A 120,153-nucleotide genomic window follows, 5' to 3' on the forward strand; every position below is an offset into this window, starting at 1 on the left:
CATCAGTTCTTTGAAAAAGACCCTCTACAGGCTCTCCATCTTTTTTGAAATAAAAGTCAAGATGTTACAATAGCCTCTAAGGGCCTTCATGATCTGCTTTTTCATCAACTCTCTAACCACATTTCATACCACCCTCTTTCTTAATCTTTCCCTGGATTCTAGGCTTACAAGAAATTCATCATGAAGTTCTGGAATTGTATATTCTGAACTTGTGCTATGAACTATGTGCTATATACATTTAAATCTAATAGTCAATGAGTCCATGACTGAGTGGTCTTCTAATGGAGATGTCCTCTATTACACTATAGGCATATTTTGATTAAGAAAATTAATCACACATTTACAGAGCAATGGTTATTTATACAGAGTAATATTTGATTGGTCAGTTTACTAACGAGACTTTCTACAATTAGCAATTACATACAATTACTTTTCCAATTCATGTAACAGCTTTCTCCATAATGGGAATAATTGATCCAATGGTAGTGTTTTTATTTAGAGAAAATGGAAGGAAATAGTAGTTTGACTATATTCTTTATGGTAATTTTGTTTTGACCTTGGGAAATAATTACTCTTCCATCAGGTCCTCTGAAAAGATAAAGCCTGGTTGAAAAGCTGAAATTACCAACCCATTCTTTAAAAGCAAAAGAAAACAAAACCCCACTAGTAGATAAACACAAATATCTAAGAGGATGTGAGGGCATTTTCCTCATTCACTTTAGCTCTGCAAATATTAACTACAATTTAACACAATCCTGCCTAATAAAACCCCTTAGACTTTCTGTTGTCTGAGACCCTAAATCAGTAGGGATTTATATGGTTGTAGAGGTTTGAGAAAGGCATTGAGCCAGAGACCATGTTTAATCATTCTTAAACTTGTTACACAATTAACCTGACAATCTAAGCTACATTTTCTTCTACCTTCCCTAACAACACTTAGTTGAGCACTAAGATCCTCTCAGAAGTTCAAGTTGTTAATCCACCCACCCTCTCATTCCTAAATCAAACCATTTCCTCTTTCTGAGTTCATTTCTTTATTCCACAGCCCTCATTTTCAAGTGAAAAACAGCATTCACCACAGAACACAGAAGCATCAGACTTGGATTCCTTTCGTTTTCCTTTCATCTGGTACCAGCTGATCAGATTTTGCATTCACCTGAATACCATCTCCTCTGTCACAGAATGCTAATTCCTCTTCCCATATTTTTGATCCAATCCTCTTAAAGATTTCCTTCCTCAATTATCCCCCTAACCTTTAAAAAAACGTTTCCCTTTCCTTTATTCTTTCTCTTTCAGTTTACATGATAATATATATAAATAGACCTCTTACCACAATCCTTGGAAAACAGCCGGCACTTAATAAATGGCAGTCTTGACTCCCCTAACGCTTCAAGTGTTCTTTAGCGGAGCAAAGGCAACAACTCTCCCCAAACTGCTATCTCCTTTTTTTGCCTTCCCGAGCATCTTACAAAAGCATTCTGTGTTCCCAGTCTCTTTATCCATGCCTAATTGCTCTTCAATTATTTCTTCACATTTCCTAATTGATCTCATTATTAAATCAAATGCTCTCTTTTAGTTCTTATCCGAGTTGACCTCTCTATGGCATTTGACAACACAGACCACTTTCTTCTTTTAAATTATTATTCTCTATACTCTGGTTTCTCTTCAGATCGTATAAATCTTTCGCCTTTTTAAATTATTATTCTCTTTTGAAAATTTTCAACACTTTTCTAATACCCAAAATCTTTGTCTTTCCTGTTTTCTTTGATGGATACTCCTCTGCCTCTACCAATTGTTCACTTGTTCCTGCCCTAGCAGGTTTCTCTTTTTCATTTGTATACCTTCCCTTCCTGAGAGTTTCCCATCCACACCCCTCCCCTATATTACACCTTTATTGGACACTGCTCCCAAGTGTGCATCTCCTCTCCAGGCCTTTTTTTCTCACAACAGACCTATTTCTATTTAGTGGACAACCTAAATAGAAATAAGTCTTATATTGCTTTGCACTCAATATAACTCAAACTGAGCTTAATGTCCTCTACTCATGCATTTTGCTGTGTTTCCAAGTTGAATAGTGATGGCTGTCACTTGTCACATGGATCTCCACAGCCCTCTGTGCTGTTGTGTTGTATTCACCTTTGCATCCTCCACATCATCCTCCAGCTTTTGATTTGAACAAATTAGTGAATAACCAACAAAATTCAATGCAGTGCCCAGTGCAGAGAAGGCACTCAATAAATCTTTGTGAAATGAAGGAGTAAATGAAAACCCTTTGGGATACTAGATCTATGAGCAATAAAGTCTGCTCTTGATTTTTCTATAGTTATATATCATTTAAATTGCCTACTTTATCATTGGTAAGAAAGATTTTGATACCATTCTTCAATATGGGTTTGTAAGGAGAAAGAAAAAGAAAAATACTTTCTGGTGCACACAGGAGGACAAATATCAGACTTTTTTTTTTTGGAGGGGGGTGTACTGGGGATTTAACTCAGAAGCACTTAACCACTGAGCCACATCCCCAACCCTATTTTGTATTTTATTTAGAGACAGGGTCTCATTGAGTTGCTTTGCACCTCACTGTTTGTAAGGCTGGCTTTGAACTCATGATCCTCCTGCCTCAGCCCCCCCAGCCACTGGGATTACAGGTGTACACCACTGAACCCAGCTATTACCAGACTTTTTAATAAAAAACAAGTATTTTCCAAACCAGCATGAATATAAAGTGCTAAAAAAAAATGAGCTGTGATTCTTGCCTGGAGAAGGAGAGTGAAATTTTGAGTCCTATTCTTTACCCCTCCTTATATCCAAGCCCTTGGCAATATAACTTAGGAGTCCCTTCCACTAAAGGCAAGTGAAAATTCCCACTGTTGGCTTTTGAGCTCTGCCATGTAACTTGACTGCTCTTCCCAATAGATGTTAGTAGATGTGAATTACAACACTTGACAAGTTTTTGGTAGTTGGGCTCACTTTTCTCATTGAAATTACCAGGACACACACACTTGGCTAGCCTCACTGGACCATAGGGAGAATGAAAGTATGTAGAGCGGAGCTGCCTCTGCTTCCTCCCTGCTCCCCAGCATCAGGGGGAAGTACAGCCACCCCAGCTAGGATCAGCTTTTGGAAATCTACCAATCTATGAATGCATAAATCCAATAAATGCTCACTCTTATAACCAAAGTTTGTGTTTGGTTTGATACAACAGTATCTCACTGACACAAACAACAATATACTGCCTTTACTCCCTTTTTCTTCCTCCTCTTGGCCTTATGCATCCCTTCTCCTCCTCTAAGAAGGATGCTACTGTGAAATAATGGAGTCAGAAAAATCCTAATTTTAAACTCATTCCATGAATGATTAGGTTTGAATAAATTCTCTTCTTTAAGCCTCAGTTTAAAGAAGAGAACTTATTCAAACCTATGAAAAAACAATTATAACACATATTTTGAAGACAAAGCAAGGTACATTGAGCATTCAGTGTACAAATCATCAGGCTATATTCAAGAAATGAGTGGTAACTGGCTAAAGGGGTTCCCATACCAAGAAAAAGCAGGTGTTTCCTTGTTCTGTACTCTTACCACAATAAATTCCATTCCTTTCCCCCAATTTGCTCTTCTTTGGTCCAGGTAGTTGTTCTCACAGTGTTATCTTCTCTCTGCCTCTAGTGGAGAGATCTTTTTCCTTTTGTAGCACACTCAATCTCCAAGAACGATTATTTTAAAATGTGCTTATATGTTTACTCTTTCTGTGTGTGAATGCTTATATTAACTTGGTCTTAAATTGTAGTATCTGATCCACTTAATGTAATTATTTGTATATTTGGGTTTTAGCTATCATCTGTTTGTTATCTATATAACAAACCTGTTTTATATTCCCTTTATCTTCATTTGCATTATTACCCTTGTTTTTAATTTGGGAGATTGAACTCAGGAACACTGTACTATTGAGCTACATCCCTAAATTCTTTTTGAAAATTTGAGACAGAGTGTAGTTGCCCAAGCTGGCCTTGACTTGATTCTCCTGACTCAGCCTCCTGAATTGCTGGGATTAAAGATGTGTACCACTTAGCCTGGCCATTTGCATTAATGTTCGAGTACTTCATTATTTTCCTTCTATTAACATACCAGTTATGTATTTTTCCTTTTACTATTATTCTAGTACTTTAGAGATAACTCATATCCTTTATTTCTGTGTACAGAGTACTTCACCACTTTTTCCATAGTGCCTGAGCTTTAGATTTTAACTCCATCTACTCTGTCCATCTTGTTCTTGAGGTATTTTCACAAGATGTGATTTTTGCTTCAATCATCAATACTGATATCTAGGTCAACATATCTACCCTTTTGTTCTATTACATCATCATGGAGCCCCATACCTTTCATTTGGATTACTGTACTTCCAGGAACCTGGCCAATCAAAATACTATTTAAATACTATTTATCTAGAGGTTGCTGCCCTGATCAGAGAACTTTGGAACAAATGGCCTCTACCAACTTAGGGTTCACTGGGGCATTTTATTGGCCCCTATTCTGCTGCTCAGTAGAAACAATGTGTCTTTTATTAGATCTATCACTTGAGTTAGGCTTTGGAAAAGGCAGCACATTCCCCCCCCCCCCCCCAGTGGGCTTTGGTTTGAATACTCTTGATGCTAATCCCATCTGCAAAATTCTCAGTAAAGTTCATCTGAATTCACCAGACTCTACTTTGGAGTATAAAATTTAAAAAACAAAAACATTTTATTTTCATCTCTTAACATTTCTCTTTGTACTCTGTGGATGAGGTTGAATGATTTTTGGTTACTCTTAAAATTACTTCATAATGTATGATTTCCTTAGAATTCTTTAATTTTGAACTTTTATTAGTATATCATTTCCTCCATTCCAATTGACCCAGATATTCTGTTGACTGATTTATTGGGATACTTTATAGCTTCCTCCAAATAATATAACCACTGCCTTAAAAATGTTTATTGGGTGTGGTATTCGAAGATATTAGGATTCCACCATTAACCAAGTTCTAGGGGGTTCTGGCCTCACCTCCCCATGGTCAGCTGACTGCTTTTCCTTCCTTCTAGGTTCCTTCACTGACCCTGCTGCTGCAAAGTGGTGTTTTGTGTTCCAATTTGGGACACAGCACACTCTTCCAGGAACCACAAAAAATACAGTAATTTACAAAAGGGATCAGAGGTTCAGTAATAGAAGTATTCATGTTCCAACAAATTGGACCAATTTCTCTAATTTTCCTTATGCATACTCTTATAAAGTCTCTTGACTTTCATTTATTTAATTGCACAGATAAAACAGAAGAAAAGTCAAATTTTTTTCTGTCACCTTCAGTATCTCATCAACTTCCATAAGTGGTAGGAGAAATTACCTTCTAGGCTGACATTTCTCCCAAGACAAACTGTGCTCAGACCTTAGATGGGTGGATGAGAAATGCCTGCATATTAGATTCTCTTCTGCAAACTTCAGACTCTAATCTTATCCTGTTTATGCTCCATCTTAATCTTTTGTTTATGTTCCACCTGTAGCTCTGCTAACTATTCAAAGCCTTCACTATCAACATGGAAAATTATGTTGTACTCCCAAATCTATTTGTAAGTAGGAATGACCTCCAGACGCCTCAGGACCCCAAAGCTCTGGAAAGGGAGTAGGCAAAAGAGAAGGTGCCAGAAACCAGGAAATTTGACTGCCAGTGTTATTTTATTTCATTTGTGCATATTTCTAGGACAATTGTAGAACTGGTATTAAAACCAAACCAGTTCAATATTATTAATGGCTAAAAAATTTCTTTGTTGGGCTGTTAAGGGCGGGTCCACTCAACCCACTGTATTCCTCTGGTCTATACCAGCATACAATGGATTGTGATAGGAGCAGAAGAAATCAGGCACAGAAGACTGTCTCCTCTCCATGCTTTAATCTCATACCCTGCGCACCATTTATGGAGGATGTCTCTCCAGTCTTTGACACTCCTAGGATCCAAGCAGGTGAGGTTCATAATTATTTGGCTCATCTCCATGGAGCTTTGAATAGATAGAGACCCTTGGACCACCAGGAGATATTACTATTTAGTTTTTTTTTTTACTATTTAGTTCTTAATTACATGAAAATAAAATCACATAAGGAAAATCAAACACAGAAACATGAAAGCCATTTACTCTTAGTTAACTCCTCAGGGTCCCGGGTGGTGGGTTTCATAATTTCCCCTGACATTAGGAACTGAGGCAGGGATGATTGGGACTGTGTGTCAGGAAAATATTACTGATGGTCTTGGCCTGCAGCAACATTTTTTTCCTATTTTTCCATAGTTTAATCTTAGATTCTCTCTAATTTTCTTCATGTAAATGAAGTGACCCAGTCAATCATGGTTCTGTAATTGTTAAAAGTGCCTTTGTAAATGGATACTGTTCAAATCCCCTCACAACCCAAGCAAAGGAGAGAGGGAAAGGGTGAGCTTCTACATATGTGGGAACGTAAATGATTTCATTAAGATTTAATTATGCTTTACTGAATCCCTCAGCACTACAGTGCTACATCTCACTTGCAGAAGTGCCAGGCATACAACCAAGAGATTAGACTGGTTGAAGAGTAGGAAGGCCAGAGGCATGAACATTTAGACAGGGAACAAAAACAAAACAAATAACAATAACAACAAAAAAGACAAGGAAGAGACTTGTGACGAGACCTTCCTTTCTAATTTCTGGCACCAGTAACATTTTGACAATGGGGAAAGGAGCAGCTTGCTAAGATCCAAATGAAGCAGCCTTGAGGTTTCTGCCCTCTAACACTTCTCCCATTTCTCCCCAGCATCAAAGAAGGTACATGGTGAAGAAGTGAGTCAGACAGTGAAGGATCTGTAGTTATCCTGTGTGTGGCAAAGCTACCAGGACAAAAATTGGTCTTGAGTTCAGTGCTGTGTGCTTTAGGATTTGAGCCCAGTAAGGACAGTACCCTTTAGGCTGGTCCCTTACCAAACTGAAGGGGTTGTCCTTGGCTATTTTAAACTTGAGGCTGGTAAGTAGTCTTGAGGATATGTAACAGTCTATTTTCCAGAAAATGTAATAACCTCTTAAATCTTCTAACTCTCCTACTTCATACCCTTGAGACAGAGGCAGGAGCCTTCTAGTGGAAAAGCCTCAATTCAGGCTGTACTTTGGATAAAATATCTCCTCAAGATACAGAAGATTAAGTGGTTCTTCCTGGAACTTTTATTTGGTGGTGGAAAGAGGCTATTTATGGTCTGGGTGGGTTAGGAAGAGTTTAGAAAAGGTCCCCCCAAGCTGACCAGAGAGCTTCTCCCATCTCATGCTGGGTGAGGACTAAGTACGGATCTCCCATGGGCACCAAGCTAGGAGGTCTTTTCTGAGTGGGTCCTCTGATGCCTGATTAAGTGATATCCTCTGCTGAAGCTTTTCCCACAGGTAGGGCAGGTAAATGGTTTCTCTCCTGTGTGTGTTCGCTGATGCCTGACGAGGTGGTCCCTCCGACTGAAGCTTTTCCCACATTCGTTGCACCGACAGGGCCTCACTGAGGCATGTCCCCTCAGGTGCTTGGCAAATGCTGCACTATGGTTGAAGCAGCGCCCACACTCACTGCAGTGGTAGAGCTCCTCAGCTGCATGTGTCTTCCGGTGTGCTAGATACCGCCTGTGGTCACCGAAGTCCTCTCCACACTCCCCACACAAGTAGGGTTTGCCCCCTAGGTGGATTCTTTGGTGTGTTGTTAGCACAGATTTCTGGCTAAAGCTTTTGCCACAAATAGTACAGAAGAATGGCTTTTCTCCTGTATGTGTCCTCTGATGCCTGACAAGGTCTGAAGTCCAGCGGAAATGCTTTCCACAGTCATCACATCTGTAGGGTTTCTCCACGGGTGGAGTTTTTTCAGCCTGGATCAGAGATGCAGTCCCATCTACATTTTTTCGGTTTAGGGGATATTTGTAAGAAGTATTCATCTTGTGAACCTTTTGGTGCCTGGCAAGATGTGAGCTCCGTGTGTAACTTTTTCCACATTCCATACATTTATATGGTTTCTCTCCTGTGTGAGTTCTCAGGTGCCTAATAAGGTGGGAGTTACATGTGAAGTTTTTCCCACATACAGAACAGTGATGGTGCCTCCCTAACAGGGAGTGGACAGGAATGGTTTCCTGAGGATTCACAAAACTATTAGCTTGAGAAATATTTGTACCAAATCTTCTTTCATTAAGTCTACCTGGATAATCTTCAAAGACTATTTCCCAATCTGGTGTCTGATGAATTTCTGGATCTCCCAAAACAGACCTGTGTATATCCTCTAAACTCCGATCTTCTTGCTCAATACCCTCTTCCTCATCTTCACTCCTATCTCCTGTAGAAGGGATGAGAAGAAAAAGGAGACACTATAACTCTAACAATGCTTTCTACACAATGAGGGGGTAGTTTTAAAAAGGGCTTTGGGAGGGCAAGACCATATTGAGAGAAACATGTGTTTCATATGTGTAGAGGTTGGGAAAGAAGGAAATAATCAATCCAGTGAATGCCTGTCATGGCCAGGCACTTTCTTATATGTTATAACATCAAGAAGCCTTAGCATAGCCAAGTATTATTATCCTCATTTTATAAATGTGGAGATTGGAATTAAGGGTTTAAGTGAATTGTACAGTAAATGGTATAGCTGCAATTCTAGGAGTTTAGTTGTTTTATTTTTCTTTCACCATTTTGTAACATCTATCCCTCAAACAAATGATGAGAGGGGCGAAGAAGAGGAAAATGACAGAAGAGTCTGGCTTTCAGAGGGAGATGGCAGTAATGGCTGACATGTCAAAAGAACCAATGACAGGGCCCTAGAGGAGAGAGAAGCACTGACTAGAGGAACTGCCCACTCAGGGTGGTAAGACCCCTTCTGTCATTCCTCACCTGTGTAGGTAAAACTCAGGATTTCTGGCTCTTCAGGCTCTTGAGGCTCATGGATATCTGGGACCTGAGGCTCTTCTTCTCTAACCTGGGAGATATCATCTAGTCTGGGGATTGGAAATGCTGCTCAAGAAAGGGAGAACAGGACATCACGACTGGTTCAACACTTCCTTGTGTTAAGAGCAGATCTTTTCTGGTTGGTAGGTTGTATAGTGAATACACAGCTCAGTTGGTCAAATCTTTGGTCTTTTTGGAGTACCTCTAACCAAGAATTGCCTATCTCTTGCCTTTCTTGGGCCTTCTGCCTGCAACTCAATAATTACACTGATGTAAAATTTATACCCTTTTCCCATATTCAGGAAAGCACATCATCTCCATCTCTTTTGCTTGTTTCTAAACTCATATGCTTACCACAAATATTTCTATACTAAAGCTATAACACTATAGCTTTATTTTATTGTTAGAGGTTTCCAGCCATTTTTTTAAAAAACATTTTCTCTTTTCCCTTTAACTTGGAAGAATATCTTCTTCCACTAAGTAATCCATTTATTTCATTGGTGGGGTAAGCATAAGAAGTTCAGTGCATATAATCTAAGGCCTAGGATCCCCCAAATTTCCAACAGGAAAAAGATCTCTGTACTTAGAATGCTCCAGGAAAACATGAAATTCCTTACACAGAGAGACCACAATTCCACAGTCTTCTTCCAGGACATATTCTCCATAGAATTCTTTCTGTGTTGGATCCAGATCACTCCACTGGTCTTGGGAAAAGCATATAGCCACATCCTTGAAGGTTACCAGGCCCTGAAACAACATGAGAATCCAATCAGAATTCTCATACCTCTTTCCATAAAATGAGGATAAGGATACTACAGTATTTTGTTCTGGGATGAAAATCGTATGCATAGGCAGGATCCATCAAGAAGATGAAAGAAATTCTAATGGGTCATAAGGCTTCTTCTCAGGAAGCTGTGTCCCCTATTGGTGCCATTTCCCAACTTTTTAGTTTTGGGAACCACTGACCCTACTCCTGCCCCTCAAACCCCATTGCATTCCTTCAGGATTGGCTTATTTTCTTCTGCTGAAGGATATTGTTTAAAACCCAAGCTCTTAAAAGGCATCATTCAATTCCCTATTTGATGTTTAAATGCTACCTTCATTTCTATAAAAATTTACCTTCTCTAGGAAGCTTTCCTTAACCTACCCTATCTAATCTCTTATCAGGTTCACAGTCTGCAGCATAAATAAGACATTTTTCCTCAGCTAGATTACAATCCAAAACCATGGATGAATTCTACTCTTTTTTTCTTTAGTCACATGGTTTTAGGCTCCTAACATGAGAAGCACAGCAGTAGAGACATTCTTACAGAAGACTGGCAAAGTTACTCCTAAAAACAAAAACTAAAACCCTTTAATTTAACAACTTCAAAACTAAACAGGAAAACAAACAATACTATGTAGGAGTGTCACAAGATAATCCCAAAATAGCACCCCCCTTTTTTTAAACCCTTCTAGTCAATGGCAAATAAAGCAGCCTGCAGATACAATGGAGACTATTAGAATCTATTTTCTTCCTCCTTCCATATACCTGCAGAATTGAGAACTTAAATTGCCAAGGGAGAGTGTAAGTTTGCATCCTACCTGATTGGTCTAGCATATGACTAACATCCAACAGGTATTGAAACAAGTTCTCTGTCATGCAGAGGAAGTAGGGCACACCTGTGACAGAGCAGTAAGAAGGGCAACCATCTCTGGGTCTCCAGAATTCCTCTCTGCAGGAAGGTCTGAGTCCTGGTACACTGGAACCTCTATGAGAAAAACAAGGCAGAGATAAGCAACATGTAGGGTACCCCCCAAACTGGCAAAGAGCTGGACATATCCCATCATCTTTGGTTGTCAGGTAGCTTTAACTTCCTAGTTATCAAGAAACTGGCCTGAGAGGAGAAAAGGCATTCCAAAACTACCTTTAAGACAATTAAGGGGGTGTGGTGACACAGGCCTACAATACCAGGGACTCAGGAGGCTGAGGCAGGAGATTTGCAAGTTTGAGGTCAGCCTTAGCAATTTAGTGAGGCTCTAAGAAACTTAGTGAGGCCCTAAACAATTTAATGAGACCCTGTCTCACAATAAAAATTAAAAAGGGCTGGGAATGTAGCTCAGTGGTAAAGCACCGTTGGGTTCAATTCCCACTATTGCAAAACAAAAACAAAAACAAAACAAAAACAACAACAACAAAAACCAGAAAGCCAAGAGGACAAACAAGAATATTGCTATTTAAACCTGGCCCCATTTTGGGGGAATTTTAGCTGGTTCCATCTCCTCTCAACATCCAGGATTTTGTGGTTTCTTTCCATTACAATCTACCCAGCCTCCTTGATGCAGAAGAAATCCCCCCTCCCTGCATTCTGTCACAATCCTCCCTTCCTGCCAGGTTTCCCACCGCTCTCCTGCAGGGGCTGGAACTCCTCTTCATGGCGCAGGCTCCGCTCTTCTGGCATCCCCAGATCTGGGTTCCGGGTGGCTTCCTCATGGAATTGCTCAGGGCTTGAGGTCTGTGCCGCATCCTGTAGCTCACAAGATGACTCAGGGTCTGCCCCTAAGTGCACTGTCTCCTCTGACAGGACTTCCTGGCCATGAACATGGACAGTCACCTGGGAATAATTCCAACCTCCAGTCACCATGGAGTCAAGGGGAAATTCCTGGGTGTCACCAGGGCTTATTAGAAGCTGCCTGGAGAAAAACTCTCAGAGGGGCCCAGACGAAGAGGCAAAACTCCAATTGCACTAGGATGTGAGAAGAGCTGAAGGTTATCTCACCAGGACAAGGTAGGGGACACTCAGGTACTGTACCACTTTCTCACTTCCCTCAACCCTTGCTCCCAATACCCAGGGCTCTGATGTTTCCATCCTGCCTACCTTCACCTATCCCAAATGCAGTGGGATTGGTCCTTGCTGTCTGCCTCCCCAGCTTACCATCCTGGAAATGGGGTCTGAGATTGAGGGTCGAGAACCTTTGAGGAAGTAAAAAAAAAAAAAATCCTCCTCCCCAGGAAACCCATGATTAACATCCAAAGAAAGAAAACCAAAACTATGACTCCTCAGATAATCCCTAGGCAGATGTTTCAAAACTCAGAAGGTCACACTCATACACACACATACCCCTGCCCTGTGGGGCTCATGGATCCAGGAGCAACCCAAAAGCAGAACTGATTAAATTTAAAGGATAACTTATGGGGGCCCTGTGAGCCCTCCCCGCAAATCCAGCCTTCCAGTAGACAGTCCCCCTCCACATCACACAGATCAGGACTCCCCCTCCTCACCCACCGCCTTGGTCTCCTGGGTTGTTTCTGCAAACCCTCCACCAGCGTCACTGCCTCCTCGCCACTTTCTGGCCGCTGGCCCCGCACCCAGCTCTGTAGTTCCCCAGGCAGGACGGTGAGGAATTGCTCTAGCACAAGCAGCTCTAGGATCTGCTCCTTTGTCCTCCTTTCTGGCCTCAGCCACTGATGACAAAGTTCTCGGAGTCTGATGAGAGCTTCTCGAGGGCTTGCAGCTTCTTGGTAGCGAAAACATCGGAAGTTCTGGTGAGAGGTTTCCAGCACAGGGTCATCCCTCTGTAAGACAGACTCTGGCCTGCAGATGGAATCATCCTCCAGTTTGACCATCAGAATTCCCTCTTCTTCCCAAAGATCCTGGTCCTCTAGTTCCAAGACTGTAGCCATTTCTGGCTCTGGGATGATCTCACACCATTTAGAGCTCACAGGAAAAATCCCCGTATCAGCCTGGACACTTCAAGTTTCTCCCAAGGGACCTGGAGTAGAGATGTAAAGAACAGCTTAACTGAGATTATGCACTAGGATAACAGTTCTAACTTTAATTGTAATCCTTCTTTAATTGTAATACTTCTTCAAATAATAAATCCCCCTTTCTCCAACCTCTACCTCCACCATCATATGTTGCATTGAGATCTAGTTGGGATAGAAAAATCCATGACTGAAAGGCATGGCCCTCCACCCTATTTCCTAAGTGAGGTTCCTTTTCTATAGGGAAACATTACATTTCTGTCATGACTACTACCAATTCTACCTCTTAATTTCTAAATCTGTTTCCTCTACTTCCTTCTTGCGGCTGCTTTAAATATGGCCCTCATCATCTCTTGCACAGACTATAGGTAGTACTAACTCCCTGTAGTACTAAAATGGCTAGAGAAAGGGATCTCATAACCTGTTAATCAAGTGATACTTCTGGGTGTGGTGGTGCATGCCTGAAATCCCAGCAACTCAGAAGGAAGAGGCAGGAGGATTGCAAGTTCAAGGCCAGCCTTAAAAAGATCCTGTCTCAAAATAAAAAATAAAAGAGCTGAAGATGTAGCTCACTGGTAGAACACTTGGGGCTTAATCTCCAGAACCACACACACACACACACAAACCCAAACCCCAAACAAATTTGGTACTGACCACAGTATATTCATAGCATTTTATATGCACACAGATATTTACATGTGTTAGCATGTGTATTGTGAGAAAAAGACATGTCAACAGGACTGACAGAGATGGTGAAGGCTTTATGGAAGTGCATTCTGGGCTTATACACAATATTAATTTCTGTGACATGGGAATCCTCAGAGATCCAAGGAAGAGATTATATGGACAATACTGAGGAAAGTAATAGTGGTTGGCACACAGGCACTCTAAAAGACAATATGTTTAATTGGATGACACACAGACTTCTAAACTCAAGTGTTCAACACCAAATTTATTAATTACTCTAAAAAACAACCTTCTTTTTTTTTTTTTTAAGAGAGAGTGAGAGAGGAGAGAGAGAATTTTTTTTTAATATTTATTTTTTAGTTCTCAGCGGACACAACATCTTTGTTGGTATGTGGTGCTGAGAATCGAACCTGGGCCGCACGCATGCCAGGCGAGTGCACTACTGCTTGAGCCACATCCCCAGCCCCAACAACCTTCTTTTTGACTTGGTTGATATCATCACTTGTTAAGGGGACACTCAATTCTATAATTCTTGGATTTAACTTTGAATTATTCCCCTTTGCTTACAGTTCATTAAGCCCATTCTACATCTTAAGACTATAAATTCTTCCTCCTCTTCCTTCCTGCTGGCTGCTTTAGTTGGAGCCCCTCATAATTTCTCACCTGGACTCCTACTATAGCTTCCTAACTGGGATCCTTGCAGTAGTCAACTGGGAATAAAGTACAACAGAACTCTCTGCATGCATCATTCTTTTGGACATTGTGATACAGGTAGTCTAGACAACTGTATCTTTAGAAATGCTACTTGCTGTTCTAATGTGAACTCTGGCTGCAAACAGTGAGGAAGGTGTGTAAGATTAAGTGTGAGAATCCTAAGTCAGACTGCTTAGGTCTGAATCAAGGCTCTTAATGTTTACTAGATATGAGACCACAGTGAGACTATGGGTAGATTTATTCTTATATTGATTTTGATTTCCTTATATATAGAATGGAGATAATAATGACAGCAATATAATAGTGTTCCTATGAGGATTAAATCTAAGTGTTTAGAAGAGTAATGGCACTGCAGTGTTAACTACTATTTTTCTAAATTATAGTTCCAAGTACATATCTCAGTATTTAAAAACAGTACCTTCTTTTTTGGTCCTGGAGATTGAACTCAGGACCACTCAACCACTGAGCCACATCCCCAGACCTATTTTGTATTTTATTTAGAGACAGGGTCTAAATGAGCTGCTTAGGGCCTTGCTAAGTTGCCCAGGTTGGCTTTGAACTCGAGATTCTCCTGTTTCAGCCTCCCGAGCAGGTAAGACTACAGGCGTGTGCCACTGTGCCCAACTAAAACCAGTATCATTTTAATGTTAGTAAAATCAATTCCAAATCCTGGTAATGGCAAGCAAAGCATTTCACATTCAGTTCCAATCTATGTTTTCTTTTTGCCATACAGGGGATTGAACGTAGGGACACTCTACCACTGAGCACATCCCAGTCCTTTTTGTTTTTCATTTGGAGACAGGCTCTTGCTAAGTTGCTGAGAGTGGGCTTGAACTTGCAATTCTCCTGCCTCAGTCTTCCAAGTCCTGGGGTTACAGACATGCACCACTGTACTAGGCCCCAATTTATTTTTCAAGCTGCATCTCCTACCCTATTTTCTGTACTGCTCAGCTGTTAATGGATGCACTGCTGATCTCCACCAACAGCCTGTCTTCTCAGGCCTCCCTGTCTTTTGAAGGCCGTCCCTTCTGCATGGAGTGCTCTCCATTCCCTCAATACTGCAAGGTGTGTTGCTATTCTTAATAGGTTCTCTCTTCATTCCTATGATTTAGTTTAGGTTCTCATCAATTCTCATTTGGATTACTGCAACTGTCTCCATATATGAGCCACCTGTCTCTAGAGTTGTGACTTTTAAGTTACCATCCATTGTATCACCAAAATAAATTTTCATGGTAAATCTGGTCATGTCTCTCCCCTACGTAAGATCCTTCTTTCCTGTCTTGGAAGTGAACAAACTTCTATGTATTATGTGTCAGGTTGATTTTAATTTTGTTCCATCTGCTCTCTTTGCCAATCCTTACATGTGTGTGCACATGTACCCAGTGTGCATGCAAAATACACAAGTGTCCCACTCTAGCTTTTGGACATGCTCCTCCTTCTGACTGTACCTTTGGTTAAATTTCACTTACATTTCAAGATAAGATGTAACTCAGACTTTGTATCTTCTTGAGCTATTTTCTTTGATCCCACTTCCCCTACCCTTGGTTAGATATTACCTAAGTGCTTCCAGAGTAACCTGAGCACATTTTTACCACAGGGTATGTCATATTACATAGACATTGTTCATTTTTCTTGTGAAACTCCTTCAAGTCACTAATATCAATAAAAATACACAATGAATGTATTTAAAACAAGGAACCTCTACCCTGAGGTTTTTTTTCCCTCCCTTCTTTAATAGAAAAAAATAATTTTCTTTCATGTACTACTACATTTTTTCTTTTCTTTTTCTTACTAGTACTATTAATTCTAACTTCTAAAAAAACTGTCTTACATATTCATCTATGTCTTCATCTCCATTGCCATTTCTCTGGTGGAGCCACTACAATACACAAGAATGCATTACCAGGACCTTTTAAAAAAAATTATCATATCCTGACCCCCGAATCAGCCCTGGCATATAACAAGCACTTATATTCTGAATGGATGATTTGGAACAAATTTCAGGACTGGTGTTCTTGGTCCTGTCCTCCTCCAGCCCAGAATCCAAAGCAGTCTGAAGTATCCATTGTTTCAATCTTTCTGTGTTGTACGACAACCTCCTGAGTGACCTTTTAGTTATCCAGTGAGCTTTTATAGCTGTCTCACCTGCTGTTGAACTTCAAATTAGTTTATGGCCAATGACAATATTATTCATTTTTATTGTCATCAAACATTTTCATTTATGCTTTCACTTTTTTATTATCCTCCATCATTTACAACATATTTCCAGTCTATTTTAGATAGTTCCATAATTCCTAGATCTTCTTGAACTAATTAGGCTATCTCTCTACATCATGGTGGTTTATAGTTTTTAAATTTTATGCCCATCTTTTGTGAGACTATTTCTTTGGGAGTCCTGGGCCTTAAGTTGTAAAAGCAAGCCTTTTTAATGGAACTTCATTTGCTTTTACCCAAATGCTAACATTTCAATGATTTTGGATGTTTCCATGTTTTTGAATCACATTTTTAGGATATGTTTTGGTCCTCCCTGCCCTCAAGTATATTTTGTCCCACCCAAGGCTATGAAAAGCCCATCCCTTGTACTTTCTCTGCATAGTAGGCCGATTTTCAGTGAAGGGGTGACTCTTTGAGGTCCCAGGTTGGCAGGCTGCTCAATTCATAATCTCCACATGCTCCACTATTACCTCAAGTCATATCTTTGTTGTAGCACAAGTATGGAACCCCCAACCCTAGAAACCTTATTTTGGTTTGAAATATACTTGGGCCACGATAGAGTCAGCTTTTACTCCTCTAGATTTTACTCCTATTTCTGGAATCTATACATTTATTCTTTAGTTTTTGAGATGGAGAAAAGTGGAGACATGGACAGGTAGGCAAAGGAGTTTTAATAATGGGTACACTACCTGTACTTGCAATATTATGCAAAGATCTGAGTGAACTTTCTCACACACAAAATCTGACAGTGGATTCATGTTGTCTTTAGGATGACATTTTAAACTCCTTAAAATTTGATACTCAGAGCCTCTTCATGACCTGGTCTCTGACTACCTCTTTTCTCCCGTGACTGCCTCTCCCATTGAATGTCATTGCTCAAATTATGGTTCTATGTCCCCCTTTTCTAGTTCCTCACTAGGCTTTTCTGATGTTGCATATTATCTGAAATACTCTTTGTGTTTCCTTCTCTAGCTTAACTTTATTCATCCTTCAGATCTCACAGCTCCCAGAATGTCTTCCCTGGTCCTTTAGATTATGCAGCCATAGGAATATGTGCCCGCCCCCCACAGCACATCATCTGTTGGGAGAAATTGTTCCTCTAGCTATTACTGTTGGATTCACTGGACTGTAAGCTCTGAGGACAGGGATATGCAGTGCTCTGCTGATACTCAGAAGTGGTACTTACTTTGTACCTGATGAAAGCAGAGAACACTTATTTTTTCTAAGTTTGTCTCTGGAAGGACAGGTACCATATCATATTAATCCTTATTTGTTGATTTGTCCAGCAAACTGTTCTGGACAAATTAACATAAGGAGAGATTTATTGTTTTGCATTGTGAATACAAGAGAACATTCTTAGTGGTTCCCCAAGTAATGGAACCATTTCATCATAAAGAATTTTCAGATCACCCTGAGAATAATTCAAATATAAGTTACACAAACTGGACATGTGAAAAAAATCATTTTCCTTTGAGGATTTGAATCAACTTTAATAAGTATAAAATCAGACATTAAGTAATGCAACTACATACTGATTACTTATCCAGACAAAGCTTCTCAACACTTCTCCCTACCCCCACACCACCCCACCCCATTCCCATCTCTGCACAATGGGGAGAGAAGACAGAATTGATACATAGGGTCTTCTGGATTAACAAAAGGATCTCCATTAAGATTAAAGTCTCCATTATGATAAAAATGCCAGTCATTGTTCTTATGCAGCACTAAGTACAAGAAATTCCATACTAAGGATGCTACAATTTATGTCCTGATAGAAAGGTTCCTCCTCAAACAGCTTTGCTCTCGCTTTGCTTTTACTTTTGTTGCCTAAAAAGATGAAGGAAAACAGATCAGCAACAGTGGGAATGAAAGGTGTGAGGAATCCTGGGGTGGGACAAGAAGAGATGGGAAAGAACAGGAGGCATGGTGGTGGTGTGCAGAGCACTAGGATAGGTACCCAAGAAGGTACCTTCCAGCTGGATCCCCAAATTACTGAGGCTACTCTAAGGGTTTTGCAAGCTAACAATATACACAAGAGACTCCTCTGTAGATAACCACTCTCTTGACTCAGTGGATTATTTGAGATCTGTGAGAGCTTTATGAACTACAATATGCTGTGAAAATGTCAAGTAGTAACAGAGTCAGAACACAGAAGCTGTGTTTTTATTCTACAATTCATCAAGTAACCCACAGAAATTCTTCAGCATAGAATCTGGCATAGGGTAGGTGCTCAATATATTTTATTCTTTTTCCTTCAAGCTCTTTTAAATCCTTTTGATAAGAATGCAAAATTTAAATGATAAACAAGTGAACGATTGGGCTGGGGATGTGGCTCAAGTGGTAGCGCGCTTGCCTGGCATGCATGCGGCTCTGGTTCGATCCTCAACACCACATACAAAGATGTTGTGTCCGCCTATAACTAAAAAATAAATATTAAAATTCTCTCTCTCTCTCTATCTTAAAAAAAAAAAAAAAAACAAGTGAACGATCATTTATTTCTTAAGTACAAGGTATAAAAGCCTGGCCTTGAGATTTGTTACTCTTCTTACTCTACTGCCTTTCTTCAGTGTCTGTCCTTGGAATGGTTCCACAGTTAAGATAAAAACTGGATGTAAGAATATTACAGAAAAAGTGTGATGCCAGGTCAGGAAAAGTAAAAGATCTGGTCCCCAAAGATTTTAAAAACAACATCTGCAGACACATTAAAATCATGGGCAGGCCCCATGACCTGGTCTCTTTAGTGTGTTCCTGGAATGCACCAGACACATTGGGGGAAGACAAGACTTTTTCTCTATTCTCCACTCAGCCCCTCTCCTTCTCTGAAGGTGCCATATGCCAGTGAATATTCTAAGTCAATTCTCTAAATGGGCACAGAAAACCACAGGCAAAGAAAGAATATTCAATTCTCTACTATACAATACTACTAGCAGGGAGTGATTTTTTTGGACACTAAATGACAAAAGTTTTTTCCTACCTATGGGAAAGATGGTGCTCTGCATATTTATTGGCAAATAATTAATCTTCAGAAGAAAAGAGATGGTTAGATTTGAATTATTATATTTAGTAGATACTGATAACCCTACCGTAGGCCCATAATCTGGAAATCTGAATATTATTGCTTGCTAAGACCTTTGAACAGCTCCCCTCACTGTTTCAGACTCCTCTAATGTTTTGTTCTATAAAATTAACAGAATAAAATATGATCCCTCTATTGGAAAAATTCTTTTATTCTTATTTTAATTATCCTATATCCAGATTTTGCGTGTAATGGTTAGGGACTTTGGAGTCCTAGGTTTGAATTCCAACCCTTGCTTTATTAGCCATGAGACACTTTGCACAGTTATTTTAAAGAGTAAGTGAAGTAACCCACAGAAATTCTTTAGCATAGAATCTGGCAAATGGTCGGTGCTCCATATATTTTATTCTTTTTCCCTCAAGCTCTTTTAAATCCTTTTCATAAGAGGGTAAAATTTAAACGATAAATAAGTGAACAATCCTTTATTTCTTGATTACTAAAAAAATTAGAGTGCACAGGGAAAAATCTTGATTTACTGTCATAGCATAAATAAAGTATTAAACCAAAGAAAAAACAAACCAGTCCTTGTTTTGAAGGTCCTATAATCTAAGATTAAATCAAAGCCTTTGAACAGATGTGATGGAACCTTAAAAATAGGTACCCCTCCTGAAAAACAGTGTCAGCAATTCTTCTATTTACCAACATCAAAGTCTCCTCTCCTTCCTATAAGTGGCAGGAGGCAATCTGAGGCAAATTCAATGAATATACCCAAGAAGTCCTATGAAAAATTACTAATATTATTGTGGTGCTAAAGTTTGAACTGAGGATCTTGTATTGCTAGCAAGCACTCTACCATTGAGTTATATCCCTAGCCCCACAAAACTCTATTGCATTAAAATATTTTTGCCAGTCAGGTGTGGTGGTGCATGCCTGTAATCCCAGCAACTCAGGAGGAGGCAAGAAAATCACAAGTTTGAGGTGAGCAACTTGGAGACTCTATCTCAAAATAAAAAATCAAAAGGGCTGGGGATACAGCTCAGTGCTAAGTGTCCTGGGTTCAATTCTCCATACCAAAATAATAAATCAATATATATATATACACACACATTTATTTGTCACTGAATTTTTTTCCTTCATAAAAGTAATATTTGAGTAGCAAGGGGATGAATGGCTCAAAGCTTATTACAATAGGTTTTAAGAAACAGAATAAGGTGTAGAGAAGGGGAAGACAGGACAGGACAAAAAAGAGGGTGGTACAGGAAGGTCAGTGAGGGAAGATACAAATGTCTTCTAACCCGAAATCCTGGAGATCTGTCAGCAGTAAAGTTTTAAGGAAGGTATAAAATGTCATTGAGGGTAAAGGTAAACAAGAAAATATAAGATAAAAATTTTAACAATTGAGTGTATTTCTATTAAAATGTTTCTCCATGGTTGTATACTCAGGCCTATGAAGCAATATTAAGACAGTTTTTGCCAGGTACATGGTGTGTGCTATTCTATAATTCCAGGTACCTGGAAGGCGGAGGCAGGAGGATCTCAAGTTCCAGACCAGTCTGGGCAACTTAGAAAGACCCCGACTCAAGATAAAATTGATAAAAATTTTATCAATTCTCAGTTATCCACCCCCACTACAACAAAGACAGTAGTTAGTTCTGCCTGCTAAGGTAGAGGACTTGCATTTTACCTCCTGTTCTGCTTTGTAAAGATCTTAGTCAAGTCACATCAACTCATTTGGAAGATACGGATGATTCTCTACCTAAAGGCAGAGAACTGGATTGGCCTTTGAGAAACTGTCCAGATTTTTGATGATTATAAGAAGGGGCTTTGAGAGGAACACGGACATGTGGCTTGTTCATTGAGTTATATAATAATATAACACATATATGTATTTATTCAATAATTGAGAAGTACTAGAACCAAACACTGATTGAACCCAGGGATGCTTGAACACTGAGCCATATCCCCAGGGCTTTTTACTTTAAATTTTGAGATAGGCTCTCACTAAGTTTCTTAGGGCCTTGCTAAATTGCTGAGGTGGGCTTTGAACTTGTGATCCTCTTGCCTCAGCCTCTCAAGTGGCTGAGATTACAGTCGTGTACCACCATGCCTGGTGAAGCTAGACTTTTTAACCTTAAGAGATGTTAACCCAGAATCAGTTACTAACCTAAATAAAGCAGTCACTCTTTTTTCTTTTTTGGTGATACTAGGGATTTAACCCAGGGCCGTATACATACTAGTCAAATGTTCTACCAATTAGCTATACCCCCAGCAATTTTTTTAACAAAGACTTACTTTGAGACAGGGTCTCACTAAGTTGAAGGTTTTGAACCTCCTTTTTCAGCCTCTGGAGTAGCTGGGATTACAAGTGTGCACCACCATCCCCAGCTTGAGGTCAATCATGAAGCCTCAGGGAAAAAGAAGGGACATTAAGCCTAACACCCACCCTGATGAGGGCAGCAGCTCTTATTTAGCAGCCAGAGCTAAACTAGATGTGTTCAATTCCTGCAACAAACATGGTCAATGTCAACTACTTTTAGAGGAAATATTTAATGGGAATAATAGGATAACATATCACAAATAGAGTCTGATCTGAGGTGTTGATATGGATAACTGAGAACAAGTCAATTCAAAAGTTATTTACTATTTTTGCCTTTGCAATTAACACATCTGGCCAGGACACCCCCTGCAGCATCCAGGTGACTTCCTTCTGGCTTTCTGATATATAGAGGAGACATATAGGATGGGAGCAGTGCCTGATGAACTGGAGAAATCGGAAGAACCAGGTTTTACTGCCAACTAAGTCATGACCCAAGGAGACAGAAGTCATTTTTAGTGTGGACACAGATTACTGTGTTCTACTCTGTGAGCCTGACTCTAAGAGCAAGGATGTATTCCCAGTGCCTACCATTGTGTCAATATTCTGTAGAAAAGGAGGCCAATAAATAAATTCAGAAAAAGCTGAATTTAAGTAAGCTTTTTCTATTTATTTTCCACTAATCTGGATATAGAAGCAATGAAAATTCAGAAATTTGGGTGCCAGGGCTTCTTGGTAAAAAAAAGTTCACAGGAAGAGCTGTGGGAATCTGACATTAGCATTTATTCCAATTTCAGGTGGCATATCAGTCAAGTCTATCCTGCTTTACTTGGTGGTAAAATATTAGTAGAGACAAACTTTGTGAAAGGGAAGAGAGTAGGGGATAGAGTTCATTCAGTTCACAAACAGCTTTAGTTGGCTGTGTGTCCCACACTATTTCATGTAAAAAAAGAACAGGCTCTGAGCTTGAGGAATTTAGGGATAATTAAGAAATGGCAGGGACTTTAGCAATACTGAAACTCACAGCAAAAACCTAGAATGTGGGTGTTAATATATATATGATCAAAATAGGAATCTCTTTTCAAGAGAACTATGAAAGTTATGAAAAAAACTCAATATTTCATCTTAAATTTGGCATAAAGATAATGTAGTATTCTGCTGAGAGCCATTGCCAAGTAGGTATGACGCATGGAAATTTCCTTGCCAGCGTACCCCATGTTGCTTAGAGGAAGGACTCGTGGAAATGGACTTGCCTTGGACATTTGCTGTGACATTGCATGTATGTTTGAGAAAGGTGACCCTGCTCAAGGACCAGGGTGGATCCGGGTTTAGGGAGGATCCTACTGGATTAGGGCGGATCCAGGTTTAGGGTGTATCCTGCTAGGAATAGGGAGTATCTGGTTCCTTGGGTTTAGGGTGGTTCCAGGTTTAAGGTGTACCCTGCTGGGAATAGGGTGTATCCTGCTGCCTCAGGCGCGCCCGATCCTTGAGTTCTCCTGGGATTGAGAAAGTATTTGGGATTCAAAGCCTGGTGGAGTAGTGAATTTTCCGGCAGAACTTGGATTTCCCCAGAACGTGTTTGTAGAGGGCCGGTGTGAGTTTGGGAATAAAGAATTGCTGTTTGAATCTACAAGGCTGTGAGTGGCTCGTGATTTTGTGCCCAGCCAGACTGCGGCAGTATTCATTTTTTTTTTTTTTTAAAGTACACTTCATTTTACAAACGAGTCCAGACCCTTGGTGCAGTGGCCCGGTCTGTAATCCCAGTGACTCTGGAGGCGACAGCAACTGCACTGAGGCCAGTCTGGGCAACTACATCCTGTCTCAAAACAAAAAGATAGGATGTAGCCTGGTGTTATGGTACCCCCTGGGTTCAATCTCCAGTACTGAAAGAAAAAGAAAAAAAAAAAAAAAGAACCCATATACAAGTGGTGAAATTCCCCACAAAATACCAGACTACTACTAGCTTCCAGCACAGAAGTACTAAAAAAGTCTTCTGGACCTCAAATCTCAGCAACATTTATATCACAAAGGTTTGTCAAAGGTAGTGGTTCTCAAAGTGATGAATCCACACCAATGCCATACTACTTGAGACCCTGTTATAGAAATGCAAATCTCACACCCCAGCAGAGACCTACTATCAGAAACTCAGTGGGTGGGCCTCAGCAATCTGTTTTTAAGAAGCCTTTCAGTTGCTTTAAATTAATAAGATAAATTTGAGGCAAAAGAAATAAATCAGAAGCCAGGCATGGTGGTACACACCTGTAATCCCAGTGGCTCAGGAGGCTGAGATAAGAGGACCACAAGTTCAAAGCCAGCCTCAGCAAAAGCAAGGTGCTAAGCAACAGTGAGACCCTGTCTCTAAATAAAATACAAAATAGAGGGGCTGGGGATGTGGCTCAAGCGGTAGCGCGCTCGCCTGGCATGCGTGCGGCCCGGGTTCGATCCTCAGCACCACATACCAACAAAGATGTTGTGTCCGCCGAGAACTAAAAAATAAATATTAAAAATTCTCTCTCTCCCCCCCCTCACTCTCTCTTTAAAAAAAAAAAAATACAAAATAGAACTGGAGATGTGGCTCAGTGGTTGAGTGCCCCGAGTTCAATCCTCTCCCCTCCCCAAAAAAAGTAAATTGGAGGTACATGCAGAATGGATCCAACTTTTCCAGTGTTGGCCAAATTAAAGGAGGGTTTGCTGGTAAGAAGTCAGCCAAAACAGGAAGTGTAGAGGTGTTTCATGTTTTATGTCTATGTCAAATTAACTGGGAAGATAAAACCATTATAAGCCTACAACTTACCTCTTCGGTATAGTTTGTAATGTGTGAAAATCCCTCACATCATAGTAAACCTTGCCTTACCCTTGAAATAATGATCTACTGCAAGATAGTATATATAGAGAGTGCAAAATGGGGATAGCTGGAGGAGAAAGGGAGAAAACACTATGCATCCTAGGTGTCTGGTCCCAGGAGAAAATATTCCCACCCTCCCTCCAATCCTGCTTACTAACTTATGGTAGACAGTGATAGCAGAAAGCTAACCAAGACAAATGGCCACAAACCCTAAATGCTTTGCTGTCTCACACTTGTCTTACCAACAAACCTCCCTTACCTATCCCACCACCTTTCTAAAGGAGCTTTCTGGATCAAGGCCAATGCAGTAGCTTGCAAGAGAAGTTGGAAGAAGAGAGACTCCACTAGCATTCCATGTGGCTTCTGAATGTAGCTGCTCTGGAGAAAAACCAGCAGCTCTAAGCCTACTCTCTAAGCAAAAGCCTTGATGTGGCACTGCTACCCTGGACCAAGGTGGTTCAAGCAGGACTAAGCCTAAGAGCTTCCTTTTGGGGAGGCCAGCACAAAGTCCAAGACAGGGTTATCAAAGTGCCTAAGAGATAAGAACATTCAATGCTGACCTGGGTAGAGATGATCCCTTTCTGAGAAAACAGCATACAAATTAAAGTTTAAAATTACTACTGCAATAGGTAACTGGTGCTGAGAAGAGATACCCAAATTGGCTGTTAAGGGAAGGAGGACAGAACCTACAAAAGGAGACAACAGCCACTAGCCTGAAGAGAAGCTCAGGGTCTGTGACAGCGGCAGCTGAAAAACCACAGATCAGATGGGCTCTAAAGCGCAGTATGATCACAGGTGATAAGATCACGGGCGAGCGTATCTGCATGTATTGGAGGAGGGGTTGGTGGAAGGAGATGGGGCTCTCTTGGGCAGGATGCCCTGCCGAAAGAGGATTCTTGAGCAATCTGAGAGGCGGGGTAAGAAAAAGCAGCGGAAAATCTAGGGGCCCAGACCACTCCTCCCTCGGTTCCGGTGGGGAGGGAGGGCAGTTGGCTTGGAAGCAAGAGGAGGGACCGAATGCATTTCTGAAGGCCCCAGGAGGCAGAGGGCGGTGGCTGGAAAGAGAAAGAAACCTGGAGCGCCATCCACGTCTCCGAAGGTCCTGGCTTTGGCCTCAAGGAGACACTGAGGATACAACGCGCCCACCCCGCCTGGACATCGCCGCCACCTGGTCCCCAGGACAGTGCGATTTCCCCAGGCTCTGGGGGGCGGGGTCTTCGGTCCCACCCCTCTTCCCGGCCCGGCCCTGCCCGGCTCTGCCCTACGCGGCGCGGCGCGGCTGGGCCCAGCCCCCAGCACTCACGGCTCCGGCAGCTCCGGCGGCTCCTCCCCTGCCCCGGCTTCTCCTCCACCCACTCCCGACCGTAGCAGCGGCGCGGGATCCGAGCCGCGCGGAACCTAGCTGGTTGGAACACGTGGGGCCTTTGCGCCCGGAACCGGAAGAGGCTCTTCGCCCCGCCTCCTGGCCGCGCTGGAGCCTTTCTAGGCGGTGGGAGGTTTGGTCCTCTCTGTGTGCCCGGTCTGGATTGGACCTGGGTACTCTCCTAAGTACACAGTGGGAAAAAGTTTTTCCTGGATCTTGGCTTCCGTGCCCCTTCCCCTCTCTGAAGCGAATAAATTAACACTCGGGGCCTTCTTTTCGTATGCATACCTTCTGCAGGTTTTTCTCTTTCTTTTTTTGATCTTTTATGCTTGTTTTTGGTCTGGGTGCCTATAGTTCTATGTATTTGTATTGATGTGTTTATATTTTCTTTACTTTCTCCTTTGAAGCCTGGCAGAAAAGACAGCAGCTTTGGGTTTGAATACTGGCTCTTGCATTCATCATCAGCTGCGGGGCCTCAGACAAATGTCTCTACCTTTCTGAAATTTAGAGTTCGTCTTGTAAAATGAGCATCATGATACTGTACCTATGAGGAGTAAGTAAGTTTTAGAGGAATTGTTGGGAACATAGTGGATGCTCAGAATAGTTATTTTCTCTTTTCCTGTGAATGTTTGTCTGTTTCCCTGATCCCACTTGTTCTATTTTGTCTGGGTTGGTGACATTTCTGCTTATACCTGCCATTCTGTCTTTGCTTCTCATCTGTCTTGTATTGTAAATCACTTCTCCCGGTGTCATGTGTGTCATGTCAAAGGCCTTCTCTTTCCAACTGTGTCTTACACGGTTCATTTTCGTGGGACGCATTGCTGAAATCTGTATCATTTTGAACCAAACACATTAATCATTTTTGGTGGAGGGAGAGTGTATTAGGGTTCTCTGAGAAGCAATGATATAGATATAGATATATAAAAGGAGACTTATTATAAGAATTGATTCATGTAATTATTGGGCTCTTAAATCCTACCATCTCTGTAAACTAGAAAATGAGACACTGGTGGTGTGATTCAGCTCCAGTTTGAAGGCCTGAGAACAGGGATGGGGTGTGAGGCAAGGTACCAATGAAAGTCCAAGAATCTGAAGGTGAAACACTCTGATGTCTGAGGGCAGGAGTAGATGGGTGTCCCAGCTCAAGGAGAGACTGAGTAAGCTGAATGCAATAACAGACACCCAGCTACTCATGCTATATAGCCACAGAAGGTTTGAGGTTTGAGTCCAGTCTCCACAGCTTTGTAAGACCTGTCTCAAAATAAAATTTGAAAACAAGGCCAGGCATGAAACTCAGTGGTAGAATGCCCTTGAGTTCAATCCTCAGTATAGGAAACAAAACAAACAACAGACAAACACAAACAAAACAAAACCGAAACAGGAAACAAAGAAGAGAAGAAAAGGAGGAGAAAGAGAAGTGAATTTGTTCTTTCTCAGCTCTTTTGTTCTATTTGTGCCCTCAATGGATTGGACAAGGGCCATCTGTGTTGGTGAGATGGATTTCTTTATTCAGTCTATTGATTCAAGTTCTAATCTCTTTCAGAAACACCCCCATCAGACACACTTACAAATAATGTTTTACCAGTTATATGGGCATCTCTTAGCCTGGTTAAATTGATTTATAAAGTTAGCCAGCACAGAAAGTAATATGCAATTTATGAAAGCCTACTGTGTGCTAGATGTTTTCTATATATATCTTATGTAATATTTTAAAATATTAATGTTAAGTGTATAAAAATACATAGATATGTTCTTTTTAAAAACATGTTAAGTTTTAAGTTTTGTAATCCCAGCTACTCAGGATCCTGAGGCAAGAGGATCACAAGTTCAAGGCTAGGCTTGGCAATTTTGCAAGGCCCTGTTGTAAAATAAAAATTTAAAAGGATGGTAGTGTATTGCAGTGGTAGAGTACTTTTTAGCATATTTGAGTCTGGGTTAAATCCTCAGTATCGTAAAAACTAATATTGAGTGATATTTGTTAAAGTACTGCAAGGAAGGCTTTAGTCAGGACAATCACAAAAGGTATAGGGACCATGGCAATCAGATTTTTTAGAGGGATAAAGAGAATGGGTTTAACTCTGAATACAGCATGGGCAAGTGGGAATTTTGTGATAGGATCAGGATGGGGTGAGTCACAGGAAAGCAGGGAGCTGAAACTCCAAACCTTGATTCTTATGTTCCTTAATTTAACGTCAGACACAAAAACCCATTCAATAGAACTTTATTGTTAAGTGAAAGTGAGGTGAAAATAAAGTAAAAGCGAAGTGAGGCTTTAGGAGAGCACTCTCTCTGGAGAGAGTGGGTCCTCTACAAGTAGAGAATGACAAAGGAGGCAACATTGTCTCAAAATTCATTACTCTTTGATGTTTACCATGAGAAATGGGGATCACCTTCTGTACTCTTTGGAAATCAGGTATTCAACTCCTCCTTCACTTCAGGTGGTGAGAGTTTCTGGACCTTAGTTGTTCCTGTCTGGAACTGTTATGGTGGCTATTCTATTTAGGGGGGCTTCATCTACAAGTCAATCCCATGTTAACGTGGGAACCGGGGTCAATAGCTGGTCAGATGTTACCTTATTTTGTTCCTGCGCTACTAAAGGAATCTTCCCTCCCAGACGAATGGAGATACCTATAGTCATAATTCCTAGCTTCACATCAATATCAATGGACCCTGTCAAGAGTTAGTCCCAGTATTCCTTTTATTTTGACTTATTTTCCATTCTGTTTATTTACTCCAAATTAACTAACACACTTTGCTTTTTCATCCACTTTGAAAGTAGTTTAAAGTGTAAGGGTCCAGCGGAATGTTGGAGAAAGACCACACAAGAGACTGGCTCCATGCAATTGGCAAAAGGGGATTTTATTGGGGATCCATTCCAGCGCACTGGGACTCTGTGCTCACTCAAGAAGGGAGAGCAGCCCAGAGCCCAGAGCAGGAGTCAAGCAGAGCTTAAGTACACTTTTTGGAGAGGGTGTGTGTGGGGGGGGCTTTGCATACATCAGAACAAATCATCATGAGGCTCGGGAAATTGAACAACAACTTTGAGACATGATTAGCACATTCATTGGTGGGAACAGTTTGGGCAGGGGTGATTGGTCATTTCTAAGTGGGGTACACATTTAAACTGATTGGTTCTGGGGCCTAGATGCTTATGTGTCATGCTACCTAGAGCCCTTAGCTATTAAACAACCAGGGAATCAATGGAGATATTTACTGGGCAGTTCAGGTATTGTCCTAACAACTCACAGAGATTACAGGTTCCGGGGGTAGCAGAGGAATTTTAACAATACCTAGTCTTTACTTTTTAGCCCAGGCCTTGCCATTTAGAAGCTTTACAATGCCTAGTCTTTTACACTTTAACTCAGACTTTTGCAGCTTAGAATCAGCTTAGAAGTTTTACCTTTACAAAAGAAGACCCTAACATAATTTAAAGAATGCTTGTGACCTTGCCATGTATTTCACTGCTCACTGCTAGCTACTACCTAATAAGTGAATGGAAAATTACTGAGAGGAAACTTCAGGGGTGAGGAGAATCTGGTTAAATTAAGCTGATAGGATTCTTGCTGAAGATAGGTCAGTGTCTGGACCTCCTTGGGTGCCGCAGTCTGGCTGGGCACAAAATTACGAGCCACCACACACCTTGTAGATTCAAACAGCAATTCTTTATTCCTGAACTCACACCAGCCCTCTACAAACACGTTCTGGGGAAAATCACATTTTTCCGCCAAATTCACGTACTCAACCAGGCTTTTAATCCCAAATACTTTCTCAATCCCAGGAGAACTCAAGGATCGGGTGTGCCTGAGGCAGCAGGATACGCCCTATTCCCAGCAGGGTACACCTTAAACCTGGAACCGCCCTAAACCCAAGGAGCGGGATACTCCCTATTCCCAGCAGGATACACCCTAAACCTGGATCCGCCCTAATCCAGTAGGATCCTCCCTAAACCCGGATCCACCCTGGTCCTTGAGCAGGGTCACCTTTCTCAAACATACATGCAATGTCACAGAAAATGTCCAAGGCAAGTCCATTTCCATGAGTCCTTCCTCTAAGCAACATGGGGTACGCTGGCAAGGAAATTGTCATACCTACTTGGCTAATGGCTCTCAGCACTTGGGAAATGGCAGAGGAAGAGAAAACTGATTAGATATTGAGGGTCATCTGCTATCAAAGATGGGAATTCTGGATAAACTGGTCTAGCAGATTCTTTGTTAAAACTGGGTTTTATGGGCTGGGGATGTGGCTCAAGCGGTAGCATTCTCGCCTGGCATGCGTGCAGCCCAGGTTCGATCCTCAGCACCACATACCAACAAAGATGTTGTGTCCGCCGAGAACTAAAAAAATAAATATTAAAAAAAAATTAAAAAATAAAACTGGGTTTTACAAGGAAGTACATACATGTGTTAACAGAATTAAGGACCTCTGCTCACCCTGGGATTGGCCAATTAAATGAGAAATGAAGTGTTGAGATAAGAAAATTGACTTTATTTGAAAAGCCAGCTCAGGGAGAAGAAAGGGGGACTTGTCAGAAAGCTCTTTTATGGGGTGGAGAGCCTGGGGGCACAAAGGGGTTTTTTTAGGGGTGGAAAGGAGGAGCAAGACAGAAAGATTTTGTGCAGAGCAGGGTCTTGGTCATTCATATATTTGTTGACTGTATTTCTTCTTTTAAGAAGTGTCTATTTAGTTCCTTTGCCCATTAATTGATTGGGTTACTTGTTTTTTATGGTGTTAAATTTTTTGAGTTCTTTGTATATCCTGGATATTAATGCTCTATTGGAAGATTAGGAGGCAAAGATTTTCTCCCAATCTGTTGGCTCTCTTTTCATGCTCTTAATTGTTTCCTTTGCTACTCAGAAGCTTTTTAATTTGATGCCATCCCATTTATTTTTGATTTTACTTCTTTGCTTTAAAGGAGTCTTGTTAAGGAAGTAATTTCCTGAGTCAACATGTTGGTGTGTTGGGCCTACATTTTCTTCTGGCAATTGCATGGGTTCTGGTCTAATTTCTAGGTCTTTGATCTACCTTCAGTTGACTTTTGTGAAGGGTGAGAGATGGGGGTTAAATTTAATTTTACTAGATTTCCAGTTTTTGCAGCAGCATTGTTAAGATGGCTATCCTTTCTCCAAACTGCTTTTGGCACCTTTGTCTAGTATCAGATAAATGTATTTATATAGATTTGTTTTTGTGTCTTCTACTCTGTTCTACCCAGGTGCCAGTATCATGCTGTTAGATACTAGAGCTCTGTAGTGTAATTTAAGGTCTGGTATTGTGATGCCTTCTACTTCACTTTTCTCATTAAGAAGTGCTTTAGATATTCTGGATCTCTTATTTTTCCAAATGAATTTCAAAACTGCCTTTTCTAGTTCTGTGAAGAACATCATTGGAATTTTGATGGGAATTGCATTGAATTTGTATTGTGCTTTTGGTAGTCACCATTTTAATATCACCAATATTAATTTTTGCCTATCCAGAAACATGGGAAATCTTTCCATCCTCTAAGGTCTTCTTCAATTTCTTTCTTTAGGGTTCTATAGTTTTAATTGTAGAGGTCTTTCACCTATTTTGTTAGATTAATTCTCAAGTATTGGGGCTGGAGATGTGGCTCAGCGGTAGCGCGCTCGCCTGGCATGCGTGCGGCCCGGGTTCGATCCTCAGCACCACATACCAACAATGATGTTGTGTCCGCCGAGAACTAAAAAATAAATATTAAAAATTCTCTCTCTCTCTCTCTCTCCCCTCTCTCACTCTCTCTTTAAAAAAAAAAAAATTCTCAAGTATTTAATTTTTTTCAGGTTATCATGAACAGGATATTTATCCTAATTTTGTTTGAGCAGATTCATCATAGAAGGATAGGAAAAACGATTCAATTTATAGGTGTTAATCTTGTATCCTGCTACTTTGCTGAATTCATTGATGAGCTCTAGAAGTTTTCTGGTGGAGTTTTTTCGGGTCTTCCAAATATAGGATTGTGTCATTAGTGAACACATAATTTGAGCTCTTCTTTTCCTATCTGTATCTCTTTAATTTCATTCTTTTGCCTGATTGCTTTGGCTAGAGTATCAAGAACTATGTTGAATAGGAGTGGTGAAAATGGGCATCCTTGTCTTGTTCCTGTTTTTAGAGAAAATGCTTTCAGTTTTTCTCCATTCAGAATAATATTGACCTCTAATAACCTTCTTTTTTGCAGAATGTTTACTGGTTGACTTCCTGTTCTCTAGGGTCCTCATCAGTTCCCCTGATCAGGAGGTTGGGTGACTCACTGAAGTTGCAGGCCCCTATATGGGGTCATGTCATTCTCCGGGTTCTGGTTGGCCTAACAAGGCAAGCACCAAAGTATTGAATGCTTTTTACTTGGACATTTTACTTCTTAATTTTGTTCTTCAAGTTTTTTTTTGACGATAATATGTTTAATGATAACACATTTACTGGGTGTCAAAATTTTAAATATCCCATTGAACTCCAAAGTCTGTTATTTTTTTAATTGATTTTTTTAAACAAATGATAATGGAATGCATTACAATTCTTGTTACACATATAGAGCACAATTTTTCACATCTCTGGTTGTATATAAAGTATGTTCACATCAATTCATGTCTTCATACATGTACTTTGGATAATGATGTCCATCACATTCCACCATCCTTGCGAAGCCCCTGCCCCCTCCTTTTCCCTCTCACCCCTCTGCCCTATCTCTAAATATCCCATTATATATCTCTATTATATCTAGATATATACTTGTCTGTTCCTTCCATGCTCCCTCTCCCTACTCCACTATGATTCAGTCACTTTATATCAGAGAAAACATTTGGCATTTGTTTTTTTGGGGTTGTCTAACTTCACTTAGCATTATCTTCTCAAACGCCATCCATTTACCTGCAAATGCCACGATTTTATTTTCTTTTATTGCTGAGTAATATTCCATTGTGTATATATGCCACTTTTAAAAATCTATTCATCTACTGAAGGGCATTTAGGTTGGTTTCACTATACCAGAAAACTTAAACTATATTATAAAGCAATAGTAACAAAAACAGCATGATAGACAGCAAAACAGACTGGTAGACCAATAATATGGAATAGAGGACACAGAGACTAACTCACAAAATTACAATTATCTTCTATTAGACAAAAACATGCATTGCAGAAAAGATAGCCTCTTCAACAAATGGTGCTGGGAAAACTGGAAATCCATATGCAACAAAATGAAATCAAACCCATATCCCTCACCATGCACAAAACTTATCTCAAAATGGATCAAGGACCTAGATTAAACCAAAGACTCTACATCTAATAGAAGAAAAAGTAGGCCCTAATCTTCATCATGGGGGATTAGGCCCCAACTTCCTTAATAAGACTCCTATAGTGTAAGAATTAAAATCAAGAATCAATAAATGGGACGATTCAAACTAAAAATCTTCTTCTCAGCAAAAGAAACAATCTGTGAGGTGAATAGAGAGCCTACATCTTGGGAGCAAATCTTTACCCCTCACACATCAGATAGAGCACCAATTTCTCAAGAACTCAAAAAGCTAAACACCAAAAAAAAAAAAAAAAAAAAAAAAACCCCACAAATAATCCAATCAATAAATGGGCCAAGGACCTGAACAGACACTTCTCAGAAGAGGATATGCAATCAATCAACAAATATATGAAAAATATTTATCATTTCTAGCAATTAGAGAAATGTAAATCAAAACTACTCTAAGATATCATCACACTCAAGTCAGAATGGCAGCTATTATGAAGACAAATAAGAAGTGTGGATGAGGATGGTAGGACTGCAAATTGGTGCAGCCAGTATGGAAAGCAGTATGGATATTCCTTGGAAAACAGGGAATGGGACCCCCATTTGACCCTGCTATCCCTCTCCTCCATCTATACCCAAATGACTTAAAAACAGCATATTACAGAGACACAGCCACATCAATGTTCTCCAAGTTTTTGTTTAAAACAAACAACAGGCCAGTTTCACCACTTTTACAAGTGTGAGTAATGGGTTATAACTTCAATATCTGTAATATTATAGGTACCTTTTTATTTAGTTGTGATCAGTATTAGTAGTGGAAGTCAGCATTATATCCTATTTGTCTTGTAGGTGATAACTTATTGTCTTCAATTAACTCAGATTGTTCTGAGTTTTGCAAGGAAAATACAAAATACAAAGATCTAAAGTATCTTTGTTATATATTCAGTCTTTACAAAGACCCATGTGTTTGTCAACTCAATTGCATACAAGTTTTACTTTCTTTTAAAATTTTTTTACAGGGCTGGGGATGTGGCTCAAGCGGTAGCGCGCTCGTCTGGCATGCGGGTGGCCCGGGTTCGATCCTCAGCACCACATACAAACAAAGATGTTGTGTCCGCCGATGATTAAAGAATAAAATTTTTTTACAAACTTGCAATTTACCCAAACCTCTACTTAAGTTCTGTATTATATCACATTTATTTTGAGGTCAAAGTAATCTTTACAACAATAAAAACAACAACAACAAACCCTATGTTTTGAATGCAATTTTACATAAGCTTAATTCTAGCCTACTTTGGAGCCATCCTAACATTAAGAAGAATGAGAGGCAGAGCCTTAACTCAGGTGAGACTGACTTCTTGACAAATGGTAAAGGCTTCATTTCTGAAGCTGACCTTTTACTTTTTTTTTTTAAAGTATCATTGTACAATGTTGTCATATATTGTTTCCTGAGTGTACCCAAATATCAGTTGACATAATACAACATTACATCTCAAACAAACACAAAAGCTAAGAGAGTTCTTAACTTCCCTTTTGTGGAAAAAGTGGCAAAATGTTTTCATGTTCCACATTGTCCACCTTTGAATAAATCCAACTCTCCTTATTGCCTCCTAAAAATACATTTAAATTCCCATTTCAGTATATACAGAATTTTATATAAAATTATTGACAGCAGGTTACCTTTATCCAGTAACAAACATTAAATGAAGTGAATAAATACTAACTAAATTTGTTATTTCTATATAAATCTTAAGGAGATTATTGCTATATACAATTTTAGTTTAGAGAACACCAACTTGGTAGATTGTTTTACCTTTACATTTTAAAAGGATTGTATAATTGAAGAACATTAATACATCTAATATACAAAGAAACCAGTAATGGTTAGTATCACAATTACACAGATGTCCTTATATTAACTAAGTTTAACTTTTAAAGTAAAATTTAGAATCCACGGTGCATGGTAACAATAAACACAGGTCTGCATAGGTTAGCAGTAATAGCAAAAAATCAAAGGATAGCCTTAAATATCTTACCCATTAAGGAAAAAATGTTAATGATCAGAAATAGACTTAGTCAAGGCAAACAGATATAAGCTAAGTTTTTAAATACAGTGTGGCTCTTTTATGTTAGATACAATAATGTATAAAAGAGAGCACTTATTGGTTATCTTGCTTGTAAACCTACATAAAGTTTCATTTTGCAAACTTTTACATAACACTTAGACAAGGCTCATACAAACATAGTTAATACATATACACATATATTTAATATATATATGTATATACACACACACAAACACACACACACACATACACACATATATATATTCACATATATTTAGGGTGTCAGCTATATTATTATAACCTAAAATAATATTTTTTTATTTAACCAGGTACAAAATAATCATTTAAAATTCTTTAAAACCAGTATAAACCTTAATTTCTTTAAGAATTATTTTCCCTGTGTACTAACCTAACAGACAAAAGAAAATTATCGTGATAAGAGCAAATCAATGTTGCAAACTTTGTTTAAAGTAAGTTACATTAAAATTCAAGTAACTTTGTGCTAACTACAGCCGGTTTAATCACAGACACAAACTTTTTTGAGATTTATCTTCCACAAATCTTCTGAAACTTACTTAGACATTCTACAATTTGTTTATATCCTTAGTTTTGCAGAGGCTGCCAACAAAACACAGGTTAGCTTTAGTTTCTGTTTTTATCTTTTCTGGGTGCAGTTGTTTTGCCTGCTAGTCTTCTGTTATAGCACGAGTTGCTGTGCCCCAGTGATGGACACACCCTGGCTGAATGAAGTGTTCCATCAAATCTTAAAAAGGCGAGATCACTCTTGTCCCCAGGTTATAAACTAAGTATGCTGGAACCTATTGCCTTGTCGTTTTGCCTCCACCCTGCCATGGGTAAAAGGGACTGGGAGGCAAGGCAAGGGCCAGTTTCTCTTTGCTTATTTTTCTACAGCCCAGGCAGATTTCTTGGGGATCTTTTTTCCAGTCGTGGGCCAGTATCCTTGACCCACAGTAAGATGATCTACAGCTGCTTGGGGACAGGCTGAAAAACAGTGCTGGGGTGCCAGCAGTGGGTTGAAAGGATCTAAAATTTTTTCACCCTTTTCCCTGTTATCCTGCTATACATACAGAGCCTCAACTTAGTTTTGACTGTTCAGTCTCCTTTTTATGCAACTGCATAAATGCCTGTACATAGAAAATCTCTTTCATATACTTTATCTCTGACAGACCAACTCCAGTTGCAAGATTGTATAATAATCCAGAAAAACATTCAAAGGCCAGATTGTATTACAGTCAAACATCTTTCTCTTAAACAGGCTTATACATGTAGGTGGCCCATTCAGCCAAGATATTTCTTTCCAAGAGACTACTGGTAAGATCAATGCAGCATGGCCCTATGACTTAAAGGGCCAGTAACAGACACATACAAAAAAGGAACACAGAGATAGACAACCAGGGAAGATCCCCAAAACTATGGTTGACAGGTGGGAAGATTTAAAACAGACCATTCAAGATCTTTCCCTAGAGACTGCCGATAGGATTAATGCAGTATTGCCTATGTCTTAAAAGGGTCAGTAACAGATGGACAATCAATGAATTCATGAACCCAAGGCCAACAAACAGACAAGAACCTAGAACAGACCAAAAGGGAGTAAGTATCTGCCGCAGTCTGGCTGGGCATCAAATCATGAGCCACTCACAGTTTTGTAGATTCAAACAGCAACTCTTTATTCCTGAACTCACACCGGCCCTCTACAAACACGTTCTGGGGAAAGTCACGTTTTTCCGCCAAATTCACGTACTCCACCAGGCTTTTAATCCCAAATACTTTCTGAATCCCACAAGAACTCAATGGGAACTCAAGGATCGGGTGTGCCTGAGGCAGCAGGATACGCCCTATTCCCAGCAGGATACACCTTAAACCTGGAACCACCCTAAACCCAAGGAGCGGGATACTCCCTAAAACCTGATCCGCCCTAAACCCGGATCCGCCCTGGTCCTTGAGCAAGGTCACCTTACTCAAGCATACATGCAATGTCACACGAATGTCCAAGGCAAGTCCATTTCCACGAGTCCTTCCTCTAAGCAACATGGGGTACGCTGGCAAGGAAATTTCCATGCGTCATTCCTACTTGGCAATGGCTCTCAGCAAGTACCCTTAGGTTCTTGAAGCCTGCTTAACTTCAACTCCTATACCACTTGTTGCAAAGATGACCCCACACAGAGGAACCAGATGTTCCCATGAGGAGGAACCAGAAGTGTGGAATCAAGACTCTTGAAATGCACACCAGGGGACTTATGGGATAGCCAAAGGGTATTGTGACTGTACTGTATTCAGTTTCCTTTTTCTTGAAGTGGACCAAGATGGAGCAAACTGTACAAACTGGCAGGGAATTCCCCAAATGCCTGGAAGTCCCCAAAGCAAAAGGAACTTTGGCAGCTGCCGACCCCATTCAGTCAGAGGGTGTCCATCACTGGGGCACAGCAACTCTTGCTTTAACAGAAGATTGGCAGGCAAAACAAACAGCACCCAGAAAAGCAAAAAACAGAAACTAAAACTAACCTATGTTTTGTTGGCAGCCTCAGTCCCCCCCCCCCCACCCTTTACTCACAGGAACAGCTCCTCCAGTTTGACTGGAGGCAAACTCATCTGTCTCCTAACACTTCAGGAATTGACTCTCAACAAGTTTGCCAGTCACTTTGCATCCTCAGCATGGAATTGGGAGTGTTTGGAGTGCCAGGCATGCTCAAGAAAGCTGGAGCAGAGGCTGCTCTTGGTCCCATCTGGGTCACCAATTTGTTACCAAAAGTTCAGCTCTTGTCTCTGATACCAATCCAATAATGAGGACATGGTTTTAAGAAAAAGGAAAAAAGAAGTTTTATTACTTTGTTAGCAAAGGAAAAATACAGGAGACTCCTGTTCCAGAGGCTGAGATTCTGCCCATCAAGGGAATTAGGGGATTTTAAAAGAGGCCATTGTAAAGCAACACATCAGACATTCTCTGTCTGGAGTTGTACTTCACTTGTTGATTTGGGAGATGGTCATTTCCTAGCTCTTCTGGTACAAGTCCCAAGTCTGAATTTGTTCCTGTGGTACTTGTGTGCTCAAGAACAGTTAACTCTGCCTAGGATGGGGAAAAGAGGTAATTGTGTTTTACCTGAGATCAGGGAGGGAAAGAATTAGGGAGGAACAGAGAGAGAAGAAGATAAAGAAACATATCTAGGTTTAAAAATAAGTTGCTGTGGCAGAGCATCAAGGGCTAGATTCAAAGCATGAAGTGGAACATTGTTACAGGTTGACATTTTCTTTTTCCCCTGGTAATGTTTGGAATGTGCCTGTATTATAGATTTCTTAAAATCCATCTCCCTTTGCTTTTTCTAATCTGAAAATACAAATTAAACAGCACACTTAAACTTTAATAAAAATGAGGCAATTTTCATAAATCAGTGACTTTTCAGTAACTCCAAAATTTGTAAATTTCTTGGAAATTTGGGAGAAATGGGCATGAAAGGAAAACAGGTCTGTGGTGTAAGTCTGAACCTGAGGTTTTTATATTTATAGCTTCAGTTTCTTTTTCATTCCCTTTGGCATAGTGTGACTTTAAACACCTTGACAGATACTGTAAAGAAGGGAAGAACAGGTGTGAAAATGCCAACAGCCTTCAATTCATGAAAATAAAATATAACATAAATTCATGCATTTTTCATGTCTTATTCACATATTGGCATTTTGTACCAGAGAGTGACTAATATTCTTTGTACTGATTCTGATGAGGAAAAAGAATCCTTTTTTTTTTTTTTTGTAGTCTACCCAGGTATCAGTTTGAAGAACTGGAAATGCCAGTTCACTGCCTGTCCAGCAGTGAAGCTTCCAAAAATCTGAGCACCAAGAGTGTTATGTATTACAGAAAGTGTTCCAGGGAACTATACCTGAGGTCTGACTTTTCTTCGCCTAAATGGGAGGTCAAAGACACCAACCAGGTGTTGTCTGCCTCCAGGGCCTGCAGGAGCTACAGCATTATTTTTAGGAAAAAGAACCACCATGGCCACAGAGACAACATGACAACTTGATTTCATAGTGCACCCCACTCTGTCTTTGTCTTCTAGTGCCCAAATGTTTTTCTAAAATGCACACATTCAACTTTTCTCTGAGAGAATAAAGACTCATATAAGGCATCACCCAATTTCACAAATAACTTACTCTTCAGATACCTAGATATTTACTGTTTTTTACTATCAGTAACATCAATGAAAAGGTTGAGGTCTTGGGTAGATATGAGCCAAATTCTTGACAATGAGCTTTTGAGTTAACTTGTTCCTGAAAATATGTGCACTTTAGTTAAGCAGCATTTCCATGAAGTGTTTGCTCCATAAGATATTAGTTATTAAAAAGAAGGCTCAGAATTCAAAATGAAAGCGATGTGAAGTTTGGCAAGTTTAAGGAGGTTCTTTTACTACTGAACTCAGAATTTTTAACACTTTATTGAAGAACAAATTTTCCAAATCCCAAGCCTATGAATATGAAAGTGCCTATTATATGACCTTGAACCTGACCCATTTTGTACTTCATTAAAAATCATGATGTTATGATTTGGATGTGAGATGTTCCCCGAAAGACCTCATATTCTACAATGCAGGAATATTCAGAATATTCAGAAATCAGTGATCAGATTTTGAGATCTATAATCTAATCAGTGGCTTGATCCATTTGAATGGATTACTGGGTGATAACTACAGACAAGTGGGGTATCACTGGAGGAAGTAGTTCATTGGGTGCATGCATTTGGGGAATACATATTTTCGTTCTGGCTCTTCATGTTCTCTCTGCTTTCCAGTTGCCATGAGCCCATGCCCTTCCACCATGATGTTCTGACTCACCTTAGGCCTAGAGCAATGCAGTCAACTGACTACAGAATGAACTTCTGAAACTGTGAGCCCAAAATAAACTCTTCTTCCTGTAAGTTGTTCTTGCCTGGTATTTTGGCCACAGCAATGAAATGCTAACACACATGGCCCTAATTATTATTGATATAAACTAACCCTGCCTGTGAGCTATGAAGTTCGTGTAACCTTGAGGGTGAGTTTCCAAGGAACAAGATCTTGTTAGTTACATTTGCTCTGATGTAACTATTGGTTGCACATGTCTACCTAGATCAAATCAAAGAAACTGGCAGAATCCATGAAATGTAAATTTGAACTTTTGATAAGATTTGCTGAAGTTTTTAATACCATGTGAGAATGAACATTTTAGTTTACCTACCTACAAATTTGTATCATATCAAGATGGAAGTGTCCTTATTCACATATTATCAAACAGAAACCAAAGTCATTTTAAACATTGCTGAAAGAACATTAACATTCGTCAGGATACTCCAGCATACTTCTCTTACAGTGAAGGTAAAAGCACTGAAAAAATGAGGCATGGGATGTCTTTGGCAAGGAGACAAGGCAGAGGTTTGCCTCAAACGAGGAGGGAGATGAGATTCCTTACACTTTTCCAGAGTTGTTGACATTATCTCTGACTTTAGTGGTTTCTACTTTTAGCTTGTAATTGAGAAAGTCCTTAGTTCTACCTGTGCATCTGAGGGTATTCTAGGATTTTCTTTATCGAGAATTGGGTCACTTATCTTCAAGGAGAACTCCCAGTTCATTTTTAATAACAAATTCTTACAAGGGCCCCTAATCCTCATAATTTGCTTTCATATCTTTATTTTGTCACAAAACTGAACTTCTAGTTTTTTTTGGGGGGGCGGGTATGTTTTAACACACCTCTTTATAATCCTGTCTCACATTTAAGTTTGGTATCTGCATTAAGCTCAAGGTGATGTGCTGCATGTTTTACTTGGCATGTTGGGTCTTTGGACAAGTCATTGCCTTTTTTAGGGCTCCTTTCACCTCCTTGTTTCTAATGGTATAAATAAAGGGATTGAGAAGGGGTGTGAGAATAGTATTCAGCACAGATACTACCTTATTAATCTTAAAGGAGGAGTGTGCTGTGGGTCTCAAGTACATGAACAGAACAGCTCCATAGAGCAGGGAGACAACTGTCAGGTGAGAGGCACAGGTGGAAAAAGCCTTTTGGCGACCAGCGGCTGAAGGAATTCGCAGGATGGTAGATAGGATGTAGATATAAGAAATGATTGTAAAGAGGAGTGAACCTGGGATCACAAAGATGGTTGCCAGGATACCTAGTAGTTCCAAAATGCTGGTATCTGCACAGGCTGCTTTCAAGATGGGGCCAACGTCACAGTAGAAATGATTGATGATATTGTTGCCACAGAATGGCAACTGGAGGAGCAGCATTGTCTGACAAAAGACAATGGTGAAGCCCACCACCCAGGAGCTGAGGGCCAGCTGCAGGCAGAGGTTGCTGGTCATGATGGAGGGGTAGTGAAGGGGCTTGCAGACGGCTAAGTAGCGGTCAAAAGACATGACAGCCAGGATCAAGAACTCGGTGGTGCCCAGGAAGAAGTGGAAGAAGGCCTGCATCAGGCAGCATGAAATGCAGATGACTGTTTTTGCTACTATAAAGGTTTCTAGCAGTTTGGGGATGATAGTGGTGGTGTACCAGATCTCTAGGAAGGCCAAGTTGCAAAGGAAGAAGTACATTGGGATTTGCAATTTGGGCTCAATCCAGACAATAACAATAATGAGCCCATTGCCAGCAAGGGTTAATATATAGATGAGAAGGATCACTATAAAGAGAGGGACTTGTAATCCTTGGATACCAGGAAAGCCTAGGAGGATGAACTCTTTGATTGCTGTGCCATTTCTCATGTCCTTTGAGACCTAGAAAGACAGCAAGGAAGTAACTCCTTAGAATACATATTTATTTATTTATGTTAGTGAAGAGATTTTAGTTCTTAACCTACTTTACTTATTAACTTTCTGGTTACATCTTATATTTACCTTTCCAGCTTACATTTTAGATGTTTTGCTTATAAGCAGTATATAGTTGGGTTTTCTAAATAGTTTGGTATTCACTCTCATTTACTAACTTTTTATTTGCAGTGGCATTGGGTTTGAAACCAGGAACTTGGGCATGGTAGGCAAGCACTCTACCACTGAGCTACATTCATGGCCTCCTCTTTAGAATCTTAAAGTACAGTTGACTGTAGTTGGAACAACAACAACAACAAATAACCCCCTCCCTAAACAACCACCCAAAACCAAGATGCTGACTATTTAAGGTTCTTGACTACATTTCAGCCCCTGCTGCCTTACAAACGAATGCATAACAGGCACCCTTACTTTCTGATAATTTGACTGGCTTTGACAGCCAAATCAGCTTCTAATGGCCTCTAAAAATATTAAATACACTTGATGAATGGAAAATAATTTTTCAAAACCTTGTGCAGCTTTGAGAGTAATCCTTTTAAATGTGATAGTTTATCAGTCAATATGATAATTTAAAAGAGGTAGTGTGTATAATAAGGTGTGTGTGTAAACACACCTGTGCATTCATAAGAAATTAATCCCCACTCCTGTTTTATATTCTGAAGGAGAATTCTTGATAATATTGCAGATAAGTTTAAGGAAGACTATACTATATGTATGTGTGTGCATTAAAATAATGAAAAAAAAATGTTGCCATTATATTAGTGGTGGTATACAACCGAGGTCACGGAACATATATTTTTCTAATGAATCTATTTCCACATTCTAATTCAGATATTTTTTCCCTTGTGGTGCTGGGATTGAACTCAGGAGCCCTCTACTACTGAGCTACATTCCCAGCCCTCCAGCCCTTCATTTTTTTTCTTTTCTTTCTTCTTTTTTTTTTCTTTTGAGGCTGGGTCTCACTAAGTTGTCTAGACTGGCCTTTAACTTGTCATCCTTCTGCCTTGGCCTCCCCAGTAGCTGGGACTAGAGGCATGTGCCACCACTTCTGGCTTAGACTTTCTTTTCCTTCCTTCCTTCTTCTATCCTCCCTTCCTCTCTCCCTCCCTCAAGTGCTCTACCTCTGAGCCACACTTCAATCCCCATTTTTTCTTCTAAAGGATACTAAATAAGCAATCAGAACTAAATGAACAAAATCATTTAGGAGGTAGAAAATGCACTAAAATTAAATTCAAATTTCCAAGACCAAGAGAATCATAGCTGGATATACAAATGTACCTAATAAATGTGTATTAGACACAGATTTGCAACATTAATCTAAGAAAGTGAAAAGGCAAGAAGTGTTGAGCAAAGCAGACTGGAAATCCTGGAAAGTACATTGCGAACAAAGGCTCCCTTTGTGAATGAGTATCTTTTTATACCAAAAAAGCGTGCATATTTTTATGTACAAATTTATAGGCAAAGAACTAACTGTCTGTTCTACTAAAATTCACTGGAAAGTAGTAAATGACACATTTTCTTATTGAGGATAATCTTCCTTGTCAATTTCCTTTGAAATGGGTAAGAAAAATACTGTGAAATGGGTTGTACAATTTTCAAAGTACACAAAAAACTTAGGATGAGAAAGGATGCCCATGGTGCATGAATAGGTGTTGAATTTTTCCCGCATGTGAAAGAACAAGAATTCTCTGAGATCTTAGGGAAGAAAAATACTTCCACTTCCTCCCCTCCTTTCTGGACCAAGAAAAGATTATTCTTTGTCTACTCAAAAGTTCCAGTGGTTTTCTGTGAGATGATGAAATCGTTTGAATCTGCACTAATGACCAACATTAGTGGCTGTGAGCTTCGTCCTTCTATATGGTCTGGATATGGAATTATCTTCATTTTTTTAAGCAGAAGAGAGGGGCAGTCTCTCTAGCCCCGCATAAAATTTCTAAGGGTTAAGCATTCCACAATTTATAGAACTAGCTTTAGGAATTCCACAAGCACTTGTTTTGGAAAGCTTATTATGTGCCAATGCTGCTATGGCATTAAAGAACCACTCATTAGATAAGGAGAGAGACCATATATGATAATTACAACAGGACGCAGTGAATCAAAGTGTAGAGTTGTGCACTGATTGCTTTTGGAATACTTAGAAGAGACCACTTGCTCAAGCTAGGCAGAGGTTAAAGGAGGTTTTCAAGAGAAAAGGAGACCTAAGTTGAGTCCTAGAGTTAAATAGGAAGAGTGCAGTAGGGAGGGGACAAAGAGCCAAGGCTTGGGCTGGGGATGTGGGTCAAGCGGTAATGCGCTCGCCTGGCATGCGCGGGGCGCTGGGTTTGATCCTCAGCACCACATAAAAATAAAATAAAGATGTTGTGTCCACTGAAAACTAAAAAATAAATATTAAAAATAATTCTCTCTCTCTCTCTCTCTTAAAAAAAAAAAAAAAGATCCAAGGCTTGTGAAATAGAACCAGAGCAAGGAGTCCCAGCTGTACTGGAGCTGGGGGTCAGGTCTATCCTGCACTTCTGATAAACTAATGGATAGGAGCAGTTTACATGATGGACTCATGAGGTTTGGGAGGGGAGGGTCTTGAATCAGGAAGTTTGCTAACATGGGGAGAATGTGTATGTATGTGTGCCTGAAAGAAATATGGTGTCAACCTTCCTCCCTAACACATGTACATGAAAGTCTAAGCTTTATGAAGGAAGGGGCTGCAGGTGGTGCCTGAATGGACTCTTTTGAGACCCTGTTCATAGACAGTGTTGTTGTGGTATCCAGGTTATCGTGTGGGGCCCAGACAGGGAAGAGAGATATTCCTGAGGACCCCAGAGTAGCAAGCATGAGTGGAAGCAGAAATAGGCTAATAGAAGTGACAGTACCTGGTGACAGGAGCAGTCCTTAGCAGAAGTGAGAGCAGCAGTGAAGCTTAGGAAAAGAGACGAAGAGTCAATAGAAGTTGCAGGAATCAGTGGGCTGCTGTTGAGACAACTTCATGGGCTAGGCTGTGAGATTTTGAGGAAAGTTCAATGTCTTGAGTTAGCAGGTAAAAGCAGTATTCAGAGAAAATCAGAACAGCAACCATATTAAGGTAATGGAGTTAAGACACTCGATTAAACATTGTGGTCTATATACTTATCAAAATTTAGTCCTATCCTGTAGAATTTTTTCTTTTCTTTTAGAAAAGTCCAATTTTTAGGGTCAGGAGGTATTCCTCCTCATTTCCCTAGAGCAGTGAGTTGTCTCCCTGCTCATGCTGCAGTCTGACCTTTCCCATCTCACCCAGGGTACTTTAGTTGTGCTATCATCCTTCATCGGTATTTGAGTACAACCTCCTAACTGGACCATTTTCCTCCAAACTTGCCACACTGTTTCCTACCTACAGTTCATATTATTAGCAAGAATGAGCATTCTAAAATTGTTTCACTGCTCAGAACCGAGAGGGTGACACTCAGAGTCCTTAGTATGACATTCAAAGCCACATGGCTACCAAGTTTCCTGCCATGTTTCCCTCTCTCTTCCATTTTTTACTGATTGAATTACTCAGGTACAGAGGTTGGCAAGCCATCACCCTGCTTTTGTAAATAAAGTTTCACTGAAACACAGCCACACTCATCTGTTTCTATAAGGTCTGTGTTTGCTTTGGTGCCATAGTGGCAGAGTTGAGCAGCTCTAACAGAGACCATTTAGTCCCCAGACCCTAAGGTATTGACCATCTGGCCTTTCCAGAAGCAGTTTTCTGAGCCCTGCTTTAATAGCCTGTGCATGCCACTGTCTCTTTTGCTTCTGAGTTATTGCATATGCTCTTCTCTTTGCCTGTAATAAATACCCTTTCACCCTTTCTCCATTATTTGGCTATATCTGTCTGAACCACCTTAGTGGGAAGCCTTCCCTCATTTCCCATCTCCAGGCCAGTCAAGGTGCCACTCCTACAGGCTTCCATCACATCCTGTACATGTCTGTATCCGAACACTTACCAAACTGTAGTGATTCTAAGCACCTCAAGGGCAGCAACATAGGGCTTAGTCCAAAGGAAGCCCTCAAATGAAATTTCTTGAACGATCATGTAAGTGGTTAGCATCTTGGCACTCTGCCTCCAGTTACCTAAGTTTACGTGAATTGATATATGCATACATTTAAATGTGCTACTCTCTCTCATATTTCAAATACTGGAGTTATTTCATAACAGGGACTGTGTGCTGAGTCATTTGTCTCCAAGGGTGCTGTGACTTCCAGCCTCTCCTTTTGCAAGCTTTGCTGCCTGTAAACCCTTCCATTCAATCTTTCCTTAATCCCCTAATGATGAATTTTATTACGTTCTGGTTCCTCTGCAGGCTTTTCCATACTGCCTGAGTACTGCTAGCTATGTATTTTGGGGAGGGGATTGGAAAGGGGTTGATTGAACCCAGAGGTGCTCTTCTGTAGAGCTACATCCCCAATCTTTTTATTTCTTAATTTTGAGATAGGTTTCAGTTCACTAAATTGTCCAGGCAGACCTTGAACTTTTTAGTCTTCTGCCTCAGTCTCTGGAGTAGCTACCATTACAGGTGTATGCCACCACTCTCAGCAGGTAGCTATCTTTTACTCACTTGGCACTCAGTGGCTTGAAATTGAGTTGAGTCATTTTCTTCCAAGCTATGTTGTCATAATAAAGGATCCTGCCCTTTCTAAAAACATTTCCTAGTCTTAGAAGAAGAAAAAGAAGAAGAGTATTAATGTTTTCATTATCTTTTCTGAATTTGAGTTAAGGGCAAAATGCCTCAAGCTTGTTTTATTGGCTTATGTTTCGTTTTGAAATTGTTGCCAAGGATCAATTTCAGTTTTCAAGACTTAGGTTATAGAATAAATTTGAAGATGTCCAGTATGGTACAACCTTAAAGCAGAGACACCAAATGCATACATTATACCTTGCACAAAGGGAAATAAACATGAATCACTAATTGAGGGATGTGGGTAAGAGGCAGGAAATAAAGACTGCTTTCATTTAGGAAGGTCCAGGTCCAGGTCCAGGGCATGTTATGACTTTTCTGCATGAGACTGGAATTCATTTATTAGACTTTGCTTATATACATCAAGTCATCAAAGCTAACTGTTCATTCTGAAGAAAAGCAAAACATTATCCAAAATAGAATCTTTCCCTCTGTGGTCAAGCAGTACTTACTAGTGGTTCCCAGGAAAACACTTCTAGTCTAGAGGTGTGTCCTTGCCCACCAGTGGATCCAAAGAAAGGAAAGTATGTTGTAAAGCCAGTCTAACTGAAACAGAAAGAAATTTCTCCTCCTTTTAACACTAGAAAAACAAGTCTCTCTTTCCAGAATTTAAGGCAAGTGCCTTTATGTATCGTAGGATTCTGTTCATAAATCTTTCAAGAAATGACCAAGTTTCTTTCAGTGTTAGGAGAATTGTACTGAGAGCGATTAATACATGGGTTCACTTAAGTTAAGATTTCTTATCTGAAAATAATGATGTGTTGTTGGGGCACTTTTTTATCTTCCTTTGGGAAATCAGTCTTCATGGATGTGTGCCACAGAGTCCCAGGAGACAGGTTAAGTCTCACTACAAGTTTATTCATAAGTAAAACTGAGGAATTTGTAATTTTCTAAGTTCTAACTGGTACTAGTCGTCTCTGCATTCCTGAAGTAATGAATCAATACCTGAGAACTCATGATTCTATGGTTACTAGATCTTGAATTTCTCAATTTCTCTGAGAGTGGAAATCAATGGTATCTTCTTGATTAAATGGGGTCCTCTAATGCACTGAATTGAATTCAGTCGGAAATTTTATTAGTAATATGAAAAATGATCAAGTAGATAGGAATTCAAGAGTGAAAACAATAGAAGTGTACTTGATTTTCTTGTTAAATATATTAAAATGATTTTTTTGGTGGTACTTGGATTGAATCCAATGCCTCAAGCATACTAAGCAAGTACTCTACCACTGAGTTACATCCCCAGTTGTCTTGTGAAGTACCTTAAGATAATGAATGAAAAGACAGGGACCTAGAGTATTAAGAGTCACATAGAGAGCTGAGGGAGATACCATGTATAGCAGCTAATCATAGAGGAGGTTCTCTGCAAAATAGGAAAGTAGAATTGAAATTGTAGCTTAAAAAATCAACTTTAATAAGGATAATTTATACAGAATAAAATTAACTCATTTAAATGTAAATTCAATGAGTTTTGACAGATGTATACATATAGCAGGTAGACCTCTAAAAGGAGATGTAGTCAAGGGATGTGGTCCTTTGGATATATCTCCTCATTTCTGCCCTCCCACCTCAACACTGGTAACCATTGTTTTATTTTCTTTCTGTATATTTGGCCTTTTTCTTTTCTTTTCTTTTTTTTTTCTTTTTTTTTGTGGTGGTGGTGGGGATTGTATCCAGGCCCTTGCTCTTGCCAGGCAGTGTTCTGCTATTGAATTATATCCCCAATCCCTTTTTCCTTAAAGATGCTATATATGAGTGAGATCATGCAGTATTTTTTTCCTTGTGTTTGGCTTATTTCACTTAACATAATGTTCTTCATATCCACCCAGATCAGAGCTTTATTTATAAGAATCAAAATCAAAACAATCCAAATGCTCATCCATTAGTAAATGAATACATAAGCCATGTTATTTTTATATAATGAAATTGAGCAATGAATCTCAAAAACATTTTGTTAATTGAATGCACCCAGACACAGAAGAGTATACCTACCATGATTCCTTATATAAGATCATGCAACACACAAGACTTACACACCAACATAAACATCAGATCAGTGTTTGTTGTGGTAGAAGAGAGGATGTTGAGATAGAATGAAAACGGATACAAGAGAACTTTCTGGAGCATTAAGAACATTTTAAATCTTATTAGAAGTGGTGATTACATGTGTGAATACATTCGTCAAAACTCATTGAACCTTGTTTTTAAATGAGTGCATTTTATTTGTAAATTGTCTTTTACCTATTTAAAAATTGAATGATTTTTTTCTATTAATATAGAGGTTTCAGATATGAGACCTTTGTCAGATAAAAACACTAAGAAGATTTTTTTTCCCATAATTTGTGGCTTACTATCAGTTTTATTCACAATATGCAGAAATTTTTAATTTAAAAAGATTATCTATTTTTTTCCTTATATAGTTCATATTTTTCACAACCTGTATAAGAAATCTCTGTGTACCTTAAGGTGGCAAAAAATTTCTTCTGAGTTTTCTTTTAGATATTTAAGTTTATGATCCATTTGTGTTACTTTTTGCATTTGGGTGAGTTAATAATTGAGGTTCTTTTTGTAGTAGATCTTAAAGTCCTCTAAATTGTTATTTTTCAAGTATTGTATTGGTTACCTTTGCTCCTATGCATTTATAGATAACTTTTAGAAATAGCTCTTTTTAAATTTTAATTTTAGAAATAGCTCTTTATTTTCCTTTCTTTTTTTTTATCTTGTAACTGAGGATTCAACTCAGAGGTACTTTACCACTGAGCTACAACTCCAGTTCCCCCCTCCTTTTTAAAAAAATTTTGAGACAGGGTGTTGCTAAATTTCAAGTCTGACCTTGAACATGCTGACCTGACCTGCCTCAGCCTTCTGAGTATCTGGGATCATAAGTATAGGTCATCACACTTAGCTAGTTTATTTTTTTTCTGCCAAGAAATCTAATGGGATTTTGACAGGGGTCTTAATCATAGTAACATTGCTACCTTCATATCATTCAACCATACTTTGCGTGTATGTGTGTTTTTAAATATTTATCTCCAAGTACTCATATTTTTGATGCTATTGGAAATGGCATTTGAAAATTTTTCATATTGTAATTTTGTGTTGCTAGTACATATTAATAGTATATATCGCCAGCATAGAAGCAGTATTTCTTTTGTCCTGTTTCCTTTCTAAATTCATTTATGGGATTCTCTACATACACAATCATGTTGGTGAACACAAACAGGCCTTGGCTTCCTTTCCACTGGAGGTTAGGACCTCTAGCAACACTGACTGAGGTGGTGTGTGCAGGCACACATTAGAGTTGGACTTCTTTTTAAAAAAATTTTATTATTAGTTGTTCAAAATATTACAAAGCTCTTGACATATCATATTTCATACATTTGATTCAAGTGGGTAATGAACTCCCATTTTTACCCTGTATACAGATTGCAGAATAACATTGGTTACACATCCACGTTTTACATACTGCCATATTAGTGTCTGTTGTATTCTGCTACCTTTCCTATCCTCAACTATCCCCCCTCCCTCCCCTCCCCTCCCCTCCCATCTTCCCTCTCTACCCCATCTACTGTAATTCATTTCTCTCCCTTGTTTTTTTCCCTTTCCCCTCACTTCCTCTTATATGTAATTTTGTATAACAATGAGGGTCTCCTTCCATTTCTATGCAATTTCCCTTCTCTCTCCCTTTCCCTCCCACCTCTCGTCCCTGTTTAATGTTAATCTTCTTCTCATGCTCTTCCTCCCTGTTCTGTTCTTAGTTGCTCTCCTTATATCAAAGAAGATATTTGGCATTTGTGTTTTAGGGATTGACTAGCTTCACTTAGCATAATGTGCTCTAATGCCATCCATTTCCCTGCAAATGCCATGATTTTGTCATTTTTTTAGTGCTGAGTAATACTCCATTGTGTATAAATGCTACATTTTTTTTTTCTTGAGACAGTCACCATATTTATCAGAATTGTTTCATGGTTACTTGCCATCTCATTACAAAGAACCTTAAAAAGACATGTACATATAGGTTGTGATTGGCTAATATTACTCCTTTTTACTGCTTCATCATAAATTCCATAAGTATAATGCACTTAGAAACATTGCTGTGAGAACACAGTGACTGAGTCATGCTAAAGCAGAAAACTTTTGACCCTTGCTGATTCTGCACTATAAGAATACTGACACAGTATAGAAAGAAAATAACATTAGTATTATGAAGAAAAATACTTTTGATGTTGCAGACCTCTGAGAGGGTCACCTGGAGCTTCTGGGTCGAGAACCAATGACTAAAGTTGTTGTTTAGTATGACCTTCCTATTATTCCTTCCCCTTTTGTTTGCATTTGAGCAATATGGCAACCATTCAGAGGTGTTTTCACTCATCTTATTACTAACCATTGTTCTAGGTGCCAAGACTCCATTGATTGTTGTCATCATGTTGCTTGAAATTAAAAATTGCCCAACTGTAGGACTGAAGAAATCACGGAAGGGAATATTATACTTGAGGTTGCAAGCATTTGATGGGAAGATAATTGTAGATATATGTAAAGTTCTTGCCCCAGGTCCTGAGGTACCAGAATATCTTTTATACTGTAGGCTTTCAAAAAATATTTACTGAACTTTAGAGTAGATTTATTTGTTTCTATCTCCATGGAGTCATTAAGAATGTAGATACTTTTCATCTTTCTTTTGGCCATCCTCGCCACAAGTCCCTACTCTGTAAACTAGTTGCCAATTGACTTTAGCAATTCCAGATTTTATATTCCTCAGACACTATTCAGGGAGAAAAAACAAAAAAACAAACAAAAACAAACCCAAAAAACAACTCTTCCTCCTCCTTAAGATTGTTCCTTTTTTTTTTTGGCATTTTTTAAATTGGTTTTTCATGACATTACAAAGCTCTTGACATATCATATTTCATACATTAGATTGAAGTGGGTTATGAACTCCCAATTTTTACCCCAAATGCAGATTGCAGAATCACATCAGTTACACATCCACAATTTTACATAATGCCCTATTAGTAACTGTTATATTCTGCTACCTTTCCTATCCCCTACTATCCCCCCTCCCCTCCCCTCACATCTTCTCTCTCTACCCCATCTACTGTAATTCATTTCTCTCCTTGTTTATTTTCCCATTCCCCTCACAACCTCTTATATGTAATTTTGTATAGCAATGAGGGTCTCCCTTCATTTCCATGCAACTTCCCTTTTCTCACCATTTCCCTCCCATCTCATGTCTCTGTTTAATGTTAATCTTTTCTTCCTGCTCTTCCTCCCTGCTCTGTTCATAGTTGCTCTCATTATATCAAAGAAGACATTTGGTATTTGTTTTTTAGGGATTGGCTAGCTTCACTAAGCATAATCTGCTCTAAAAATGCCACATTTTTAAAATCCATTCATCTATTGAAGGGCATCTAGGTTGGTTCCACAGTCTAGCTATTGTGAATTGTGCTGCTATGAACATAGATGTAGCAGTATCCCTTCTTGTAGAAATAGATAAAGCAGTCATGAAATTCATATGGAAAAAATAAAAGACTCAGAATAGCAAAAGCAATTCTAAGCAGAAAGAGTGAATCAGGCGGTATAGCGATACCAGACTTCAAACTATACTACAGAGCAATAGTAACAAAAACAGCATGGTACTGGTACCAAAACAGGCGGGTGGACCAATGGTACAGAATAGAGGACACAGACACCAGTCCACAAAATTACAACTATCTTATATTTGGCAAAGGGGCTAAAAGCATGCAATGGAGGAAGGATAGCATCTTCAACAAGTCTTTGCCCTTTTAACATAATTACCTGTAAAGTGTTTTTTCTCTTTACAAGGTTGAGGATCTCTTTTTTGAGTTTCTATTTTGCTAAGGTCTTTTTTCTTAAATCCTGAATTATTATTAAGTTTTGTTAAATGATTTCTCTACGTTAATATGCACATAGGCTTTTCTCCTTTATATTTCACTGATGTAGTGTATTATTATATTTGTTGATTTTCAAATGTTAAACTTTGGAATTCTTGCATGATTCAGCTGGTCATGAAATAATACTTCTTTTCTATGTTGCTACATTTAATGTGCTAATATTCTGTTTAGAGAATTTATGGCTATGTTCCTGAGGACTATTACTCAGTACTTTTGTTTTCTTGTATCTTCTTTGGCTTTGGTATCAACATAACACTGGTTTCTTAAAATGAATTGGAAGGTGTTCCTTCCTGAACTCTTTTGTCTTCTGAAGGACTTGGGTAAGATTTGTATTATTCCTTTCTAAAATATTTGGCATGAAATTACCTAGGCCTGGAGTGTCCTTTGTAGGAAAGTTTTAAATTGAGTATTAAATTTCTTTATACATAGGGCTATTAAAAATTTGTATTATTTCCTGTATCTATTTTCGTAATTTATGCTTTTCAAAGAATTTGTTCATTTCATCTCAGTTGTCCAATTCATTAGCGTAAGAGTTTTAATATTCTTCTTCCTATCCTATTAATGTCTATAGTAATGTCCTCCTCTTTATTCTTTGTATTATTTGGTCCTATCTTTTTTTCTTTCTTTTTTTTAATATTGAAAAGTCTAGTTAGTATTTCACTAATTTTACTAATCTTTTCAAAGAATCATCCTTTGGTTTCATAGATTTTCCTACAATATGTATTCAGTTGCTATTTCACTTATTTCTGCTGTTTTCTTTATTTTTTTCCACCTGTATACTTGGATTTGAATGAACTGTTCTTTTATCATAATGAAACACACCCCCCCACACACAGAATCTCTTTGCCTCTGTAATGCTCAAGTTTTGTTTAGACTTAAGAAATTCTTATAACATTACTTGCAGTGAAAATCAGATGGCAATTTTATTTTCAGAGTTTTGAAAATTTTGTTTGGAAATCTAATTGGATACCCTTCATTTTGAAGGATATTTTAACTGGATCTAGAATTCTAGGTTGTTAGATATCTTCACCCCCATCAATTTAAAGGTATTGTTCTATTGTCTTCTGGATCATGTGGTCTCTAATGAGACATCAGCAGTATTGTTACATATACACATTTATATGTACATATATAAAATATATATAGTATTGAGTTATATGTATATGTCAATTCTGATTGCTTTTATATTTCTATTACAGGATTTCAGTAATTTAATTATGTATATCATTGTTGGAATGTTTGATTGGTGTCTATTGAATTTTGTGAACATGTATATTTCACAAAATGTATTCTTGTTTTCTTCATGCCCCTCTGCCATACCCAGATGATCCTCTTCAGATGTTTTATTCATTTCATTTCCATGACCAAACCTAACCTGTAGCAGGAGCTATGTGGCCCCAAGTGGTTCAGTTCCTACTCTCAGTCAGTTCTGAAGATGGGGTTTCTGCTTGGATCTCAAAGCCCAGTTTTTCTTCCCACTTGAACCTGGGTTGCTCCCTCATTAAACTATATCCAAAGCCATTTTTATTTTTTTATTTTGAAACAGAGTCTCAGCAAGTTGCTGAGGCTAGCCTCCAACTTGCAATCCTCCTGAAAGTTGTTGGAGTTAGGGGCATATACCACATTGTCCAGCCCAGTTTTTCTTTATTCTAGAAATCTCTATCAACCAAAGATTACAGTTGTAATCCATTTCCTGGATAGCATCTTGCTTCAATACCATAATGGTAGCAAGAACCTTCCCTACTGATTAATTACCTAGCTGAATCTGATTGACTACCAGCCTGGGGTCCTGAGTATCATCTGCCTCAGAGCCTCTGTTATGCCTATTTGCACCTCTTTGAACCCTCTGAAATTTCATTTTTCATCTCTTCAAATAGACTAAAAAACATTCTTAGTGTGTTTGGGCTGCTATAACAAAATACCATAAGCTGAGTAGCTTATAAACAACACAAGTACATTTTTCACAGTTCTGGAGGCTAGAATGACCAAGATAAGATACAGGCAAGTGGTGTTTGCTGAGGGCATACTTCCTACTTCATGAATGGCTGCCATGACTATCACTTCACATGGTCAATGAGACAAGCTAGCTCTCTGAGGCCTCTTTTATAAAAGAACTAATTCCACAAGGGATTATGAGGGTAGAGTCATTATGATCTAATCATATCTCAAAAGCTCCAATTCCTAATACCATCACTTTGACTCTGTCTCAAAATAAAGTTTAAAAAGAAGGTTTAGGGATGTAGCTCAGTGGTGGAATGTTCACCTGGTATGGGTGAGGACCTGGGATTAATCTCTGGTACTATCAAAAAAGAGAAACAAAACAAAAAGAAATCTTTTGTAATTCTATGAAATATAAATCTTAGGTATAAGTGATCTGTGATCTGTTACTTTTTTTATATCAAATGGTCATTACTTGTGATTTTGAATATACATGTACTATAATTTGGGCACATGTAGGGTAGTCTGGGCCAAACTTGGTATAAATGGTAGAAGTCAGGATCTGTAATCTTATAAAGGTTGAGTATCCCTTATTTGAAATGGTTGGGAATTGAAATATCTTGGAATTTAGAGTCTTTAGATTTGGGAATTTTTCATACGTATAATTAGACATCTTGAGGATGTGAACAAAGTATCAGCACAAAATTCACTTTTGTTTCATACACACTTTATACACATACAACTATAAGATATGGAAAATGACAAACCCTAAAATAGTGTGGCCTGGGAAAAGGGAATGAGGAAGAAGGAAACACATTGATAACATTATCCTTTCCCAATACATTCTTTCCCAGTGACAGGATGATCCCTGGGAAGAAAGCAAATATCATCCACTGACAAGACAATCCCTATGAAGGAGATATCCATCAAACCTAAAATGGCAGTTTCTAGGAGGAAGCCAAAGCATTGATCTTTTTCAAATAAATCCTTTCCCAGTGATAGTACAATGGAACCTGGAAAGAGAGAGATAAACACTGATGCTGACCCCAGACTCTTCATTCTTCCCCAAGTAAAAACATTGCCCATTAAAAACAAATTTTAAATTCTTACAAATCTGTTTTCTGAGTGTCCAAACTGACACGGTCTGTCAATAATTAAGTCACCTCCCAGTGTAACATACATAAGCACAAATTTCTCTTTTGGCTAGTGGCTTGTTTTCCATCAGGAAAGTGGGTCCACCAGATGCATGACTCCACTGCTGAATAAAGGCTATGCTGATCTGTTAAGTTTTCACCTGGCTTGGTCATTTCGTGCTAACAACAACTGAAGGTAATTTTATACAATATTTTTAGTGCACCTGTTTTGACTTTGGCCAGTTCTATGAGATCAGATGTGGAAGTTCCCATTTGTGGCATCATATTGATGCCACAGAGTTTCAGATTTTGGAGCATTTTGGTTTTCAGATATTCAATCTATCATGGCCAAGGGCAACACCATTTTCTACTATAGAATGAAACGCAGGGAGTGCACATGAAGTCATACTATGAAATGTTTGATGTGGTAGGAACAGCTAACAGATGACTACCTGTCCAGAAACATCCCACTTCTACCTATGTTGTGTACCTAAAAATTCACCACTGAGAGTAATAAAAATAAAAATAGAAAGAGCTAGGGATGTAACTTAGTGGTAGAGAATCCCTGGGTTCAATTCCAGATCACAAAACAAAATAAAAAAATAGTTATTTGAGAAAATTGTTCATTTTGCATTGTAAATAGATTAAATGTTAATGTTCTAATTTTGGTGACTTTTTTCCCTTTAAATGCCTGTAGTATTTTTATTCGGTGAAATTATTTGGTGAATTATTCTGAATCTTCCATAGCTTCCCTTTGAGGTACAAACATCTAAATGAAAGGGTAGCCTTTAAAGTTATTCTTAGCAAGCCTATTAATGAGGACGTTAACCTTTAGGTAAGAAAAATAGGCAAGTGAAATTGATGAAACTGCATGGTGAACCAGGAATAGGAAAGGATCCCAAACTGAGAGGATGAGGAATTTCAAGTAGTTTTAACAATTTTGGGGAAAGTTTTGGTCAATAACTCCTGGTTACACTATTTTTCATGCTATATTTCTATTAGTTAAGTGAGCAGATTGGGCTTTAGGCCTTATATCCTAGAGAATCAGGACCTAAACAGGTAAATGTTTTTCCCCCTGTTTTTAGCCTCAAAGTCAAAGCTATTACTAGTACCAATTTCACTATACATATAAAGTTTATTTTTACTTTTCCATGTAGCTTTTATGCATACTACCTACCCTACTTGAAATCATGCTTTTTAAAAAATCAATTAATCATTCTATTCAACTCTCTAAGCTTATTAGCTGGAAAACTGTGATCAATATTCTTTCTTTACAAACACTTCCCAGCAGAACTCTTTGTACATTAGTTTTCATGACTGAGTAAATAGGTGTAAAGATATTTTAAGCCCAAGTATTCCATCTGATTGCAATCCTGGATAAGTTTGGGGCTACCAGTGGTTTCTAAAAGCAACCATTGTTTGGTTCAATAAATATCTGCTCCATGGGAACTTAAGCTCTCCTCAAAATCCTTCCAAATAGTTTTCAGGAAAACAAAACCTTGACAGCACCATTCTTTCTAGGCTTGAAGATGAAACAGAAAATACCTAATTTTTAGAGGACACAGAGAATTGAATAAACACCAGAATTGTCTGAAAAATATAAAACAGAGTAAAATAAAATAGACTAGACCATCTGGGGATTATATGGGTTTGAAAATGAATGTAAGTGTTGGGAAAAATGCTTACCCCACCAATGCCTAGATCCTTTGCATTCTCCACATCTCCCAGTTTGCCGCAGTCCGGCTGCAGCAAAATAACTGGGGGGTGACAAACAATTTGTGTACATTGATACAGCAGGAGTGGGAGCCATTTATTGTAGGACCGGAGGGGTATTTATACATTCCACACAGCTTATCTTAATTAACATAAACTCGATACAACAGTCAACCAATAAGGAATCTCCACACTTAATGACTCGCTGGCGCCACCTCACAAACCACTCCCCCTGGCAAAATGCCAGGCGCCATCCTGACTTGTTTACAGACTCTAATACCAATTCTCTTCGTGCCCATTCTAGTAGCTAACCTTTTACATTAGTATTATCGTCTACCTAAAAAATTATCATTATTATTTACAATTAAAGGCCTCATGTATGGTAGACAAGTGCTCTACCACGGAATTCTATCCCATCCCCTAATATTGTTATCTTGACATTTACCATTTGCTAAAAAGTGAGTTGAAGAGTAAAATGATTTACATTACATAAGGATTCTTTTTCAGCTTCAAGTTTTCATATAAAGTAAAAAGCATGTTTTCATATAAAGAAAAATAAGAATGATTTGGGAAATTGGTCTTTATTAAAACTCTGCTTTATTTTATCTGTATGGGGAAAATTTGCCTCAAGCACTTGTTCTAAATCATTTTTGATTTTCTGCTTTTTGAACACTGTGGGAATGAAGTAGCCAACTACTCTATTAAATTATGTCTAAATGTGCACATCATTGGCTATGGTCAAGAGCAAAGTTCAGCAGCTGCAGTGAGACCAGACACAACCATCACCTCCCTGCACCCAACAAATACGTTCATTCTGCTTAGTTCTATTACCTAAAATAAATGGAACTTGAAGCAATTCCTATAAATTACTTATTCCTTAAAAAACAAAAACAATTTGTACATTATTTTTTTTTAAATTTAATTTACTATTGGTGCATTATTGTTATCATAAGAGTAGGATTCAATGTAACATATTCATACATAAACATGACATAATTTTGCTGATATGTAAACACATATGCTGATATCTGCAAATATAATAGTTCTTTGAAGTTGTACACATTGGCTCACAGCTGTAATTCTAGCAACTCTGGATGATGAGACAGGAGATCAAAAGTTTGAGGCCAGTCTTTGCAAATTAGTGAGCTCCTGTCTAAAAAAAAGAAAAAAAAAGAAAAAGAAAGAAATGGCTGGAGATGAAGCTCAGTGTTACAGCAACCCCTAGGTTGAATCCCCAGATAACAAAATAATTCTTTGAGAAAATTGCTCATTTTTTATGATATATAGATTAACTGTTAATATTCTAACTCTGGTAATTCTTTTCCTTTAAATGCCTGTTGTATTTTTATTTGGTGAGCTAATCCTTTTTTATGGGTTCATAATAGTTGTGTATAACAGGTTTCATTTGGACATAATTATAAATGCATGGAATATAATTTGCCTTAATTAAGTCCCCAGAACTTACAATTACCTCCCCCTATTCCTTTTACTCTACTCTACTGATCTTTCTATTTATTTACTTTTTTTTTTGTAAAATTAGTGTCTTGTGGATGACATAATGGTGAGATTCATTGTGGCATATTCATATATGTACATTGGAAAATTAGGTCAGATTCATTGCACTGTTTTTCTTTTATCCTGTCCCTCTCCCTTCCCCCACAACTCCCTTCTACTTCTACTTCCCTGATATTTCTTTTATTTTGATGGAATTCTCCTATTTATTTTCTCTATCTCTCTTTCCACAATTTTAGACTAGCTTCCACATGAGAAAATATGAGCTAATTCTTTGAAAATTTACTCTCTAGAAAAATTTGCAAGTAAGCCTATTTAATTTTCTAAAAACTGGTGCCTTTGAGCCTTATTTTAACTTGGTAAAAATGGTTCTCAAGAATCATAAAATCATCCTTCCTTTTATCTTTTTTTCCCTTTATTGCATACTTATTTTTGCTTTAAATATAATTGGGAAGATATAAAGAATAAGACCACTTCTTTATTAGAGTTCATATACAATTAAATAATGAAAATAAAATATGAATACAGAATAGGACAAAATGAAAAACATTGCAAGGTAATAGTAAACCTAAAATTATTCAAATCTAACACTTAATTTTGCAAAAAAGAAACTGCTGAGAGGAGATGATTTTAGTCAATGTTGTACAATAATATAGCAGCTGGACTTGGATAAAACCTGGCTTTCTGGACCCTTCCAGAGCTACGTGAGAAATAGAGTAGTTTCACCTTATTTGCTATTTCAACTTCTGTGGTTTAATTACTGATAGTCAATGTAAAATTTCAAAAATAAGCAATTCATAATTTTAAATTGTGCACTGTTCTGAGTACATAATGAAATCTTGTGTCATTCTCTCCCATCCTACACAAAATGTAAATCATCCCTTTGTCCAGAGTACCCACACTTTAAGTAGTACCTATCTAGCAATCAAGTAGTATTCATCTTGGTTATTAGAACATCTATTGTGATATCACAAAACTTGTGTTTAAGTAATACTATTTTACTTAATAATGGTCACAAAGTGAAAAAGTAGTGATGTTGGCAAATCAAAGATGCCAAAGAAAAACTATGAAGTGCTTCCTTTAGGTGAAAAGGTAAAAGTTCCCAATTGAATAAGGAAAGAAAAAAAGGTACATTATGAGATTGCTAAGTTCTGTGGTAAATTATTGTTAACTTCTTACTGTGCCTAATTTCTAAAATAGATTTTGTTATAGTATGTATGTTTAAGTGAAAACATAGTATATAGAGGACTTAGTGTCATCCACTGTTATAGGTAATCATCAGTGGTTTTGGAATGTATCTCCCACAGATAAGGGGGGCTTTAATGTAAGGAATTAAACCCAGAACACAAGTCAGTGTTGTTGGCCATCAATTTCACTTTTAAAATTATTGACATTATACTTTACAATGGATTTGAATTCAAAAGTAACCGTTCAGTAAAAATTTAAAATACATTGCCTCTGGGTGAGAGGCGTTAAGTGATTTTACATGTCTTTTCAATTTTGCAGTTATTTTAACGATAACCTTGCATTAATTTTATACTTAGGAAAAGTCTGAAAGGAAGAAAAAAAAGATTAATTTTGAAAAGCTTTAAAAGTGAGGATTTCTGGACATTTCAGGGAAGGGAATAATCAGTGGTTTGAGGAAAATGGCGATGAGTAAAAATTTGTGGGAGAGGATGTTTTGGGTGGATTTGTGTTCTGGCAGGAAAGGAATCACATCCTGAGAACTTGGCAGAAAGAAGCATCAATGCTAGAAACTTCTGGGAATAGCTTTCCAACAGCTGCACGCTGTCCTGCCTTAGCCAAACTGATCTCAGCTTCTCCTGCAGCTGCAGACCGTGGATAATGAGGTTCTTGAAACCCATTTTGTTTTTTGAAACCCATTTTGTTTTCAAATCTAGATCTTAAAGTAGCTTCAGGTCTTGAGAGACAAGATATTATTGGGGAGAAGTTCCCAAGGAATAAGTGAATAAGCAAATAGCTTCAGGAGAGCTCTTTTTTTTTTTTTTTTTTTTTTTTTTTTTAATTTAGAAGGTTGTCTCCAAAGTATATGCTAGATAACTGATGAGGAAAGAAGGTACTCAAGTGCTTTCTCCTGCAGAGGTTGAAACATGGTCCATGGGCAGAATGGGAAAAATTAATACCTTAATGACCACATATAACCAAGGATCCTTTTTTTTTTTAACCTTCAGCTGTGTGTGTGTGTGTGTGTGTGTGTGTGTGTGTGTGTACGCATGTGCACACATGGGCACACCTAAGTATTTTAGGCCCTACTAAAGTCCAGAGGAAATATATTTGGGGGAGGAAAAGAAAGGGAAGAGACTACTTGGAGGGAAAGGCCCTCAATCATGGAGTGCTGTTGAATAAATTAATGAATGTTCTGGTTCATACAGTTAGAACATTTTACTTTTAATTAAGAAGGGAATGATTTTAAAGTATTAGAGATATATTCCCTTTTCTATTAGAGATGTTAAAAATATTTCTCTTACTTTATCATTTGTATTTTGTCTTTGTTTATAGTGTCTTATCATGTAGAAGTTTTATATTTTTATGATGCTAGATCTACCCATTTTTTAAAAAGTCTTCTAGAATTCTTGATTTGATTAGGAAGGTTTTCATTTACATGAAGTTCATAAAACTTTTCCTTTCAGTAATTTATTTACTTATTATTTACTGTTGCTTTATTGAAATTAAGTATTCAAATAACAGTACAAATATAGAACAAAATTGCCCCATTTCATTCTCTAATAAAAATCAAGATTTTTCTCTGGTCCATATTACCTTCCAAACTTTGGCCATAAACAATTCATTTTTTTTTTTTTAAATTTAGAAGAAATACTATTGGGGGCTGGGGATGTGGCTCAAGCGGTAGCACGCTCGCCTGGCATGCGTGCAGCCCGGGTTCGATCCTCAGCACCACATACCAACAAAGATGTTGTGTCCGCCGAAAACTAAAAAAAAATAAATATAAAAAAAAGAAGAAATACTATCAATAATTTTATACTTTGTACTTTAATATTGTATTATAATATCTACATATGTATGTATGTGTATATATACATATATATATAATAGATTATATAATAGATTATATATAATATATTATATTGTAGTTTTTTCCCCCAAAGCCACTTTAATTCCTGCTAATGGTTTAGTGTGTCCTTTTAAAATTTAAAACTGCTTATTAATTTATATATTGTATATGAAATAATGCTGTATTTACTTCTCAGCTCTTTGCTTATTCATGTTTTCATTTTTATTAATATATTTTATACTCTTATTAAAATATTAATACATTTATGATATATTTTATTTTAATGAATAGAATGATAAATTGGGACTGTTATACTCAAACATGTATGGATTTTCAGTAGGCAATCTCAGAATCCTTTACATAAAAGACTTGTAATTTTCATTCTCTCCAATCAATTAGGGCTGGGGTTGTGGCTCAGCGGTAGAGTTCTCGCCCAGCATGTGTGAGGCCCTGGGTTCTAACCTCAGCACCACATAAAAATAAATAAAATAAAGGTATTGTGTCCAACTACAATTAAAAAATAAGTGTATAAATATAAAAAAATCAATTAAACAATCAATCTAAGTTGAGGGGTTAGAGAAGCCAGAGCTATTATGTTGACAATGAACAGGTGATGAAGTGTCCTAGCTGAAAGATATGGAAAATAACAACCCCCAGGGAGAAAAGGAGGACAGTGGGTCCTGGGGAGAGAAGGAAAACAATGGGACCTGGACTTTGACCATCTCCCAGCAACAATGGGCTTTGAACTTTCACAACTGCTCCCCCGACTGCCCAACTGACCCATTCTGCTATGATTCAAGTCTAAATGAATCCTACTAAACTCAGACCCCTCTTGTAACCAGTTGCCATTTTCCTCCTGAAAATGTGTCCTTCTGCTGTTTAGTAAAGCACTGCTGATCATCCAATTCTCTTCCTTTGCTTTGTATTATTGTGAAGCCAGAGAGGAAGGAGATTGTCCAGCTTAGATCCTTTAAATTATGCATGTCAAAATTTTACTGAGAGATTAGAAATCAAAAGTCAGAGCCTTCATACCGGTAGGTTAGGAAATATGGAAAACAACACCAAACAAAACTTTAATTCAGAAAGCAAAGAAGGAAAGTAAAAAGCAAAAGGAAACAGGGAAACAGCGGTGAGGGAAGATATAAAAGGGCTTAGGCAGCTAGGGCAAGATGGTGAATGAGGAGGTTGGGGGCAGAGCTAGAACAAAGGAGCGTGGAGAAGGTCCTCTAATGAGGTCAACTTCCTGCTTCGTGAAAGTGCTTGTGGGCTCTAGTAAGGCGCCCAATCAGACAGACACCTCCCCACTTGTTCTCCTAAGTGGGGATACAATAGAAAAACTAAAACAGCTGAGTGGAATAGAGGGAGCACCAATCAATAATAGTGAGGAGAGTGTGGACAAGGGAGGAGATAAGGAGAGGAGTAAATTCCAGAGACTTTAAAAGAATAGGCCCAAACTCCCTCACTGGATTCCCAGCTCTGGGGCCCTTTCTTGTATGAGAAGTCTGTCTCTGTGTCTGTTGCTTTTGCAATAAACCTACTCCTTGCTTGCTATCTCTTGTGCCCTTCTTCAATTCTTTGCTGAATGGAGACAACAAACCCAGCATCCCTAGATGGTAACACTGGGACAAATGGAAACCAAAATATGTAAATGGAAATAGATTCAAATGTGTCAATAAGTTAAAGAAGCACAAATGGGTTAAACTGGAGATTTAGGATATCAGATGAGATATGAAAAGCAAACATACCATATGCCATTTCTAAGAAATAAGGAAAGAAAATCAAAAGTTAAAATGTCAAACATGGTATACAAGGCAAATGCAAATTGAATATAGCCCTTTTCATACCAGATAGGATAAAATTTAAGGCAAAATTATTATTGTAAATAAAGTTTGGCAGTATATGATAATATAATATTTAAATGGCCAGAAGAGAGTTTCAGTGAGATTCTCAACTTTTACACTGAATGAAATAGCTACAAACTATGTAAATAAAACTTGAGAAAGTGCAAAGAAGTATGGATAATTTTATATCTATGATTGGATCTTTTAACATACCTCTCTCAATAATTTACAGATCAAGAAAATAAAAAAATTATAAGTATGGAACACTGAAATGACATAACAACATACTCAATCTTCACCACCAAATTAGAGTATAAATACATTCAAACACTTATAGTATGTTTACATAGAATGTAAAGCAAGTCATAGAAAAATACTCAAGATCATACCTAATACAACTTCTCAGACTACAATGAAATTAAATTAGAAGGAAATAGATAACAAAAATAGCACATAACTAAAAACATCCACCTATGTTGGAAATTTGAAACTCACTTCTAATAAACTCTTGGATGTAAAAAGGAATAATAATATACAATATTAGAAAATGCTTGGAACTGAATGATAATAATGATATTTGATAATGATATCAAATGGTATTCAGCATAGGTAAGGAGAATATAAAAGGAAATTTATAGCTTCAAATACTTAGAAATGCTCCTTAGAAAAAGAGAAAGACTGAAAGTTCACACGGCAAACATCTAACTTAAGTTATGGGGAAAAAAAAACCAAAACAGCAGCAAAGGATGCCTGGAGGTGAGTCATCTTGTGGAGACATTTCACACCTCCCTCAATGAGGAGAGCTGACTTATCTGATTGGCAAGTTGGGGAAAGAGAATTGAACATGTTTGATCCAGATCTTCCAGAATTCTCTTTGTCAGATCTTGCATCCTCTGAAGAGGGGTCACTACTTGGTGGTCTATTTTCTCACCACATGGCAAGCTCCACTGTGCACCCTCAAACTCTGATGAGGTGCTCATCTCTGCTTTCGGTATTATTGTGACAAGGATGTGTCTCCCAATTCCCACATGAAGTATAGGTAAGACAAAGGCAATTTCTCCTATCAATTCTGTCAGTAACGGGTGACATTTCAATTTCCATCTCTTGTGTGTGTCATGATGAGTTCTAGATTTGAGAAAGGTGATATATCTATTGTCCCTCTCCCAATCCCTAGCATTATATATTATAGGGTAAGATATGCTATTGTGACAGAAGACGTGGGAGTGAAGTACTGAGAAAGGCACAATATTGTGGAACTTCCTATATCTGCTTTGGGGAAATGTTTCTTTCTTTTCACTGAGCGTGAGACGTTCCAGTAAGTGCTTTTATGATGCCAGTAGGATTAATGAGGTGTAAGAAAAGGCTGTGTGCCTAGTTTATTCTAGAAGTATCGCATTATGATAAAGTTCCTTATAGTGGAAAACTATAAGAAACTATAATGAAGTTTCAAGCTGCTCATGGAGGTTTCCTTCAGTTACTTTTGGAAGGATGGCGAAAATTCATGAGTCTTCAGGAGACTGCCCCTACTTCAGAAGATTTATTTTCAATGATATTATAATTCCTATGGTAGAAAATTGGGAGAGACTGTTTCAGGGGCATCTGGCATGACCTAATTTTAAATGGAATGTCATGTTGTCTTATGTTTTTCTTTTTCCTTTCTTTCTTTTTTTCAGGGGGAATGGGTAACTGGGGATTTAACCCGGGATGCTTTACCCCTGAGTCATGTATCCAGAACTTTTTATTTTTTATTTTGAAACAGGGCCTTGTTAAGTTGCTTAGGGTCTCTCCAAGTTGTTGAGCCTCGTCTGAATCTTGTTATCCCTCTTGCCTCAGCTTCCCAAGTTGCTAAGATTATAGATGTGTGCCACCACATCTGGATTATTTTTCTTTTCTTGACACATGAATGCATTCTTATATACCACAGACACACATACTCACATATTGAAACGTATGTATGTATGTTTATATACACCAGTGATAATGCATATGGACATACATATATTTGTATGATTGTATATATATTGTATATATGGATATCAGTGACTCACAGATTTGGTACTATCATTTAAGTATAAAAAGTAACTTCAGTTTTATTCCTCATAGGATAATTAAGAATTTGAGATCCATTGCAAATAGTCATTTGCTCTTGTTGTTTAGGTGTGAGGTGTCCTCCAAAAGCTCACATGTGAGACAATGCAAGAAGGTTCAGAGGAGAAATGATTGGGTTGTGGGAGTCTTAACTCAATCAGTGAATTAATCCCCTGATAGGGATAAACTGAGTGGTAACTGAAGTGCTGGGGTATGGTTGGAGGAGGTGGGAATTGGAGCATAGCATTGGGGTATATATTTGTATCTGGCAAGTGGAATCTCTTTCTCTTTCTTTGCTTCCTGATCATCATGTGAGCTGCTTCCCTCTGCCACATTCTTCTGTCATGTTGTTCCTGCCTCACCGGAAGCCCTAAGGAATGAAGCCACTGTCTATAGACAGACCACTGAAACCATGAGCCTTCAAATAAATTATTCCACCTCTACAGTTGTTCTGGTTGAGTCATTTAGTCATAGAAGTAAAATCGCTGACTAAAACAGCTCTGGACCAGAAAGTCATTAATTTATTTAAGGTTAAACTTTGCTCTGTTTGAGCTAAAAATAATATCACAAAGCTAGTCTGCCTGCCTGCTTGTCTTTCTTCCTTCTTTAAGATAATTTGAGCTTTGATTTTTGAGCTGAGTTTAGGATTTATGTTTTTATTTCTAGAAGTTTGCAAGTTTTTGTTTATTTTGTACTTTTTTAGATGTGTACAAATAGGTGCAAATAAACAGAGTTCTTCATCTCAGTCCAGCAAATCTCTAAGAAGTAGAGTTTTCAGTTGTTTTTATTAAATAGTTGTTTCTTACATTTTTTGGGTGTGTGTGGGGGGCCAGGGATTGAACTCAGGGGCACTTAAGCACTGAGCCACATCTCCAGCCCTATTTTGTATTTTATTTAGAGATAGAGTTGCTTAGAGCCTTGCTTTTGCTGAGGCTGGCTTTGAATTTGTGATCTTCCTGCCTCAGCCTCCTGAGCTGCTGAGATTACAGGCATGTGCCTCTGCACCCAGCTAAAATAGTTGTTTTTTTTTTTGATTCTGAAGAATTATATACAGAAGCAGAACCATTTACTGAGTTATGGAGACATTCATGTTTTATTTATTTATTTTACTAATATTTATGATGCACAAACTATGGTGGATTGTCTTATGTATGCAGGAAATAAATTTAGGCAAGAGACACATTTTTCTTTTGTATTTTTTTTTTTTTTTTTTACATTACTGCTTAGGCTTATCCTGAAAATTGGACTCCTGGCAGGTAAAAGTAGCCATTGTGCATCTCAATTTTTCTAGGAGGATTTCTGATTTTTTCTGCCTAGAATATTTTTATGGTGTCTACTTGGGGTCAGAGTAGATAGCATAGCTGGTATCCTTTCCCTTCTGCATTTGTGATATGTGTGTGCTGGGTGTTAAGGGAGGTGTTTTATCAGCAGCATATTGGCATCAGGAAGTCGTGAGCTCCAGAAGCCCTGTGGACAATTTTTAGTGCTGATTTGTTGGTGACACATGTCATCATCTGTCTGTAGCCCATCAGCATGAAGGCGAGAGTCCTGAAGAAATCAGTAAAAGTTTTACTTCCTCCCCTCTGGACTGCTGTCCTTTTTCTGAGTTATTGGCTTTTTTTTTTTTTTTTTTTTGTTTTTTTGTTAGGAGGGACTGGGAATGAGTGGAGAAGAGCGTGAGAAAGATATTGCCATGGAGATGGGTTTAATCTATGTAAACATGGGGCTTCTGGTTTCTATCAAGAGGGTGAAGCAATTGTTGTTTTTCTGTCTACAGAAAAACAACTCAGGAGAAATTAAAGAAGCAAGAGGAAGGCATGATTTTCAGATTCTAACCACAGTGACTCCAGAACAATGACAACAAGGCCTAAGCACTTGGGGAAGGAAGGAGGTTGCCTGGTTTTTAAAAATTAATTAATTAATTATTACCAGGATGAGGTGGGTAGAAGTAACTTGGTTCCTAGTGTAACAGGGATTCACTTGGTGCTTTGACTATACCTTTGTGGCTTTGAAACTTACATGTTTTTTTTCTTTTTTCCCAATCTTCTTTTCCCTAAACTTCTCCTTCATGATCTTCTTTTCCCTGATCTTCTCCTTCTTGATCTTTTCTTCCTAATCTCATTTTCTCTGAATCACCTCTATAAACGTCCCCTGTTCCTGAGGATGGGCAGAATCACAGCCTTGGGGACAGGAGTCTTCTTTGCTAGCATAGCAATAAACCATCTTTTTCCTTTTTTTTTTTCTCAAAACATGTCCTTGTTATTGGATTGGCAACAAATTTGGTAACCCAGATGGGACCTTAGAGCAGCCCCTGCTCCTGCTTTCTTTTCTGATTGGCACTCCAAGTGACCCCCACTTTGGTGCTGAGGATACAAGGTGGCTGGTGAGTTTGTTGAGCTGACTACTGTAGAAATTGGGAGACATGTGTTGAACACTAGGTCAGAAAGAAGAGACCCCGAGAGACTAGGTTGGAAGAATGTTTGTCAATCTTCTTTTATATTTCACCTACAATGTGTTTAGACAATCATTGCCTGCCCTATCATGACAGAAATAAGGTAAAACAGTTCAATCATGAAATATCAAATTGTGCAAAAATGTGGACTGAGGAGCTAATGGAAACAGGTGTGAATGGACTGGCCACACACATATCTCATGCCTCCACTGCTCCCCAGCAAACCATCAGGGTTTGCAAAATATCACTTAAGATAAACAACAATAAGTGCTGGAGAGGATGCGGGGAAAAGGGCACTCTTGTTCATTGCTGGTGGGACTGCAAATTGGTGCAGCCAATTTGGAAAGCAGTATGGAGATTTCTCGGAAAGCTGGGAATGGAACCACCATTTGACCCAGCTATTCCCCTTCTCGGTCTATTCCCTAAAGCCCTAACAAGAGCATGCTACAGGGACACTGCTACATCGATGTTCATAGCAGCTCAATTCACGATAGCAAGACTGTGGAACCAGCCTAGATGCCCTTCAATAGATGAATGGATAAAAAAAATGTGGCATTTATATACAATGGAGTATTATTCTGCATTAAAAAATGACAAAATCATAGAATTTGGAGGGAAATGGATGGCATTAGAGCAGATTATGCTAATGAAGCTAGTCAATCTTTAAAAAACAAATACCAAATGACTCCTTTGATATAAGGGGAGTTAACAAGGACAGGGTAGGGACGAAGAGCTTGAGAAGAATATTTACATTAAACAGGGATGAGAGGTGGGAGGGAAAGGGAGTGAGAAGGGAAAGTGCATGGAAATGGAAGGCGATCCTCAGGGTTATACAAAATGTCATATAAGAGGAATGGAGGGGTAAGACAAGATAATACAAATGGAAGAAATGATTTACAGTAAAAGGGGTAGAGAGAGAAAAGGGGAGGGGGGGAGGGGAGGGAAGGGGAGGGGAGGGGGATAGTAGAGAATAGGACAGACAGCAGAATACATCAGACACTAGAAAGGCAATATGTCAATCAATGGAAGGGTAACTGATGTGATACAGCAATTTGTATACGGGGTAAAAGGGGGAGTTCATAATCCACTTGAATCAAACCGTGTAATATGATGTATTAAGAACTATGTAATGTTATGAACGACCAATAAAAAAAAAAAAAAAAAAAAAAAGAAAGCAACTTCAAAGGTGATACCCACATGTAAATGTGGCCTGATGGAGCAATAGTGATCAGAAGTGATGGCCGGGGTTCATGACACTTGGCAACACTCTGCTTAAATCAGGGGCAACTAACTTTTTCTGCCAGGTGCCAGATAGTAAGTATTTTAGGTATCTTGAGTCAAATCGTCTTGTTGCTGAAAGCTTGGTCCTTGTCCCAGATGCCAATCCAATAACAAAGATGTGGTTTTGAGAAAAAGGAAAAAGAAGGTTTATTGCTTTGCTAGCAAAGGTGAAACACAGGGACTCCTGTCCCAGATGCTGTGATTCTGCCCATCATCAGGACCTGGGGACTTTTATAGAGGTGATTCAAAGCCTGTATACATTCCACGTGTTCTAGATAGGATTTGTAATTCACTTGTTAATTTGGAAGATTGTCATTTCTGAGATCTTCTGGTACCATGCCCAATGCCTGATTCTTGTTCCTATGGTGGGTGTATACTCAAGGATGGATAAATCTGACAAAAATGGAGAAGAAAGGTAATACTGTTTCCTTTGAGATTAGGGAGGGATAGAGATTAGAAAGGTGGAGGGAAAGAGGAAGAGACATGTCCATTTAAAAATAAGTTGCAGTGACAGAGCAGCAAGGGTTGGGTTCAAAGCATAAAGTGGACCACAGTTACAATTTCAGTTACAACTTCTCAATTCTGCTTTGTAAAGTTAAAGCAGAATATGTAAAAGGAATGGGTATTTTTGTTTTTCAGAGGACTTTATTTACGAAAAGAGGCAGTGGGTCAGGTTGGGTCCATGGCCCATCATTTGCAGTCCACTGCCTTATGACAACTGGATTGACATACACTAATACAAGGCCTTTTGCTGTTGGTCAACATGTTTTACCAGAAGAATCAGGTGATATCTTCATGGCACTTGAGTACAGAGCTAACTACAGACAAGGAGGAGTAAAGCTTCTACTCAAAAGAGACAAGTAATATTATATACAAACTGAAGTAGAATTACTGATAGGATACACATTTAAAGTATATGAAATAAGGATACTCTAGAATCCAAAGGAAGATATTAGAAAAATAAAGAAAAATAGTGTAACAGTGGTCCACCTCATGCTTTGAATATAGCGCTTGCTACTCTGCTTATTTTAAAATGGACATGTTTTCTTTTCCTTTTCTCCCTTTCCCCCTACCTAGCCTGGGGGCAGGGAACAGGGTTATCTTTTCCCCCATCCTAAGTTAAGTTATCTGTACTTGAGCACTCAACCACCCCAGGAACCAAGTAATTCAGACTTCAAGGATGGCACCAGAAAAGTCAAGGAATGGCAATCTACCAAATTAACAATTCCCCAACAGGAACACCTGGAATGAATCTCTCTTTTTAAAACCCTGGTTCTCTCTGATGGGCAGCTTCTAGGACTGGAGTTCCCTGTGTTTCTCTGTTGCTAGCAAAGCAATAAAACTTCCTTTTTGTTTTTCTCAAAATGGTGTCCTCATTATTCAACTGACATCCGGGACAAGGGCCAAGCTTTCAGTAACAAGAGGAAATCACAAACAAGAACCAAATAAGAAATGTTGGTATGCAAAATATAAAAATTAAAATTAAAAACTATAATAAAGTATAGGATTACTATATCTGAAGAGCCACTACATTGAGATTCTTCAGAAGGCAATGGGAATTACAAGACAGATTATATTTAAAAAGCAAAGCAAGATAAAGCAAAGCAAAAATGTAAGAAATACACAGAGAAAAAACAAATGGGGAGAACATAATATTAGAGGAATTAATGGAAATAAATGTCCCAGAAGAAGGAAAAAATACCTAAAAAGGGGAGGTCACAATCCAACAAGCGGGTCAGGATTCTTCTTAACTTTAGGTCTAAAGTCTTGTTAAGTTGAGGATAATGTTAAAGCTGTCTCTGTCAACACTAAGCTGGAATGCTCATTATAAAAGAACTCATCCAATTATTGCTTTTCAGGAGAGGAAAGTAAAGGTGGTGGGAAGTAAGGACGAAGGGGGATTAAGATAGGCGAGGGTCTCTTGTTTCGTACAAATTGGTGCTGATACCGTACTGTGGCAGTACCAGCTTAACTGAACTTGGTCAACCTAGAGAACAATAATCTCCAAAGATCATGAGTTTACTGGGGGAATAAGCAGAAGCACTTGTAATACAGCATATAGGGACCCTGGGGAGCCATACCCAGGGAGGTTGAGGCAAAGGGAAACTTTTAAATAAAAAAGAGACAAGCACAAGTAATTTGTTTTGAAACAAACAGAACACTGATTGTAGGGGCTTATCACAGGAGTCTGACCTCAGCTCATTAATGGAGACAGTGTATTGAGCAAGTATTCTTGTACAATCTGGCTAGTTATCCTGTGACTCATGTAGCAAGCTGCAGTTTGGAAAGTCTTTGGCAAAAGTACAGACATATGTGTGTAAGGGCCCTCCAGGGAAGTTTTTGTAATAGATCTTATCATGGCCACGTATGCATGAAGGCCCTTCCCTCGTGTTCTCCTAATATTTAGTTAGGGTTTGAACAAATGACTCTATTTTGAATCTGAAAACTTTCACAACTTATTCTCCTGACGAGTAGAGGGAAAGGAGAGGAAAAGAAAGAAAAAAAGAAAAAAAAAAAAAGGAATGAAAGAAACTCAGAGTTTCCTGATTAACTTGGAGGATTTCAATGATACTCTATAGTGGGCTATCCAGTATTCTCTGGGTCACCATGATAAATTCATTTTCCAATTCCTTAAGCATCAGCAGTGTCAACCCACTTTACAAATGAAGTTTTGCTCTTCCTTTCTGGCTCCAATGTGCCTAGCAGTGTTCTACTTGTTGATATTTTTTCATAAATATTCATACTTACTTGCATGGTAAACTCTGATTTCAGTTCTTTATATTTGAGTTGTGCCTGAAAATTTTCTTGGTGTAATCTCTGTTCTACTCACTTCTCTCTCTTATCCTGCTACCTAAATGGGCAATCCGAGTCTAGTTGTTTCCTTATAGATGGATACTTCTTAGGAATATTGAATTGGGAGAGTCTAGTGCCTACTCTGTAAAATATGACATGCAAACAAGCAACATAAAATCCTGTGTCAGTTTAGTGGGAGTACAACATAATTGGGTCCTGCCCAAGACCTAGTGAATTATAATTTGCCTTTTAAACAAGCCCTCTAGATGGTATATTTGCATATTTGAGGAACACAGTTATAGGTCTGGTTGAAGTCTAATACCATAGACAACATAGCCACTTAATTTTATAATTGAGGTAACTGAGAAAATAGAAATGTTTTGACTTTTTTAAAACTATGTTTTAGATGTGGGTGGAGCCTGACTGGAACCCAAGATATCCGAGTTTCATTCAAGGACTGAGGCTAACCCATAATGTCACTTGCCATTTCTAGGTTTCTCAAAATTAATCTCTAGTTAATATTTTACCGCTCTAATTGGCATCAGTTTGGTATCAGTCTCAGCTGTTCCTGTCAGTTGCTCTTATGTGTGCCAATTCCTAATATGGTCCATATGTAGGGGACATGTAGGGGACAGCTGTGTATTCCTCTTGCCAGTGCCCTTTCTGGTGCTGTGTAGTTGAAGTATGTTCTTATGAATGAAGAACAGTGTGTACAGTTACACTTCTATCAACATGCCATGCAACTCAGGCCCTAACTGCAAGTTTATGTCATGCATGCCTAATTAATATTCATGGACATGAGAATTCTTGTGTAAGTTTTAGAGAATAGGGTCATGCATAACTTTTTGTCACCCCTGATATAGGATTCTTTTTTCTTCAGTTTATTACAAGTCATTATTTTTTAGGTGAATTTCAGTCTTCTATTCTTTGATCCTGACTCTGCTCCCAAACTGGGAAGTTTCTAGATTGACAGTTGGAAATGAATTGCTAAGTATTTGTTGAATTTTGAAGATGCTGACTGTTTTAAATTTTACCTCTGAAGTCTTCCTGATCATATTGATTTTATCCCAGGAGATAATCTAGGCACAATAAAATGTATAACTGCTTCTGTTTGCTCAATACATTTCTCTCGAAAATTCAAGATTTGTCTCTAAGGTTGATACCAACAGACAGAGAGATGGCTGAGGTCCACGGTACTACATTCTCAATTTTGTGACCAGCTGTCTACAACAGCTGCAGCCTGTTCTGTGAATCTCTGGAGAAAAAGGCAAGAAAAGGAATGCCTCTGATTATTGGCCTTGGAACCCAACCTCAATCTGTTTCTTTGATGGACTGGGTTGGTTGACGTGAGACATGCCCAAACTCCTTTTGCTTATTAGAGAAGGTAGATCCATGACTCAAAGTAGCTTGGATTCATCTTCTAAGATTGGTCCTTGATATTGTACCACTCTGATAGCATAAAGAAGCGTGGAAAGACTCCAAGGGAAGGCACCTCAGGAAAGGACAGAGTATTTGTCCCTGAAACCCAGAACCCCAAGTGTATAATAAGGACTTCATGACTTTTCCCTTTGTACCATTGATATCTCAGTGTGGGAACTGTCACAGGAGGAGGACACTTGTCTTAGTGGTAGGAAAGCCCAAGCTTCTCTTACAGCTCAGCTATATGTATATGCGAAAAAGGGAATTCAAAGATTCTTAAGCACAACACTCTAACTGGTTTACTCTTCACATCCAAAGCACTAGAACAACCTAAGCTTTAACATAGTCTTTTTTTTGGGGGGCGAGGGAGCTACTGGGCATTGAACTCAGAGGCACCGGGACACATCCCCAGCCCTATTTTGTATTTTATTTAGAGATAGTGACTTACTTAGTTGCTCAGTGCCTTGCTTTTGCTGAGATTATCCTGGCTATTTTTTTTTTAAATTTATCTTTTAAAAATCAACAGATAAAACTGAATGCATTTACCATGTATGTACAACATATTGATTTGAAATATATTTACATTGGGAAATGACTTAATCTAGCTAATCAACATATGCATGACCTTATGTTGTTACCACTTTTTTTGTGTGTGTGTGTGTGTGTGTGTGTGTGGTGTGAACACTTTAAATCCATTCTCTCAGCATTTTTTTAGGAGTACAATATATTGATAATAATAGTCGCCATGTTATGCAATGGATTGCTTGATCTTATTTATCCTGTATTCACTGAAAAATTAGTATTCTTTGACTTAAATTTACCTAATGCCTCTCCCCTCCCACTTCTTCCTCTGTAACAGATGCTCTACTCCCTACTTCTATAAGGTCAATATATTTTTTTATGGTTTTTTAAAAATGTTTTTTAATGTTAGGTAGCTCACAAGATTCCTAATTAAGGAACTTTGGTTTTCAGCTTTCTGCATTTACTCTTTCATGCTCAAGTTAGAAATTCAAGATTAAAGAAAACCAACAAAAAGTTAGGGCCAATTTGTCACTGATTCACACTTTCTGGTTATCTTCACATAAAATCATGATCCTCCTTAAAGTTCAAAATAATAAAGGTAGTGAGGTATTTTTTAAAAAATTGTTCTCATTAGTTATACATGATAGTAGAATGCATTTTGACATATTATATATAAATGGAGTATAACTTTTCATTCTTTTGGTTATACATGATGTGGAATTATATTGGTCATGTAATCATATATGTCCAATTCATGCTACTACTCTTCTTACCCTCATACCTCTTCTCTTCCCTTCACTCCCCTCTGCCTAATTCAAATTACCTCTATTCTTCCTTAGACTGCCCCCTTCTCCCTTACTATAAATTAGCATCTGCTTATCAGAGAAAATATTCAGCCTTTGGTTTTGGGGTATTGGCTTATTTTGCTTAGCATGATATTCTCCAGCTCCATCTATTTATCAGCAAATGCCACAAATTCACTCTTCTTTAAGGCTGAGTAATATTCCACTGTGTATATTTCCACATTTTCTTTATCCATTCATCTATTGAAGGGCATCTAGGTTAGTTCCATAGTTTGGCTATTGTGAATTGAGGTGCTATAAGCAATGATGTGGCTGCATCACTGTAGTATGCTGATTTTAACTCTCTTGGGTTTAAACCTAGAAGTAGGATAGCAGGGTCAAATGGTGGTTCCATTCTGAGTTTTCTGACGAATCTCCATACTGCTTTCCATAATGGTTGCACCAATTTTCAGTCCCACCAACAATGTAAGAGTGTACCTTTCCCCACATCTTCTCCAACATTTATTGTTGGTTGTATTCTTGATAATTGCCATTCTGACTGGAGTGAGATGAAATCTTAAAGTAGTTTCTAATTGCTAGAGATGTTGAACATATTTTCATATATTTGCAGGTCAATTGTATTTCTTCTTCTGTGAAGTGTCTGTTCAATTCCTTAGCTCATTTCTTTTTTAAAAATATTTATTTTTTAGAAGTAGTTGGACACAATACCTTTATTTTTATTTATTTATTTTTATGTGGTGCTGAGGATCGAACCCAGGGCCTCGCACATGCTAGACAAGTGCTCTATGGCTGAGCCACAATCCCAGCCCAGCCTTAGCTCATTTCTTGGTTGGAGTATTCGTTTTTTTTGTTTTTGAGTTCTTTAGAATAGAATTATCAGTAATATTTTTTGATTCCACATATGAGTGAGATCATAAAGTATCTGTTTTTTTTTGGTGTCTGGTTTATTTCACTTTAACATAATGTCCTTCAAGTCTCTCTGTTATTACACATGATGGGATTTCCTTCATTTTTATGGCTGAATAGTATTGCATTGTGTATATCTCCATATTTTCTTTTTTAAAATTTTGTTTTAATTAGTTATACATGAAAACAGAATGCATTTCAATTCATTGTACACAAATGGAGCACAACTTTTCATTTCTCTGGTTGTACACGATGTAGAGGCACATCGTATGTGCAGTCACACATGTACCTAGGGTAATGATGTTCATCTCATTCCACCATCTTTCCTGTCCTTATTCTCCCTTTGCTTCCTCTCCTTTGCCCAATCAAAGTTCCTCCATCCTCCTACACCCATTATGGATCAGCATTCACTTATCAGAGAGAACATTTGGCCTTTGGTTTTTTGGAATTGGCTTACTTTGCTTAGCATGATATTCTTCCACTCTATCCATTTACCTGCAAATGGCATAATTTTATTCTCTTTTAATGCTGAGTAATATTCCATTGTGTGTATGTGCCACAGTTTCTTTATTCATTCATCTGTTGAAGGGCACCTAGGTTGGTTCCACAGTTTAGCTATTGTGAATTGAGCTGCTATGAACATTGATGTGGCTGTGTCACTATAATATGCTGATTTTAAGTCCTTTGGGTATAGACTAAGGAGTGGGATAGCTGGGACAAATGATAGTTCCCTTCCAAGTTTTCTAAGGAATCTCCATACTGCTTTCCATCGTGGCTATTTTATAGTTATATTTTTAATTTTTGAAGGACTGCAATACTATTTTCCGTGATGACTGTACTAATCTATATGGTCACCAACAGTGTATGAGAGTTCTCTTTTATCTACGTATTTACCAGCATTTATTATTTTCTGGTCTTTTCAACAATGGCTATTTTAATTGGTATAAGATGCCATCTTATTTTGATTTTTATTTGCATTTCTCTGATGTTTAGCGATGTTGAGCATTTTTCATCTTCTTTGGCCATTTGTTTATCTTTTGAGAAATGTCTATTAATTTGTCAATTTTCAAATTGGATTATTAATTTTCTTCAGCTGAGTTGTTTGAGTTCCTTGTGTATTCTGCATATTAAGCTCTTGTTAGACGAGTGGTTTATAAATATTTTCTCCAATTCTGTAGTTGAAGTTTCCCTATTTTATTCAAAGAACAGTTACATGAGCTGGAAGGGATGTGAGAGTTTTTTAGAGCACCAAAGTTATCTCAGATATTCAAACATGCCCTGTGGAGTCAGCTGATACTACATGAAGTCTGTCTGATTTATGCATTAGAGGTCCTAGATAGAGGCTAAAAATATGTGACACACAGAGGGGCCAAGAAATCTAGACTTAATTTATTATGAAAATTTTGACTGGAGAAGGTGGGCACCTGTGGGAAGTACCAGATGGGAAACATAACATAGTATCTATTTCAGATATTGGTTATCTAACCGAGCCATGTGGATTCACTTCTAAAATTATAAATAGTAAGGGTCTATAAAGAAAGTAAAGAATTCTTAGAGATGATGCATAAGCTACCTTGACTTCTGTGCATAGATAGAGAAGTTGAGATACTAATTTCTGCTCAAGATATACTAGGTATCCCTATCCACACCAGGAATGCCAACAAACATAGGAACCTATGTACTATGTCAATGGTGAACTGTATTGATATCAAAAGACAGCTTCTTTGTCACTGATATTTGCTTTCTTACAAGGGGAATAGATTGCAGGGACAGTGAGAAAGCTCTGCCCTTAAATGGCTTCATGACAGTGTGAATCAGCAGTGGACAACCAGAGGCCAGATGATATTAAAAGGCAGTTCATATAGAATATCTCTTGGGGGTGCCCAGGAACAATTGGTAGTAATCATGGAGAAGAGTGAGAACTTGCAGTATTCATCTGGGTCAGATGGGTAAGATCCAGTGACATTTGGGATTTTATTTATTCCCCCACAGAGACGACCAAGAGGAAATTGGGTCCTACCTCTTACAAGTTTTCCTTCATGCAAAGGCAAGTATAGATCTTTTAGAGTCATCTTGTTTATAGATCATGCATGTTGCAAAAATATTTCCTACAAAGCTCATTGTCTAATTAAAAAAAATGTTTATTTTTTACTTGTAGTTGGACACAATATCTTTATTTTATTTATTTGTTTTTATGTGGTACTGAGGATTAAACTTGGACCTCGAATGTGCTAGGCGGGTGCTCTACCACTGAGCCACAACCCTACCCCCCATTCTCTAATATTTTAAGGATATAGTATCATAATGACTATCTTTGTTTAAGAATAGTGGTTATTAGAAAAATATTAAAAATAATACAAAGACTTCTAAAAGTCATGAATGGATAGGGTGAAGAGAATGGTTATAATTATTATAATGATTATTTTGGTGACCAGCATTTCACAGTAATTATATAATAAAAATGCTTTCAACCACTTTCAATATTAGTTATTTAGTCATTAGATCACATTACATTCTGCCTTCTAGGGTACATGAGTATTTGAACAATCTTGGCTTGTTATTGCCATCAGTTTTAGGTTTGTTTCTTTTAATGATTTTGTTTCTGGTTCTGAATCACAATATCCTTCTTTGTATGCCTAGATATTTTTTGTTTGGATGCTGAATATTGTGAATTTTAATTTGTTCTTATAAATTTGGAAATATTATTTTAATGCATGTCAGCCTTTTTTCTCCTTGACACTTAAATTATTTGTGAACCAGTGAAGTCCTTTGAAATCTTGTTTTAAAAATTTCTTTGGAAAAATCTAGGTTTTTCTTTGCTCCAAGGATGATTTATTCTCACTACTCTCTAATGGCCTACAATTTACTATTTAAAAGATTTTTCCACTCTGGCTGGTAGGAACACAAACTATTTCCATAGCAATGTGAACAGTGGATATTGTTTTGTTTATTGATTTCTTGTGGATATGTTTAATCCTTCTGGTAATTTCTTTTCATGCATGCTTAGTTCTATATTCAGTCATACTCTGGAGCAACCCTCTATCTCCAGAGTTTCTTTTCTATGCAATTATCTCATCTCTGATCCTCTTCCCTAAAGATTCAAGTCACTATAGCCTACCAAAACTCTGATCTTTGTCTGTATTCTGATTCAGAGAAACTACCAGCCTGTTTGCATGCTCTACCCTCTGCTGGAGCCTGGAAACTGCATTCAGGATGCAAGATGGGGCACCTTGTTTATTTCCCTATCTCAAGGATCACAATCTTTCACTGCCTGTTATGCAGTATCTGTAAAGAGTTGTCGTGTGTATGTATGTGTGTGTGTGTGTGTGTGTGTGTGTGTGTGTGATTTTTCTAGTTGGTTAAGTTAAAAATATAAAATATAATCTCTATTATTCTATCATGGTGAAAATCAGAAGTATTAATCCCTTTGTTTTTAATTTTTTTAGGGGTTCTGGGAATTGAACCCAGAGGTGTTTTACCACTGAGCTATATCCCTAGTACTTTTTTATTTTTTACCTTTGAGACAGTCTTGCCAAGTTGCTGAGGCTGGCCTTGAACTCGGAATCCTTCTGCCTGAACCTCCGAAGTCCCGGGATTACAGGTGTGCACACTGAGCTCAGTCCTTTGTTTTTAGAATGTATCATTTATGGCTGTAGCTCAGTTGTAAAGTGCTTGCTTAGCACTTAGTCCTGGGTTCAATCCCCAGTACAGTGAGGGGGAATTTCTAGAATGTATTATTTATAAAATTTCTTGTGAATCATTTTCTTACAAACCAAAATATGAATTACTTTGGAATGGAGATCATGCCCTATTTATCTTTGTATCATCAGCACCTCTATAGATTCTTATATATTTATATATATTTAGTGTTTCTTATCTCATGCACTAATATGACTGCTTTCAAGTTTATTGTACATTAGCCTTACAACACAGAAATTATCATGAAATTTATTTTATAGTTATATAAGGAAGTTAGATACAGAGACATTAAGTACCTTGCCCACGATCATAATTCAGTAAGTATACTCAACACATCTTTTATGAATAAATACTTGACTGACCAATGACTTCCAAGGACAACAGGTCATGTATAAAATGGTGATTAAACCATACAACTAGGGCTGGAATGTAGCCGAGAGGTAGAATGCTGGCCTAGCATACACAAAGCCCTGGGTTCATGCCCCAGAACTGCAACAACAACAACAAAAATATAATTAAAATAAAGCTCCCTCCACCAAAGGGAAAACCAGACATACTTAGATCACAAAAGATTTAAGTGACTGATCTAAAAATCTGGCCTTTTGTACACTGTTAAGAACTCTTTGGTAAATCTTTATTTCACCACCAGGTGCCTAAGTCTCATTAAATTTAGAATACTTTGGCTGCAATCTCTAGTACTCCAGCAAAGTACTTTTCCACAGAGAGAAGCAAACTCAGTTTTGTAAATAAATAAATATATTTATTTTATACCAATAAATTAAAATCTAAGTAAGTACCTCTAATACAAAAAATCATAATTAAAATAATTATCATTGTATAATAATACTGTGTTATATGATTTAAAAAAATCAGAAATCAAGTACATTTCAAGACATTATTTAATCAAGGGTGTCCCTGAATCTGAGCAATGATGTAGGGTTCTTGGTATCTGGTGCCTTGCTTAGACCTTATGCCATAGTTCTCAAACTATCTCCTGCTCTAAGGTCATCGGCAAGGCATATTGAAACATGTACTGCTGCGGCTCCCCTCCAGTGTCTTAATTGGAGGATGTCTGGGGTGAGCTTGAGAGTTTTGATTTCTGACATGCTCCTATGTGATCTTCAAGCTGCCAGTCTAGGAATTAGAATTGGAGAACCATTGTTTGTTGTACAAATCAACAAAGTCATCTGGTTTGTGCTCTGTTTCCAATGTTTTATGCTTAAGAAAGTATAAGTGAAACTTTTTAACCTCACATTTGTTATGAAAGGAAGTCATCAAAGGAAGAACAAGGACACTGTGGGTAATTTACGTATGGTTTTACTTCAGGATACATCATCAGTCTCTATTGCTTGTGTGTGGTTGTGCTTGATGCTCAGTGCTTAGCCTTATGGGTCTGGTATAGTCATCTGGCTGTTTGGGTTTTCAGTCTGGTCAGGGTGTTGATAATCTTGGTCCCTGTGTGCTGCTTGCCCTGAGGTGACTTCTGCTCTGAGTGACTGCCTGTTTTCACTCAAGAGTTTGTTTGCTTCACTCTGGCCACAGCAATGGTTCTGTGTCCTCCTTGCATAGAATCTTTTTGTTCCAGCTATCCACATTTACTCATCTCCTTTAAATCTGTATTCTGAGATTACCTCAGAGAGCGCTTTCTTAACCACCCTATTTAAAATTGAAACTCATCCTCAAAAACTCCATATTCCCCCTTTGTGCTTTTCATATAATTCCTCCTTATATTTTACTTGTATCTTTCCCTTTACTATAATTTAAACTCATTGAGAGAAGGATTTTTTCTATTCTGTTTAATGGTACATAGTAGGCACTCAGGCAATATTTGGCAAATGAATAAATAATTTCCTTTGTGTACACTGGTGCATCATATCACTCAGTGATGGATATGTTTATTTGTTTGACTCTGTACACATTATTCTAGTTATTTTTTGGTAATTTTCTACAGGAAGTCAGATACTAAGTCTCTAAGGTCTTTTTTCTTTTTCTGTGCCAAGGATGGAAGCCAGGGACACTTAACCACCGAGCCATATTCCCACTCCTTTTTATTATTTATTTTGGGTCTTGCTAAGATGCTGAGGCTGGCTTTGAATTTGTGATCCTCTTGTTTTAGCCTTCTGAGTTGCTGGGAAGGTATGCACCACTGGGCCTGGGTCTAAAGTCTTTTCGAGATTCACTTTGGACCTTCTTTAGACCATTTATCGAAAACAACTATGACAATGTGGACCTTGTTACTTGACATGGTTCCACTTCTGGATGCATCTGTTCCAATTTACCATTCTATACCATGAACTTCTGCCAACAGCACTCCTTTCACAAGTACTCTAGGTGTCTTCTTCACCTTTGACTACCCCAGGGAGGCCATCATATGGGTCATTCCCTGCTCTCATAGAGCCTTAGCTGAGCCCCACTACCAGACAACTTTAACCAATTTTTATACAAAGCAAACACATTTCCTACTGAAAAATGATGTTTGGTTTAACCTGTGCTTCCTTAATATTGCAATACTGCATGTATTCTCAGAGAGTCTTCTCAAAATAGTCTACACTTATATTCTCAATTTATTTTTATCTGTACACTTACTTCATTTTGGACTGTTCTCACAAAATTATATTAGATTTTATTTTTGCTGAAGTTGTCCAGATTCTGTTGCCATTAAATGCAACAGATACTTATAATATGGTAACACATAGTCCTTGAACCATTGATTTTCCCCTTGTCTTTCATCCTATTTCATGGCATCATACTGTCTTGGTTTTTCTTCTCTTTGGTCACCCATGTTTAAATTAATTTTAATATTGTCTTTTTTAATATCCTCCTTGGCTATTCACGAACCTCCAGTTTGATATGTTCACCTTTAATCTACCTCTCTTATGTTCCTGTCTTCATCAAATATCTCTGCCTTTCACTAAGTGTAGCCAGAGACTTAGATCGTCATGGGTCACTTCTTTTTTTTTAACTTCACTTCTCACATATTTACTTGATAATGCAAATAGAGGTTAAAATTAAGTTTCCTAAAATATTTAAGAGTGCCTAATAAGTTAAAATTCTCTAACATTACATGCCTCACTACAGAGAGTGATATAGTAATATTATTTCATCAGGAGATGGAGACATTGAGGCTTGGATAAGTTGCGACATGGTCAAAGTCCCTGAAGATTAAATGGACTTAGCCAGGATTAGAACTGGAGACCTGTGAATCCTCGTTGGGTACCTTCCATGATTTTAAGCTATGAATATACAAGACAATACGTGGATTGATTCCCTTTTACCAAGACATGAGCAGTTTTCTTTTGGTTTGGTATGTTATGGCTTATTCTGTTGGCAGAGTCTCAGTTTTCTGGCATATTAACGTACCTCTATGTTCATGCAGAATGAATGTGTTGAAGATAAGAAATATCATGTGATGCATTCAACACAATGTCAAGTTTTCCTTAATGTCAAGGACGCAATTCTGTTCATTGTCTCTCTCAACACTTCCTTTACCTTCTCATTCCTTAAGCTGTAAATAAAAGGGTTCAGAAGAGGGGTCACTACTGTGATGAGGACAGCCGCTACCTTGTCAAAATCCAGTGAGTATTTTTGATTTGGTCTCACATACACAAAGATGTTGCTCCCGTAAGCAATGGAGACGACAGTGATGTGAGCGGCACAGGTAGAAAAAGCTTTTTGACGGCCTCGGGCTGAGGGCATTCGCAGGATGGTAGAAATGATGTAGCTGTAGGACCCAGTAGTGAATGCAAGGGAGCTCAGGATGACCAGGGCAGAGAGAAGAAAGTTTATCTTCTCAATTAGGCGAGTATCTATACAGGCCACCTGTAGAAGAGGGGCAATGTCACAGAAAAAGTGATTAATTTCTTTCCTACAGTAAGGTAGCCTTGTCACTACGATGGTTGGTGCCATCACAGACAAGAAGGCTCCCACCCAGCATCCCAGAACCAGTAGGAAGCTGGTCCTGCTGTTCATGATGAGGGTGTAACGCAGGGGGTTACAGATGGCCACGTAGCGGTCAAAGGACATGACAGCCAAGAGGATAAACTCCACTGTCCCCAGAAAGAAGTAGAAATATGTTTGGGTGATGCAGCCTGCAAAGGATATGGTCTTCGTTTCTCCTAGGAGGCAGGCTAGCAACTTTGGGGTAACAACAGTGGTGTATAAAATATCCAGAAAGGACAAATTACTGAGGAAAAAGTACATTGGGGTTTGCAGGTGAGAATCAGTCCATATTAGAGAGATGATGGTAAGGTTTCCTGTTGCTGTTAATGTGTAAGTTAGCAAGAGAATCACAAAGAGGAGTATTCGAATCTCCAGGAGAGCTGGGAAGGCCATCAGGGTGAATTCCGTCACTGTGCTCCCGTTTCCCATAGCCATGGTCCCAAGGTGGGTAGGTTGTTCCCTGAAAAGAGAAGAAAAAGGGAATCAGCTTAGGTAATTTGATAAACATCTCTGCACAACATATTATTGAGCACATTTCATTTTAGGAGCTGAGTCATAGCACATAGTCCTTTACTGAAAATCATTTTTGTGTGGCTTTAGGAATGTCAAAATACTATTTAAATATATATTTTTTCCCACATAATTAAGGGATAAGATGGTAAAAAAAATCTCTCAACTTTCTTGTAGTTATAAAATTGTCTCCTACTAAATGGAATTTCTATTCTTTTCTTCTGTTCCGGTTTTGTTTTCCTAGCTAAAAATGTATCAAAATACTGCCTCAAATTTTAGCTGGAACTCTTTCTATTATTCCAGAATTTACAGTTACTGAGAGGGGACTCCTTTTTGATATTTTCAAGTCTTATCCATTTTTGTGACCTGTCTTGAATAAGAGGTAAAGACTCATTTGTGTTTGCTCTATTTGATGGTCTCCAGATTCAGGTTTTATATCCTTTCTCTAGTGCATATAGAACTATGAAAATAGTGCAGAGATGTTTATAGTGAACAATGGCTTATGGTTCCTATTGATCACTGGAGATGTCACCTTGGAAGGGAATAATGAATATCTTGTCTCTAGATAAGCTGTGTGAAACATGTTATATGCATCTGCTTGATTACTTGAGAAGATATTATATAGTATGATAAAATCAGAGAGACATAAATTATACCCAAGAAGGTAAAGTAGAGCTAATTAAGCTTACTTGATTTGTTTGATCAGGTGCAATCTTAGAACTGTGCCTTAAGACCATCCAGTTGTTCTTTATCATCTAAGAAATTATTTTTTAGCAGATTTCCTCATTTCAGGTTAAAAGTATATGCATTGTAACTCTGTCCTCGGTGCTTTCTTTGTCTACATTTCACTGAGCTCCTCCTTAATAGATGACTCACAAGCAGCTGCTCCCCACTTTGCTACTAATTGAGGGCTTGCCATTTTCCTTTTCCCACTTCTCCAGGATAAAAATTTGGCTTCCTGGTTTATTTTTTTTTTATTTTAAAAGGTTTTGTCCTATTACAAGAAAGACGCCTTCAGTTCAGAAAATTATAACATGAAGTCAAACTTCTGGAGATACAGTGACAAATTTTTTTGTTTGTTTGTTTTTGGTACCAGGGATTGAGCCCAGAGACACTTAACCACTGAGTCACATCCCCATCCCTTTTTTATGTTTTGTTTTGAGGCAGGGTCTTACTAAACTGCTTACAGTCTTGCTAAGTTTGAACTTGCAATCCTCCTGCCTCCTGAGCTGCTGGGATTATAGGTGTGCGCCATCACTTGGCTCCAGTGACAACATTTTGGTGCATAATATCTCCAGGTTATTTTGAAGGTCAAATTACATAACAATGTATCCCAAATTAGTCATACTGGCATCCCATTTTATAACTAACTCCTCCTTTCTTCCTCTTTTCTGTGTCTTATTTTTAAAAAATTTTATAATATATCATCTTTCCATGTCAATTACTAGAAGCCTGAACAATCATTTTTAAGGGCTCATATAGTGTGATATATTTAGCTTGTTGCTTAGTGTTTGGAATTTAGATGGTCTATATTTGTTGCTTATATAGTGATCAAATAATTATTCTTTCACACAAATCTTTGTGCAGTTGTTTCATTATTAATACAGGTTCCACAAACAAGTGATAGACAATCATTTTTGAGAATAGAATGTTTGATCTCACTATCTCTGTCTCAACTTAAAACCCTAAGAAGGACTTGGCTTTAGAATTTAGCTTGCCAGAGTGATTGGTTATGCTAAAGTCTCTATGGGTCTGCCATAGGTTCTTTGTCTGAGATGATAGTTCTAGATCACAGTTAGGCCCTGATAGCTGATGATGCAATAGAATTAAAGTACTTTGTTCTTTTTAAAAAATTGTCTTTAAGTTTGAAACTTCAGTTTTCTCATCTGAAAAATTAAAAAGATGGACTATACATTTATAAGGTCCAATCATTGACCTAGGGCCCTGTTATCAGTTGCTTTTCAACTCCTAATCACCTCAAAGATTCTGTTTTTATTCTCTAGTAAACAAACTTTTAAATGATTTTCTAAATCACTGCACAGATGTTGTTAATCATGGATGCACATGTCAATGTAGCAGCATAGGCAATCATGTGTGAAATTTCTTTATGACGCATTCTGTTATTTGTTTTTTGTGGATCCTGTATTATTTTTTTTCCATGAAGTTGTTCCAAAAGACAAAATTTATATTTTAATATTTAAGTGTTGATTAGATTAATGAGAGCTTAAAAATTGTTTTCAATCCCAGTTTTTACCCCATCTCTGTTATATTTAATTGAATCTTCACTTTGGAGTTGCAGCTTCTTTATCTGAGAAATGAAGATAATTATGACTTTCAAATGAGCTTCTATAAGGTTTAAATTAAATTGCATGTGTGACAGTTCCTAAGTGATTCTTGTTAAAAATACAATCCCATTCAGAAAAGATTGAAATGCACTTAAAGGAGATGAACAATTAAAGTTCACTGTTTCTTATCTGAATAAGTAACAATAAATGATGAAAAGTTTAATTTGTAGCTGAGAAATATTTTAATGTATAAGTGGCCTGAATCCCTCCAGATTGGTATCTGATACATTAAGCATGTTGACAGATTGAAGAGACAAAATATAGAAAAGTAAATTTAAACAAAAGTAATATGATAAAATAAACTATGTATGAAAAAGAATACTTACAGTTCACTGATTACATAAGATAATGTAAAATTCTCTTAACATGCTTTATATATGCAGATACAGTGAGAGGTTTGAACTTTATTACATGTGCAAAATTGATTCCAAACATTGTACTTGCATTTTTTTTGCTAATTCTATTTCTATTTCTAACCCATAGAAATATCTGTCAAAGATGAAATGAACCATACTAGGTTTCTCATCTAGCTAACTCCAATATTGATCCTTCTGGTCAGCAGCCTCACACACAACCATCCAGCTGCTGCTTGGATGACATCAGTGACTCATAATTTACTATCTTGCCTCAGCACTGGCTGAGTTTAAAGTTCCTATCTGAAATGGGAAGATGTCTTTTTTGGGGAGGGGTTACTGGGGACTGAGGTCAGGGACACTCAACCACTGAGCCACGTCCCCAGCCCTATTTTGTATTTCATTTAGAGACAGGGTCTTACTGAATTGCTTAGTGCCTTGCTCTTGCTAAGGCTGGCTTTGAACCCATGACCCACCTTGTCTCAGCCTCCAGAGACACTGGGATTATAGGCGTGTGCCACTGTACCTGGTGGGAATATGTCTTTCATATTTCCAAAAATATGTTTACGTATATACAGGACTTGCAGACAAAATGTTAACCTTTTCTGCCATGACAATCCTTCAAACATCACTACTATTTAGATATTCTTAGTCCATAACATCCCAGTGAGTTAGCACAACATAAATTCTACATTCTATTTTTGTACAGAATGTTATAGTTACAGAAAGTGAATTGACAAGTTATAGAAATAAATTAGTCATAATAGAATTCAAGTAGATTTTCCATGATTTTCATTTAAAATTTTTAGAAAATTAATTATTCTCAACCTTCAAGCATTTTTCTCCATCTAGGCAGGCTACATATTTCCCTTTTGTTAATTTTCAATCATTTTAGTTATTTAAAAATGAATTAACTAGGTTTTTTGGACATAGAATTTCATATGAGTAACTCAACCAGATATGGCTAATGTGGAATTCTTAGGTGTACTCACCAAGTGATGGCTCAGAGAAGGGAATTCAGAAATTATTTTGGAATCTCATTCTGCTTTCATGGTTATTACAGTATCTTTCTATGGAAGTTTTTACTAAATGCTCTTGAGTACTCTAAATGTCTCACCAGATTAACATGACTTGGATATTTTAAAGAGTTTACCTCTTTCCTTTTCTCTGGTATGCTTCCCTTCTTATATTATTTTTTCCCCCAATTGGATGAACCATGTTTTTTCTGGGCTTATTTGCCCTAGAGATTTAGATGAAAACAGCTCTTGGGACTCTGGATCAAAAGAAGTTAATTAATAATATTGTTATAAAAGAATGTTGGTTCTGAGCCACCTAATCCCAATTACAAAGTTTTGGAAGGTGCCAAATAGATCCGTCCAGGGCCTCCTTGGGGATTTACTCATATTTTGCTTTATTTATTTAGAGGAAAAAGAGTACTTGAAAGTTTCTACAAGGAAGCTAAAACTATGGAATCCTTTTTATCCTTCTTAAGTTATTGATAAAATATAGAATGTTCTCTAACAATGAATATTCTGGTTTCAGATACCATTTATTACCATAGAGGTTTTTAAAAAAATTTCAGATAAAAATATGGTCATAGTAAATTCCATTGTTGTTGCTACTATTATTATTGTCCTTGTTCTGTCCATGACCAAAGAGCTCTGTCCTGAACTCAGCTGGGAGTGACTGTTTTTCCATATTCTAGACTCATCTCCCACAGATGTGAGCTTGCCATAAACTTCTACTATATTCTCCAGCATATTTTTTTTCAAATGAACATTCCTTTAGACATTTTCTTTTTAATCTAAAACTCTTTACCATTTTATCTTAATAGAAATCTGACTTTCACTTGAGGATAGTGGTTTCACTGAAGCTCTTTCAAGTGAAAATGTGCACTTTATTTTTGTGTACTAGAGAGAGAGGGGGATGTGACTGGAGGGATATTATAATAACAATATAATTTTAGATTAATATCATATATTATTTATTATGTAATATTGTATATTATGTAAACATATAATGTATTATAATTTCACAATAAGATGCTAATAATCATAATTTTGTTGTGATTTTATTCCCAATTCTATTTCCAATCAGAAAATAATTTCCATTTTTTTTATTAAACTCTTGCAAGGTTCATAGAATATACTTTCATAATTTTTCTTTGGTACTGTCAGTCATTGACTGTGTTTCAGGAAAGAAGTTAACAAAGTTCCAAGTAAGACAACTATGGTAGAGTTTTTAAAATTGAATTTTAAAACACTGGTGACACATAAATATAGATATTTTTCAGTGATTTGTATGAATTGCCGCAAAAGACCCTGAAGTTTGAATATCTTAATTCGTTTCTAAAGACTGCCTTCTGCATTCCTCTTGAAGTCTTCAATGCCTTCATTATAAGTTGATCTTGCCTGTATTAGGATTACTCATTCTCTAAAATCCCAAATCCTAGGATATCAATCTTGGATTGCTATCTTAAAATTTCTTTATTCTTATACACTTATTCTAAGGCACCATTCAGATCTCCAGTTTGTGGATGAACTCCTTTTCTTTTCATTTAAAAAAAATAAATCATAATTATACATAGTAATTGGGATAATTTTGACAAAATCATACATACAAGGAATTTTATTTTAAGCACCATTGCCCATCCCTTTTCCTCCCCTTCTCCCTCTCTATTCTCCTTCTTCTATTAAAAACTTCCTTTCTTCTACACACACATAAAAATGAAATTTTTATATATGAATATCTATAAATATTTATATATGAGTGTAATATGATTTTGTTAAATTTATTCCATTTATCTTCCTCTTTCCCTTCCTTCCTCCCTCTCATTCTCCTACATCTACTCCACTGATCTTTCCTTTATCTTTATAATATCCAATCCTGATCCCCATTGCTTCTTTCCTTTGTTTTGGTCTAGCTTCCAAATATGAGACAAAACATTCAATCTTTGATTTTCTGAGTCTGGCTTATTTAACTTAGCATGATTTTCTCCATTTGTATCCATTTATTGACAAATGACATTATTTCATTCTTTATGGCTGAGTAAAACTCCATTGTGTATATATAACACATTTTCTTTATCAGTTCATCTGTTGATGGGCAACTGGGTTGATTTCACAATTTGGCTATTGTGAATTGCACTGCTATAAACATTGTAGTAGCTGTATCTTTACAGTATGCTGATTTTAGAGCTTTCCAATAAACACTGAGGTGTGGGATAGCTGGATCATATGATGATTCTAACCTTAGATTTTTGAGAAATTTCCACACTGCTTCCCAGAATGGTTATACTAATTTACAGTCACACCAAAAATGTCAGAGTGTACGTTTTCCCCCACATCCTCTCCAGCATTTCTCACCATCATGTTCTTGATAATTGTCATTCTAATGGAATCTTAGTTTTGATTTGCATTTCTCTAATTATTAGAGATGCAGAACACTTTTTCATATATTTATTGAAGAAGATTTGTATTTTTTTTTTGAGAAGTTTCTGTTTAGATCTTTTGCCAATTTGTTTAAAGTTCTGGATAAAAATATGGCCATAGTAGATTCTGTTGTTGTTGCTATTATTATTGTTATTTCTGTTCTGTTCATGTCCAAAAAGAAGAGCTCTTGTCCTGAACTCAGCCGGGAATGACTATTCTTTAGCTATTTTTTTTTTTTTTTTTTTGGCATTGAGTTTTTGAGTTCTTTATCTATCCTGGATATTAGTTCCCTATTACAGTAGTAGCTGGCAAATTTTCTCCTATCTCATAGGCTCTCTCTTTACTCTCTTAATAATTTCCTTTGCTGTGCAGAAACTTCTCAGTCTGATGGCATCTAATTTATTGATTATTGGTTTTATTTCTTGAGCTTTAGGGGTCTTGTTTGGGAAGTCAATGCCTGAACTTTTATGATGGAGGGTTGACCTATGTTTCTTTCTTGCAATTTCAAGATTTCTGGTCTAAGTCTTTGATCCATTTTGATTTCAGTTTTGTTCAGGGTGAAAGATAGGGATTTAAATTCATTATTCCACATATGGATATCCAGTTTTTCCAGCACCAGTTATGAAAGAGGCTGTCTTTTCTCCAACATATATTTTTGATACTTTTGTCAAGTGTCAGATGGCTGTAAAAATTTGAGTTTGTCTCTGTCTTCTATTGTATTCTATTCTATTGGTCTTAATATCTATTTTGATGCTAATACCATACTGTTTTTGCTGCTATATCTATGTAATACAATTTGAGGTCAGGTATTGTGATGTCTTCCGCATCACTTTTCTTGTTCAGAATTGCTTTGGGATTCTGATTTCTTATTCTTCCAAATGAATTTTAGAATTATTATTAATATTATTTTAGTTCTGTGAAGAATATCATTGGTATTTTTATGGGGATTGCATTGAATGTGAGTATTACTTTTCATAGTATAGCCATTTGGACTATATTAATTCTGCCTATCCAAGAACATAGGAGGTATTTCAATCTTCTGAGGTCCTCATCAATTTCTTTAGTGTTCTATAGGTTTCATAGATCTTTCACCTTCTTGGTTAGATTAATTCCCAGTATTTTTTTAGGGCATTATGAATGAGGTGATTTTCCTGATTTCTTTCTAAGCTGAATCACAGTTGGAATATAGGAAAATCTATTGATTTATGAGTATTGATCTTGTATCCTGCTACTTTGCTAAATTTATTTATCAGTTCTAGAAATATTTCTGGTGGGATATTTTGGGGTCTTTTAGATATAGGGTCATGTCATCAGCATAGTTTGATTTCTTCTTTTTCAATTTATATTTCTTTAACTTAATTTCCTTCTCTTGCCAGATTGTCCTTGATAGATTTTTGAGAATTCTATTGAATAGATGTGGTGAGAGTGGACATTCTTGTCTTGTTCCTGATTGTAGAGGACAAGTATTCAACTTTCTCTATTCAGTATGATATTGACTATGAGTTTGCTGTATCTAGCCTTTGTAAGTTCCGTTTATCCCTAGTTTCTTCAGTGTTTTTAACACGAATGGGTCCTATATTTTGATCAAAGGCCTTTTATGCATCTATTGAGATGAGTATATGATTCTCAATTCTATTTAGATGGTGAATTACATTTACATTGTGTATGTTGAAACAGCCTTGCAACCCTAGGATGTAGCCCACTTGATCCTGGTATATTATCTTAATATGTTTTTGAATGTGATTTGCTAATATTTTATTAAGGATAAAGGGATATTGGTCTGTAGTTTGCTGTCCTAGATGAGTCTTTGTCTAGTTTTGGCATCTGGATTATACTGGCTTCATAGAATGCTTTTGGGAGTGTTCCTTACCTTTCAATTTCATGGAATAATTTGAGGAAGACTGAGTTATTTCCTCTTTAGTCTGGTAGAACTGCACTGTAAGAACTTACAGCAGTAAGGAGTTCCCAAATTAGAGGGGTGAATGAAGCCAGATTTAAAGTTAGGAAGCCAGTGTAGTTAGGTAAATCGGTCTAATATCGAGTGAAATCTAAAATGGAGGCCATGCTGGGAATGACTCAGGGAAAACACAGAACTTACAGCAGTAAGGAGTTCCCAAATTAGAGGGGTGAATGAAGCCAGATTTAAAGTTAGGAAGCCAGTGTAGTTAGGTAAATCGGTCTAATATCGAGTGAAATCTAAAATGGAGGCCATGCTGGGAATGACTCAGGGAAAACACAGAAGACTGGGTTTTTCTTTGTTGGTAGGCTTTTAACTGTAGTTTAATTTCATTACTTGATATTAGTCTGTTTAGATTTTTTACATCTTCCCAATTCAGTTTGGGCAAGTCATATGTGTTTAGAAATTTGTCAGTGGCTTCTAGATTTTGCAGTTTATTGGAGTATAAAGTTTCAAAACAGTTTCTAATAATTCTAAAGTGTCACAGTAACCTCTCCTTTTTCATCTTGTATCTTGTTGATTTTTATTTTTATTTTCTTTTTCTAAGCTTTAAGGTAGAACATAATTTTTTTTTTTCAGAGTAGAAATTAGAAATTTATTAAAGGACAGCAGAAAAGACTTCTCCCGGAGGAAGAAGGGGACCCAGAAGGTAGAATCTGTGGAAGTGCGGTTGTTTCCCCTTTTTATAGTTTTGGTGATGGAATGTAGGTTGGAAGGCCCGAGGGGTGGGACACAGGTGGGCCAAAGAAGTAATCTGGGCAGGAAGGACTTCATTATCACTTCTTTGAGGTGGACTTTAGCCTAGGGCCTCTTCAGGACTTCATTAACATTCCATGAATTGTCTTCTGTGTTTTCCCTGAGTCATTCCCAGCATGGCCTCCATTTTAGATTTCACTCGATATTAGACCGATTTACCTAACTACACTGGCTTCCTAACTTTAAATCTGGCTTCATTCACCCCTCTAATTTGGGAACTCCTTACTGCTGTAAGGAAGGGGGGCGAAGAAGATCTTTCTGGCTTCTTCAGGCTGAAAAGGGATGGTGTGTGGGACAAGCAGTTTGGAGTTCCCCTTAAAAAATTGGGTCTATCGAGTGGTCCATGATAGGCTGGAGGGTGAACATAAATTTTTTTTTAAAAAATTATTTTGGGTACTGGGGATTGAACTCAGGGGCACTCAACCACTGGGCCACATCCCCAGCCCTATTTTGTATTTTATTTAGAGACAGAGTCTCTCTGAGTTGCTTAGCTCCTAACTGTTGCTGAGGCTGGCTCTGAATTTATGATCCTCCTGCCTCAGCCTTCCCAGGCTTTAGGATTATAGGGGTATGCCACGTTGCCTGGTGATTTCTTGTTTTTTGATGTATGTGTAGATATCAACGTGGGAGGGGGACCTGAAGTTTCCCTCTGTTCCTCCTGGGAACCTGTTATTTTGGGGGGATTTTGTCTCCCTACTTCTAGGTGTTAAAAGTTACACTTAGGCTCATGTAGGGTTTAGATCTTGTGTGGGGTGAGATTCATTATTCTTTGGCTAGGGTGTAAGAATTTTTTGGCTGCATGGTCTCTACTCTGTAGGCTTGAAGTGCTTTCTAGTCCTTCTTGGAGGAGGAAGCTAGGAGTAGAACCAATGACAAAAACTGACATATAAAGATAAATATCTAGCATCTATTTTGACATCTGTAACATTAACAGCCATCTATATAGGAATGGTGGCGGTCAACAATTAACATTAGTACCAGCAAAACAAATTTGTGAACTAGATTCAGCCTTCAATATCAAGTGTCTATTATGTCATCCACTGTATTAATAATCACCTCAACATGAGCAGGTTATGAATTGCATGTACTGATATAATTCTAATGTTCAGTGCAACAATAGGTTTTGAAGTAAAGAGAAAATAGGGTGGGGAGGAGGGAGAAATTTTGAAATTTCTTAAAAATAGTGATCAGAGGAGAGGCAGGAGGTAGGGAGCAGTTATTGACTGTAAAGAAGAAGTAATAAAAGATTAAATAAGAATGATAAGATAAAGAAAGAGAGGAAATAGGAACAAAAAATTGACTGGTAGTAGGAAAAGAGTGAAAAGAGGGAAGAAAAAGAGGCCAGACCCAAAGTATGATCAAATCAACAACTGTAAGATCTAAGTAATTTAAAGCTGCATATACTTAAACCCTATCCAAGATAAATCAAGGCTGAATAATAAACAAATGTAGAAGGAAGCAATTAATGTAAAGATAAAATTATAAAAATATACATATATATTTTAACTTATTCACACAGTGAGTACACACATACACTCCCACACACATACCCTTGTACATGTACACAAAATCATGTATAATAGAAAAAACGAAAAGGTAATACAATATGATGTTTGAAAAAATTTTATTAAATTGTTAAAATTAAAAAAAAATAAGAATACAAAAAATAGAATAAAAGTGGGATTATGGGTATAAGGAAAAAGAACTAAGAAAAAAAGAAAGAAAATGCAAATTAAAAAAAGAGGAAAAATCTTGCTCAGAAATAAGGAGCTTATTTGTGTTAAGGTGGTGAAAGCATTTGGTGGGAATGAAATTTCCATTTTCATAAGTTTTGGTTTTGTAGCCTTTGGTTACTGCTTGCCTTTGTGGGTAGAAGGCACTTCAGTGAGTTCCTATTCATTACCCGCCTCACTGAATTTTCCTCTTGCTTTGTGGGTCCTGATGCTGTGGGGATCCTCCTCTGATGAACATATTTTCTACTGGCATTTCTGCCTGGAGATATACATACTTACATCTGAAAAGTTCTTTATTTTATCTGTTTTTTTTTTGTGTGTGTGTGTGTGTGTGTGTGTGTGGTGGTGGTGCTGGGGATGGAAGTTAGGGCCTTGTGAATGTGAGGCAAGCACTCGACTGATTGAGCTATATCCCCAGACCTTGTCTCTGTTTTCAAGAGATATTTTGTTTGAGTTCTAGATTGACATTTTCTTTTTCAGTGTTTAATGATGTTATTTAAATACCTTCTAGCTTACATTGATTCTGTAAGGAAACCTGCTTACAGCATCAGGAAATCTGCTGTTAATTTGTCTTTGTTTCTCAGTATATATGATTTATCATTTTTTCTGGATTGTTTTTAGACTATTTATAGCAATATGATTTTAAGCACTTTGATTATAATATGGCTCAATATACTTTTATTTATATCTCTTCTATTTGTTGAGCTTCTTAGACTTTTGTGATAATAATTTGCATCAAATTTGGAAAATTTTTGTCTTTATTTTTCAGATATTTCCCACTCTCACTCTATTTTAGTCTAAGTAAATGTATATTTGCTTGAAGTTGTACCACCCTTTGTGAATTCTCTTAAAATTTTTCTTCCAATTTTCCCCCTTTTCATATAGTTTTTTTCATTGCTATGTGCTCAAGTTTATTAGTTTTTCCTTTTGCAATGACCAATCAGTTGTTACTTCCACCCTATGGATTTTTTTTTAAATTTCACACATTATACTTTCTTCTCTACTTAACAAATAGTATGCAGATATAATAGCAGTCTTAATGTCTAATTCTTTCATCTTTGTCATTTTTGTATAAATTTCATTTGCTTTTTTTCCTTGTGGATTATACTTTCCTATTTCTTTGTATGCCTAGTAACTTTAAAATATATTTTCTGATGTTTGGATTGAAACATAATATTTTCCCATATTTAGGAAGTTCAGTGTGATACGCTGGTGTTGTTTTTTGAGACAGGGCATCTTGCTAAGTTGCTGAGGTTGAACTTGAACTTTTGATCCTCCTACCTCAGGTTCATGAGTATATTGCACTACAGGTAGGACCTGCTGGATCTGGTTCAATGTGATATTTTGATCAACTCAGAATAATTAGCATGTTCACTACATTAAACTTTTAATTTCTTTGTGGTAAGTGCATTTGAATTCCTCTTTTCTAACTGTTTTGAATTCTATAATGTAATATTATAATATTACATTTACCCTATTATGTCACAGAATTCCTTCTATCAAGCAATAACATTATACCTGTTGTCTGATTTTTCTCCCTTTTTCTTCCCCATATTTTCCCTAGTTTCTGATAATAACTTCTTTCAACTTCTATGAAATCAACTTTTTTAGATTCCACTTACGAATATGATTATGCAGAGTTTGTCTTCCTGTGCCTGATTTATTTCACATACATAATGTATTTCAGGCTTATCTATGTTACAAATGACAAGATTAAATGTGTTTTTTTTTTTTTTTTGTACAAGGTATTGAAGCCAGGGGTGCTTAACTACTGAGCCACATACCCAGCCCTTTTTGTGTTGTATTTAGAGACAGGATCTCACTGAATTGCTTAGTGCCTTGTTTTTTGCTGAGGTTGGCTTTGAACTTACCATCCTCCTGTCTCAGACTCTTGAGCGTCTGGGATTACAGGTGTGCACCACTGCGCACAGCAATGGATAAATAGTATTCCATTGTGTATGTATGTCACATTTTCTTCCTTCATCTATTGCTGGACATTTAGGTTGATTCCATATTCTGGTTATTTTGAATAATGCTATAATAAACATAGGAGTGAAAGTGTCCTTTTGACATGTTGATTTCATGTTCTTTGTTATATGCTTATCGGGATTACTGGGTCACTTGTTATATTTTTAGTTTTTTAGGAATCTACATACTGCTCTCCATAATGGCTGTCCTAATTTACATTCTCAGCAAAAATGTCTAAGTTCCTCTTTCTCCATATTCTTGCTATTATTTGTCATTTTTTGTCTTTTGACAATAGTCTTTTCTCACTGGGGTGAGGTGGTATCTCATAATGGTTTTGATTTACATTTTCCTTTCAATTCATGATATTGAACATTTATTCATATATCTGTTGGCCATTTATGTGTCTTCATTTTAGAAATGCTTAGTCAGAGCTTTTGCACATCTTTGAAATTGGGTTATTATTATTATTTGCCTTTTGGTTGAGTTCCTAATATATTTTTCTATTGAAAAATCTCAGCCAAACATCTGAGAAACAATTTGAGTTCCTTCTAATATTCTGGATATTAACTCTTGTCAGATGTATAGTTTACAAATATGTTCACCCATTCTGTCAGCTAGTTGTCTCTTTGTTGACTGTTTTGTTTGCTAGATAGAAACTTTTTAATCTAATGTAATACCCTTTGCCAATTTTTGTGTTTTGTTGCCTATGCATTTGGAAGCCTGGTAATTTTTAAAAAAACAATACTGGGATCAAACTCGGGTCCTGCACATGTTAGAAAAGCTCTTTACTTCTGAGCTACATTCCTAGGCCAGGATCTTACTAAGTTGCCCAGGCTGGTCTTGAACTTTCAATCCTCCTGCCTCAGCCTCCTATGGGTATGTGCTACCACACCAGGTGGATGCCTGGTAATTTTTGACTGAATATCAGACATTATAAAGGATATTTTTGTACTCCTAAAAGTGTTCTTCAACTTTGTTTTGGGGGTACAGTTAAATTAGAAATAGTCTGGTTTTTTTTTAGGATTTTTGATTTCAATCTTAAAATAAATGAAAAGAGTTTTAGAAGATAACTATATCATGAAATATAAGTACCTGAAAAGAAAAGGTTGGGTGGGGCAATAGAGAAATCCTTGTAGTGGAATGAGCACTTCGAAAATGGAAGCTAACGTATAAGCCAGGACGCAAGGGCAATATTTTATAAAAATACCCGTAAGTAGTACTGGAGAGGTGTATTGTAAGGCCTAGAATCTATGTGCTGCCTTGATGTCTTAAGTCCCACAGGGCCAAACCTTGACTTTCCTAGCTTTCAACAGATGTGTAACTCCATCCAATAGTGAGGCTTCCTACCTCACTATTTCCCCTATCAGCCAGACTAGCCATATCCCAGCCAGGACTCAACTTGCCAGGCTTCAGTTTGCTGCCAGCCAAGGAGTTGTTCATTCTGCTTCTGAGTGCAGCATGGCATCTGTGTTCTTCTCTCTTGGATGTGAGTTTATGTGACTGCTGTCAATATTATCTACCCAGTGCTGAATGTTGTGTGTTTGCCATCTTTGGAGTTTTAGGGCAGAATTCCCTCTTCCATCAATGGGCTGAAGAGAAGGCAAAACATGCTCAGAGGTGTGACTTTGGCTATGTGTGTATGTATGTGAGTACATGAGGGTATACCAAGAAGGCTCCAAGATGGGGAGAGTTTAGAGGAAATTCTGATGAGAAAATACAGAAGAAATATTTAATAAGAAATACTGAATGAGAATAGTGGTAAATTAGATAGGATGGTATCACATGACAGCCTTAAATCTGAAGTCACATTTAAATGTGGAGGGGTGTTTTGGGGTTCAGAGGAAACCCTTTTCATCTAATGACAAGCCAATAGTGTTATTTTATGACTACATTTGTCTTTAACAGAAACTTCATTAGTATTTTCCTGATTCTTTTCTCAACTCTGCAAATAGTCTTGTTTTCCAATTGATGTGAGGTCTATTATAATCTGTGATTGTGTTAGTCAGATTTTTGTTTCTGTGACCAAAATGCTTCACAATAACAATTTAGAAGAGGAAAAGTTTATTTTGGACCCAAAGTTTCAGGGTTTAGTCCATGGTAAGCCAGCTCCATTACTCTGGGCCAGAGGTGAGGCAGGGCATCATGGCCATGCTTGGTTTATGGCAGCTAGGAAGCAGAGGGATCAAGGGGAAGGGAACATTAGGAAGATGAATCCTTCTAGGGTATTTCTTCAGTGACCTCCCTTATGTAGCCACACCTAATCTACCTACAGTTACCACCCAGCTAGTCCATTCAAATGAGGAAGGTTGGACCAGGTTATAGTTCTCATCTATCATTTCACCTCTGAATATTCCTGCATTAACACAGGGGTTTGGGGACACCTCATTTTTAAATCATAACATTTCATCCATGGACCCCAAAATCTCAGTTTGTCTCATAATGATAAATTCATTATTCCATTTCCAAAAGTCCCCTTAATATTTTAACAGTTTCAGAATTTTCTCTTCTGAGACTTAAGGCAAACTCTTGAATGTGAATTCCTGTAAAAATCAAAAGCTAATTTTTTATACTTTATATATATACCTATATATACAATATTAAGATAGTCAACATATTGTCATGAATACTGAGAACATGAGGTTCAGGGGATAATTCTAGAAACTGGATTCACTGTGCTAATGTACACATGTTTTCATTTAAAAAGCAATGTGCCTGCAACCTTGACTGGATTAAGTCAGTAGGATATGTTACATTTCTCAGCAAACAAGCTGTTATCTGAAGGAGAAATGCAGGCTTGAAATACTCCTCCCTGTAATAACAAGAACACAAATTACCTTGAAGGGGTGCTTTATGACCTTCCCACAGACCAGATTCCAGACTGAGGGAGATAGGCAAAATCCTTAACCATAAAATGTGTAAGAAAAAGTTTGGCCAAAATGACTCATAGTTGTCTTGGATCTTTAGCATGTCATTAGCAAAATATCTCTTCCTTGGGATCGTATCTCCCCAAAAACAGGAAGGGAAGAGGGGCAGAAAATCCCTCTCTTCTCTAAGAGACCCATTCCTTGTGAATATCTCCTTTTCCCCTTTTCCTGTTTCTTCTAATAAACTCATGCCTGCTATTCTGAGTGACATGTATGGAATCTTTAGGTGTGATTATAAGAACTGTTCACTAAGCACCTCCATAGCTGCCTTGACCATGGAGATGGTGAGCTCTTGATCTGTAACAGTACAATGGCACAGAGTATAAATTTTCATTCAAAAATGGGGGAACAGAAATATAGAAGGAATGGAACCAGAACAAGACTGAAATGCACTGGGGAAATTTTTCCTGTTGCTCCACATCCAATATCTGAGATGTGATCTGGGGATCCCTGCTCCTTTGGTTTTGAAGGTTGCAGCTCATGTGGCCTCACTAAGACCTGCTCTCTCCACAGCTGGCTGCTTTCTTTGGCAGATAATCCACGTTACTGGCATCTCTTAACTTCTGGAGTTGCCATTCGAGCTTTGGCTTCACCCTTCTAACCTCACACATTGCTCTCGCGGGGCCAGGCTACAGGAATTTTTACCCTGCTCCTTGTTGTCTGGCCTTCTAGGCCTTCCTTTGAAATGTCAGGGGAAGCCTCAGTGACCCCTAGCTCTAGCATTCTTCATTTCTGCATAACTAGTACCTCCCGGATGACACCAAGCTCTGCTCTCAGCTCAAGCAGTAGTCAGAACACCGTGGACAAAACCTTCAGTGGCTTCTGAGTGTTTGATGGAGTATGCTGAAAGAAACCCTGGAAAATATGATCTGGGAATGCTGTTTTAGTCAGCTTTTCACTGCTGAGGCCAAAATATCTGACCAGAACATCTTAGAGGAGGAAAAGTTTATTTTGGGTCATGGTTTAGAGGACAGTTACATGGTCAGCCAACTCCATAGCCCTGGGTCCACTTCTCCATAGGTGAGACAAAACATTATGGCAAGGACATGATGGAGGAAAGCAGCTCAGGATGTGACAATCAGGAAGGGGAGAGAGAGAGAGAGAGAGAGAGAGAGAGAGAGAGAGAGAGAGAGAGAGAGAGAGAGAGAACCCAGCTCATCAGGGGCAAAGTAGAAACCCCAAAGTTATGCTGCTAGTGACCTGCTTCCCCTAAGTTTTACCCCACATTAGTTTAAAACTCTCATAATCTAATTTAATCCAAAGGACTTGTGTAGCTGTCCCTATCACCTTGATGGTTGCAGCCCACATGACCTCTTTCCTGGCATGTCTCTGCTTGATTCATGCAGTTTACCTTAGTAGACTGTCAAGAACAATGACTGAATTATGGTCCTTGAAATTTCATGCAAAAGTGATGCCTCTACTGGGAACTCTCAGTGAAAAGCTGCCAATGGAGACCCAGTTGCTTTGGTTATGCCCTGTCCAAAAAGAGGTTTTGTGTTAGCCAGGGGACTATCAGTTTTTGACCTAGAAGTTCAGACAACAGCTGCCTGGGGGTAGAAAATCATAGATGCAAGCTGACAATTATAATTGGGCTGCTCATACCTATGACCTTGGCTCTGCTTGTTTTGAAGAAACTTTCTCACAATAACCCTTTTGAAGTTAAAACTGATATAATAGCTGGGCATAGTGATGCACACCTCTAACCCCAGTAGCTTGGGGACCGACACAGGAGGATCTTGGATTCAAAGCCAGCTTCAGCAATGGAGAGTCACTAAGCAACTCAGTGAGACCCTGTCTCTAAATAAAATACAAAATAGGGCTGGGGATGTGGCTCAGTGGTTAAGTGCCCCTGAGTTCAATCCCTGGTACCCTATCCCCTAAGAAAAATCTTATATAATAAACATGATGAGTTGGTTCTGGGTCACTATCTCCTTACCAGAGTTTAGTGATCCACCAAGCCTTAGATTTCTCTATTTGTGTGTCTGTTTGTCTTTTCTTCATCCCCTCATCACCCCCTCTGTTTGTCCTGAATTAACAGCTGTGCAGGTTGCAGCAGCAGACATTCCTAGCATCTCTTAATATTGGAGTTCTCCACTGTAGCTTTGACTTTCTTCTCATATCTTCACACATTAACCTTTTAGGGGATACCTGCAGGGATTCTCACCCTGTTTCGCTTCACCTGGCCTCCAAGGCCTTCCTTTAAATTCTGGTGAAAGTCTCCCTGACCCCCTAAATTCAGCATCTTGCATTCATGCAGAAGTAGGCAATCCTCCTGGTATCATAGCTGCAGCATTCTCTGGGTGTCTGCTTGGCTCCACAGTGAAACAAATTTCTAGGACCCCTTTTTCAAGAAGGGTGTCCCCATGGTCTTTTAAATGAATTTTTACTTTTACACCTTTGAGCCTGAGATGAATGTGGTCTTGCCAATTCCTAAGATGCCCTCATGCCAGTTTCCTAGTGTCTCTTTGTAAAGTGCTAAGAATCTTTGTAGTAAGTATAATCTCTTTAACAACCACATCTTCTTTAGCTCCATTTTTGCTTCTACTTTTCTGGCCAAAGTGCCTGTTTTTTTTTTTTTTTTTTTTAATCTTTCTGCTCTGCTTTCTGCTCCTCATTATCACAGTAAACTTGGATAAAAGATGCCAGGAATATTTATGGCATCCCCTGAAATTTCCTTTGTCAGGTTAATTAGAACATCACATTTAAATTCAGTCTCACAAGAAGCCTCAATACATGGGGAAAATGTAGCTACTTCTTTGCCAGAATTTAACATGAGTAGTCTCTAGTACAATTTCCACGAGAGTCCTTCTTTTCTAAAATATCTTGAGTCCAGTGTTTACTCTCCACAGTCTTATTGGCTTTGTGATCTGCTGAGCTCCTACTAGAATTGCCCATTAAGTTCTGCTTACAATATTCTAAAGTTTTTCCAGCTTGCACCTTTAATCTCTTTCTCTGTCTCCTTCTCTCTCTTTGGTACAAGAGATTTAACCCAGGGATGCTTCACCACTGAGCTATGCCACTAGATCTTTTTATTTATTTTTTTTTTATTTCAAGACAGGTCTCACTAAGTTGATAAGGTCCTAAGTTATTGAGGCTTGCCTCAAACTTGTGAAATTTCTTTCTTTTTTTAAAAATTGTTTTTACTTTTTAAATACATGACAGTGGAATGCATCACAATTCTTATTACACATATAGAACACAATTTTTCATATCTCTGTCAAACTTCTGATATTTCTGTTTCAGCTTCCTGAGTTGCTGGGATTACAAGCAGATGCCCCCACACTCAGTCAGATTGCATCTTTTAACTCTTCAAAATTCTTCACCTGCAAACAAGCTCCAAAGGCTTCTGAACCATATGGTCAGGGTAGTCAAAGCAATGACCCCATTTTTTCAGTACCAATTTTTTATAAATAAACTTTTGGGAGATACTTTATAAATCAGAATTACCCCTGTGTGAGCAAGGCACACCCATGATTTCTTGAAGGAATTTTCACTTCCAGGCTCTTAAGCCTCCATTGAGTAAGGTCTTGCAAATTCCTGAGATGCCCCAAAACATTTTTTAATTATCTGTGAAAAATACTTAGTATCTCCTAAGTGGCTGTAATATCTTTAACATATATGACTTTCAAGGCTCCAATTAACTGCAATTTTATGGCCAAACTATAAATTTTAAAATTCTCTGCTTTCTGCTTCCAATTCTCATAATAAGCCTGATTAAAACCTGCCACCAAAATTTATGCCACTGCCTGAATGCTGGGCTGCCTTGAGATTAATTAATCCATTACCTTTATTTTTTTTTTGGCTTGTTGATGATGCTTGATTTATTCATTAAAAAAAGTTCTTATGTACAAAATGAGCTGATGTTTGTTTCCAGGAGTTAAAAGCACTCTTTAAAAAATTAAATAAAAGTCAGGGCATGGATTACATGGAGCTGTTTTTCTCATAAGCACTTAAGTGAATGAACACGCCACAAGGAAGCTATCACACACACATCGGGATGCTCAGTACTGCAGCTTCACCCAGCAGATGCTTACCCTGGGCGGTGTCTGTACCTGGGCACAGAAGTGGGTTCCTATTTATACCCAGGGGTACAGGAGGTGTAGAAAACTCACATCGACGTTAGAATACCAACATCACCGGCTAACTGCCTCACAGCTGAACCAGAGTCGCAGAACTTGGGGTGACTGGAGGGCATCAGTGGCCAGCATGGCTTGTCCTCGCAGTGGCCTTGGGTACCTTGGTGCCACAGGGCAGAAGGTGAGGAAACCAAGGCAGCAGCATCACTTGGCCTTGACCCAGGGACCAGAGGCCATGGCCTACAACAAGCGCCCTTCTGCAGGAGATCATTGGCAGCACTGGCTCGGCCACTGGTCAGACCCCTGACTGGGCTGCAGCTCCTGGACGGCAGGTATGGAGGTATGCAAGGCATGTCCCCAGCACTGAGCTCTGGCCAAGGTGTCTGGGGACCAAACCACCTAATTGCTGTGCTTATTCATTCGTGTGCACAAATCAAGAAAAGGACGGTTAAACACACATGCCGTGTGATCCTTTAGACCCACGATCAAAAGAGGGCAGCAACTCTCCCAAGAAAAGAGGTTTACTTAGATGTTAGAATCACCTAGTGACTGCAGGAGCCTGGACACCAGAGGACAGGGCTGCAGAGTGTGCCACTGTCTCAGTGAGGGTCTCACGAGGCCAAGACTGGCTGGTCAGTTCACTTGCTGGCCACTGTACTTTGAAATATTTTACTAATCCCAGGCTGTGATCTCAGTGTTCAGAGGAACTGTTCTGGCTGCTAAGGACCAGTGAGTTCTTTATTAAAAGCACTATTCTGGGAGCTTCCAACAGACATGGGCATTTTAGGGCTTCCCAGAGGGTGGCTACAGCCTCCCCAGGCTTGAACATCTGAATCAGCAACTGGCTAGAGTCCTGGCCAAGGTGACCCTAGCTGTGACGGTAAGAACCAAAATGTGTGCTCATCTGCGGCTCCTGTGTGGACCACAGAACGCTGCAGTTAGGAACACCCTTCAAAATCAAGACGACATTTTCCAAAAATATTTTTTTATAGCACTTTAAATAATTTACAAAAAGCTACAAAAATCATATTTACCAGGACACATCTGTTAAATAAACCTCATGTTATTGTACACATGTACAGAGCTATGTACAGGACTCTGGCTGCCACTCTCCTGTGCACACGGCTCTCCACAAGGGGACAGGGCCAGGCTGCGCGTCATAGCTTGAGGACTCTGTCCTTCACCACTGAGCCACCGTCCTCCAGGGAGCTGTCACTACATTCACTGGTATCGCTGCCCAGCATCTCCTGGTCCTGGTCATCCCTGTTCACCACCCTGTGAGCATACCTCAGGTCCAGGATGCCTTCCTCTGAGCCAAGTTCCTCTTGTCCTGCAAACCGAGCCCTGCCCAGGCTTTCCAACTTGGCCAGTGCCCACTGTCCTTCTTCAAGAGCAAGTGTGGGCTTCCAAATATGGGGGCTGTGACCGGCCTGGGTCTCTCTGAAGGCTGAGAAGGACGGGCCCTGCAGAGACAGGCCTAGGTGGGGACTGAAGAGGCCGGGCTGCTGGCCTTCCCTGGGGACGCTCTCCCAAAGTGGAACAGCTGGGTGGACAGCAGGGGAGAGAAGCCTGGAAAGGAGAGCTTCTTCCTGGGGTCCAACATGAAGCTGTGTGGTACCCTGGCCTGCCCCTGGGTCTACTTCTCTTTCTCACCCCTGAGGTCCCCCATCCATGCTGAACTCCAACCTTCTGAATTCAGTGACCATGGGCTGGGCAGCTGGCTGTGGTGGACAAGGTCACTCCAGGGGAGGGCCAGCTCAGCCTGGGGTCCCGGGTGGGGGACAGCAAGCTCCGGCTCCCATAGTTGACGTGAAAGTTTCCTCTGGAGCTTCTGGTTTCGGCTCCTGCTGTGGCACAGCTGGGCAGCTGACCAAAAGCACTTTCTGTGGCTGCGGGCTCAGCACAGGGCGAGCGCTGTTCTTTGTGAACATAGACATTTCTCTTACTCACTGGACACCCTTTGGCAGAGGGGTTCCCACTGGCACTCCTGGGCAGTGTGGGCTCACATCCCTGCAGCAGCGGGGTGGTGGGAAGTGTGCTCTGTGTGGGCTGTGCCCTTCCTGCCGGAGATGAAGAGGCTGGGGCTCACGGTCCCCCAGCTTTCTCTGTGCCCCTTAGTCCTTCAGCCAGTGGAGGCTATCCCTGGCCCTCTGCTCCATGTGCACACGCCAGGCTGCAGAGCCGGGGGCCAGCTCCTTCCTGCAGGGCTCCTCCGGCAGGGCTGGGCCCCCTCCTTGAACTGCTGAACTGCTCACGGACTCCTTAGCCTTTTCTGCCCAAAACTTTCTAATCTCCAGTTCGATGCTGCCGTCACTGTCCATTGAACGCCGTCAGATAGGGAGCTGGGGGCAGGGCACGCATGGTCACGGGCTCCTGTTTCCTTGGAGAATGGGGTCCCTTCAGGTGTCTCCTCCTGGACTGGAGATCTGGGGCTGCGTCCTGGCCCCCCAGCTTCCTCCCCTCTGCTGTACCACTGAAGGCACCTGGCGGTCATCTCCCAGGCATGCCCTTCTGTCCCTTCTGGACATGGACAAGCAGCTCCTCAGCACCCAAGGGCCTCTGTCCTTCCAGGCTCTCGGGAGGCCTCCCAGTGTGTGCACCAATTGTGTCTCAGGGGTGCTGAACCTGATCTTCTTCCTGCAGGCTGCCGGGGGATCCCTGCACCTCTTCTTGAGCTTCCACTTGGATCCCAGCAGGTTCTTGATGGCCGTGTCGAGGTCCTCGTCACTGTCCAGTGAGCTGCTCTTGTCATCGGAGCTTTCTCTCACCAACGCTCCTTCCTTCTTCTGCCTTCCCCTGTAACCCAAGGCCTTGCGACATGCAAATGTCACTGAGCATGAAAGGCCTGGAGGGGACAGGCTGGCTTCTGGCCTGGCACTCCCTGCCTGGGGCCTCACCCACGTTTCCCTGGCTGGATGGGTCCTGCCCGCTGTGGCCAGGCTGAGCTTGCCCCTGGCGCAGTCGCCATCCTGGGCACTTTCTTTCATCTCCCTTGGTTTTTGGGGGGTGGACAACATCACAGAACCTCTGCGTTTTCTTCTGCAGCTCAGTGGCAGGTCTGGGGTTTTAGAGAGGGGCCTTGGGGACACCGGTCTGGCTGCTGGGGCTAGGTGGGGAGAGTGGGCCTGGGGTGGGCTGTGAGCAGCTTTCGGCTCTGGCCAGCAGACTTCCTAACTGTGCCTTCAGAGCCAAAAACTTCTGGATCTCCTGCTCTATGCTGTCGTCATTGTCCACGGAGCTGCTGTCCCCATCAGAGTTGGAAGGCACATTGGAGGAGCAGAAACGTGGGCCCACAGATGCGGCCCACTGCCTAGCCCTCCACAGGCGCCCGGCAGGATGGTGTTGGAGATATCCAGGATCGCTTCAGCGCGTGGCCAGAGGCCCATTCCCAAAGCCCACTGCTGGAGGTACGGCAGCCCTGGCATCCCTTGGTGGCTTTGAATCCATTACCTTTAAATTCAGTCTTACATAAAGTCTCAGTATATAAGAAAAATGTAGATAATTTTTTTTAAGCCAGAATATAGCATGAGCAACCTCTAGTCCAATTCTTAATATAATCCTCACTCTGGTTTGCAACCTCATGAGCACAGACTTTATTGTATGCATTCTGATCTTCTGAGCTCCCACCAGAATCAAACATTAAACTCTGCTTACAAATTCTAAGCATTCTCTAGTCTAAATAGCCAAACCTTTTTAATATCCTTCTGCCAATAATCTCCAAAGGCTCAAAAACACATGGTCAGGAGTTAGGGCAATGACTCCACCTCTGAGTACCAATTAGATCTGTGTTAGTCATCTTTTAGTCACTGTGACCAAAATACCTGACAAAAGCAACTTCGAGGAGGAAATATTTATTTTGAACTCAGGGTTTTGGAGTTTCCTTCCATGGTCAGGTGGCTCCATTGCTCTAGGCCAGAGGTGATGTAGAACATCACAGCAGAAGGGCATGTAAGAGGATAACTGCTCAGTTCATGACTGCTGGGGAGTAGAGATAGAAAGGGAAACAATGCAGGAAAGATAAAACCTTCCAGGGCATGCCCCTAGTGACCCACCTTCTCCAACCATGCCCCACATGCCCATAGTTACCACTCAGTCAGTCCATTCAAACCACACGTACTGATTAGGTTACAGTTCTCATGATAGAATAATTTCACATTTGGATATTCCTGCATTAACACAGGAGCTTTTGGATGATACATCATCCAAACAATGACAATTTTCTTCTATTTTATGTTTATATATATATTTTCCCCCCTATCTAATAAATGCTTAATAAATGATTGCTGGCTTGAAGGCTAGAAGCCATAGGAGAAATAATACTAACTTCAGAAAGAATGACAGGTTCTGTTTTGGATAACTAATTGCCTACGTTTGGAAAACTACCTCATTGGGCCTCAGTTTTGTCATTTTTAAAATCAAAATGTTTTAAAAGAATGCTCTCTAAGGTGCTTCCTTAACAAACCACTAATTTTATATCTGTGTCTCTGAAAGATGTTCCCCACAGATACCTTTACTTTAATTTTTTTAAAGTACTTTAGTATTTAAGAGCATGTGTTTTAAAGTCAGATTGTGGTTTCATTCCACTTATCCTTGAGTAGTTAATCCTCAGTTATCTCATGAAATGAAATTGAGTAATATTAACACCATAGTTTTATCCTAACTGTGAAATAAAATAAAATGTATTAAGCCTTGAGCATAGAGCTTGTGCTTAATAGTTTTGTTATCTATGACTAGGATCAAGCTCATTAATTCTTTGAGAAATAGAGTTTAAAACATAGAAGTATAAAAACTTAGTGTGTTTTCATAACTATGAACACTTTTTTTCTGGAAACATTTGGGATGTACTGCTGATGGATTTGTAATTGTAGTTGTAATAGGCCATTCTCTCTCTCTCTGTATATATATATATATATATATATATATATATATATATATATATATATATATAAATTTTCTTCTAGTATTAAAGTTCTTCACCCAGGTTCATAGACCTTTCCTCTATAGTAAAGGGGTCTGTGAACTTGTACTTGCATGAAAAAATTAAAATTTATGAATATTGCTGGGTGATGCCTGTAATCTCAGCAGCTCAGGAGTCTGAGGTAGAAGGATGCTAAGTTCAAAGCCAGCCTCAGCAACTTAGCAAATTTTAAGCAGCTTAGTGAGACTCTGTCTCAAAATAAAGTTTAAAAAGGGATGGGGATGTGGCTCAGTGGTTAAGTGCCCTGAGGTTCAATTCCTGGTTCAAAAAAGAAAAATTATAAACATTAGTGTTTTTGTTGAGAATAAGATCCCTCCAGCAGGCCTTATTTGGCTCTATTTCTGATGTTGCTATTTGTTTAAATTTTATGATCAAAATTTATATTCTAACTTTGAAGTTGTTAGAATTTATTTTAAATGCTTTAACTCCCTAGATTCATTTTATCTCATTTGTACTTCCAGGATATTTCTTATAGACTCAGGCCAGAGAAAGGTAACAGTAGGAAAGAAGTTAAAAGAGCACAAATAAAATAGAATCCAGAGGTTTAGAGTAAGAAGAGATAATTATACATAATTCTGTCTTGAAAAATTAGAAATAGTAAACTGTGAGAGATTTTACAACTTAAGATCATTTTGTTTTATCTGTGAATATGCTGCCAGGCTTACTTTCATTACTTTAAAAATTCCAGGTAATCCTGAAGTTTTGTGTGCTATGTTGATGTGGTTGATTTTATTTATTTATTCATTCATTTATGGAAGGTTCATTGATTCATTCATTCATTGTATGTCAGATTACTTTTCTTATGCCAGACTTTTTAGAAACTATTTCTATGGTATCATTTTGCTACAGACTTAACTTCTATGACTCTTTAGTTTAAACACACCACTGTTTTAGAGTAGAATTTTCTTTGTGGCTTTATGAAGATAGATAGACATATAGGCCAACAGATACATAGATATAGATTGAACTTCTCTTTGGAAGGTTCATAGACTTCCAAATTAAACAACTTTTTATGACATTGTAAGAGGAGTTTCAGAACAATTTCTTGAATCATGAACCAGAAAAACATCTGATTTATGATACATCTACTGTAGGCTAGATTGGCAAGTATTTACTCAAAACAACATTTACTCTATTGAAAAATTTAAACATTTTCCAAAACACATGCTTGTAGATATTGCTGTGACCTGCATGGTAAGTGAACAGTTCTCCAAATGCAGGTGGTGGGTGGATTAAGAAAATAAGAAATTATAAGAAAAAAAGACAAAAACTCAATTATAGGTGAAAAGTGGGACTCAGTGGGTGAATTAGCCCTGGTGGAGTGTGCTTCAACAATGAGCAAGGCTGTACTTTTTATATAGGTTTTAAACATGAAAAAGGATTCACTGTGAAAAGGCTTCTTGAGGTAAACAGGAGGAAGTTGTGAGTAAAACAGCTTAGTTGGGGCTTTTCAGTTTAGGCCCATCTGTTCTACCTCTGGGCAGCTGGGATTAAAAAAAAAAAAAAAGACTTTTGAACTAGCAAATTCCATGACAAGCATGGAATTCTCCCTATCAACAGGAATCACCTGCAGATGGATGTTTCTCTCAGTGCCTTTACACTGGGAAGATTCCCAGGAAAGACATATCACTGGGAATACATAGTTCAAAACAATTACTCTTTCACAGCTCCAGACACAGATACATAAAGATAAATCTGAAAATACAGGTGAAAAAAGGCCAGAAATTCTCATCTTTTTATCAAGAGTGTCAATGTTAAAATATTGGTTAATGTCTCTTTTTTTTTCTTTCCTGTGTGCATCACCCTCTGAAAGAACTGGCAGTCAGCTCTAAGTTTCTTCAGGTGGGTCACTGTTTGAAGACAGACACTTCTTTTGTTTGTATGCACAGAAGTGAATATTGCCAAAAAAGCCAGGTCCCATGTGGGAGCGATCTTCTGAGCAAGTATGTAACTTGTCTTGGTGGTGGGTATTCTTTGTTTTCCTGAGGGACATTAAGTTCTTTCTTTATCTGAAAATTCTATTATTTGGATGTCTCTCCAGTATTAGGCTTAATTTGTTTCCTTCTTTTTCATTTATTATCTCTCTTTCATCCCTCTTTCATCTCCTAGTTCACTTGGAAATTTCCATAAATTCATAATTCAACATACTTGTTTTATTTATATTTTTTTGATTATTATATTTTCAGTTTCAAAGAGTGTGTTCTTAACCTCTGATGATTCCCTTTTTACATCAACTTATTCCCTTTCTTTCTTTTTTTTTTTTTTTTTTTTTTTGCATAACAGGAATTGATCCCTGGCCTCTCTTATTTCTGAGAAGTCTGTCATAATATTTTTTGTTTCTCTGTCTATTTTTAATATTGTCTTGGTTTCTTGGGCTTTCAATAATCTGATCATGATAAACTAGTTATGAGTTTTTGTTGTTTTTTTGTGATGCTGGTGTTGGCAAACGTTAGGCAAGTGCTCTACCACTAAATTACATTATGATTTATTATTTATTTATTTTATTTATTCTAATTGAGCTTCCTGAATTTCTTGGAACTTTGAGTTGACATTTTATTATAATTGAAAAACTGTTGCCCAGTATCTCTTCTAATAGTCCTTTGTCCTGTTCTGTCTCCATTATGTTTGGAAATTCCAGCAGATACATTAGAGCATTTTCTATTTTGCACACATTTATACATTTTATTTCTACTTTCCTTTGTGTTTCAGTTAGAATAGTGTCTACTTTCTCTTAGGGTTTATTAATCCTTTCTTTTTCAGTTAAGTCTGTCAAATGTTTTTTAGTTTATTTTTATGTTTTTATTAGTGCATTATAGTTATAGATAATAATGAGGTTCATTTTGACATATTCATAAATGCATTGATATCAAATGGCTTTTACATTTTTAATACTTTTTAGTATTTCATTGGATTCATTTTCATGAATATTTTCATTAGAATAGTCACAATTTGAACTTATCTACAGATTCTTGCATCTGGATTATTTGAGTAGGTTCCTATTGACTGATGACTTTTCTCTTGATTTGGGAGGACATCTACCAAATAGTACTCTCTATTGCATATCAAGATTTGAATATTTAGTTGAAATTTAGTGTTTTTATTAAACCCTCATCTCTTCTTACTTTCTTTTATAACTTTTTTAAAAAGTATTTAAGACATATGAGAAGGTATACAGAATAAAACAATGGACCCCCATAGCCCTCCACAGCCACAGGGCTGAGGTTGCTAAAGATGGTGCATAGAATCTCATTTTGGTAGTAGCTGAATTTACAATCTAAGATGACCTCTCAGCCTCATAGTGTGTTTAAGTGAGGGCACTGATTAGGAAAGGATGGTGTCCTGTAAGTTGGGGAAAGATTGTGTTGGAAAACTCTGATTAATCTGGGGACATGAAGTTTATATTCTGATGAATCTTCTTTGCCAGGGGAAGAGATCTTCACACACTCAACATAAGAGATCTCTCCACATCCAGTGAAAGTGACCGCTCATTCCCAATGTATTGCCTTTCCCACCCCCATCCATGGGCATTAATCCTGTATTGTCTGAGGAAACCATAATGGCATCCTTTGAGGCAGTTTCTATGCAAGATAAAGCTAATCCTCTCCCCTCTACTCTCTTTTCCTTCTAGACCTATAACTTGATTCAAGTCCCAGCAGCAGTTTTCTAAAAAGTGAAATATAAGTTTTAGCCTATGAGGAGGTATACTGTACTCCAAAAGAATGACTTGAATTTTCTAATTTATATAGACAGAAATCCAGTTATAGAAATGGATGCTGTAAGTCTGGTGTCAGATGGAAGCAACATAAAGTTGGATCAGACTGAATTCATTGCCGAGGTTCAGCATTGAATGTAGTAGCTGGGGTAGTTAGAAAGGACAATAATGTTTGATTGGTTGGCTGAAATATTGATGGACAGGTTATTCACAGAGAGTGAATTGGAAATAACAGACCAGTCTCAGTTCAAGGTTTAATGTAGAGTGAGGGAGTCAAAGGCCTGGAGAGATGGAATGTTAGAGCGAATTTGTCCTTTAAGACCTAGTCACTCACACTGAGAGGGCACAGGAAACACATTTGGCCAAGACTGTGAAAAGTAAGTTTGTGAGAGGAACACTGGTTTAAGAGTGTTACCAAAAGATAACAAAGTTACAAGTGACCAATAAAAATACAACACAGGTTCTCTGATCTCTGACTCTAAAACCTTTTAAACTTTTCTTATTATACAACATTTTCCTTATGAATTTTGAGCTTTGAAATAAGAAATTTAATGTAGTGTTCTAAGAATTTGCAAGAAAGTGGTGATGAGGAAAAAATGTTACCCTCCCCCAAAAAAAGGAAGAAAGGAAAGAAAAAGAAAGAAAAACAGAGAAAATCTTAAGGACAATTTTTTTTTATACACAGGTTTTTATAGTCCAGAATATGTCATTTAGATCATCGAGAAAAGGCCAACTATTTTTTCCTCCTCAGGTTCATGAGGTTAAGAGACTTCAGAAGGGAGAGCAGTTATGTATACTTCTCAGAGAAGTATACATAACCCAAAGAACATAAAAATAAAAAGCCCTCAATGCCACATTCCTATTTTAAAATGCCTATGGGAACCATGGCAAATAGCAACTTCATTGGTTTTTAGCCATTCCAAATTTTCATTAAAAATGACATAATGCTTTTGAAGCTCCCAAGTTGTCCAACTTTTACTATTCCAGAGGGCAATCAAGCTTCTGTCAGGGTCATAAAGGACTCTATAGGAAGGAAGGAAAATCTAGGACATTAAGGATGTTTTAAGCAATTAACTGTGCAATTACAAGTGTCATTATAAGAGGCAAGCAGATACTTTACTTCTGTTATGGATCTGATGGGAGGTGTCTCCCCAGAAACTCCTGGTCTAATTCAGGAATATAAGAGGTGAGATGATTGGATTGAGAGCTGTAATCTAATCAGCCCACCCTAGTTTGAATGGATGAACTGGGTGGTAAATGTTGGAGCATGGTTGGAGGAGGTGGGTCATTAGAGGTGTGCCCTAGAAGCATTCATCTTCTCTGTGGCTCCATCTCCTTCCTCTCTGTGTTTCCTGGCTGCCAGGAACAGAACAGCTTCCCTTTGCCACAGCCTTCTGCCATGATGTTCTGACCCACCTTGGGCCAAGAGCAATGGAGTCATCCAACTATGGACAAAAATCTCTGAAACTATGAGCTCAAAATAAACTTTTCCTCCACTAAGTTGTTCTTGTCAGGTATGTTGGTCACAGTGATGAAAAACTGACTAACGTAAGTACATAAAATAAGACAATGTAATGGTGGAAGTTGAGATTTGGAGATGCTACTTTGCCAGCTTTGAATACAGAATATGCCAAAGTCTGGGCTTGGCACTGAATCACGAGCCACCACACACTTGTAGATTCAAACAGCAATTCTTTATTCCCGAACTCACACTGGCCTCCACACAGGTCCAGGGGCAATCTAAAATCTGCCCGCACAATTCACCTACTCCACGAGGCTTTTTTCCAAATCCCATTTGAATCTCACGAGAACTCAACGGGAACAAACAGCAGGAACACCCTAATCCCAGCAGCAATAATCTTCAACCTCCAACTTCCCTAAAACCCCTATTGTCTTAAACCGGGAACACCCTAAACCCAAGGACCGGGATACTTCCTCAAACCTGCAGGATACAGCTTAAACCTGGATCCACCCTCGATCACCTTGAGCAGGGTCATCTTTCTCAAACACACATGCAAGGTCACAGCAAATTTCCAAGGCAAGTCCATTTAACATGGGGTATGCTGGCAAGGAAATATCGATGCGTCATTCCTACTTGGCAATGGCCCTCGGCAAGAATAAAAGGCTATGAGCCCAGAAAAGTGCCCCTGAAAGCTGGAAAAGTTCAGGAAGCAGATTCTCTCCTATGGACTCTAGCATGGCCTTGCTGATACCCAGGTTTCAGCTGATTTTGAAGCTGACATTGGACTTCTAATTAGAATTATTGTTAGTGTTGTTCTAAGCCACCAAGTTTGTGGAATTTGTTACAACATCCATAGAAAGACCATACATACTTGATTTTACTTTTCTCTATCTTTCTGTGCACATGTAAGATAATAGCTGTTGCAATCATTCACAAATATGCATATATATTCAATTATGTATATATTCCACATATAGAGATATATGTTGAATATATTGGTGTATATTAAATTTGTGTGAAAACATGTTCAAAATTATCTGATTCAAAATCCAAATTCCTGCAAGGAAGGTATGATTGGTCTAATTGTAGTGTTCACTCCTGATTCACTTATTTATGAAAAGAATGAGTTAGCAAGAAGTCATATCTCCCTGTGTCCACAAAGCTTCTGAGAAGGTATTGTGAGGGGGCTTTTTACGAAGTATGTGGAAACACGAGAAAGACAAAAGACATCTCTAGGAGCAAAAATAGTCCTGAGTAGCATGGTCACTGACTATCTGGTTATATGGACAAAGATGGGAGCTTTCAGAGTTGGCTTGGAATCTCCTATAGAAGAGCATAGAAAGGGTGCTACCTGAAAAATGGATTTAGGATATTATAAGAAATCACAGTGTATCATAAGATAATATAGTGAACAAATGTTTAAAGATCAAAAATAAAAAAAAAAACAATGACTCTAAGAATTAAGTAGTCACATCATTTTCTGGAAATTGGGGAGAGGATAATGAATAAGGGGAGGTACATTTGATCAGTGCATGCTATATGCATGTATGAAAATATCACGTTGAATCTCATTAATATGTATAATTGATACATGTTAATATATATTTTTTAAAAAAACTAAATTTAGTAAATTGAGAAATGAGTTTACAATAACCTTCAATAATAGTGAACAATGAAACATCAATTAGAAGTAAAATGTTAAATTGTTTATATTTGAGTAGCTTTGTCAAGTCAAAAGACACCATAAATAATGTTAAAAGCCAAGGAATAGCTGAGAAAAGATAGTTGCAAGTAATATTACCGTTAGTATTAGTTTTTAATACATAAGAAGAACAGCAAACCAATAAGAAATATTTAAAAGATACCTTAGAAAAATAGCCAAATAGTGCTTCACAAAAGAGGAAGTCCAGATGCTCAATAATTGAACGAAAAGGTGAGCAAACTCAATAATTCAAACAATCAAAGATCAAAAGTGTTTGCAATGGCAAAGAAAAACATCTTACTTACTGCTGGCAGGAGAGTAAATTGGTGCAATCATTTTTGAGATGATTTTGACAATATTGAGGCAACTTCAAAATAAAGATGTTCTCTGATGGAGCAATTATAGTCCCAGTTAAATACAGAACAGTAGTACATTGACAAAGGAAACTATGTATAAGAATATTTAGTGTAACATTGTAACAAAATGAAAGGAAATGAGTAAATGTCCATCAACAATAGTATGAATATTTTACTTTTTACATCTACTTTGGAACGCCTAATAGTTTAAGTGAATTATATAGAACTAAACTCATTTAAGTCTTATATAGAACTAAACTCAAGAGTTGATGAATGAAGAAAATTCCAAAAAGTGATGTGTATGTTATGATATTTAATAATTTTCATAAATTTGAAAAGCTAGTCCCTATAATTTTTATAGATTCATTGAAATGAAAATGTTAAGATTATTTTGATCATTTTATATTGTGCATTATTATTATTATAAAAGTGTGTTATTATGGGAAACAAGGGAGGAAATGAGATTAGGAATATATTTATAAGAATATCATTTATACCTAGAAATTTAATTGAAAAACTTCTAGTAGAAATAATGGAAACAATATGGGGTGCAATGCTAACTTTTTGTTAAGAGGAGTGATGTGTACACAGGTATTTATTATATTGCTTTGTATTTTTTCTTATGTCCAAAATATTATAGGATACAATAAAAAGTAGTATATGTCATTATAAATTTTTGTGAAATATAGAGTTAACACAAGTATTATTTATTTGACATTGATTTTTATTAATAAAAATTGTAGAGAAAGCTATTTGTTTAGGAGGCTAGGGTTAAAAAACTCACTTGCTGAATCTTTTTACAGAACCCCAGCCCACTCACAGTTATTTAAGTTATGCTGAACACAAAATACAGCACACAGAAAGATACAGGTGGGTGTACACTGCAAAATATGGATCATAACATCATAGAGCCCAGGTAACACGACGAGCTTGGACATGTGATCTGTTCGCAGTGTCTTCCTTTGAACTATGGGAGTGCACACGGACGATGCTACGAGGCATCACAGTGCGTTCTGGAATCGAAATAACTTGGATGGAACTCCCAGACAGCTGTAGATCTTTGGCAGATTTTTGGATTTTCAGGCAGGTACAGCTATTTACAAACACCTTGTATTCTATGAAAGAGAGGACACCTAGGGAAAGCACAAGCAGGGGAGCAGGATAAAGGAACAATGAAGAGTCACAGAAACATTTCCCTTTATGTTGACAGAAGACCTGGATCCAAAGCCTGGTGGATCCCTGCCAACTACCCAAAGCCATCAGGTAAAAGGGAATGCTTTAGTGGAAGAGACTGAAAACACATGCATTAACAGCTTACATGCTTCTCAGCTCAAGAAAATTGAGAATTCTTTTTGAAAGAAGATGTACTTCTATCTGATTTAGGGAGAGCAATTTTCAAAGAAATTTTATGAGGAGGATCTCCTTTGAGCACCAGACACTGCTTCTCTCTTCCCTCAAACTGCTCAGGCACTACACTATATTCCCAGGGTCACTGCCCCTCTCCATACAATTGAGCATTCCAGTCTCAGCCACTCTCCTGGGTGGTGAGCATGACAGTTATCTCTTCCCTAAACTGGGGAAGGTATGAAAGATGGAAGAAAAAAATGGAGCGCAGTGAACACTTCACCCAGGCCTGGTTTCCAGCTCTTTCCTCATAGGAGCTGTCTTTAGAGAATGAGTTCAGAAGATCTTTAGTCTTGTAAAAAGCAAGGTTTGTACCTTTTGCTCCATTCCACTGTCCCATACTTTCACCCTGACCCCTACCAGGAGTAGAAGGGTTCCCTTCACTCTTTAAGGACCCCGAGGACACTCACTACAGGCTAGAAGGAGGATGATGGTGAAGTAGGCAGTGGCAGCGACCCAGGTGATCTTGAAACTAGAGAAGTACACAGTTTTACCTTTCCTTAGCATACCATCATACAGTAGAAGTGCACAGAACAGCAGGATACCTGGTGTCCAGAAAAAAAGAGAAAATGGTCTCAAATCAGAAACTTTGATTCCTTTAACTCTGCACCTGACATCCCAGCCTCCACCCTCTCCAATTGCATCTTACCCCAAGACTGGTATCAATTTAGTGTGAGATCTAATACTGCACATATCTCTAAATCAGAGAACTGGGAAGGCCAGCTGGTCAGAGACTGTACCATGGGACCTACAAACCTACTATAACGCCACACCTGTGTTAGGAGAGCTAGTTACCTGTCAAGAGACTGAAGAGGAAAATGATGAGGTAGACATATTTATTTTGAGGAATAATGTAGGTGAAAAGCAATCCCAAGATGAAGTTAGAGGTGCAGGAAGTGATTAAGACTGTTAGCATCATAATCCTGACAATTTTCAGGCCATCTGTTGGAAAGCAGAAGTTGCACTGAGAAAAGGACACATATTTCTTTTAGACTCATTTCCACCTGGGACCCGCATATCTCTAGGTAAAAAATGAGAACAGGGTAAAAGATTTGATTAAGTAACTAAGAGAGAAAGAGGAAGAGGATAAAGAGGCAGGTGTCTTTAGGCTGGAAAAAGGACTTTATAAGCTTCTTTCTCATTCCCCCCCCGCCCCCACCCCCAGAACTCATTTCTTATCAAATACCTTAGTTTACCTGTCCTTATAGTGGCAATATAACCTATATTCCTTCTTGTCAGTTACCTTCCTTTTCAAATAGCCCTTCTACTCTCATTGTTCTAACCACCCTGCTGCCACCAAGTTTTCTCAGATATTTAGCAATTAAGTCTCTAAGCTTCTAATGTTTTCTCCTAAACACCTAAGCGGTGAGATTTTAGAGTCTACCCTGAGTGTGTTGATTATGGAAGTGGGCACACACTGCAGCCTGAGGAAGTTGCTCCACAGAATACTAGGTAAGTTGATGAGATGATCAGAGTCGAGAACAATGAAATCTTCCTCTTCACCCATCAATTTTCAAAGCATAATTCTGACCTTCTGGCCAAACAGCAGTACAACACGTCATCCATGGATTGTGGATAGTCTCATTGTTCATTGTCTGGTTGTTTGTTGCCTCGTTGTTTGTGGTCTTGTTTGCTGTCTCGTTGTTTGTTGCCTCGTCTGTTGTCTTGTTTGTTGTCTGGTTGTCTGTTGTCTCATTTATTGTCTCGTTGTTTGTTGTCTCGTTTGTTGTTTTGGGGACTAACTTAATCCATTCCTCCAAAATGACTCCTACTATCAAGAAGAGTACTACCCAGGAGGACACGAGTATATTGATGGCTTGGATATGCCTCGATGACACAGGCATTATTTTGGGTGGAAATTTCTAGCTGAGACCACAACAAATATTTCAAAAGTCTCTTTGATAAGTCACAGGAGAAAAGGGAAAATCTGGACTTTTAGTGAATACTGATACATGGGCAGTGGCAGAAGCTGAAGTAGGCTGTGGAACAGAGAAGATAACTTCCTCTCTTTACCCTTCCTATATTGAGGGTGGTCTGTCGTTAGGCAACAAACTGCCACGGAATCACCTATTGGTTTGACCCTTGACCCTGGGGCCTATGAAGTAGAAGGACCAAGATGCTCAGAGGGGCTGAGAGAGCTACCAGACATAGAGGGAGATCTGATATCATACACCCCCCCCCCCACACAGAAAGAGGTGGGAGGGAGGGAGAGAGAGAGACACTGAAGGAGAGACTGAGGGAGAGAGAGATGAACAGAGGCCTTGAAAGAAGCTAGACACTCATGACTACAGCAGTTCCATTTTAGAGTTAGAATTACCAATTCCAGGATTAGTTGACATGCAGCAGGCTTCTGTGAAGAGGATTTCAAGATCATTTGGATGAGTAGTCAGCTAGCTAAGCTAGCACCACTGCAAAAGGAATGACCATTCCAAATATAGAATATTTTGAAGAAACTCAGGATCTTTTTGGCATTTCCCAGCCTAGTTTATTTAGTGAGGCTGTCAAGAAATAGACCAGTGCCTTGAAATCTGAAGAACTGGCCCGATACACCGGGCCATTGTAGTCTAATATCACTTACAAGGTATAGACCGTCGTTTCTTGGCAGAATTGCCTTTGTAACTTGTCAGAGAAAACATTTTTAGATTCCTTGAGTAGGCAACCATGGTACACACGAAGCAGAAACTGAGGGCTTGTACTGAAATCCCCCAATTTCCTTTTACTGAATAAACAGGAAATCTTCTCCAAAGGACCCCTTCTGCCTATTATTGTTTTGACCTTCTTGCAGGCCACTTTCTCAGGGTCAAAAATAGCTTCTTTCATTGCCTTAAACATGCTACGTTGTCTCTCTTCCAG

General features: G+C 38.3%; 4 protein-coding genes and 1 pseudogene across 5 annotated transcripts; all 5 read right to left on the reverse strand.

Moving 5' to 3' along the window:
• Positions 1-5,729: 5,729 nt before the first annotated feature.
• Znf202 (zinc finger protein 202) lies at positions 5,730-25,875 on the reverse strand. 2 transcript variants are annotated; one of them, XM_026402700.2, is made up of 7 exons: positions 25,783-25,875; positions 12,207-12,697; positions 11,328-11,538; positions 10,607-10,695; positions 9,562-9,691; positions 8,891-9,010; positions 5,730-8,342 (listed from the first exon to the last, which is right to left on the reverse strand). In XM_026402700.2, exons 2-7 carry the CDS (start codon positions 12,606-12,608, stop codon positions 7,348-7,350), a joined length of 1,947 nt encoding a protein of 648 aa, XP_026258485.2. In that variant the 5' UTR covers positions 12,609-12,697; positions 25,783-25,875; the 3' UTR covers positions 5,730-7,347. The 2 variants fall into 2 exon arrangements, with proteins under 2 accessions (XP_026258485.2, XP_026258486.2); XM_026402701.2 differs by lacking the exon at positions 25,783-25,875 and having other exon boundaries at positions 12,211-12,544.
• Positions 25,876-40,952: 15,077 nt separating this feature from the next.
• On the reverse strand, positions 40,953-41,891 carry Or6x1 (olfactory receptor family 6 subfamily X member 1). The gene has a single exon (XM_026402724.2). It carries the CDS (start codon positions 41,889-41,891, stop codon positions 40,953-40,955), a length of 939 nt encoding a protein of 312 aa, XP_026258509.2.
• A 41,229-nt stretch (positions 41,892-83,120) lies between these two features.
• On the reverse strand, positions 83,121-84,062 carry Or6m1 (olfactory receptor family 6 subfamily M member 1). Its single transcript, XM_026402739.2, has one exon. The coding sequence runs from the start codon at positions 84,060-84,062 to the stop codon at positions 83,121-83,123; it is 942 nt and encodes a 313-aa protein (XP_026258524.2).
• A 20,781-nt stretch (positions 84,063-104,843) lies between these two features.
• On the reverse strand, positions 104,844-107,111 carry LOC113192579 (protein phosphatase 1 regulatory subunit 26-like; annotated as a pseudogene).
• A 9,688-nt stretch (positions 107,112-116,799) lies between these two features.
• On the reverse strand, positions 116,800-119,144 carry Tmem225 (transmembrane protein 225). Its single transcript, XM_026402738.2, has 4 exons — positions 118,832-119,144; positions 118,096-118,242; positions 117,711-117,845; positions 116,800-117,029 (listed from the first exon to the last, which is right to left on the reverse strand). The coding sequence occupies exons 1-4, from the start codon at positions 119,142-119,144 to the stop codon at positions 116,800-116,802; spliced, it is 825 nt and encodes a 274-aa protein (XP_026258523.2).
• Between the last annotated feature and the right edge of the window lie 1,009 nt (positions 119,145-120,153).

The sequence above is a fragment of the Urocitellus parryii genome, chromosome 4, assembly GCF_045843805.1.
Source record: "Urocitellus parryii isolate mUroPar1 chromosome 4, mUroPar1.hap1, whole genome shotgun sequence".
In the NCBI taxonomy this organism is placed as follows: Eukaryota; Metazoa; Chordata; class Mammalia; order Rodentia; family Sciuridae; genus Urocitellus; species Urocitellus parryii.

Coding starts and splice junctions, on each gene's coding strand:
- Znf202 (XM_026402700.2), bottom strand. CDS start 12,608: ATGGCTACAGTCTTGGAACTAGAGGACCAGGATCTTTGGGAAGAAGAG. Junction 9,011..9,561: donor TGGAATTGTGGTCTCTCTGT/GTAAGGAATTTC, acceptor TTTCTTGAGCAG/CATTTCCAATCCCCAGACTA. Junction 8,343..8,890: donor CCTGAGTTTTACCTACACAG/GTGAGGAATGAC, acceptor TCCCTTCTACAG/GAGATAGGAGTGAAGATGAG.
- Or6x1 (XM_026402724.2), bottom strand. CDS start 41,891: ATGAGAAATGGCACAGCAATCAAAGAGTTCATCCTCCTAGGCTTTCCT.
- Or6m1 (XM_026402739.2), bottom strand. CDS start 84,062: ATGGGAAACGGGAGCACAGTGACGGAATTCACCCTGATGGCCTTCCCA.
- Tmem225 (XM_026402738.2), bottom strand. CDS start 119,144: ATGCCTGTGTCATCGAGGCATATCCAAGCCATCAATATACTCGTGTCC. Junction 117,846..118,095: donor CCTCTTCAGTCTCTTGACAG/GTAACTAGCTCT, acceptor TCTGGACACCAG/GTATCCTGCTGTTCTGTGCA. Junction 117,030..117,710: donor CATCCTCCTTCTAGCCTGTA/GTGAGTGTCCTC, acceptor TGCTTTCCCTAG/GTGTCCTCTCTTTCATAGAA.